This window comes from Hevea brasiliensis, chromosome 4, assembly GCF_030052815.1.
Source record: "Hevea brasiliensis isolate MT/VB/25A 57/8 chromosome 4, ASM3005281v1, whole genome shotgun sequence".
Classification (NCBI taxonomy): domain Eukaryota; kingdom Viridiplantae; phylum Streptophyta; class Magnoliopsida; order Malpighiales; family Euphorbiaceae; genus Hevea; species Hevea brasiliensis.
Window position 1 is genome coordinate 112,445,386 of NC_079496.1, and position 144,179 is coordinate 112,589,564.

At 33.8% G+C, this 144,179-nt stretch overlaps 9 protein-coding genes and 1 non-coding gene across 16 annotated transcripts; 5 read left to right on the forward strand and 5 right to left on the reverse strand.

Moving 5' to 3' along the window:
* Positions 1–21,216: 21,216 nt before the first annotated feature.
* LOC110639624 (K(+) efflux antiporter 4-like) lies at positions 21,217–32,290 on the forward strand. 3 transcript variants are annotated; one of them, XM_058145994.1, is made up of 20 exons: positions 21,219–21,627; positions 22,016–22,059; positions 23,987–24,045; positions 24,172–24,250; positions 24,388–24,449; positions 24,606–24,681; positions 24,769–24,843; positions 25,223–25,294; positions 25,393–25,476; positions 27,229–27,297; positions 28,590–28,667; positions 28,842–28,930; positions 29,286–29,382; positions 29,459–29,512; positions 29,794–29,889; positions 30,175–30,363; positions 30,461–30,538; positions 30,966–31,010; positions 31,371–31,460; positions 31,776–32,290. In XM_058145994.1, exons 1-20 carry the CDS (start codon positions 21,432–21,434, stop codon positions 31,803–31,805), a joined length of 1,662 nt encoding a protein of 553 aa, XP_058001977.1. In that variant the 5' UTR covers positions 21,219–21,431; the 3' UTR covers positions 31,806–32,290. The 3 variants fall into 3 exon arrangements, 2 of the variants coding, with proteins under 2 accessions (XP_058001977.1, XP_021646341.2); XM_021790649.2 differs by having other exon boundaries at positions 21,221–21,627; positions 31,625–32,290; XR_009148349.1 differs by lacking the exons at positions 31,371–31,460; positions 31,776–32,290 and having other exon boundaries at positions 21,217–21,627; positions 30,443–30,538; positions 30,966–31,012.
* A 6,804-nt stretch (positions 32,291–39,094) lies between these two features.
* On the reverse strand, positions 39,095–40,688 carry LOC110639606 (transcription factor MYBS3-like). The gene is made up of 3 exons (XM_021790625.2): positions 40,329–40,688; positions 39,694–39,890; positions 39,095–39,605 (listed from the first exon to the last, which is right to left on the reverse strand). Exons 1-3 carry the CDS (start codon positions 40,612–40,614, stop codon positions 39,246–39,248), a joined length of 843 nt encoding a protein of 280 aa, XP_021646317.2. The 5' UTR covers positions 40,615–40,688; the 3' UTR covers positions 39,095–39,245.
* Positions 40,689–43,980: 3,292 nt separating this feature from the next.
* LOC110639615 (probable acyl-[acyl-carrier-protein]--UDP-N-acetylglucosamine O-acyltransferase, mitochondrial) lies at positions 43,981–61,587 on the reverse strand. 5 transcript variants are annotated; one of them, XR_002491939.2, is made up of 12 exons: positions 61,427–61,587; positions 61,245–61,342; positions 61,030–61,154; positions 60,811–60,919; positions 48,625–48,717; positions 48,415–48,531; positions 48,223–48,306; positions 47,858–47,962; positions 46,847–46,933; positions 46,582–46,713; positions 45,748–45,983; positions 43,981–44,305 (listed from the first exon to the last, which is right to left on the reverse strand). XR_002491939.2 is itself a non-coding variant. In XM_021790639.2 (11 exons), the coding sequence occupies exons 1-10, from the start codon at positions 61,503–61,505 to the stop codon at positions 46,594–46,596; spliced, it is 1,017 nt and encodes a 338-aa protein (XP_021646331.2). In that variant the 5' UTR covers positions 61,506–61,587; the 3' UTR covers positions 45,607–45,983; positions 46,582–46,593. The 5 variants fall into 5 exon arrangements, 2 of the variants coding, with proteins under 2 accessions (XP_021646331.2, XP_021646332.2); XR_002491937.2 differs by having other exon boundaries at positions 43,981–44,308; XR_002491940.2 differs by lacking the exon at positions 43,981–44,305 and having other exon boundaries at positions 45,607–45,983; positions 46,497–46,713.
* Positions 61,588–63,680: 2,093 nt separating this feature from the next.
* LOC110639612 (inactive protein kinase SELMODRAFT_444075) lies at positions 63,681–68,996 on the reverse strand. The gene is made up of 9 exons (XM_021790637.2): positions 68,318–68,996; positions 67,378–67,532; positions 67,192–67,286; positions 65,946–66,985; positions 65,471–65,631; positions 65,216–65,292; positions 64,989–65,136; positions 64,691–64,840; positions 63,681–64,025 (listed from the first exon to the last, which is right to left on the reverse strand). Exons 1-9 carry the CDS (start codon positions 68,532–68,534, stop codon positions 63,972–63,974), a joined length of 2,097 nt encoding a protein of 698 aa, XP_021646329.2. The 5' UTR covers positions 68,535–68,996; the 3' UTR covers positions 63,681–63,971.
* A 15,656-nt stretch (positions 68,997–84,652) lies between these two features.
* LOC110639608 (protein EFFECTOR OF TRANSCRIPTION 2) lies at positions 84,653–87,719 on the forward strand. The gene is given in 3 exon segments (XM_021790628.2): positions 84,653–84,847; positions 85,015–85,380; positions 85,937–87,719. Coding segments are annotated over 3 exon segments (1,962 nt in total). The 5' UTR covers positions 84,653–84,742; the 3' UTR covers positions 87,428–87,719.
* A 10,932-nt stretch (positions 87,720–98,651) lies between these two features.
* Positions 98,652–101,167, forward strand: LOC110639607 (protein EFFECTOR OF TRANSCRIPTION 2). The gene is made up of 3 exons (XM_021790627.2): positions 98,652–98,816; positions 98,986–99,351; positions 99,915–101,167. The coding sequence occupies exons 1-3, from the start codon at positions 98,712–98,714 to the stop codon at positions 100,947–100,949; spliced, it is 1,506 nt and encodes a 501-aa protein (XP_021646319.2). The 5' UTR covers positions 98,652–98,711; the 3' UTR covers positions 100,950–101,167.
* Positions 101,168–124,097: 22,930 nt separating this feature from the next.
* On the forward strand, positions 124,098–125,481 carry LOC110639616 (serine acetyltransferase 5). Its single transcript, XM_021790642.2, has 2 exons — positions 124,098–124,628; positions 124,779–125,481. Exons 1-2 carry the CDS (start codon positions 124,233–124,235, stop codon positions 125,268–125,270), a joined length of 888 nt encoding a protein of 295 aa, XP_021646334.2. The 5' UTR covers positions 124,098–124,232; the 3' UTR covers positions 125,271–125,481.
* A 2,200-nt stretch (positions 125,482–127,681) lies between these two features.
* LOC110639621 (pentatricopeptide repeat-containing protein At3g24000, mitochondrial) lies at positions 127,682–131,448 on the forward strand. The gene is given in 3 exon segments (XM_021790647.2): positions 127,682–130,548; positions 130,551–131,103; positions 131,200–131,448. Coding segments are annotated over 2 exon segments (3,003 nt in total). The 5' UTR covers positions 127,682–127,814; the 3' UTR covers positions 130,820–131,103; positions 131,200–131,448.
* Positions 131,449–132,742: 1,294 nt separating this feature from the next.
* LOC110639620 (uncharacterized) lies at positions 132,743–135,885 on the reverse strand. The gene is made up of 5 exons (XR_009148350.1): positions 135,015–135,885; positions 134,656–134,708; positions 133,808–133,974; positions 133,573–133,724; positions 132,743–133,406 (listed from the first exon to the last, which is right to left on the reverse strand). It is a non-coding gene; the product is annotated as an uncharacterized LOC110639620 (transcript).
* Positions 135,886–137,394: 1,509 nt separating this feature from the next.
* Positions 137,395–141,180, reverse strand: LOC131179327 (probable protein arginine N-methyltransferase 1.2). Its single transcript, XM_058145995.1, has 9 exons — positions 140,824–141,180; positions 140,364–140,374; positions 139,652–139,807; positions 139,446–139,509; positions 139,198–139,340; positions 138,986–139,073; positions 138,646–138,761; positions 138,326–138,476; positions 137,395–137,871 (listed from the first exon to the last, which is right to left on the reverse strand). Exons 1-9 carry the CDS (start codon positions 141,086–141,088, stop codon positions 137,666–137,668), a joined length of 1,200 nt encoding a protein of 399 aa, XP_058001978.1. The 5' UTR covers positions 141,089–141,180; the 3' UTR covers positions 137,395–137,665.
* Positions 141,181–144,179: the final 2,999 nt, after the last annotated feature.

Sequence of the window (144,179 nt, forward strand, 5' to 3'; positions counted from 1 at the left end):
ATAGTTGCCAAGGTCCTCATTGACAATGGATCCGCGCTCAACGTCTTGCCCAATGCCACCCTGGCCAGGCTACCGGTCGACCGGTCAAACATGCGTCAAAGTGCTATAGTGGTAAGAGCTTTTGACGGCACGAAGAGGGAGGTACCGGGAGACATTGACTTGCCGCTCCAAATCAGCGCATGCACTTTCAATGTCACATTCCAAGTGATGAACATTGAACCTGCATACACAATGTTGCTAGGAAGGCCTTGGATCCATTCAGCAAATGTCGTATCTTCAACCTTGCATCAGAAGATTAAATACATCATGGACTGCAGGATCATCATTGTGAAGGGGGAGGAAGCCATGCTGGTCACCAAACCACAATCCCTTCCTTATGTGGAAGCAGCTGAAGAATCTTTGGAAAGCTCTTTCCAGGCCCTTGAATTGCAAGAAACCACTTCGAGAAATGAAGGGGCCACGGCTATGGTAGCGAAGGTAATGCTGAAGAGTGGTTATGAAAAGGGCAAGGGGTTAGGCGCCACATTACAGGGAATTGTTGAACCTATACCAGCTATCCAGAAGGTTGGCAGTTGCGATTTGGGTTATGAGGAAGACGCCCTCATGGATGGACGATTCTGGATGAGAAGTATGCTTTGGGATCAAAGATTTGATCAGAAAATCGGGAAAATGAAGGTAGTCCCGAAAATCACAGAGGTCCTCACCAAGCCGGTCATTGAAAATCCGGCAGAAACTGAAGAATCACCTGATGAACCATCCATTGATGTCATCCATCTAGATTCCTTGTATGAAGCTCTAGTCTCGCCAACAGCTGAAGGGTAAGAACTGGACAACTGGACGGTAGAGGACATTCCTATACTCAATTTCGAGTAAAGTACTTTTGGTTATCAACACTGGATCATTTTGTCCATGGTGACAAGTGTAATACTGTAAATGGACCCTTTTCTTATGTTATAAATATTAATGGATTAATAGTGCATTTTATATCCAATTCTATTTTCCTTTCCTTTTGAAATCTATTCTTATCATATGTTCCGCTTTCGTTTCTTCAGGACCATTCATCAATTAACACCTAATAATCCAATAGACTCAGAAACTCCTCTGGTTAATTTTGAAATCCCCATAACTGCCATTACTTCAAGCAATTCTGAGGGAGAACTCATAGAAGAAAGGGATGAAAGAGATGAACCTTCCCTAGTGCCTTGCGGGATGAAACGCACACCGTGAATTTAGGCACAGAAGAAATAAAAAGGGAGCTTAAGGTTATGGAGAGTGAAGAATTAGAAGATATGATCAGTTTGCTCAAAGAATTCCTGGACGTATTTTCATGGAGCTATGATGATATGACTGGCTTAGACCCTCATATAGTGAAGCACAAAATTCCCCTAATTCCGGGGACAATCCCGGTAAAGCAGAAACTAAGGAGAATGAACCCTGACACGCTGCTCAAAGTTAAGGATGAAGTCAAAAAGCAGTATGATGCTGGGTTTCTGGAAGTAGTCAAATATCCCTAATGGATAGCTAACGTGGTCCCGGTAATGAAAAAGGATGGGAGAGTCAGGGTGTGTGTTGATTACAGGGATCTTAATAAAGCAAGCTTGAAAGATGATTTCCCTCTCCCACACATAGATGTGTTAGTAGACAATGCTGCCAGATTGGGCAGATGTTCGTGTATCGATGGGGCATCTGGGTACAATCAAATCCCAATGGATGAGGAAGACAAGAAAAAAACTGCTTTTATCACTCAATAGGGGGTATTTTGTTACCGGGTCATGCCTTTTGGGTTAAAGAATGCTGGCGCTACCTACCAATGCGCTATGGTCACATTATTCCACGATATGATGCACAAAGAAGTGGAGGTGTATGTGGATGACATGATCATCAAATCCAGGGGAGGAGAAAGCCATGTGTAGGTGCTGAGGAAAGTATTCGAGAGACTCAGGAAGTATCAGCTGAAACTGAACCCTGCCAAATGCGTATTCGGAGCTAGATCTGGGAAGTTGTTGGAATTCATAGTGAGTGAGAAGGGAATAGAAGTAGATCCAGACAAAGTTCGAGCTATTTAAGAGATGCCATCCCCAAAAACAGAAAGGTAGGTGTGCAGTTTCCTGGGGAAGTTGAACTACATCTCAAGATTTATTTTCAACCTCACTGCTAAAGCTGAGCCTATCTTTAGACTACTCCGAAAGAACAACACCACTCAATGGGATTCTGTTTGCCAAGAGGCTTTCGAGAAAATTAAGCAGTACCTGTCAAACCCACCAGTATTGGTTCCTCCAGTGGCGGGAAGGCCGCTGATTCTGTACATGGCAGTCCAACAAAGCTCAATGGGATGTGTTTTGGGGCAACATGATGATACCGACTGAAAGGAGAGGGCCATTTATTACCTGAGCAAGAAGTTCAACGATTGTGAGTCAAGGTACTCTTTCCTAAAGAAAACTTGCTGCGCGTTAGCCTGAACAGCAAATCGGCTTAAACACTACGTGTTGAATCATAAGACATGGCTCATCTCTAGGATGGATCCTATTAAGTATGTATTCAAAATCCCATTTGTGCCGGGGAGGATAGCAAAATGGCAGGTCATACTCTCCCAATATGACATTGTCTACATGACCCGGAAGGCAGTAAAGGGTAGCATAATCGCTGACCTTTTGGCAGAGAACCCTATCCAAGATTATGAAGCTTTGGATTTTTAATTTCCTGATGAGCATGTTAACGAAGTGGAGAACGGGGAAAAAGAATCAACTGATGTAAGGGAAATGTATTTTGACAGAGCTATCAATTTGTCCGGTAATGGAATCGGAGCTGTGTTGGTATCCTCGGATGGGAAACACTTCCCGATAGCTATCAAATTGAGATTTGACTGCACCAACAACATCGCAGAATACGAAGCTTGTGTGATGGGATTACAGGCTGCTATCGAAATGAAAGTTAGGAAGGTGGAGGTATATGGAGATTCAGCCTTGATCATTTATCAAGTCAAGGGAGAATGGCAAACCAGGGATCTGAAGTTAATCCCAAATCAGAAGTACCTACTGGAATTGATCAAGAAATTTGAAGAAATTTCTTTCACTCACCTCAGTCGGGGCAAAAATCAATTCGCGGATGCCTTAGCCACCCTGGCTGACATGGCTCAAATAGAAGAAGGGCAGACGACTCAGGAATTACAAATCAAAGTAAGGAGTGAACCAGCGTACTGCTTCATGATCGAGGAAGAGACAGATGGCAAACCTTGGTATCATGACATCCAGGTCTACATCAAAACCAGAGAATTCCCTCCAGGGGCAAGTAGAAAAGAAAGAAGAATGATCTAGAGATTAGCTTTGGGATACTTCCCCAGTGGAGAAATTCTATACAAAAGGAGCTCCAACGGCGAATTGTTGAGATGCGTGGATGCAAAAGAAGCAAAGAGGATCCTTTTCAAAACTCATGAGGGGAACTGTGCTACCCATACTAATGGGCATATGATGGCTAAGCAAATCTTGCGACGGGGATACTTCTGGATTACTATGGAGAAGGACTGCATCGAGTACTTTTGGAAGTGTCATAAATGTCAGATCTACGCGGATCCGATAAATGTCCCGCCTCACCAATTGTTCAATCTCGTTTCACCATGGCCTTTCGCAATGTGGGGCATCGACGTAATTGGTCCCATCAACCCCAAGGCATCCAACGGGCATAGATTTATCTTGGTAGCTATTGACTATTTTTCTAAATGGTTCAAAGCGACATCATATGCCCACATCACGCAAAACACATTTCTCAAGTTCCTCAAAAATAATATCATTTGCCCACACGGCCTCCCTAGTGAAATCGTCACTGACAATGCCAAGAATTTGAATGGTCCAAAGATTCAGAGATTATGTGATCAATACAGGATTCGACATCTCAATTCCTCACCATACCGTCCCCAGATGAATGGAGCGGTGGAAGCCGCAAACAAAAATCTCAAGAGAATAATCCGGAAAATGATAGTCACCTATAGAGATTGGCATGATATGCTTTCCTACGCCCTACATGCATATCGGACCTCTGTAAGGACATCAACTGGGGCAACTCCATACTCACTGGTTTACAGGATGGAAGTTGTACTACCTATTGAAGTGGAAATTCCTTCCCTTAGAATTCTGAAGGAATCAGGGATTGATGAGTCGGAATGGATCCAGTCAAGGTTGGACCAATTAAATTTGCTATATGAGAAAAGGCTAGCGGCAGCATGTCATGGGTAGTTATACCAGAGAAGAATGGCTAGGGCATTTAACAAAGGCGTTCGCCCATGCAAATTTCAACCCGGGGACCTAGTCCTGAAGAAAGTGCTTCCGAATCAAAATGATACCCAGGGTAAATGGTCACCAACTTATGAGGGACCCTACGTGGTCAAAAAGGCATTTTCTGGTGGGGCCTTGATCTTGTCCCACATGGACGGCGAAGAATTTCCAAGACCCGTGAATGTTGATACCGTCAAAAGGTACTATGCCTAAAAAAATAAAAAAAAAGTGATAGGGGTGAAAACCCGAAAGGGCGCTCCTAGCAAAATGTGCGAAAGAATGCGAAAACCCGAAAGGGTACCCTGAAAAAAAAAATAAATAAAATCTAAGGGTGAAAACCCGAAAGGGCGCCCTTAGAACCAGAAAATTGGGAAATAAGGAAGAAGATATGGGACCAAGGAAGGAAAAATAAACCATCGCGGCATGAATCTTCGTCAATAGGATACTTGAAATAATGGCAGTTAAGAGACTTCAAAGCTAACTATAAGGAATCTGTGAAATCTATCCTTGTATCCTTTTTCTTTGAAACTGTACCTTTATTTCTCAAGCAGTAATAAAGCCATAATAAAGTCATCCTTTCACTTTGATCTATCCTCTTCGCACATTTGCATTTTAATTTGTCTTTTTGCTTTACCTTTCTCATATACTCACGCTCTAATGCTGTTTTCTGTGCGCTATTAATTTGTTAAAATTTTATTATAAGATTAGGATTTGGGTGTTGATAACCTCGTGTACTTTGCTAAGAAACTTGCAGGGAATGGTCGATAGTAAAAAAAAAAAAAAACTAGTGGTGAAAACCCGAAAGTGCGCTTCTAGTTGAATGGGGGGAAGGGAAAGCGAAAACCCGCAAGGGCGCTTTCCGCAAAATAAGAAGAAAGTCGAGAACAAGAAAAGGAGGCATCCGGGGAAGTGAGTAAGGAAAGGGAAGTTGTAGGTCAAGTCTTGTAACTCGTCCTCCATTAATCATTGACCCTCGGGATCCTGTTAAGTACACTTCGTCACGGAAGGACTTCTCGCGTCGAGTTAGCCTTATTTTGTAAGTTGATTTTAATTTCTCACATTTAAATTCCTGTTATCAACCTCTGGTTTCTTGATCTAAGTTGATTTTAATTTCTCGCATTTAAATTCCTGTTATCAACCTCTGGTTCCTTGATCTAAGCTGATTTTAATTTCTCGCATTTAAATTCCTGTTATCAACCTCTAGTTCCCTGATCTAAGTTGATTTTAATTTTCTCGCATTTAAATTCCTGTTATCAACCTCTGGTTCCTTAATCTAAGTTGATTTTAATTTCTCGCATTTAAATTCCTGTTATCAACCTCTGGTTCCTTGATCTAAGTTGATTTTATTTTCTCGCATTTAAATTCCTGTTATCAACCTCTGGTTCCTTGATCTAAGTTGATTTTTATTTTCTCGCATTTAAATTCTTGTTATCAACCTCTGGTTCCTTGATCTAAGTTGATTTTTATTTTCTCGCATTTAAATTCCTGTTATCAACCTCTGGTTCCTTGATCTAAGTTGATTTTATTTTCTCGCATTTAAATTCCTGTTATCAACCTCTGGTTCCTTGATCTAAGTTGATTTTATTTTCTCACATTTAAACTCCTGTTATCAACCCCTGGTTCCTTGATCTAAGTTGATTTTATTTTCTCGCATTTAAACTCCTGTTATCAACCCCTGGTTCTTTGATCTTAGTTGATTTTAATTTCTCGCATTTAAACTCCTGTTATCAACCTCTGGTTCCTTGATCTAAGTTGATTTTAATTTCTCGCATTTTAATTCCTGGTTCCTTGATCTAAGTTGATTTTAATTTTCTAGTATTTAAATTCATGATTCCTTGATCCAAGTTAATTTTAATTTTCTCGCATTTAAATTCCTGTTATCAACCTCTGGTTCCTTAATCCAAGTTGATTTTAATTTTCCAGCATTTAAATCCCCGTTACCAACCTCTGGGTCGCTAACCTAAGTGGGTTTTAGTTTTTATTGAGTTTCAAAGTTTTAATCGACCAAAATATGGGTCTGAATCTTTACATAATTCCTACACAGAAAAATTTTTCCCTTTAATAGAAATTATGTAAAGAGGGGCAGCTGTCGACACCATATTTTGGCCGATCCCCGAAATCAACAGACTTTGAAATCGATCCCAAGCACCAAGTCTCCATGTCATTCAGTTCATTTCCGATCTCTCTTCATAGGGATCAAACCGACACCAAGTCTCATTGCCAGTCAATCACATTACCGATCTCTCAAACCAATTATCAAGTCTCCTTGCTAGTAAATCACATTTCCGACCTCTCGTCAAACGAAATCAAACCAACATTGGGTCTTTGTGCCATCCAGTCTTATTTCCGATCTCCCTTTTTAAATTTTGTAGATAATCATTTGATAAAGTTAAGGTTTTAATCCGATTTAATGATGTTTCCGATCTTAAGTGTTCAAATCAGGTTTTCAATTTTAATAATCTCAAGTCCCGTTCGGTGTTTGTTCTCGGCCGATCTTATGCTTACAATGTTTTTCCGACCTATTATACTTGGACTAATAATCACTTATAAGTTTGATGTTCTAATTGGTTCAGACAGTCAGGCGTTTGTGCAATTTAGATACTTTTCGATCTCATCAAGTCATTGAACAAAAGAAAGAACTTCGTTTCATTTCAAAGTAAAAATATATACAAGTCATTCGGCTGGAGGATCACCCCCAGCCTGTTTTACATTTTGCTCACCCTCTCTATCACCCTCAGCCTCCTCCTCGCTATCCTCTTCATCTTGGGGAGCCAGGTTCACCATCCAGGAAAAGTCCTCCTCAGGATAACGCTTCTTGAGCTCGGCCAAAAGATCCCTATGGGCATTCACATAAGTACCGGCCTCCCTCGTCACTGCCTCTTCTTCTTTTGCTCTAAGTTCTTCAGTGAGGCGAGCAACATCAGCAGCTCATAGCGCCCGAGCCTCTTCAAGAGCATGAGCCCGCTCCGCCAGTTGATCCTCGTAGAACTTCATCCGCCCCTCAATTTCAGCTATGTAGTTTTGAGCGGATGAAAGTTGGGCTCGGACGGAAGCTGCCTCCTGGCCCGCCTTCTGGATCTCCTGCCTCAAATGATGAGCCTTTTCCCGGATGATATGTTGGTTCACCAAACTCTCCACGCTCAGGCTCATAGTCTGGGTCAGGATATCGTCGAGACTGTTCGAGGTCAGCCTATTCCGATCCTCCTGAAGGCAGATGGAGGCCCAAAACCTTAGCTAAACCCGGATTCTCTCGAATAGTTCAGTTCTTCTCCAGGGAATGGATCAAGACCTGAGCCCCGCGAGAAAGGGTCCTCGAAGCGGGTTGAGAAGGACCCCCTTCCGCACTCGGAGCAACTGGTGGAGGTGGTGGCGGCTCTTCATGTCGAGGAGTAGACCGAACCACTTATATTTCAGGAACCGGTGGTCCTGAGGGCCGAGATGAGCCTCCTTGCATCTCCACTGAATCATGCCTGGGCGTCTAAGAAGCCTCGGCGCGTTTCATCTCCCGCACTTTTCTGGAGACCTCTCTCTTCCGCTTTCGGCTCTCCTTGGAAGCCTCGCCGCTCGCCATACCTGCACAAAGGAAAAGTCAGTGAGTTCGCTAAGGCCCAGAGATCAGAGATATAGAAAGTACTGAAGCCGAGGTCAGAGAGTTGAAGCCCGCGTTCTTCCCCGGTAACCAACCGCATCATCCAATGATGCAGTTCGGCCATCACCGCATCTAGACAGGAGAACTTCTGACTGGCCGCCTGATCTTTTAACTCCATCACCATTGCACCCTCTTCCCTACTCAGGGCGATATGCTTCAGAAGTGATGGGCCCATATGCATCCAGCTACGCGGGAAACCCTCAAAACCATTCGGAATCTTACTCTCAGAATAAAGAAGCGGTTCTTCCAATTCTTCAGGGAGGAGGGCAGGTCGGTAAAAAGCCCACAATGCGGTTTTGCATGAAAGAACCAGTACTTATCGTCCTTTCGACAAGTTAGCCTATGTAGCTCGGCGAACACTTTCGCTGTAGGACTGAGTCCCTTAGCTCGACAGAAGCCTCTGAAGGCTACCAGGATCCGCCATGAGTTCGGGTGTACTTGGGCTATGCATACTTGGTGGAATTTCAGAACTTCCTTAAAGAAGTTATTAAGAGGGAACCACAGCCCGACTTTTAATTGCTCTTCGTATACCATGATCATATCATTTTTTTTGAAGAAGTGATCGGCTCGGAGATCGCCATGACACCTGATAAGTTCGTATTAATCGGTCCGAAGGTTATATTCTTGGCTAAACGACAGCAGGTCAGTTTCCTGAAGGATTGACGGTAGCTCATCCACGGGAAGGTTTTCTCTCCCTGAAGAATGCGTTTGCCTCGAGGGTGCCACTTGACCACGGGCTGAAACGGAGGTTGTAGGAGGTTCAGATCGTCCGCTTGGTCCGACCACTTCAACTTCATCTGACGACCACTAGACATGAACGGAAGGGGGGATCGCCGCTCATTTTCAAAGAAAAGAGAAAATTTAACTAAAAGAAGTATCAAAACCCTTACCGGAGTGTGATCGATGTCGGAAGAACTTGGAAAAAGCGAGAGAATTTTGGAATCGCTCGCGAGATGCTGAAAATGACATAAGGAAGCAACTGGCTGATCCATCCCCTATTTATACCCGTCTGAGCATTTAATGCTCACGGTATCCCAAGCGGCGCATCGATTAGCGGGATTCGCCAACTTTTCTAACACGTCGCACGAATATTCTAGAAACCCCATAATTAAATAAGGGAAGATCGGCTAGTTAAAGATCGGAGAATTAAGGCAGGTGTTTAGAATTACAGATCGTCTAAGGGCTATTCAGTTAGGAATCGGATCGGATAAACACATGAGAGATCGAAAAATAACCAATGCAATAATAATAAAATGATAATTAACAAAATAAGATTCCATTTCCAAAAGGTCAGATTACGTCATTTGGGCAATCTCAAGAGATCGGATTACATTAAAGGTCAGATTACATCATTTGGGCGATCTCAAGAGATCGGCAGTACATCCTACCTAGCAAAGGCCTATGTCAATGCCTAGTCTTGTGGCTGAATCAAAAGATGTGTTTGATCAGGAAACCAGCCATCGACATCGGATAGATGTACAGCTCAGATGGGGTGACTATGACTCTCATGGTGATAGGAGAGTTCATCGTCAATGTTATCGCTCGAAACCGAACCGCTGTCAGGACACCCGATGTGGTGAGGAGCCAGGTAAACGTCGAAGGGCAGTCACCAATGATAAGAGGGAAATTAGTAGTCTTCTTGCCCGAAATCGGTTTGCCGGTTATATTAGTCGACCGACTCGAGATCGACACGACCGATATTCTCGATCTGGATCGGTAAATTAGTCCGGTTCTCTCACTGTCATCAAATATGGTTATCATAATTTTTCGATCACCGGGGTCGTAGATTTTCAGCCGGGGAGCTAAGAGAATAGTCGGAAAAAGATCAAAAACAGTCACCATGGCCAGAATGTCACTGGAGGAATTTGAACGAAAGAAGAGAGAAATGGAAGGAGGAAGGAATGAAATGTGAAAGAAATTCCCCAATTGAGGCATCTATATAGGGGGGGGTCTGAGCATTTATTGCTAGCGGAAAACAAAGCGGATGCCTTGGTAATCGAAGGAATAAATGCTTTGACTGAACCAGCTTGGGTAGAGTGGAAGAGCCTGGAATGGGAGAGATCGGGAGAGGAGCCCGGCATGAGAGATCGAAAAGAGATCGTATTCGAAATATTGGAAGGGATGGGAGATCAGAAAGCAAAGAGAATAAGACAACTTCCAATAACTGTTGTAATAATCAGAGCAAGGTAGTTAAAGCATTGCAGACGAGATCAAATCTCTACCGCACCCCTCATTTGCAGAATCGCCCACGTTACTGACAGGCGCCAGGACGTGTCATGGCAGTCCTGTACATCTCGATCTCCACTGTTGATCTTACTTATAAGGACAAGTCCGGAGCCCTTGGATCAAAGATGAAGACGACAAGACCGGCGCTTTTTATTCCCAGCCCTCGGATCTCCCTTGACAAGAAAATTTTGAGCCATCAGATTAGAAAAGAGAAAGGATAAATATTCTGAAAAAGATCTCAGCCGTTCATTTTGATTCTCTTTAATTCTTAAGCATCAGATCGTGTCCTTTAAAATCCAAACCTTCCATCTCCCTCAAAGAAAATCCTGACCCTTCATTGGGAGCACCCGTTCCCTATAAATACCTGTATGAAAACTGTTGAAGGGGAGGACGGAAAAAAGGGTGGTGATTATAGTGGAAAGGCTCTGTAAATTAATTCAGTTTTGCCACTCTGCTATTTTTAAGCTTTCAAAATAGAAAAAAACTTCAGAAACCAGTTTTCTAAAGTATTTTCTTTGAAGGAGTGTTGGACACTGAAACTCTTTATTTTTAGTTTGTTCATTGCTCTGCGATACCCTCTCTTAGTTTCAGTTCTGCTTTCATCATCTTTATATCCACTATTATTTTACAAGCTCAATCTCATTCGAGCTCGGTTATTGTTACTTCGGTTCGACTGCATTTTGACTTGGTATCCTTTATTTCAAGGCAAGCATTAGTCCCCAGGCTATTAGCGAATAACTCTACCATATTTGTGACTCCATAGTTAGCTCGATAGATTCAACTCCCCACAGGTGAGCGTCTGAACCGTTGCTCTATCAAGCTTCTTTATTTGTTTTCATGTTAAAGAGTTTCACGAGGGTGGTTATTCTTTTGAGTTTACCTTTATTTCATCAGTTCATGTTATTTGTTTGTTCTTAGCCTTATTATCTTTCAAATATGGGTGCTCTGGTTACTGGTAATATATAGGTAGTTTAATAAAGATTGATAGCCGTATTTTGATACGAGAGTTTCTTTAGAATAATAAAAGTTTGGATAATAAGTCGGAGGAAAGGTCATGGAGTCGAACTGTTAAATAAGCTCAGGATTTAGCCTGGTATGATGGAGGATTGAGGTAAGATCAGATCTGGGCCAGAAGGCGAAGAGAGATCGGACATCACTCGCCAAAAGTACTAGTAAGGCGATCACAAAGGAGATTGGAAAAATTCAGTCTAGCATCCTTTCCTTAGCTATAAGGTACCAATGGGTTAAGAGAAAGCCTTGTTCGGGTCCCCGGTGTCTTCAGATGCCAGAACCCTTAGTCGTAGGTTCTTATGATAAGTAATTGTAATCAAATTTTAAGAGGTCGGGAAAAGTCCTTACCCAACTCTCATTCAAACAAAAGGAGATCGGAGGAGAGTTCTTATCCGAGATCCTTCATTAAAATTCTAAAATTGCTTATTTAAAAGAGATCGGAGGAGAATTCTTATCCGATTCTCAATCCAAAATTTTAATAATTATTTAAAGAGATCGGAAGAGAGTTCTTATCCAATTCTCAATCCAAAACTTTAATAAATATCTACAGAGATCGAAGGAGAATTCTTATCCGATTCTCAATCCAAATTTTTAATATTTAAAGAGGTCGGAGGAGAGTTCTTATCCGATTCTCAATCCAAATTTTTAATATTTAAAGAGGTCGGAGGAGAGTTCTTATCCGATTCTCAATCCAAAATTTTAATAATAATCTAAAGAGATCAGAGGAGAGTTCTTATTCGATTCTCAATCCAAATTTTTTTAATAATTATTTAAAGAGGTCGGAGGAGAGTTCTTATCCGATTCTCAGTCAAATTTTAATGCGAAGATCGGAGGAGAGTTCTTATCCGAGATTCTTTACTTAAACTTTAAACAGATTATCCCCAGAGATCGGGAAAAGCTTTTACCCGGATTCTCTCAAATCCAAACTAAAATAGCATAGTACTCCAAATAACCCCCTATACAAAAACTGATACGCAACTCACTAAGGGCTGTCTCATTTACTTATGTACCTGGGTAACCCGAATTAGTGAAAAATTAAATATTCCTTTTTATCAAAGGGATTAACATCTTTATCCTAACTCCCCTAACTTTCGATTTTGATTTATGAAGAGCATAATGTTAAATCTGCTTGCCTTCATAAAGGGACAAGGCGGGGTGCCTAGAATCTCTATTTTTGAAGTGGTTTCATTTTGATTTACATTTCACAAATGGTTCTCTTTAATTTCCCTCAAAATTAAAGTGGCGACTTCTCACTCTTTCCCACTTCGGTGAGTGTTCATCCAGGCGACCGCAAAATACCTTGCGACACCTCTCATCATACCTATTTGATCCCTTAGATTGACTTTTATTCAACTTACTACTTACTAACTTCTTTTTCTCTGCCTAATTAGATAGTCCGCAATACCATCGCACACCTTCTAGCTTTTGCTCATTATTATTATATTCCTCGCCTAATTTTCTTGATACTGTTAACAAGTTAAAAGAATCTTGCCCCATTGCTATCCACTTCACTTTAGGAATAGGGAATAGATAGAGTATGATCCAATCATACAACTCAAAGCACTATATTTTAGCTCCTGGCACTACTTCAACTACATCATGCTATGAGTATCACATTACTAGATTCCATACCTCTATCACTATTTTCACTAATGTGGTCCCATTTTGGGTTCTCCATCCTTGTCATTCACCTTGCCAAGAATAACACTTAGCCTACCCTATATCTTAACTTTGTTCCTTTTTTTTATGTGCCCTTCAGGTTGTCCTTTCATTTATTTCATTTGTCTTACCCACAATAGAACTTGACTATTCTATCTCTAGTTCCATTCTTCTTCCTAACATGATAGCTGTACTTGCTAACTATTTCTTTCACAGTCTCTACCGCGTTATCACATATCTGTGCTACTCAGATTTGGTCATTTGACCACTCTAGCTAGTACTTCCACTGACTTTTAGATTATATTGCATCTGCAATCAATTGTCCAAACTTTCATTTTACACTTTCTCTATCCATTGGCCTTCTGTGATTTATTTTCGCTAATTTATTACTCTTAACACTATTATAATTAGATTATACTATTGTTTTGAACAATATGAAGTTAGAAAGGAACTCAGGAAATTGCAGTTATACTTTTATTGTATGATCTCTATTCTTATCCTTTAGCTTATATAATACCCTTACTACCTCGAGAACTGATTCTGCAGCAATTTTATTTATTTGTTATTATTATTATTTTTTTTCCATGTTTACTCAATTAGCCAAAACTTAAGATACTGGGCACCCAAACCCGTCATCCAATTCAAAGGATTTACATCCATCATGATCTGATTGTATATGATTTCTATAATGGAACTTGTATCCTCTCTAGTATACCCGAGCCAACTACTCTCAACCACACTCTACAGTCCCATCTGGGGCACTATTTTGTTGGTCACCATTATTAGTAATAAACCCTTATCCCTCTTGAAAGAATGAAACCACTTTACATCATAATTGACTGCGAAAAAGGTACTACATCTTCCACCTTGCCAAAACCATGTCGAATTAATGACTCTCTTATCATATCATAGCTCTGTAAATCATCAATTCATAGTTTCGACCTTCTCTAGGTAGTAGGGTTGTACTTTACACCTTACTGATAAACACAAGGTATATTATTCTCACTAAGCTCTAAGCAAAACGTATGTCATACTACAAAAACCATCCAAAATTCCATACTGAAGACCAGATAGTCTCACTCTATAGATATCACCCTTACTTTGCAACTAATCCACAACCTCTAGTCTGATGGCAACTCTTGATGTAACTCTAGCTCATGCTAGGATAACCGAGTCACTGACTCTAGTTATCACCCAACTGTGACCTTTCAATATTCTAACTCTAGACCCCTAACCAGGAGTTCCCAACTCCTCTACAGATATAGAACTCTGTTATGGCATAACTGTACCAAAATAGAGGCCATCCGCAAACACCCTCATTATGGAGCACCATGGGGATGCACGTAGCTCTACACAATAATCCCATGTCTATACTATAATCTGCAGCTTACAGCACAAATATCGAGCACATTGCATAGTTACCATGGTACATCCTGATAGACTAGGTCTAAACTAATTTCTTATCTCTCTCGAATCTACTATTATCATAAACTTATTCTGACTGGGTCATCTACTGATGACTGCCAGCAGTGGTATCCTCATCCTTATCTAGGGCAACTGTACTTTCAATACTCACCTTTATGTACTCGTGCCTTGCATGAAATGGGCACACCACTTAAAACCATACTGACAAATATATAGTATTTATTGGAGTACATGTTTTCATGGTAGACCTCAATACGTATGCTAAATCTATTTCACATCACCATGTACTTCACAAAATCGAGGTGCTAAACTGAAGCACTCTTATACTAATCAAGGAATAACGCAGAATCTAGAAACAAGGATTTACAGAAGAAAATGAAACAGAATCCTATACTCCTCATGTGAACTCCTAATTGGACTCTTCTTAAAGCTTTAGACATGCACTTCCCATGAATCTGGAGCATAAGCTTTGATAACACTCTTGTCATGACCCAACCTATTGGCCAAACTGGCACTAGGACCTAGGTCGACATAAAGCCCCCAAGACCCATAGTAAACCTTATTGTTCTCAAACCCATGACTAGGCCCACAATTTAGGCCCAATATGCATATAAAATAATTTAAATTAAACTGTTATAATTTTATTTCGGGCCAACTTAACCCAGTAATTATCAGAAACTAAAATTAGAGGAGCCCAGCTCAACCCGGTTACATCATTTACAAATTGTTTAAGTATCATACAAATCTTTATTTATTAACCTCAAAAATTTAAATTAACACAATTCCTAATGGGGTCTATACTATTGCTAACACATGTGGCATTCTAGATTTCAAATTTAGAAAAAAAAAATAAAAACAATTAAGTAATCGACGTTAAACCTGCAAGGAAGAAAATAGGTTGCTCTGTAAAAGAACTCCTCCTGTAGCTTGGAAAAATAGGTAAACAGGAGTGAGCGTTCGACTTAGAGAGTAAAATACTAATTTTAAATACAATTTCTATAGCTATCTAAAGCTAATGCACCCTGTGGAATGAAATGCAATATCATCATAATTTTCATACAATTCACATCATAACAGCAAAAAGGCAATTTGGAGCACTCACACACCCAACACTGTCAAGTAATACATATATGGGAGCTGATCCCCTATATAGCCCTCTTAATCCAACCTCTGCCAGTGAGTGTCTCTCAAGCCGGACTTTCACTTAATAAACCAAGTGCGGGGTCCCAGCGAGTGTCTCTCAAGCCGTGTCTACCCGTCCTGTCCATATCCAATACCATACCACACACACGCCAACGCACACACACTGCTCCAAATTATCACAAACAACACCCATAGCACTTCATCAATTATGAATGCAATATAAAACATGCCTAGTGTTTAACTACATAGATACATATTTATAAGTGATGCATGGGCATGCCTGAACATATAATAATATCGAAATTATAATTAAAATTAATATTTTACTCACAGTATACTGATGACTATTGTGGCTGCTGAATGGAGAAAAATGGCTGACATCGATCACCTACATAATTAAATTATAAATTTATTAGTACTAAGTCAAAATAAAACTCTAAAGAGACAACAAAGAGCCTAATTCATGCCGAAAATTCGACAGAATTTCCCCTATACCTGAGACCTACCCAACTTGTGAAAATGGTTCAAATAACACTTCTAAACTCAACCAATATCTCATCATCATTATATGGCCCCTCCTGGGCCCTCCAAACCAGCCAATACTCACAATCTTAAAAATTACGTTTTAGTCCCTATAATTGACATTTTGTAAAAATCCACTCAAACAAGCTCTAAAAATTTTAAAATTTTGCTCTGCGGTCCTTAGCAATGATATAAGGCTATTGCAAAAGGAATCAAAATTTTTTGATCATCCACGAATATTTTATGAATTTTATTCTAACCTAATATAAGACAAAAATTGAGTAATGTAGAGTTTGGGTTGTTACAATTTTTTTTTTCATTAATTTAAAATTTTAGTATTTTCTTTTTATAATCTCAATACTATTGTTGGAATATTTCTCTTTCTAAAATTCTTTTATACTCAAGCTAGAATTTTTTTTTCTTTCATAATATTAGAAAAGAATCATGCAATTTACTTTATTTAATCTATAATTTTAATTAAATTTATTTTTATGGTTATTTTAAAGTTAGATTTGAGATAAATTGAACAAACTTTTTAATTTTTAATCATTAAATTTTTAATTTCACTAATTTATAATATTAAATATTTATTGTATTTTTAAATTAGTAGCTATTCTATTTAATTTTTAACAAATTAATTTCATTAAAAAAGTGTTTATCTTTGTTACTATAGTCCTTGAATGTTTTTGTTCTAATAGTCATGGAACGATTATACCGATTATTAATTATTGCAAAATTATCATTATCAATAAATCAGCTTATTCAATCAACATTTAAAAAAGTGATTAACAAATCACATATTTTAATTAAATTTTTTAAATTAAATTCCTATGTCGGCCACTAAAGGCACACTTGTTCTACCAAAAGCACAAAGGTTTATACATATGTTAGATTAATATATTAATAATTATATGGTTGCCTGAGTGAGCTTCTCTGCTAAAACTATTAGTCGTTTCTGCATCATACATATTAGCATGCTCATGGAAGAACAAAAACACATTGAATCTGTAAGTTAAAATTTACTCAAAGCCCTAAAGTAGAGAGAGAATGAATCCAACGTTAAACTAATTTCAAGTAAATATGATGAGCTGAGTGGCCACTTATTCTATTAACTGATATTTGATATTTGTTTTTGATAAGCAATCTCCTTTTATTTGCTGTTCTCTTGTCATTGATATTGCAAGCAAAGGACATCATATGGTGCTATTACGCCAAACCAGCTCAACTGGATGATAATTCATCCAAGAAAAATCAGGTACACTGAGAACACTAAAAAATAGTGTTCTTTATCTCACAGGAAAGTAGATCTCCTTATAATATGGAGAGTGGATCCCACATAATTATAAGAGATGATATATATGCACCATATGTACCTAATAATTTCTCGAAGAATCATGCACTTTCTTTCATATCACATCAGAAGTGCACTTTCTTAATATGCCTTCACATAAGTAAGAGAAATATGCTTGGATTTAATACCATCATTTGCCCCATATAGTGTCTATCATTCCAGCTTTAGCCTTTGCTATTTGTCTCAGTGACGTTAGTAAGTGTATTTCTGATGGTAGTGCAAGCTTTTGATTATGTTCAGCATGGAGATGAGTCACAATCCATTCTCCATCTTTTGCTGTTAACCTAATAAAAGCCTTTACATTCTGTTCTTGTGTCTAATCTATAAGAATTTTTGGTTTCTCTTGGGTCATTATCATCCTTTTTAAATCCATATTTGCAACAATAGTAATCTCATTGAGAAATTTTATCTATCTCTTTGTGATATCTTTTTTCCCATAAATTATCTGACCCATCAATTGTGCCGACTCAATATATAACAAGTAAATATTAAATCAACACGTAGCATATATAGGGTGAAATATGCTTATTCCTTGGTAATTATTTTTAGCACAAATTGTTTTATAATTTTATATTCTGAGATTAATTAAAGATCAGATTTCTTTACGCAGGAATTATTTTTATATTTTAAAATTATAAATTCATCCAATATACCAGATGTCAATTTATTATTGACTTATTGAATATTGAGTTGGCATAATCCATGTGATAAATTATTTATTTTTTTTTTTAGAATTAAAGTCATTTTAACTTAATAATACAAGAGTCATTTTTAAAAAGTGTTCAACTGAATTAAATAAATAAAAGAAGTCAGATTTCTTAATCCTCCAATAGGTGTTTTGCTTGTATAAATGGGTCACCACAAAATCAAGTTTGAATGAAAACCATCAAATGCAGAAAAAAAAGTGGAGAATTTGAACCGATGAATGATGCTTGAGAATGAAGAAAGTGGAAAGAGGAAATTTGTGTTTCTAGAAGTCAAAAAATATTAGGTGGTATGAGGACAAATTTCAACAGTTCGTGTTTTGAGCTTTAGAAATTTTAATAGGATTATTTTTAAATTTAAAAATATAATATAAAATTTATTAAATTTTAAAATTTTACATAATAAAATCTTTTTAACCCTCAAAAATCAGTTTATAAGTAATAAATTAATGTGGACAATAAAAAATAACGATAACGTGAATTATTTTTTTTAAGATATATTTTTACTTATTAGTATTTCATTATTTTATACTGCTGAAATTTTTTTATGATTAATTTGTGAATAAAATCATAATTAATTTTGTCACTATCACATAAGGGAGAGAATTATTCACGTCACATTATTCTTAATTATATAAACTGTCTATTGAGAATTAGAAAGATTTTATTGTGTAAAATTTTAAAGTTCAAGGAGTTTTATGTTATATTTTTAAGTTTAGAAATAATTCTATTACAATTTCTAAAATTCAATGATAACTCTTAAAATTTATTCAGTGCTAAAATAAAAGCACCGGTGATATAAACTGATAATATTTTTATTTAAATAAATAGAAAATAAAAAAATTATTACTTTTCCTTATTTAAAAAGACATAAAAGAGAAAGAAAATAATTATATTTCTATTAAGAAAATAATTATATTTCTATTAAAAGGGAAAGAAAATAATTATATTTCTATTAAAAGGAAAGAAAATAATTATATTTATATAAATAATTATATTTCCATGACTTCTCTATTATAATTTTCAAATAAAATATATATTTTACATCTTTTCTTTATTTTTTTTCTCTAAATTAAAAAATCAAATGAGTTTCAAAAAAAAAATGTATTACTCCTTATTTTTCCAAGTTACTCTTCATGTTCCACAAGGATAATGACGTAACATTCGGAGCAAAAAGGTTCTTCAAATTCTTAAAAAAAATTATTTTAATTCAAAATTTTAAAATAAATATAAAATTTAATTCATAATCTAAAAATAAAATAAATTAAATATAATTTTATTGAAGAAAATTTTTTCAAAATCCATTAAAATTTATAAAATACAAGAATACATGAATATTTATTTCTGATACCCTAATTCTAATAGGGAAATAAATGTAATATATATATATATATATATATATATATATATATATATAATAGGAAAAGTAAAAATGATAAAATTAGAAACTAAATTCTATCTAAAATTAGAATAAATTAAAAGATACAAATTAACTAAGAATAATATATAAACTTATCTAAAAAAAACAAATAGAGTTATGAATCCTGATGAAACTAAAAAAATAAACTGAACTTCCTCCTTTATTTAAAATCCACGTCAAATAAATTTACTTATATTTATATATATTAAAAAAATATAATTACTAAAGTTAAAATAATAAATTTTGTTTTTTTCTTAATATATTATTTATCTATATTAGTACATTAAAAATTAAATAATTATTATCATTATTAAATTATCGTTTTAAATAGCTGATTGGGCTAATTAAATTAGTGATGATTAAAAAAAGATTTTGTGAGTAATTTTTTAAAATATTTTTTGATCATTGAAAAATTTTAATCAATTGATTTTTTTAATATTTATTAGGAAAATTCTTAACCAAGAATTTAATAAATATTAGATCAATATTTAAGTTCATTTAAATATTACTAAGTCAAGTTATTATATTAATTTTTGACTTCATTTATCTAAATGTTATAATTTTTTATTTATTTAATTCTCACAAAATAAAAAAATTAATAAACTAATATCTCAATAATGATCGATAGTATATTTAATTCTCACAAAATTAATGCTGAAATTAATTGATATTTTTTGCTCATAATTTAATACACATTTAAATGTGGCCCATTAAATACACAATTATTAGAAGTAAAGACATAAAAACTATCAATCAATAATCTAATGTGTGAATAATGTGGATCAATGACAAATAATATCGGGTATATTTTTAAATTCTAATAATTTAAAGACTATTAATTTAAAAAAATTTTAGAATATGGGCCAATAAACTAATTTAGAATATAAGCCAATGATAAATATTTTAAGAGTTTTAGAATTTATTTTTTTAAATTTTTTTAAAATTAAAAGCTTAATGAATAAATCATAAATCAATGATGGATATACTTCATTCATAATTTAATTTTTTTTTTTAAAATTAAAGACTTAATTTGGATCGTATAAATTTTACTTTTTTAATATATATTAAATAAAGATATATTAATAAGTTAATAAATAAATTATTATTTTAAAAATAAAAAAACTTATAATTTGATACAAATAAATAAATTATATATATATTTTTTTAAATAAGGAGAATATTATATTTTTTTCATACTTTTTCATATAAGGAAAATTTATCAACTCATTTTGATTTGGCACATCCCACTTCGCAGAGTATAATGGGTAGGCTGAATTAGAATACCAATTAACAGTGCTGAGTTAGTGTTCCGGGCCACTAAGTCTGCTTCGGCTGTTATTTAAAAAAAATATTAGCTTAAAAATTTTTAAATTCTATTTATAAAAATTATAAAATAATAAAATATTTTAAAAAATTTTATTTAAAACTTAAATTTAAAACTTTATAATATTAAACACTATTATAATATTTTAATAATTTAATTTTTAAAGATAGTAAAAAATATATTTTTTTCACAAAATAAAATTTAACTTTTAAAATAAAATTAAAAATTTTTGTGATGTCAATAAAATTTTAATATTATTTAAATTATCATTTTTCAATATTTTAAAAAATATTTTTTCAACAAATATGAATCAGTTTTGTTTGTTAAGAATTAATCAGTTTTTTATTTCCCAACCACTATCAGGGTCACAAACGGATCCGGGGGCTTCAAACTTGTCCACCAAATCTGTCTTACATGGCAACCTCAACATAATCAAATCATCGCCACCGTCAAATGTGTATACCCTCCTTTAGCCTTTAAATCCCAACCAGAGACACTCTCATATACATTGGGCCGCAGCTACACAGAACATTTTCACGGAATACGCACCAGTGACCTTTATTGTATTTGTACGATCCTCCAGTTCCAAAGCTAACTAAAAAAACTTTCCCTCTCGTTCTTCATACGGTGGAAGAAAAATCCAATGACCATATAGCTGGTTCGCTTACTTGCCGGTGTCAGTAGACGCGCCGTGGTTTTCCTTTTCTTTCTCCGAGCTTTCTCTCTGCAATGAGGTTAGTTTTAGCTCTGTTGTTCATTTCTGCTCTCTTTCTTTCGCTCTCGGTCACCGAGTCCGACTCGGCGATGGAGATGAATGCAACAACCAAGTCGAACGCGACTCGTTCGAGATCCAGCGAGGACAGCTTCGCTGACATGATTGATCGGGCTTTGGAGAAGGAGTTCAACGAGACCGACCAGAATGAATGTTCGTACTAGATCTGAGCTCTCTTTCTTTCTGTTTCTATGTGCATCCGCATTTCGGTTTTTTGGAGGCTTTATTTCCTCTACTTGTTGAAAGTTGGATTTTCAGTTTGTGGATCAACTCAGAATTGCTCAATTTCCGGAAATTTAACAATAAGTGATTTTCCTCTTAATTTTACTATTTTCTCCAAGAAAATTTTCGGTAACTAAGCCTTTGCTACCTTTATTGAAATTATTATTATTTTTAAGTGTAATAGCAATGTGAAGCTATTTTTGTTTTTAGAACTGTAATTAATGAAACGTAAGCTAGAGATTACATATTTAAAGCATCTTGTGGAAGGTTTGAGCGGCAAATTACAGATTAGGATTATTTCTTATATTTTCTCTTGCAGCCACTGATCCTGGTAGCTTCAATAACAGTGTTGCTGGACAGCAGGTTCGTAACTCTTTATATTATTATTATTTATTATAAATTCTGATGTTTCTTTTCGTTTTCTGTTGGCTGTTTAAAGCAATTGGTGTTTGGCGTTCTACATTATTCACATATTTTAAATTCGGATTGGTTATTGTCTTCTCGACTTATTGTTTTTGCACTACATTTTCCTGCAATATTCTTTTTAATTTTTTATAACTACTGACTTATGAGTAATTATGTTGAATGAGGAATTGGCTAACATTTCATGCAGGTATGAAACCTTTGAGGATGCCTGCTAGGGCTGTCCACGGTTCTTGGAGGAACTGAACCGATCCCAAGAACTGAACTGAACTGAACCGACATAAACCGTTTTGATACTTTGGTTTGGTTCTGGTTTTTCACTAAGAACCGAACCGAAATTGAACCGAAAACCGAACATATATATATATATATATATATATATATATATATATATATATATGCTTTTCTATATTTTTTTAAGATGTATTATATACTTTCAATATAATTATATATACTTATGTATGTATATATGATTATGAACTAAATATAACTTAATATGATATTTTATTTTTCTATATTTTCTTAATAATTTTAGTTATAAATATATTAAACTACCTTATCATTCTTAATTATAAAAATATACTATTATCTTATATTAATATATATATATATTAATTATATTTGTATCTTATAGTTAAATATTATATGATTAATAAATAGTTAAAATGTGTATTATATGATATATTATGTATTAATAACTCAATTCAAAACTTAAATGCTAATTCATGAATTACTTTTTAAGAAAATAATTACATAAAATTATTTTAAGAACAGAGAACCGAACTAGAATCGTACCGAACTGGAACTGGAACCGAAGAACCTAGAACTGTACCGAACTGAAATCGAAACAATGAAGAACCGAACTGGAACCGTAACGAAATTTTGAAATTCCGGTTCGGTTCCGGTTCTTAGGCAAATCCCGAACTGAATTGGAACCGAACACCCCTAATGCCTACAATGTTAGATATGTAACTAACTAACTAATATTGTAGAACGGTGTATGTAAAGCATTTGTAGGTTAATAAAACTTATAATAATACTGTACACATGTACTTTGATGCTGTTAGAGACTTGCTGGTAAATAAATACAGAATGGTTGAGGATAAAAGTTTAGGATTCACTTATCTAGGCAAAAAGAAAGCCTTATGTTCTAGTTTCTTCACTGAAATAATTCATTTCAATTAAGGAAAATAAAATTGAATTCCTTTCAACATCAAATTGATGATTGCTAATTGTACGGTTAAAACTTAAAAGTTAAGATTTCAGAATTTAGTTAGACTTCTTTTAGAGTTGTGTTTTTGTGAGGGTTAATCACAAGAGCTGTTCAGTGTAATTTGTGAGGCAATAGCTCCAATTACCATTCTTTAATAAATTTGAGTTTGTGCAACTGGGCAAACAGACATTTGCCTGGTCATATGTGGTTTTAAGGATGGTGAGACTGAAAATGCTATTGAGACAAATAGGCCATGGTTAAAGTCCAGTGACAGTTATTAATAAATAGACTGGTCTGAAGTTATACAATTGGGCACAGATTTAATTGAAGAGCATTTGGACCTTATACCACCCATTAGATCAAGGGTTTTTTTTTGCCCCTGAGTTGCTATGCTACATTAAGTTATGATAAGGCTATGCTACATTAAGCTATGATAAGGCAGCTTCAAAAAAGAAGTTATGATAGGGCAAAAATTGTTTGTTGAATTCTGGGTGTAATGAAAGTTTTGTCATTCCACCAATGGGAAAAGAAAATCCGTGTGGCTGGTGGTTTAAATATTTTAATGGATATGTCTGTTAATGAGGTTTCTGATTCTTTACCTTTTGTATCTCTTGAACAAGCCTATGCTGAATATAACTTGTTTGATATTACCAGGCAATTTTGGAAACTGTTGCTAGAGTTAAGTCAAAGAAAAATGACACGAAGGAGGAGAAGTACATACTTATTCTCGATTGATATTCTTTTTAAACATTTAGTTAGAAGTAGTCTCACGAATATTGAATTCAACTTCACCAACTCAAATTTTAGAACTGCTGACCCATTTGTGAACCACATGCTAGGTCTTTTCAGTTTCATGATGTTTTCAATTTGGACAATGAGAATCGAGCAGAGGATATGCCAACGCTGATTGATAGAAAGGTATGTCTAATAGACACCATGAGAAACTCACTTTATGCTACTGTTTTGATGGTGTTAACTAGTATTGCATTACCAATATTTGAACAAATATTTTATGCTGATGAAAATTCTGACCTTTTTGGTAATTTTATCTACAGGACAATGTCTTTATCATATCAAACCCAAAATCCAAGTACCCTGTGTTGCAATTAGATTTAAGGTTTACTCAATTCTTCTTATTCTCATGATTCCATCACACACCAACTAAAATCAATCTTTTAACTGATCTTACCTGTTCAGATTCATGATTCCATCACAGACCAACTAACATTAATCTTTTGACTGATCTTACCTGTTTGGATTTCTATTATTACAGATTGATATCAGATCTGGTGGTTGTCATTGTATCAGCAACTTGCGGTGGCATTGCTTTTGCTTGTACTGGACAACCGGTTAGACTTATTGCTTCTGTGCTTTGTAAATGATAAACTAGTGCTTTATGGGTTCTGAACTTCTTTCATCCATTTTGAATTTTGCAGGTTATCACTGGATATCTGTTAGCAGGATCTATTATTGGGCCTGGGGGCTTGAGCTTTGTTAGCGAAATGGTGCAAGTATGAATTTTTTACATCTATACTGATTGAACACTTATCCTTTGCTTTACTTTTGTGTAATGAATAAGTGATATGGGAATTTTTACCAGAACTTTGATGTTTCTGTTTGTCTTTTTCTTTTTCTTTTATATATATTTTTTTCAGAGGTCAACTTAGGTCAAAATGTGACTCTGAACTTTATCAGTCATTTCATGGGTTCAAATATTAATGGGTTATAGCAAGTTTTTGTATAACACTGAAGCAAATAGATGTACATGTGGGCATCTTATGCTTGGTTGCCTGTTTTAGCCTTTGGTTAGTTTGTTTTCACAGGATAGTTCACAGTAATATTTCATGTTAGGTGTACATACTCATTTTCTGATTTGGATGTGAAGTTTAGGTCGAAACAGTGGCTCAGTTTGGCGTGATATTTCTTCTATTTGCATTGGGCCTAGAATTCTCCACAACAAAGGTTTGCTTGTGTTTTCGATCCTGCTTTCATTTTTCTTATTATTATTTTTTAAATCAACAAACTTAAGCTATGAAATTATTTGCTTTTCAAAAATGCAGCTTCGCGTTGTTCGAGCCGTTGCAGTTCTAGGTGGTCTTCTCCAGATTTTCCTATTTATGTGCTTGTGTGGAATAACAGTCTCAGTATGTTACTGTAATGCTTTGAATTTTATACTCAAGTATAGTATTACTTGGAAGTTTCTATTTAAGTCCATATTGTATAAAAGAAGAGGAAATCTTTTATTACATACCTTGGTTGGGTTTTTTTGTATTTTCTTTTACAAGAAGATCAGTTTTTATATTATTTCTGTAAGAATAGAGACTTCTTTCCTTGTATAGAAAAAGCCATTTAAAACACTAATGCAGAGTAGAATTTTTTGTTAGCTTTTTTGTGATGTTTGAGAATTGTTGAAGGATCTCTATGTTAATTTTCAAAAGAAGCTTTTTCAAGTTCAAAATATTGCTTTTTTCACCATGATATGTGATAATGTTCAAGAATATTAAATTTAGCTTCAAGTTTGTGTGTGCATGTGTGAATTATTTCAAAGCTTAGGTTTTATCTGTAGATCTTATGATGGTGAATTAAATTTATTTTTCTATTCTTGCTCAGCATTAATGTCATCTTTTGTGTGATTTTGGTGGGTGGGGGTCTGTGTATGGGGTTTGGGAGGGGAGGCACCTCAAATGATGAATGCTTCTGTTTTTGCCTTCATTCGATGGGGATAAGATTAAAAGATTAATTAATGGAAATTAAGAATCTAAGGATGCAGTGTATGATGTGGCTTAGTTTAATCTAATACCCACTGACATTTGACACAAGTAGAGAACTAACACATGTATAAATGCAGATGTTAGACTGATATGTATGTGTGAACTTGTGGTATGGGTAATCCAATTCAAACTTTAGTTTGTTTTTGGAGGGCAATGCTCGGTTACTCTGTGGATTGGGTAGACGCAGTCAAGGAAAAGGAATTGTTTTTGGTTTAATTTTTCACTGTAAACTTTTTTATGGAGGAAAGTTTTTCATTGTAAACTTAAGAAGTCTAGATTTTTATTAATTAGGAAGTTTATATTATTTAAGAATTCTATTATTATTTAGGGAGTAGTATTTTATTTAGGAAGCTAGTTGATTTTGGATTTCTGATTAGTATTTGATTAGTAGTTTATTGTTTAGAATTCTAAATCCTAATACTAGTAGGATTAGAATTTATAAATACTCTATAAATACCTGTCTCATTGGTATTTTAGAGAGACCTTTTCTATGATTGAGAATTGATTTGAGAATTAATAAAATTAAGAATTTGTTTCACTTCCATTTGTTCTATTAGTTCTACGTCAATTTGGTTTCAGAGCCTTTTTTGACATGTTGCCTGTAAGCAATCAAAACCTCCATTGCTTCCTATGAAATTTCCTTCCCTTAATTACTGTTATTCTCACTATTAAAAAGAAACCTCCCCAGCCATCACGAAACAAGCCAACCACTGCCTTTCGCTAAACCACCACTCAGCGCTGCCACCGCCAATCCATAGGCGACTCCAGCAGTACAAGTTTGGCTGCCATAAGGATCAATTGGGTGTTTTAGATATCCAGACATAGCATATAAGTAAAAGTCTGGCTATGATATCCAAGTATGGCATATGAATACTTGTCTTCTAGCATTTTAGAGAGACTTTTTCTATGACTGACAATTAATTTGATAGTTAGTTTCTTTTCTCCTTTGTTCTATTGGTTCTACATCACAATCTAGAGTTTGCATTGATGTTCTGAGACTTATTTTACTAAATTTGAGTTGAAGAAAAGAGCACAGCTTAGTTGCTTAAATTTAAATTATTCTGTTCCGATGCAAATTATACTGGCTACGAGTTTTTGATGTGCCTAGCTGCATGCTTTTTGCAGTTATGTGGTGGTAAATCTTCAGAGGGGGTGTTTGTTGGTGCTTTCCTGTCTATGTCATCTACTGCAGTGGTAAAATTCTAATCATAGGTGTTCTTAATTCTGTTTTTATATCTTGTTGTATGTTTGACAGGTCAAAACTGGTAATTTTTTAACTAGTTTCTAGTGTTTATATCATTGCGTTGAAGCTTGTTCTCTTTGACTGTTTTGCCAGATGATCCTTTCTGTTTTTATACTTCTCATTCTGTTTATAGTTTCAGTTATCACGTCTATTTTAATCTTTGTGTTCTGTTTGCTGCATCCACAAGTTTGTTCTTTTAGCAGTATAATTATTCTTAAGGAGCAAAGAGTGCTTGTAGCATATGCTTAATGAAGACTTTAGGCCTCTAGGATCAACGTCCTACTGTAAACATGGTTGTTGTGTCTGATTTTGGTTCTTCTTTAAACATACTTCAGAGTAAAATTTCTGAAACAATGGAATTAAAAATGGGTGGAAGTAACTTTAGTACCCTTTATTTTGGCACTTTTAGTAATGAGGACATGTACTTTCTTTTGTTGCAATTGAGTACAGGAACTTTATTGCCGTTAGCATTTTAAGGACAAGGGGCTAATGGCGTTAAGTATTGCTAATGTGGTGTTGCTAACGTCATCATCATGTCTGACGTGGCATTCTGATGTGACGACATGTATGATGTGACACTGATGTCAGCACCACGTCAACAATTTTTTTTTTATATCATTATTCATTTTGTGACTTAAGTGCATAGTTGAAAGTACGTCTTGAATTACAAAAAGAAAAAAAGAAAAAAGCTTTAAGCTCTAAATGCTAAAAGCGTGAAAATTTCGAAGGTACTTGAAAAATTTTATGCCATGTCTCCCTTTCCCTCTTTATCTCACTGTGTCTCCTTCTTTCTCTCATTGTGTCTCCTTCTCTCTCCATATCTCTCTCTCCCCCCCCACCCCCCAATTTCTCTCGCTCTCTTTCCTTATTTTTTCATATACTTTAAAAATTTTCCTGCTTTCAGCATTTAGGACTTGAACTTTATTTTTTTGGCAATTCAGGACATGTAGTTTCATCTTTTGTTCTTAAGTCACACAATGAATAATGGCATAAAAGTTGTTAATGTGGCATTGACATCAACATTCCATGTTAGCGCTATGTCATATATGGTGCCACATTAGCATGCCATGTCATCGCCATTTAAAAAATAAATGCCCTTGTGTTCACTTAGTTGTCTCTTGAACCTATTATAGGTAGCATATATCTTTTTATTCTAGCTATATTGTTCAATGCTGCTTTGCTAATTTTTATGTGTAGAATTCAAACTTTTTTTATAGTTAAATATTGTTTCCCTTGGTTACAGGTTTTGAAATTTTTGATGGAGAAGAATAGTATTAATACCCTTTATGGTCAAGTTACTATTGGCACCCTTATCTTGCAGGTATTCTTTCGCTTACTCATCAAATGTGTGTTAAAAGATGCTATGTTACTGCTATATCATATTTGAATAGTTGAGAAAAATTAAAAGAAAACATTTCACTTATAATATTTATTTTGATAATGATATATTTCGTGTAGACATTTGCTATTAATTATGATCTTTATGCCCTGCCAGGATTGTGCAGTTGGTCTGCTGTTTGCTTTGCTTCCTATTCTTGGTGGCACTTCTGGTGTTCTTCAAGGAGTCATGTCCATGACTAAATCGTAAGAATCTAAACAACTTATCTGTTTATGCATTTGATATCAACAATTTTCACAACTTAAACATCAACCCTTCCTGTCCTTGGTTTCTGAATTGTATTTTATTTTTTTGGTCTTTAGTTGATGAAATATGTTGATAGGAGAATATGCACTATGAAGATTCAAGATATGTAGATAGAATGTCTTGAAAAAGAACATTTAGGCATGCTGATGCTATTAACAATATTTGCAGGATCTTCAAGGTTATGCAACTGCAGAATTCAAATTAAACATTTGCGCATGTGTATTGTACATTAATTGATGTATTAACCATCAGATTCATTTTCTCCTATTCATGTGCAACATGTCTATATTTCAGGTTGGTGCTGCTAGGAACATTTTTGGCTATCTTAACAATATTGTCTCGTACTTGTGTGCCATGGTTTCTGAAGCTTATGATAAGCCTATCATCACAGGCAAAAACCTAAACCTTTTGCTTTAATATTATACTTTATGATGGAGACCAACTGAATGAGGTTCTATTTTGTGCAGACTAATGAACTTTATCAATTGGCATCAGTGGCATTCTGCTTACTTGTTGCTTGGGTTAGCCTCATTTCCTTATTCTTCTTTTGTTGTTATTAATGCATTTTTAATGCAATCCAATTTATGTTCAGAAGTAACAGACTGATTTATTCATTTTTTCTGTGTAGTTATTTTGATATTTAGTTTCTCAAGAAGTAAGGAAAAAGAAAAAAAAAGGAAAAAGGAAAACATTTTTCAGTGATCCTATTTGTATGTCTTGTCTACCATTGCTCCTGCCGTCTTCAACTAGACACGTGCACATGTATGCAACATGCATATGATAGATTGATTTTGCATTTCAGTGTAGTGATAAGCTGGGTCTGAGCCTTGAACTGGGATCTTTTGCTGCTGGAGTTATGATATCAACAACTGATCTTGCTCAGCATACACTTGAACAAGTAAGTCTTCTATTTATTTGGTTTCAGATGTTGCACAGTAATTGTAACCTTCTCTTTTAATTTCTTTTAAAAGCTTTCTTAAGAAGGAATGAAAGAAAAGAGATTATAACATGGAGGATAAGATGTCTTCCTATCCTAATCAATAGATGGACAAAGCAACACAAAATACACACAGAATAATTTTTGTTGCCTTGATTTTATTTTTCCTGTTCATACTGAATTTTTCGGCCCTCACACACAGAAGTCTCATTTGTTTGCTCTCTTATGGAGTTAATTTCCTTTTAGGTTGAACCCATTCGCAACTTCTTTGCGGCTCTCTTTCTTGCCAGCATTGGGATGCTAATACATGTTCATTTCCTATGGAATCATGTTGATATTTTACTGGCAGCTGTAATATTGGTGATTATCATTAAAACCATTGTAGTTGCGACTGTTGTCAAGGGTTTTCGATACAACAATAAAACATCACTTCTTGTAAGATTTGAGGAACTACTAGCTTGTTTTTATATTTATTTTCACCATTTTATATGCTCCATTGACAGAGAGGCCTTAGGTTTATTCACACGTGTAGGTTGGAATGTCTCTGGCTCAAATTGGGGAATTTGCTTTTGTTCTCTTAAGTCGTGCTTCTAATCTTCATCTAGTCGAGGTTAGTACTTCCATTTTGAGCTTTTTTTTTTCTTACATAGTGTTAGCGCATTCATCCTAAACTAATGGCTAGTTTTCTCATGATATTTTGTGTTTATGCATCGCTCTTTCATTTGGTGCATTTATGTTGGGCCTATTCATTTTGTGGAAAATTTTGTGAGCTCCTGTGCAAAGTAACACAGACAATTCTGTTAGAAATTCAACTCCATAATTTGGGTTTGATATAAACCAGAACATGATTTTATGTTGATTGTACTCTTTTTCCAGATATTCTGATATTTAACTCTCTTCTCTCTGTGTCTCTCATCAGTGTAAAACCAACTAGACTTGCTGTAAACCCAAATAATTGCACTTGACTGTTAGGCATATTCACTCTCTGTGGTATCTTTTTTTATCATTTCAACTGAAGTTTGTTGTGGCTCTTACAGGGTAAATTGTATTTACTGCTTCTTGGAACAACAGCTTTGAGTTTGGTAAGTATGCACCTTGCTATATGTTCTCAGCGAGGCAGAGATACAATGTGAAGAGGGAAATTGTGGAAACTGTAGTGAAACTAAACATTTATTGATGCTTTGCCCATATGGTACTGCAATGTTTAAAATTGCCACTTTAGCAACTTCCATATTCTTGAGAATGCAATAGAGAAATAGAATCTGAATTTGCTTAGTGTTAAAAGATGCATTAAGTTAATAAGCCTGTAGATGTGAGATGTCACAGAATTGGTGAACATGAATAGTTTTATATTATTGAGTTTGTGTAGCAGCCATGTATTTGCCAAATCATGTATGTTGAGAGTTTGAACTCTTCTCATTTCTTACTAAGTAATGTTACAGGTGACCACGCCATTGCTTTTCAAGTTGATTCCTGCTGTCATACATCTCGGGGTACTATTGCGGTGGTTCCCCCTTGATAGTCCGATAGAGGTAATTATCTGCTTTTATACATACATGGATACATTTGTGCATTCAAGCAAATGTGTAAATATCTATGGTTCACACTAGAGAAACGATTTGCATATCCAGTGAGAGCAAGTGTTTTGAGGTGTTTTTTTTTTTTTTTTATTTTTAAATATGGTTTCTCCTTCCAGATTGGGTATAAAGGAGATAGCTTTCGCGCAGACAGTGCTAAGCGTAATACTTTGATGGTCCAAGGCTCTCATGATTCATGATATTAACTAGAACATGAATCATGCAAATTTCAGCATTTACCTGATGGGCTTCCTATACTCTGGAGGACAGGTGCTTAAGAGTGCAAAGGAGGTTGACTGAGTGAACTATTCTTTTACGATTGCAAAGCTCTTAATGCAGCTGAGCGTTAACATATATTCTGACCAATGCGAGCAGATGATCATGCCAATTGAGATCAAGAAATCAAGAGCTCTGTAGATATGCTTCATATGCCAACATACTTCAAATTTTTTATTCAGGTCATCTCTCTACTCTCCAACATGACCTTTTTTGTGTAAAATATCCATTTTTGTAATATGATTTCGTTCCATGTTCTCCTCCCACATCCTCTCTCTCTCTTTTTTTTTTTCTTTTTTTTTTTTTTACAATAATTAGTTGATTTTCTTAGTTTTTCCGTTTTGATTTTTCCCTTTTTTTCAAGTAAAAATCCAGGGTATTTAGTGAACTTTGGGATTTGCGAGTTCGCAATTTGTATTTCAAGTAAAAATCCACACCATGTAAACAGGATTTTATCACTTAATATTTGTTTATGGTATATAGCAATATAATGTGTTGATTTGATACCACTTTCTGGTTTGAAATTTGGATTTTCCCTATGTCTAGAGCTTTTTAGGTACGGTGACTCCTACTGTCTTGGTTGATAGTGTCACTTTTTATTACAAATTTTTTTATATTGCATTTTTTTACATTTTATTATCCATTTTATGTATTTTATTATTTATTTAGTTTTTATTTTTATATAATGACCTTTATAATTCATACATTTTTGTATTTATTCATTTATTTTTCAATAATCAGCATGGCATTATTCTCTAAAACTACACCAAACATTTGGGATCTCATTAAATACGTAACATCAGTGTAAAGATGATGTCCCTGCAAGACTTGGGTGTGTGTCTCCCCTGCTGTGTACTCTTTTTTGTGGGTGCTGTTGAGTAAACCCATGGTAGGGATGTTAACGGGTCGAGTTTTTGTGGGTACTTTTGGGCATTATATAATTGGGTTCGGGACGTGTTCGGGTTTGAAAAATAATATCCATGACGGGTTCGGATCGGGTTCGGGTTTTATATGTTGAGTATCCGTTACCTGAACTCATTTACATAAATACTTAATTAAATATAAAATATATATTTTTATAATAATATTTATAAATTTTTATATATTTTATTTCATATAAAATAGAATTTAAATATTTTATGAAATTATTAAATTTTTAAAATATAAATTATTAATTAAAATAAATTTTTATACAAAATATTAATCAAAATATGTAAAGTTAAATGGGTTTGGATTTTTTTTTTTTTAATGATAATTGGGTTTGGGACGAGTTCTGGTAGTTAAGAATAAATTTTAAACAGGTTTGAGACGACTTCAGATTTTGATCATATTAATCGTGTTTGAGTTCGGAAAGAGTGATTTTCGAGAGTATCCTATCTGTTGCCATCCTACATGACAATGGTTGAAAAGTTGTTATTTTAGCGGATTTATTATTAATTATAAAGTGAAATTGCTACATATGGATACAAGTGAATAAATTAAATGCAAAATGTTAATAATAAAATAGTGAATGAAATGAAAATTCTGTAATAAAATCTTTCAGAAACAATTTTGCCTTTATGAGATGGGATAAGGGTTATTATTTGGGGTGACAAAATTTACAGTTAACAGTGTAACGAACCACTTTAACAGGATAGAGAAATTAAAGAGGTAAATGCATTCATAATTTGATTGAACAGAAAGAGGTTTTAGTTATTGGAAATGAGGAGAAATTTTAAGTCATGCATATGCATAACTAACTTTGTCTTCCCGGACGAAATTGGTGTTTGGAATTGAAAATAAGAAATAGATTGACCTTATCATTTGTTATTAATTAGACTTAAATTTTCTTGTATGAACAAGCAATAAAATAGGAAAAAAAAAAACCCTTAGAAAAAGTCAGCTGACATTCATTAATGGAGTCCTGGGCAATATTTTAACCATTTCAATATGCTTGCGATAAGTCAATTCTTAATTCCAATTGTCATTTGGATGATTATATTGACGTTTAAACCAGTTATTTTTTATTATTTTTAAAAAATATTTTCCTCTTTAGTTTCCTTGAATGAAATATGAAATTGAAGCATAAACATTAGCAATTTAATTTTTCTGAGTTTGACGAGAAGAGCTCAAACCAGTTTTTTTAAAACTGCTGCTATGAGTGAAGGTTCTACTTCACGCTTTTAGAGAATAATTAGGTTTAGAATAGAATTAGGATGATATTATGGCAATCCCATCTGACTTATTTCAGAATGTTAAATAAGGATTATATTTAGGATTATTATTCGTTTCCTCAAATGACTTTTAAGTTAATAATTAAGTGGGTGGATATAATAATACCCTTGAACTAAACTTTATTAAATATTTATTAGTTTAACATTAGTATTGATTTATTATTATTATTATTATTATTATTATTATTATTATTATTATTATTATTATTATTATTATTATTATTATTATTTGGGTAGTGGTTGGATTTTCAAGTAGTGTTTGGCAGGGTCAAAACTATGAAAATTGCATATGTTGATTTGATAAATTTGCTCATGAAATATAAACCACAACTCCATTGTCCAAATAAGAAATAAAGAGGTTGTTGAGGAATAATAAATTGGCAACTTTTTTTTGATGGTTACAGTTAATGGTGTATTCCCTTTGCCTGCATGGTAGTTCAGATGTCACCATAAATCATGAGCATATAGGAAAAACTTTTGTATGTCTGATTTATTATGAATTTAAAATATAATTATATGTGATTTATATATTTAATAAGTAGATTTTATCATATATTTTATGTTTTTAATTTACTATAAACTAAATTTAGACCCAAAAAAATCACTTATAAAAATTATGAAATTGATATTTTTATTCTCAATTTTATAAAAATTGTTTACTGATGAAGAATTATATAATTTTATCCTATAAAATAACTAAAATTTTAATACAATTTTAGTTTATAAAATCACTTGTTAATTTTTATAAAGTTAATTAAGATATTAGAGTGTTTGATTCTAAAATTGAAGGAATTAAAGTGTATTATTATTTAATATCAAATATGTTTCTCAAAAAATTACATCAATATCAAAATTATTATTATTATTTAATATTTTTTGGTCCAATAAAAAGGACAGGCTAAACCATTTAACACATAAAATACCTAGAGATTTTTGAGTTGGTTGATCCATTTTGCGAGTCCTGAAATAGATAATTTGTTTTTATTGTTGTTGCTTTTGGATTTTCTCTTCAATAATAGCCCTTAGACTCCCTGCATTTCCTTTTCAAGCAAGACATCAAACCAACAACATTTACTCTCAATTATTAGATTTCTCAATTGTTAGAGGAGTAATCTAATAATCAAAATGTTCCTTATTTCCAAATTAATTAGCTTAGTTATATGAATTATTTTTTGTCTTTTCACTTATTAATATCTAAAATTTATAAATCTTTTTTATATTTTTTTCTTTGTATCATCTTAGACCTTCATTTACTCTTTTTTATTTTTTTTTTACTATTAAAAAGACATTTAATTCTCTGTGTTTTACAAAAAGCCATATTTGGCTTGCTAAATTGTTAATAGCTAATGCTATATATTTATGCATAGGTTTTATAATAATAATAATAATAATAATAATAATAATAATAATAATAATAATAATAATAAGAGTGTGATGGTTGCCTAACAAGAGTCGTCCTTCTTGCTGCTTGATAGATTCCAAGCTAAACAGCAAAATCCAATAATTAACTAAAGGACTGTTCCTTCTCCACTATTTTGCTTATAGTAAGAGTGAGTGTTATTCGATTTGAACTGAATAAATTGAATTTAACTACCTTAATTAAGTAATTTGATTTGATTTTTTATGTATTTTTATTCAGTTTGATTTTAATTTTTAGATTTTTCATTTATTTTGATTCGACTTTAGAGAGAAAAAAAATTGATTAAATTGAACCAAACTGAAATCCTATTAAAACACAGTCATTTTAATTATTAGGGTTATATATGAGTCTCCTTTTCTTTGTTTGCCACCTAACCTCCTCCTTTAATCTTTTCTCCTCACTTCTTCTTCGCTCAATCCACGAAAACATCACCTCAAATCAAAATCCCTACCTCCTTTATTCCTTTCTGCTCATCTCTTCTTCTCCATCTTGTGTCTCTTCTCCATCCTCCAATCATCTCGTCAGTTGTTTGTCAGAGGATTTCTTGCATGTCTTCCTGTTAACGAAGACAATCCCTCAAATCGATTGCCATTGAAGCGTTTTGTAAAATTAAGAATTTCGGTTCCCTTAGTGGTTTGGTTCTCTCAATTTGATTTTCTTAGTGGTTCGATTCAATTTGTAAAATTAAGAATTTCAGTTAATTTAATATGAATGGTTCAATTCGATTTTAATTGAATGTTCACCCTAACTTGTGGGCAAATTTCTTATTAATGAAACACTTTATGAAAATCATTCAGGTTTTTGTATTTATGTATTATGTAGTGCTCTTACAAATTAATGCTACTCACTATTTTTAATTTCTTCTTTTGCCTAACCTTCATTTATTAATAAAGCTTGTCTACAATGACTTGCATTTTTACCTCCCAGTCACTCCAAATTCCTTCTATATCAGGTAATCTTCTTTAGGTCACAAAGTTGAAAATGGAAACTAAAATTTGGAGTCATTGTATATAGGATTAGCATAAAAGAGTTTAGCTTAATTCAATGATTAAAAGCATATCACTTGATATAATACAGTCAGGTTAGAGTCCCCGAAAAAAAAAAAAGATTTATTTATTTATTTTGATTAATTAATTAAAAGAGTGTGAGCAACAAATGAATGTACAATTTCTCTTCAAACTCATAACAAGTAAAAGATAAATTAGATATATCTAGGCGTGAAAAGAAACAAAGTTCTATCCTCCACAACATATACATGTATATGAGACTATATCAAAATGAATATATAGTGTAGAAGGGATGATTCAGAGATATATTCAAATTATTTGACACCTCATTGATAGCAACAGCATGTATATAAGACATGCTAGTTGGGTGAAAGGTCACTTTACCTTAAAAGTGACCATAACTGAGACAATTATGTTCAAGTATTCAGGCACACAAAGACAGATATCATGAGTATATCAATCAAATTTACTGCCGGTAGAAACCCTGTGAATTTTTTTTTTTCCTGTTTTTACTTTTTTCTTTGATAAAACACAATATCTCCTAACCTGATGCCAGAGAGGTCTCTTATGAGGTAAAGCACACTTAGCGAACTAGTGAAGATTTTTTTTTTTTATTTACAAGGATTAAGCTCTTAACAGATACAGAGTTCTTTACAACTCTTATAAATTTCGTTAATTTTTTTTTTGAATTACCTGGCTATTATCTGTTTTTTTTTTAAAATATCTGTACTATATACTATACATAAACCAATAGGAAATAAAAGAAACAAAAACATGTGCAATTACTGTTGTAGGGGTCCCCATCTCCTCCTCCAATTGTTCTCTAACCTTTTTCCAAATGGTTCCCTAAAAAAGCTTAAAAAGCATGGAGATGTGCCAAGTTTCTAGTCACCCATTTTTTCAAAACATAGATTCAATAAGGACTTTTCATATGATATAATTTAGCCATGTGTAGTGGCTAGCTACATGACAGAAACACACCAGTCCAAGGTTCTTTTTAATGCTTCAGAACTTGAAAAAGCTTGAAATATATGGATTAAGGTTTAAAGGGTCAAAATTTAAGAAACCATTAATCCAAGTTTCAGAAACATAAAGGGCCTATTTTTTGTTTTTTATTTTTTATTTTTTTGGAAAATTTTTATTTTTATTTTTCATTAAAAAAAGAAAATATAAAAAGTGTTCACTTATAATAATAAAAAATAATTTTTTATAACTAAAAATATAAATCATTATAAAATATATTCAAAGCCTTAATTTTTTAAAAAAAATTTTAATATGTATTTTTCATTTGTAATAATATGATTACTTTTTTATCATAATAATAAATATTTTATTAAATAATTATTTAATTTTAATTATGAAAAGTTATTGTTATTTTTCATTTAAAAACAACTAAAAAATATATTTTTTATGAAGGAAAATTCTAAATTTTAATTAATTAAATTTTAAAAATTTAAAAATTAGTATTTTATTTAAAAAATTGATACATGTAAATACAAAATTTTACTTTTTCAATTTTCTAACTACTCAATTTCACAAGTGAACATGCTTAAAATTTCCAACTAGGAAATTGGAAGTCAAGGACGTGCATGGTTTCACATACCATATTGCGATGACTGCTTGTATATTATATAGGTCAAGCTTGATGATTTCTATATCTTCTGGTCCAGTTCGAAGAATCTCATCATGAAAATTTTGACTTCAAAAAGTCAGAAAATCTTAATTTGTTATGAAAGATCCTTATGATAGAAATGGTGAAAATCAATTCTAGAAGTATATAGTTAGATGAATTATGGCTAATAAGAAAAATAGCTAGAGCTTATTAATTAATCATGTATGTGTGTGTGTGTGTGTGTGTGTGTGTGTGTGTGTGAGAGAGAGAGAGAGAGAGAGAGAGAGAGAGAGAGAGAGAGGCTATGTGATTGTGGGCTTTGTTGGCTACTTGTATGCCTAACTTTTGTCCTTCCAACTTTGGGCGATCGATCCATCTTTTCCATAGAAATTTGTAGGACCCCAATTCCAGATTTATGATTTTGTTCACTGGGATGCCATTAGAATGGTCCCATAAGGCCATGTTTCGACAAAAATTGGGGCCTGAGCTGTCTGTATCTATAACTATTTATTCAGCTACCCTCAATTATTTATGCTGCTGCTGCTGCTGCTGCTTTTGCTGAGTGACCCCCATATGATTTTCATGCCAAAAGAAAAATACAGTTTCTTGATGAACAGATTTGCTGCTTGGCATGAAGCAAGCTATATAGGATATGAAGGGAAAGGAATGAACTGAAGCTATTCAAGAAGCAGAAAAAACAATAATATATAGCAATGGAAACCCCACTTTTATTTTGTTTGTTAGTACTGTTATTACACTACTTTATCAAGTACAATTTTAATTAGATTTAACTGGTAATAATTAAGAATAATAAAACAGAGAAGTGGTTAGGTAATTTATTTATGCAGAAAATGTCCTGTACAAGTAGAAATGGAGATGAGAAAGATTACATTCTTCTGGTTTATGATTATGTTAATGGATTCTTGCACATTTCTATATATATATCATTCATTTAGATGATGAACTCATTTACATCTTTAATACCTGCAAATTAACAGATCTGCTTATTGCCGACTCCAAATTTTTGGGATAAAGGCTTATTTGACAAAAAATAATGATAATTATAACAAAAGAGAACTTTTGGATGTATTAATTCCTCTGTTAACACATGATGACTACACCGGAAATTAATATATAATACTAACAGTGATGTCATATATATAGATATAAAGCTCCACTATCAGCATGGATATTAGTCAATTAATTAGCTAGCTATGTAGCTCTTATGGAGATGAGGAACGGACTTGGGGAAGGTTTATTCCCTTCCAGAGGAGTTGGACCAGCAAGAGTGAGCTCCAGATCAGCAGATGATACATTTGAAGATGTTGGTTTTGATCTGTTTGAAGGTTTTGGCAGAGGTATGGAATGGTGGCATGAAACTAATTGAGGATGGTCAATTTCTTGGTTATTAATATCAGAATGGTTAAGGCCTACCAGAGGGGAAGCCAGAAAAGTGTCATTTTGTATTGCATATTGAGAGCTATTTGGCTTCAAATATTGATCATGACTCAGAACATGATCATCACTTAGCTTGGAGTTGCAAGTATAATTAGCTTGATGGCTGCTTCCAACCTACAAATACAAAAATCCATCAGAACATTAATAATCCATGATCAAGAGATATAGCTGCAGATGATCAGATATGCATGGGTATTCGTACCATGTCGAAGAGACTCGAACGCCGCTTCTTCTTGTTTAGGCTAGCAAGGCGAAGAAAATACTTCTGAGCATGACTAGCAACTTGGGTTGGAGTTCTTGAAGTCACATAGTTTCTGGAGATGCCTCTCCAGTCTCCTTTTCCAAGCCTCTCAAGGCCAATTAGAAATGCTCGGTGCTCCTCTTCTGTCCATGGAACTCCTATACATAATCATCCAATATTTATAAATATTTTTTCCTTTTAATGAATATAAAGAATTTATGTAGAGAAGATGAAATACAAAAGCTGTTGTGATCAAATCATCAAACTGAAGTGAATTTTGCTATTTTTCTGTATAGTCTTAGATAAGAATAGTCGAGAAATAATTGGCCTAGAAAATGTGGTAGCAAGAACTCACAAAAATTAATAGTACCCTTATTAACGAGGAAAAATAATTCATATAGCCGACTCAAATTAGACGAGTTGAGTTGCATCGATACAGAGAACTGATTTAAAAAAAAAAAAAAAAACCCTGAATACGCTCCAAGTTATTTTAGAAACCAAAGAAAGAAAACAATTTTTGCTAATTTGCTGAGAACATTAGACAGAAATCATTTATGGATAGAGGGGATGGATATATATACACACTGAAAACATACCCTTCTTTCTTTCCTGGATTGGGCCGATGAGGCCATCAGAGAGATAATCAGTTGAAGTTCTATCAGGATTATCGTCGACGGAAACTCGAGAAGAACACAAAGAAGAAGACGGAGAAGAAGAAGACAAGCACTCCATGCTAAAACTCTTTTTCATGGCAAAAGAAGAAGAAGATAGGTCAAGTTGCACTCCAAAAAGCCTAAGTCCACCAACAACAGTGCGTCTGAAATTGGTGCAGGTTCTTGAATTGTGACCTATGTTTCCGCAATGTGAGCACTTCCTGCCCATTTCCTTCCGGACAAAGCTCAGCTTCTTAGACTAACAACCAACAAAAACCACAAATAACAAACTCACAGAGAGAGAGAGAACTAGTAGTTTGGTGGGATATACGATGATGGGGTAAGGTGGGGCTTACGAAAATGGATGCACACCAAGAGAAGATGATTGGATAGACATAGTTCATCGTTTGGATATTTTTGCCAACTTGGGTTATAAACAAAAGAAATGAAATGCAGGGTGCAATTACAAATCTCTCTATTATCCTTCCCTACCTTTCTCTGGAAGGCTTATCTCATAATGGGTAATCCTTCTTTACATGTATGTAATATAGTATATATATTGTCAAAATTATACATTCTTATTTTTTTTAATTGTTAAAAAATTAAATCTAATTTTATTATTTAGGTGTTAAAGTTAAAACACCTAATAATATTATTAAGTTTATATTTCTTTTATATTTATTAGATGTGCGATATTTAGTTTCTAATAACAACATTCCTTGACACGTGCTAGACTTGACTAGCACGTGACATGATTTTTATTGGAATACACATCAACTAAGTCTTATTAATGAGAACTTGGTATAAAGAGTATGATATTAATACTTCATTTGTTTTGTAAAAAATACTTTTTCCAGAAAATATTTTAGTGTTTAAAGAAATTAAAAAAATTGATAAAATAAAAAATATTTTCTTAATAAAAAAATAAATCAAATTTAAGAAAAATAACTTTATCTTTTTAAAGGAAAAAAATATTATTAAGACCTGAACATTTATACATACACAATGTAAACATATAGTATTAGTTTAACATCACATCTAAATAATGAAAAATATTTTTATTAAAAATATTTTTTTAAAAAATAATTTTCATAAAAAATATTTTCATATATAAATTATTTTTCACAAAATAAAAAGAGCCTAATCGAATGAAAGTACCGAAAACATTGTAAGTAAAAAAGGACTCAAATGGTGAAATTGAAACTTAGCGTAAAATGGTAAATACATTGTAATATAAATGTGCATAATGTAGAGTGTAGAGTTGAATCTAATTAACGCTATATTAAAAATCAAATTTAATCTTAAAATCTAAATATTAAAATTAAAAGACTTAATATATTTTAAGCCCATATTTCTTTTATATTTATTAAGTCTAACAAATCTTTTAAACAATCCTTCAATGGTTTTGAAGGTTCTGTTACTAGATGACTTAGAAGAAGGGGTTAAAGCATCTTGGAAAATGAGAATTTTGAAAGTTGGTGTTGATCAACCAATTCCACTCCATAGGACATTCAAAAAAAAAAAAATGCTAAGACTTGATCAGGAGAGTTTATAGAATTGCTTTGAATTTTCCATATTCTAGTTGGTTAACCATAGTTTGATGGATATGGAATTCTTTGTGGTAAGTCAACAAATAATTCCAAAAAAAATTTACTAATCAAAATACAACCATTTCATTTTTTTTCAAAAAAAACCAATTTTGTAAGGGTAGGCTTAATTTATTCATTTACATTCAATGGAATTATATTCAGTTTAGGCTTAATTTATTCATCCAAATAATCATCTGATTTTGTAATCTTATTAATTTCACTTGGTCAGACATGTTATCTTGAATTGTTGTGAACTATTTTGTATCATATTTTTCTAGGTTTTTTTTATTTAGCGTGCATTGTCTTATATTGAGCGTATCAGAGAAGTCTAATGATCGAATTTTAGTCAGATAGTATATACTAAGTTTTTTTCTAAATATTATTATCAATAAATTTTTATTTATTAGAAAAAAATAGTTTAGGATGAGTTACATAACTGAGGTTAACTAGATGATTAAGGTAGAGATTTTATACCTTTTTCAGATTTTTTTATTTAGCATGTCCGATTATAAGTTGGGTGTCATGGAGGTAACCTATTGACTTGATTTAATTGGATTTGTATATGCTAAGTTTTTTTTTTCAATTCTATTAATAAAATTATTTAGCTTAAAATAAAAAACTAGATGATTAAAGCAATTAAATTTGTTTGGACTTAAATCTATGACCTAACATTTTGATTTTTATACAATGGAAATAACACAGAACATTAAAACCAAAAAAAAAAGTTAAACTACTTGACATCTCACATAGAATAATATATATATAAATACATCAAAACTCAGACTTGAATAAAATAGATGAGAGGAGGAGGATATTCCCATTTCCTGATTAGTAACTTAACCTAAATACACAAGTAAACAATGGAGACTCAGAAATAATAATATTATTAAATCTCCCCCCAACTAGATTTCTCTTGTCTTATTCTAATATTATTATATTAAGACCAACTTGTCAGAGATTTTAAGGAACTGGGTTTATTTATATATTAATCCAATGTAGGTGGAGCTCAAGTTGAAGAATTTATTATAGTCATGTCTTGTTGAGCCAGATAGTGTGGATTCATTTGGCATTATCATGGAAAGGAATCTTCCCTTGTAGAAAAAGAGAAGATAAAGCCATCAGAAAAGTTTCTTTAACTTTCTTTGACTAGCTATACATATGTTAATTTTAAGCCACTGCTTGGAATTTTCTTTTTTTTCAGAAAATAAAAAAGGGTTTGAGAAGTTAATAGTACTTTCATGTATACTTGTTTTGACATTCCTGCTGAATTTAGACCAGATCATGAGGCTTTGTTAGCCCACAGAAAATTACTCATTTTCAGATTTTGTCAGATAATATTAACTATTGTAATAATTATTTTATTATAAATTAATTATTATAATTAATTATTTACATAATAATTTAAAATAAAAATACTCTGTTATTAAATTAATTATTAAATATAAAAATAGTTGATGTGGTCCATAAAAATTTCTTGTGGATATAGACTTACAAATAAATAATAAACAGGTCAAAATTCTGGTGAGAACCCTACAACGTGCAAGTTAGAATTGATATGAGATAATGGTGACTAAGATTGGTAAAGGAGAAAGAAACTTATCCCTTTAAGGAAACAAATTCTGCTAATTTGTTAATGCCTAAAATCTGAGATTTTGATTATCCTAGGACAATATTCGTCATGTTCTAATCAAGTATAGGCTTAAGCACTTTTTAATCGTTGGATTTCAATCCAAACAGCTAATTGTTTATTCAATTTAAATCATTCATATTCCCTGATTTATAATAATATCTCTTCGTTTTAGTCATTGAATTAATAACTCATTATTAAGAAGCAGCTACTTTAAAAGAAAAGATGGTTATAAAGTGTGCAAACTTAGGCCTATAGCACTGAAACTGCACCTGATTTGCTCTGACATCAGCCGATTTAACACTCAAAACTACAAGAAACAATTTGTACTAACCCAACTTTGATCAATTTTATTTGTAATTTGGTGCAAGTGCCAGTTAGTGCTGTTCCTTAATTCTTCTTTACATGGGTTGTATAAGCATTTGCTTGATCCTGCTCAATTTAATTGTACCTTCATAACGTATATGCTAATGCAATTCATCCACAGACGGCCAAAATAGAATAGTGTTGTAAATGATGATCCATTAAATTTTCACCTACTCCAAAAGCCTAAACAGGAAAGAAAGAAGAAAACAAAGGTGTCAATCCTTCCAATCTAAAAATGGCAGAACTTGGTGACTTTGGGCTTGTGCAGATGCTGCTATGAACAATTATGAACGATTCATGAGGTCCGCTATCTCCATTTTTCCAGCTGATGTAATCAGCTACTGGATATGAAAAGAAATCAAGAGAAACTTAGCGTCTATTCACTGGTAGAAAATTGAAAAATAAATTTCCGTGTACAAATATTGCAAGGTAAACATATTTTTCATATTTTCTCTTATTTTTCATGAAAAATAAAAATTATTTTCCATATATATATATATATATATATATATGTTACAAAGTTGCGGAATGTCCAATGTACAGGCACTTTGCATCTTTCTTTTAAAAGCAATTCACTCATGTTGCCTCAAAGGCAAGGCTAATAATAATAATTAGCACTTAATTATGCTCATTTACAGGCGCTATGTGGGGGAGGGGAGCAGTTCTTGCTAGTGTTAGCAGGTGAAAGAGCACAATATCTAAAGTTTGTGAGTTTTGATACATCATCCCATGCAATTAAAAAATACCCAGTTCCACAAAGCTGACATTCCATTCCTCATCTTGCTTCTTAAGAAAGAAAAGGGCATTTTTTTTTTTTTGAAAAGATCAAACATTCAAAAAAGAAGAAAAGGTAAAGAGGAAAGTGAGTACTTATCAATACAGGAAATGTTAAATGGAATTTGGACTCTCAAAAGCAGAATTAATCTTACATATACAACACACACAAAGTGCTTTTGTATTTAGCTAGCATCCTACTTTCATAACAATGATTGAATGTAAAGCGACATAATGACATGGCCTGTGAGCAATTGAGTGTACCAGAAGCTGTAGAACACATTTTTCAACTAATTAAACAAGGAGAATTAGATATTATAAACATACAAGGATGGCACATTGAATATAAGTTAATTATATATGGTAGTTTTTTTTTTTTCTCTCTATCCGTTTGGCTTTTACTGAAATTCATTCAAGATCTTACGATTTTAGAGACAAATCAGTGCCAATGGGTTGTTAATTTTCAGCTTTCTATGTATGGGATATGGGTATCTGTGTGTGGCAACTGTTCCAATGGACTCTTTCAGCTTATATTTTCTTTTTCCACTTTGGGTTCTCTCCAAGCAAATAAAATTCAGTCTAAGACATCAAAGTGACAATGGAATCGACATTTTCTTAAGCAGGTCAACATGTAAGGCTGTTTAATTAATATTTGTTTCTCCAAGGCAGAAGCAAATTGATAAGTAAGATTATTTATACTAGATCTCTTTCTTGATTAGGCCACAGGAACTGCGGTAGGTATGAGGTGATTTGAGAGAAGCAAATATCTCACATACCTACCTAAATTTTATTTTTCTAGTGGAACTCATAAAATTCTAATAAGGTTTGACCACGTAATATAACAATGAAATACATGGAAACATAGTAAAACATGAAATGGTCAATATTCAATAGATCAGAAGAATCAATCAATCTTCAACCAGGCATACGTCAAAAGTTAACATCAATTATCATTACAAATGACAGTAATGTAATGACCAGAATGCTCACAAGGGGAAGAATTTACCTAAACACGTTTGCGTTGAACAAAACATACAAAGCTTCATCTCACACAAATGTTCTACATCTGCCTCCTCCATGGCACAAAATTTAAATGAAAACAATCCATTTCTACTTTCTTAATTGTTGAGCGTCTCAAGTTTCAATAATGACCTCCACCTAAAGCCACTTGGAAAGCCTCTCACAATGAGATCCAGTCTACACCTACACCAGCTTGAAAATACAACAAAAACAACAGCAGATCTGCAAATAGCAAATACCAAAACAATTCATACAATAACAATAAAGCTTGAATGACGCTATGAACAAAAAAATAAAAATAATCATAACTAAAAATACAAAACCACACTGAATGTGAAACCATGTAGGGATAATAACGAATAATCATCTTATACAAACCCGAACCCAATTAATAATTTCAATAACTGAACTTGTCAAAAAATGATTAAAATTCATGCTAAACTACATACATCCATCCCAAACCCAATTATCATTACATGAATACTACCTGAACACATTAATTTTATATATTTTAATTAATAATTTAAATAAAAAATATATTTTAAATCAGTAATTTATATTTTAAAATTTTAATAATCCTATAAAAATATTTAAATTTTGTTTATTTAAAATATAATATCCTAAAAATTTATAAGTATTATCATAAAAATATATAATTATACATAATTAGTTATTTTTGTAAGGGTACCCAATGCACAAAATTTGAATTTGAATCCGAATTCGTTTCAAACCCACATGCTATCTGAACCCATCCAGAGAATGAAGTATATTTTCCAAATAGGAAATTCTTTCAACGGTAGGTAGAGGAGCAGAAACGCACAACAGAATGTTTTCAAGAGTCATTCCAATGTCTGAATTTGCATATTCCACGTCGATTTTCTGCAAAAGAATCACGAAGAGACTGCACCATTGAACATACAACAGGAATCTTACCCAATTCTTTATCCTGCTCCTGCAAAATTCATTTATTGTTCTTGGTGAATATTATGTATAATGTGTACATAAAGTAAGATTTTTTTTTCTTTTTTTTTTTTTTTGTTGGGGGGTGGGGGGGAAGAGAGAGAGAGAGAGAGAGAGAGCAATACCAGTTCAGCAAGGCGTTCTTTGAAACCCACAGAATTAGCATTGATAGACATGAATATCTTTCTATAAGCCATTCTCAGACTCCTAATCTAGATCATTGTCCAAAAATATACCCAGGTCAATTCAAAAAAAAAAAAAAAAAAAAACTAAAGTATAATTGAGTATTAAAGATCTAGGAAGCACAAAGAGAAGAGTGGACGAAAAAGGAAAAGAGGAAGATCAAGAAATATCAGGTCAATCATTAATGAGAAATTCATCAATGTTTTCAATCTTGTTACATCAAAAATAAAACCAGCTGATACATCCATAAACAACAAACAAGAAGCAAACATTAAATTTATCAAAGACCTCCCTTTGTACCATAGTTTAAATTTCTCAAATGCATGTTTCGCAGTCTGCAAATCAACTTGACTAAAAGAGCTTAAAGAAGGAACTAGAACTCAACCTTACAATGAGTACATGCTATTATTAATAATTCACCATCCTAATAACAACTAAAGGTTATGCACTTTATGCAATTAAAATTTATAATGCAGGATTCATCTGCATCATTCATTACATAAAACAAGCCTCCATCAATAATCCAATTATTAAGAATATGTTTTGGCTTATATGAAACCAGAGTAGTTTTTCAATTGATGACTTTCTCAACACTCTTCTTCATCTGTGTCAATATTATTAAGCATATATTTCATCCCATCAAAAGGAGGCTCCTCACACAAAATCATGCACTTACTCCAACCAAGACAATGGAAGCCCTAGCATGACATAGAACTAGTAGAATATCAAATCTGATTCTCAAGTCTCACCCCAAATCCATCCGTGCAGAAGAAACTGGGCAGCATTTATAAGTGTGATATGCAACTTAATAGAGACTAACAATTAATTTCTTGTGAACCATCATAAAAATTTGTTAAATATCTTCCTTGTGACATTTTCAAAGTACATTCAGGAAACCAAGGTGTACACTTTTGCTACCATATAAAGCCATCAGAAAAAAAGTAACTACCAACCTCTGTGGCTGTGAATCCATGTCGCCGAAGACCTTCCAAATTCAGACCACGAAGCTCAGCTCTTTCTCCGGCCACCATTGCATACTTAGGTACATCTTGTGAAACCTTCAGCCATAACCAACAAAATTTTCATGATGGAAAATTTTTCTTCTTTTTTATGTTTTTTCATATACTCATGTCCAATACATCCAGCAAAAGACAAAATTATGCAACAAGGATTTTCTTTTCAGCATTTTTTGCCTATTGGACAGACCAATATGTATCAACATCAATAATCAGACATGCCAAACACCTCATTTCCACATTGAACATGAGATTAGATTACAGAATGAAAACTCAAATCAGAAAATAGGAAAAGATCATACCACAGATCCACCACCAATGAAAGAAAATGAACCAATGTGGCAAAATTGATGAACAACAATAGCACCAGCAGTGTGAGTATAGTCCTACATTTGAAGCACCCCAATGAAGTTCTAATCACACCGAATATGGAATATTACTATGTGGAATGATGTTATCAATTCCGATTATTAGGTGATAAGCTAAGGACTTACTTCCACAATAACATGACCAGCTAGAAGAGTATCATTAGCAAATATGTTATTGTTGCCGATGTTGCAGTCATGGGCAATATGACAAGACCCCATGATAAGGTTATTATTTCCTATAATCTGCATATTTAAAGTTAGTCAGACTATAAACAATATGTGAACTTCACAAATCATGACTATAACATACAGAATAGATCAGCACCATGGCCATACCGTTCTATCGCTTGACTTTGAAGATTGGTGAATTGAAGCATGCTCTCTGATTTCATTGTTGTCCCCAATGTGAAGAAAACATTCATCCCCTGGCTAAATGCAAGGATAAACAAAATAAAAGAGGCTATTTTATTTTGAAAACAGCCCTGCTTATGGTTAAAATTCTAAATCACTGCAAGAGACGTCTATAAATGGACAAGTACATGCATAATTATGCAAATGCAAAATATGATTATGATGAAAAATATATCTATGAAGATTGAAAAGAAATAAAATCTTTTTTTGTTTTTTTTTTTTTTTTTGCATGTGTGCACGCTGACAGTTCTTTCATAGTACCAGTGACCATTTAGAATAACAACTTAATGGTGAACAAAAATCAAGCACCAGAAATATGAAAGAAGCAATATAAAAAACAAGATAAAAGAGTTGGCAATATGCATCCAATTGACGTAGTGAAGTTAGATAAATCACTCACACACACGTGTGAGAGAGAATTTGAGAGTAAAATCTTTGCTGGAAATTTATTGAAATTTGAATATGAAATACATAGTTTTGGAAGTATTTACACAGTTTTAGACTCCTAATCCTAATAGGAAAATAGCACCTAGAATAAGATCAATGTGATGTTGGATATCACGCATGGGAAGCAATCCATCCGGTATGTCATCTGGCATCAACTCCTCTAACTCCTTCAATAATGGTCTTACTAGCTCGGGAGGCTCCTCTACTTAGGATTTTGACTCCTCCATAAGGATTTGCTTCACAACCAAAGCATGGGCTTGCTTTGTTTCCTTGGCCTCCACCTCGAACTCTTTAGTGACTGCTAAAAAGGTTCGCACCTCCTTCTTTGTTGATTGTTCTTTAATGGCAAAAGAGAATGCTTCACCCCTTCCTTCTCAATGCTATAGGTGTTGGTTCTTTTGGAGTGTTGTTCATTGAATCATATTGCCATGGCCTCCCAAACAGCAAATTGCACACATCCATGTCGACAACATCACAATACACCTCATCTTTGTATTGGTCAATGGAGAAGGAACCTTGCACCTTTCATTCACCTCAATAGTGCTGGCTATTGTCTTGATCCACCCCAATGTGTATGGGTTAGGATGCTTTTCGGTCGGTAAACCCAAAATCTTCACAATCTCTTTTTCTATAATGTTTTCACAATTACCACTATCAGTAATAACACCAAATATTCTATTATTAATAGCGCACTTGGTTCAAAATAGTTGGTGGCATTGTGTTTGATCCTCTTGCTTTAGAGCTAGCATCATCCTTCTAATCACATAATTTTGCCACTCATCAAGCTCCTCTTCCTATTCATCTTCTTCCCTTTCAACTTCACAACAAATTTCAGCCTCACCTTCCTCTTCTCTTGCAACAACATTCACTATCTTCCTCAAAGGACAATCACTAGAACGATGCCCTTGCTGGTTGCACTTAAAACACTTCCCATATATCGATCTAGCATAAGGATTGTAGCTTTAGGCGTCTCTTTTGTTGTGGACGCCTTTGTGGGACAGCACTACTGCAGACGTGGACATGGAACCAGCAGCACTAAGGAAATTTGATTACAGCAGAATTCTTGGGATCCAGTATCTTTATTTCAGTTGTTATTTTTCTATGCATAAATTAGGGGATTAGCTTTAGTAACTAATTTCTTTGATATTAGTAATTTCCTTTATATTAGGATGATTTTATTTCCTATTTAACAGAAACTTATTTATGGAATTTCTTTATGCCATGTAAAGCCTATTTAACAGGCTGAGTATTATGAAATAAAGGAAGCAAAAAATTTATCTCAATTGTTATGTGAGGTTTGAGACTCTCTCTTAACGAGTCTTGAGGTCTTGGGCTCTCTCCGACGAGTCCTGTTTTTCTTTTCTGTCATCATAGGTCCATCAAGAGGGATAAATCACAACAAAGGGAAGGCTACAAGTTTTGGAGAAGACTTCGTAGTTCATCGTCCCGTGACTCGATCCCTGATTCGTGAACATAACATCTTTCTCCTTCCCTTCATTCATTAGATGCTTTTCGGCTGCTTTCTCCTCTTGGACAAGCTCCTTGCTAGTACAGTTGCTACCATACTTCTCATAAGATCCACCATAATCGTTTGCTTTAGCTTTAGCACCTGGACTTGTGGTTTTATAGGAATTGAAACTCCTCTTTTGCATCATCTCCGCCTTCAAGGCCATATTTTTAGCCTCGGATAAGGTCCGCAATACTTGAACTCCAATCCGGTCCTTGATGGGCGACTTTAATTCCTTCAAATACCTTGCAATCTGCCGCCCTTCGGATTCATGAAGGTTGTTTCTTTTAGCCAACCTCATAAATTCAACTGTGTATTCATGAACCGTTCGGCTACCTTGTTGGCACCTTTGGTATTTTTGGAAGAGAATTTGCTCATAATCTGAAGGCAAAAACTCTTGTTGTAGCAAATACATCATCTGGTACCAAGTTCGAACCAGTCCCTTACCTTCTCGCTCCCTCCTAGATTGCAGTCTCTCCCACCAAGCAGAAGCGCCACCCTTCAACCGACATGCTATTACTTTCACCCTTCTTTCTGGCGCTATCTCCATGAAATCGAAGAATCTTTCCACATCAGCTATCCAATCCAGAAATTCCTCGATGTTGAAACTTCAATTGAAGTTGGAAATATCAACTTTGAGCTAAAAATTCTTATTTTTCCGCTCATCATAACTACGAGCACCTCTCTGTTACATATCATAGGAAGAAGTTTAAGAATAAAAAGGAGGGAAAGGCTGTTGTAACTGAAGGAGAGTAGCTGATGGCAGTTATAGAAGTCAATAAACAACTGGAATTGATTAGATAAGCAGTTACAACTGCTAAAGTGTATAAAACTGGGGAGTTACTTTGCAATTGCAAAACTGAAATCTCAGAAATAATATTCTTCTTCTTTCTCTCTAATTTTCTCCCTAATTCTTCTTTCTTCCGATCCTCTTTCTTACTTCTTCTCTCTCGGTTACTTCTTCTTTCTTCTATTCTCCTAATTTCTCTTGTTAGGGATCCAAAACCCTAACATTTGGTATCAGAGCTGGTATGTGGTGGGATTGATTCAATTGTTGGTTTTTGTGAGTTGAAAATATGACTAGATCTGTAGTGATGAGTTCTGAAATGGTCAAGATTGCTGAGCTAGAGGAGAAAATGAGAGATCTCCAAGAGGAGACTCGAGGAATGAAGGAGGAGGCAAAGAAAACTTCTCTGGAACTTAATTCTTTCAGGGAGGAATTTCGGGCTTTCATAAGCATTATGATGGAGGATAAAAACAAAGAAAAAGGAAAGGGAACTTGTAGCAGTGATGAAGACAGATATAAAGTGCATAAAAACAGGGGGCTGTTACCCATTCCTTCTCAAGGTAAGTTTTGAAAACTCTAATAATTCTTTTAGTAGTAAGGGATCAAACCCTTATCTGCCTAAGATTGAATTGATGACTTTTGATGGAAATGATCCTAGAGTTTGGATTAGGAAATGTGTAAAATATTTTGATGTGTATGGAGTGCCAAAGGATAAAAGGATTGGGATTGCTAGTCTGTTTTTAACTGATAAGGCAGATGCATGTTTTCATAACTGGAATAGGGAAAAGAGTCATTCTTGGGAGGAATTTGAGCAGAGTATTTGTGAGAGGTTTGGGGATCAAGGGTTACAAGATATTGTTGAGGAATTTATGTAGTTAAGGCAGGAGGGGACTGTGAATGAATATCAAGATACTTTTGAGGATCTAAGGATTAGAATGGAGAGGGTTATTCCAGATTTAGGTGAATCCTATTTTCTTTCAGGATTTATTGGGGGTTTGAAGGATGAGGTGAGACTTATGGTAAGAATGATGAAACCAACCACTCTTTCTCAAGCTATTGAGGTTGCTAGACTGCAAGAGCAGCTTTTGGATAATACTAGAAGGTACAAAGGTCCTGCTAAGAATTCTTATACCACTACAAGTTTTAGATCTATTTCTTACAGCAATCCTAACAATAGCAATTCTGGTAATAACTTCAGTTCTACAAATGCTAACCAACCCAACCAAAATTCTAGACCTAATCAGCTATACTCTTACCCTCCAAGGCCACCTCTTGTTAATTCAAATCCTAAGCCAAATTTTCCTTTGAATAAAACAATTACTAGCAGTACTACCCCTGTTGTAACAGCCAATTCTTCAGTCAACAAACCTTCCAATCAACCTAATTCAACTACTAAAACCAACCCAAGACCTTGTTACAAGTGTGGGGAGAAGTTTGTTCCTGGGCGTCTATGTAAACCTAAGACTACAATGGTTGTGCAGATTGAGGAATTAGAAGAGGAAAATGAGAAAGAAGGTTTGAATTCCTCAGTAGTTGGAAAATATGGGAGAACCTATGCTATCAATATATGCTGTGGAAGGAAAGCAAGGGAATGACACTATTAAAGTCTTGGGGAAGCATAGAAGTAGATAGCTGATGATTCTTATTGACACAGGGAGTACTAATAGCTTCTTGGATAGGAAAGTTGCTGAGGAATTGAAGCTGCTAATGGTGGAAATACTAGCTGCCCATATTTCTGTTGCTGATGGGAGGAAAATTACTTGTGAACACAAATGCAAACACTTTTCTTGGCAGATGCAGTCTCATCATTTCAATTTTGACTTGAGAATTCTGCAGTTGGGAAGTTTTGATATGATTTTAGGGGTTGATTGGCTTAAAAATTTTAATCCAATTTTGTTTGATTTTAAAGCTTCAAGGGTTATATTGAGTGGTGATGGGAAACCAATTGTTTTACAATGGTTGAATGATTTCTCTTTAGGATCTGTTCTGAAATCCTGTGATACTATTTCTAAATTACTGCAGAAAGGAGGGGCTGATTTAGCAACACCTATTTTCTGAGTTTCAGTTTCAGAAAGTGAGCAAAATGATTCTGTTGTTAATGCAGTAGCAATGCATGTAGGTGAGGGTTTAGAGTAGCTATTGCAAAAGTATCATAATATCTCTGAGGAACCTCAAGGCCTTCCACCATTTAGAAGCCACAATCATGCCATTCCGTTGAATTTAACTTCTCAGGCCATTAATGTTAGGCCATACAGGTATCCCCATTTTCAAAAAGCTGAAATTGAAAAGTTAGTTTCTGATATGCTGCAATCTCAAATCATTCAGCCTAGTACTAGCCCATATTCTTCTCCAGTCCTTTTGGTGAAGAAAAAAGATGGGACATGGAGATTTTGTGTTGATTATAGGAAATTGAATGATCAAACAATCAAGGATAAGTTCCCTATTCCTATTATTGATGATCTACTGGATGAATTGCATAGAGCTTGTGTTTTTTCCAAGATAGACCTTAGAGCAGGGTATCATCAAATAAGAATGCATATTCCAGACATACCCAAAACTGCATTCAGAACTCACCAAGGCCATTATGAGTTTACTGTGATGCCTTTTGGGATTACCAATGCCCCAGCAACCTTCCAGGCATTGATTAACATATTTCAGCCTTATTTGAGAAGTTCATTCTGGTTTTTTTTTATGATATTTTAGTCTACAGCCCTAATATGGAGACACATTTGCAACACCTAGAAGTGGTGTTTAAGGTTCTTCAAGAGCAGCAATTATATGGAAAATGTCTAAATGTTCTTTTGGAAAGACTGAAGTGGAGTATTTGGGTCATATAATTTTAGGGGAAGGGGTAGCAACAGATCCAAAAAAAGTGCAGGCCATGATTACTTGGCCAACCCCTATTTCTGTTAAGGAATTGAGGAGTTTTTTGGAGCTCACTGGCTATTATCTAAAGTTTATAAGGAACTATGGTATCATTAGCAAATCCTTGATAGATTTATTGAAGAAGGATGCTTTCCAATGGGGTCCAGTAGCTCAAGAAGCCTTTAACAGGCTCAAGCAGCCTATAACTGAAGCTCATGTTCTTGCTTTGCCGGATTTCGCAAAAAATTTTGTTATTGAAACTGATGCTAGCAACTGAGGAATGGGTGCAGTATTGCAATAGGAGAATCATCCTATTGCTTTTATTTCTAAAGCTTTTGGACCTATATCACAGATGCTATCTGTGTATGAAAAAGAAGTTTTTGGCCATTACCTTTGCTGTCTCTAAATGGAGACATTACTTGGAGCAAGGTCAATTCTTCATAAAGACTGACCATGAGAATATCAAGCATCTTTTAGAGCAAAGGTTACATACTGGATTACAGCTGAGGGGAATTTCAAAATTATTGGGCCTTGATTATAAAATTCTCTATAGAAAAGAAGTTGAAAATAAAGTGGCTGATGCTTTATCTAGAAGGCCTGATAGGACAATTCAGCAAGTCAATGTATTGCAGCTGTCCAATTCTTCTGTTACAACAATTTGGATGTCCAATTTGGTTCATAGTTATGAGGGTGATGAGAAAGCATTAGAGTTGCAAAGAACTCTTTCATTGGATCCTAATGCATATCCTAGTTAAAGGTTGAAAAATGGACTGATCCATTATAAGGATAGAATGTATGTGGGGGCTGCTACAGTTTTGAGGCAGAATTTATTAGCACTTTATCACAGCACTACAGTTGGGGGACATTTAGGGGTGCATGCTACTCACATGAGATTGAAAAGACATTTTTTTTTGCCTGGTATGTTGGCTGATGTTATGCAGTATATCAAAACTTATGATACTTATGCTAGGTGCAAATCTGAGCATTGTGCTTCCCCTGGTTTATTGCAACCATTGGAGATTCCTACTCAACCTTGGCAACAAATTTCTATGGATTTCATAGAGCATATGCCAAAATCAAATGGGAAAGATACTATTCTAGTTGTTATTTGCAGATTGACAAAATATGCCCATTTCCTTCCCTTAACACATCCATTTACAGCTTCTTCAGTAGCCAAAATTTTTATGGATTCTGTGTTTAAACTTATGGCATTCCTCAATCTATTATTTTAGATAGAGATAAGATTTTCACTAAGTCTCTTTTGGAAGGATCTCTTTAAATGTTTGGGGGTTACACTTGCTTTTAGCACAGCATATCACCCTCAAACTAATGGGCAATCTGAAAGATTAAATCAGTGCTTGGAGGCCTATTTGAGATGCATGTGTCACTTGCAACCTTCTTCTTGGAGTAAATGGCTTTCGTTAGCAGAATGATGATACAACTCTTCTCATCACAGTGCAATTAAGATGTCCCCTTTTGAAGCTCTTTATGGGTATTCTTCTCCATTTCTGCCAGTAATTCCATCAGAGTTGCCTACTGTCGGGGCTGTAGCTGAATATTTGGAACAGCGGCAACATATGAATTTTGTTCTTAAGGAAAATTTGTCATTGGCACAACAGAGAATGAAGCATCAAGCCGATAAAAAGAGAAGTGAAAGGGAGTTTGCTGTGGGAGATTGGGTCTATTTGAAACTTCAGCCTTACAGGCAATCTTCTATTGCCCTTAGGACTTCATTGAAGCTTGCTGCCAAGTATTATGGTCCATATCTAGTGTTGGAAAGGGTTGGCCCAGTGGCTTACAGATTGCAGTTGCCACCTAGTTCCTCTATACACCCTGTCTTCCATGTTTCTCTTTTAAAGAGAAAACAGGAGATAAAGTAACTCCTTTGACGGAATTACCAACAATGATAGAGGAAAGGGTTATTGTTGCTCCTGAGAAGGTTTTACAGATAAGAGTTATTAAAAGAGACCAGCAACATGTGCTTCAAGGCCTCATTAAATGGGCTAATCTACCTGCTGAAGATGCTACTTGGGAAGATCAAGCTTCTCTCTTAGCTCAATTCCCTGAATTTTTACATTCTTGGGGACAAGAATGTGTTAATGGGAGAGGTATTGTTACATATTATAGGAAGAAGTTTAGGAATAAAAAGGAGGGAAAGGCTGTTGTAACTGAAGGAGAGTAGTTGATGGCAGTTATAGAAGTCAATAAACAGCTAGAATTGATTAGTAAACAACTGGAATTGATTAGATAAGCAGTTACAACCGCTAAAGCATATAAAACTGGAGAGTTACTTTGTAATTGCATAACTGAAATCTCATAAATAATATTCTTCTTCTTTCTCTCTTATTTTCTCCCTAATTCTTCTTTCTTCCGATCCTCTTTCTTACTTCTTCTCTCTCAGTTACTTCTTCTTTCTTCTATTCTCCTAATTTCTCTTGTTAGAGATCCAAAACCCTAACACTCTCCTCCCATATTCCCCCTGCCGTTGGTGTCTAGGGAATTCATAGAGTTCATATTCATTCTCCTCTTTAGAATTCTCATTGCAGACAAGATGTCTACGTGCAACAATTGGCCGTTCAATAAGGTCTCCATGGGTTGCACCATCCCTTGGCCTTCTATTGTCCGCCCGATCCCTGTTCCCATTGATTTCTAAAGCAGCAAGGCGATCCACAACTTCTTCGATATGTCTTTCCATACGCCTGAATCTGTGGTCCACTCATTGCTCTAGTAATTGCTCCAAACGTTGCAACACATTATCTCTTAGTTCAAGGGCTCTAGCTCTCCTATCACCGTCGCGAGGGCCATTGTCATCATCACTGCCAGTTGCCATCGTTGCTCTGATACCACTTAACGCAACGAAGCTAGATAAATCACTCACACACACGTGTGAGAGAAAGAATTTGAGAATAAAATCTCTGCTGGAAATTTATTAATTGAAATTTGAATCTGAAATACAAAGTTTTGGGAGTAGTTATAGAGTTTTAGACTCCCAATCCTAATAGGAAAATAGCTCTATCAAATAGGAATTTAAACTAAATCCAAATACATTAGGAAGATAATGATAAAGTAGGAAATTAACTAGTCCTAGCCTAAGTAGGAAACATGATTGAGTACTAAATAGAATAGGAAAGCCTAAAAATTAATTCTGAAACAATTAGTCTTGTTAAGCAAGGAGTCCAAGTTGATTTAGGACTGTTGGAGATAAAAAAATAATAATTAAAAATCGTAGCTCCCTTTACTGCCCACCAAAACTTGCCTCAAACTTATTGTTTTTCTCCCGTTTTCACTCCAAAATGCTTTTTTTGTTTTTTCCATTGAATCTTCTCCCATTTTTCAATAAAATTATCACTAATATATTCCACATCACTAATGCCATGCTTTAGTATGTTTAGAATAGCAAACGTTTGCACATGCGATCCATAAAAAAATAGAAATTATGAGTCTCAAGTTAGCAGATGATCTATGATTAAGCAGGGTAAGAGGTTTATAGCATTCATGGACGGAGCCATGTGGGGGCCAAGGGGGGCATTGGGTGGGGGCCAAGGGGGGCATTAGGCCCCCCTGAAATTTTGAAAATTTTCAAGGATTTAATGGTAATTTTTCAATTTTTTTTATATTAAATTTTGATGAGTATGAGACCTTCAAGATTTTAAAAGCTTTAAATGATTTTAATAGTAATTTATATAAAAAAAAAAAACTCCAAATTCTTTATTAAAAGAATGATACAATGAATACAAATTCTCGTACTTAAAAAAAATCCAAATTGTTATTATCTCTTGGCCATCTCTTTAATAATAGTCAAAATGGTAATAGCATTAATATAGACTACAGAGCAATTGAAAAGAATATGAATTATACTAGAAGGATTCGATCTTTAGAAGTAAATGAAGCACTTAAGATAATGAAAGTGGGTAAAGCCTGTGGACCTGATGTAATACCAATTGAAGTGTGAAAGTGTTTGGGAGATATCAAAGTGACATGGTTAACTCAATTGTTTAATAAGATTCTAAACTCAAAGAAAATGTATGATGAATGAAGGAGGAGTATTTTAGTACCTATTTTTAAAAAAAAGAGAGACATACAGAGTTACTCAAACTATATGAAAATTAAACTCATGAGCCATACTATAAAGTTATGGGAGAGAGTGGTAGAACATTGACTACGTCATGATACTTCTATCTCTCCCAATTAATTTGGCTTTATGCCTGGTCGTTCAACTATGGAAGCGATCTTTCTCATGAAAAGCTTGATGGAGAAATATAGAGATGTGAAGAAAGATCTACACATGGTTTTTATCGATTTGGAAAAGGCTTATGATAGTATTCCAAGAGATGTCTTATGGAGAGTGTTAGAACTAAACAGGGTATCTATCAGGTACATACAAGTGTTGAAAGATATGTATGAAGGAGCAACTACTATTGTGCACACAGTAGGAGGGGACACAAGAGATTTTCCTATCTCAGTTGGATTACACCAAGATTCAGCTGTAAGTCCTTACCTTTTTACATTAGTTTTAGATGAATTGACGAAACATATTAGATGAATTAACGAAACATATACAAGAGAGTATCATTTGGTGCATGATGTTTGCAGATGATATAGTTCTAATAGATGAGACGCGAAAAGGAGTCAATAGAAAGCTAGAGCTTTGGAGAAGTACTCTAGAGTCAAATGGCTTTAAGTTAAGTAGAACAAAAACAGAATACATGCATTGCAAGTTTAGTAAAAGCCGAACTGGTGATAGGGAATGAGTTAGTTTGGATGGAATGGTACTGTCCCAAAGTAATCAGTTTAAATATCTCGACTTAGTCCTTCAAGTAGATGGGAGATGTGAAGAGGATGTTAGTCATAAGATTAAAGCCGGATGGTTAAAGTGGAGACGTGCCACGGGAGTTTTATGTGATCGCAAGATTCCCAATAAGTTGAAAGGAAAATTTTACCGTACAGCCATACGACCGGCCATGTTATATGGTAGTGAGTGTTGCGCACTGAAGGAGCCGTATGTGTCTAAGATAAGAGTCGCGGAGATGAGAATGTTAAGGCGGATAAGTGGCCATACTAGACTAGATAAAGTTTGTAATGAGAGTATTAGAGAAAATGTAGGAGTAGTGTCAATTGAGGATAAGTTGAGAGAAAGGAGATTGAGGTGGTTTGGTCACGTGAAGCGTAGACATACGAAGGCTCCAGTTAGACAAGTAGAGCATATTAGGTTAGAGGATAGAAAGAAAATAAGGAGTAGATCTAAACTGACTTGAAGGAAAGTAGTACAACATGACCTAGAAACATTACACATTTCCGAGGATTTTACCCAAAATCGTTTAGAGTGGAAAAAGAAAATCCATATAGCCGACTCCAAATTTTTGGGATAAAGGTTGAGTTGAGTTGAGTTGAGTTATTATCTCTTGGCCCTATATTCTTCATTAATTTTATTTTATTATTTTCTCATCCAATAAATCTACAATCACCGATTTTTATTCTTTAAAAATTAAATTATTGGATAATATCATTAAAGAAAAGTAAAAAATAATTCTCTCATATTTTTTCATCAATTTAAAATATTAGTAGCTTTCTTCTTGTAATCTCATTACTATTTTATATTTTTTTTTCTTGCTAAAATGTCTTTATACTCAAGTTAGAAAAAAAATTTCTTTCATAATATTAGAAGTTAAACCATGTTATTAATTTTATTTAATCTATAATTTTAACTGAATTTACTTTTCATAATTTTTTTTTTGAAAAAATAGATTTGTGATAAATTGAACAAATTTTTTAATATTAGGCCATCAATATATTTTAGCTTTAGCAATTCACAATATTAATCATTTATTATATTTTTGAACTAATAGCAATTCCATTTAATTTTTAGCAAATCAACATTTTTTTTAAAAAAATTAACCGTTTATTTTTATTATTATATTTATTAAATTTTTTTATTGTACAATTATGAAATTGTTGTCACCATTGGTTAATCAATCCTTTCAGTCAACACCTAAGTAAGTAATTTATTAACAAATCATGTATTTTAATTGGGCCCCCTGAGCTAAAATTCTGGCTCCATCACTGATGGCATTGAACCCAAAGGTAACTGGAACAGGCAACATCTGCCATTAGCAAAATTTCTACTAATTAAAGCAAAGTAAGCGTGGTTTAAGAATACAAGTGTGATCTTGAAATATTCAGAACAAGGACGCAACACTTGTCAAAGTTGCAATTGGGCAATTTGCTATCTTAGCAACCCAATGATCCAAAAGAACTAAGCATAAGTCATCTGGAAAATTTTACTCTTTGAGTAATATGAGAAACGCCAGGTAATGCTGCAGTAAAGGACCATACATATGAAACAAAAAGCAGCAGATTCTCAGGTTTCCCACCCCAATTGTATATTTTGCCTTGTAACAAAGTTCAAGTATCCTCAATGACACAGAACATGCTTCATAAACCAGACACATAGCTAACTGAATATGAATTAAATTAGTTCATACGTATAATTAGCAGGAAAACAAACCTTGTATTTCATATCTTGGCATTTAACACCAACCACAGCATGATGACCAATTATGTTATTATGTCCTAAAACCGTGTGTCCTGGAAGTTCATCACCAACCACAGCGCCACTGCCTGATACATATCTTTTTATTATTATTATTTTAACTTTAAACTCTTCAATTACTATATTTCCATCAATATACTAAACAAAAAAAAAAATTCAATTAGCTAAACTCACGTCATCAAAACACAGCGCTCCCCTAACTCTGTATTTCCAAAAATATGGCTTCCAGGATACAATTGACAACCATTTCCAAGCTTGGCAGATGATCCAACGGTGCAGAAGGGACCAATCGAAACACCCTGTACGAGAGAACAAAGAAATCAGTAAAGAAACGAGTTTAATTAAGTAACAGAGAGAGAGAGAGAGAGAGAGAGAGAGAGAGAGAGAGCCTGGCCAATGAAGGCATTTGGGTGAACGACTGCTGAGGAGTGAATGAAGGTAGGATTCTCCAGTGGTGAAGCTTCTGGTGTCCTCTCGTTCGAGGCATCTGTGAAACAAAGAACAAACTTGAATAATGAAGATGTATTCTTCTTTTCGGAAGCAATGGAGAAGTTAATAGAGAAGAAGATACATGTAAGTGCAGTTGAGAATCGTTGCAGAGGGAAGGAGCCAATAGCCCTGCGGATTTTGAGGAGAGAATTCATGGCCATGGCGGAAGTTACTAAGACAGAATCATTACAAAGAGTGTCCCTCCACTTGAATTTGACGCTGCCGCTCGCGTTGCCTGCGTATCTATCTTTATCATTTTGTTCTATCTCCACAAAATTATTCACATTTTACACTCACACCCCTATTTTTGTTGGTAGATTTCTTTTTTAATCCTTTTCTTTTAATTTTAACCTTGTTTTTATTTTTTTTTTATTGGCAAAAAGCCCTTTTAACACTTAACGATTATTCTTAAAGTTAAATAAGTTTTTTTTTCTAATTTAGTTGATCTTTTAAGCCTCTAACAATTACTTTTAAAGTCAACTAAATCCGTAGCAATTTAATTTTTTGTATTAAGCCTACAAAAATTACTCTAAAAGTTAAATAAGTTATTGTTAATTTAATTAATCCATTTAAACCCCTGTAAATTAAAAATTTACTTTTATAAGCCACCACTTGACAATGTGTGCTTAGCTAAATGTGAGTCTAACATGCCCAATGCCATTAGGTTATGCAATGCTTGAAACTTCTCCTATGAATCCAACACAACGCATGCCGATAAACATTGAATTCAGTACTAGATATGCTAATGGCAATAACAGTGTATAATGCGCATATTTTCAATTATTTTTCTTCTATTGACAGCATTAAGCCGGAGAGAAAATGTGATAGAGTAGTATAGAGTTTATTTTTTCTAATTTAGTTGATCTTTTAAGTCTCTAACAATTACTTTTAAAGTCAACTAAATCCGTAGCAATTTAATTTTTTGTATTAAGCCTACAAAAATTACTCTAAAAGTTAAATAAATCATTGTTAATTTAATTAATCCATTTAAGCCCCTGTAAATTAAAAATTTACTTTTATAAGCCACCACTTGACAATGTGTGCTTAGCTAAATGTGAGTCTAACATGCCTAATGCCATTAGGTTATACAATGCTTGAAACTTCTCCTATGAATCCAACACAGCGCATGCCGATAAACATTGAATTCAGTACTAGATATGCTAATGGCAATAACAGTGTATAATGCGCATATTTTCAATTATTTTTCTTCTATTGACAGCATTAAGCCAGAGAGAAAATATGATAGAGTAGTATAGAGTTTATCTCCTAGGTTATGTAACAAAAATAAACATTAATTAAACGTCTGTCATATAAGTCACATGATAGATATTAGATCTTTTTGACTAAAATTTTTTAACATTTGACTTTCATAATAATTATTAAGAACTTAAATGGACTATCTAAATTGACAAGAGTTTATTTAACTCTATTAGTAATTGTTAAGAACTTAAATAAATTAATTAAATTGACAAAGCTGAAATTTCACTTAGACCATCAATAGGTTTAACTAAGGCATTTATAACACGATCAAAATAAGCCTCACTCACAGGTATTTGACCAATTCTTCCTTTTGCTTTTACGGAGCTTCTCTCTTATATCATTAAACCGTCACTCATTAATAAAACACCGACATTATTTGATTTCAAATTCAGAGCAATGCTTATTGTACCCTCTTCAAATTTTACTAATTTACCTGCCATTATTTCATCAAAGATCATAAATAGATCAACAACATTAATAAGAGCTTATTTTACTCTAAAAAATAATTATGGGGCTTTAAAAGCCTTTTTTACTTTTTTTTTATTATATAAAATTGAACAAATTACCTGCATTCTCTTTTATTTTTAAATGATTTAATTACTTCTAAAAATCCAACCTTCTTCTCTTCAACTATCCTTGATACATTTCAATAGAAAAGCTCTGTGAAAATAGAAATCTTTTTTTCAAAAAATATACTTTTAAGAATTTATGAAAATTAAGGTTAGCATCACAAAAATTTAAATTGATGAAGCAAGCCAGGTGAAACCATCAGTTTAAATTATTCAGAAAATTAAAAGTTTGATTAAATATAATTATAATATTTTTTGGTAATTTTTTAATAATTTAATATTTTAATTAAATTCAAATCAAAGCCAGTCCCTACTGCTTGAACTGAACAACCCAATTTTAGTCGGACACTTTGATTCCGGTTTCTTCTCTTGCTTGAATCGGAACAGCCAGTTCCTGAACCGTGCTGGCCATTTTCAGAAACAAAGATTCAAGATTTCAAGAACCCGACATTTTACGGAGATTCAAGAATCAAGAACCTGGAAGGTTCCGCATTAAAGAGATGGTAATGAATTAATTCAATCTTGAATTGAATAGCACAAGGTTGACAAACCTTCACTATCGTCATTACAACTTGCAGCTATACATCCAAGAATCTATGATCACAAGCTAAATTAAGTATTCACTACCACGTCAACGTAATTTTGAAATGCCCCAAACAAAAACTCCTCATTCCTTTCACTACAATTAAGCTACTGCTGCACTTTATCCAAACTGGACTGCTGCAAGCCCTCTTTGCTGCTGGTGTCCTTGCACGGCCTGCTTCTTCCACTAATGCTTTCAGAATGACTTCCAAAAGTTCAAACGTGATTGCTTGAATTCATGACTATGTCACCTTCCAACATCCTAAGCACCTTTACGAAACAACACAGGTATCAGTTAATCATGCATCAGTAACCTTGTGCTATGAACAACGGGTAACATGATAAATTTAAAAGGGAAATTAGATGGCGCTAATTTAGCTATTCACTACAATCTAGAGGTAGACAATGTCAGATGGATTGTTTAGCTTGTATGCGTATAAATGCAGCATAGACTGATGCTACTTTTTGTGGATAAATTGTAATTTATGACAAATATTGGCTATGAAATAACTAAAGGGTTGGTCGAAGAATGCAAATAGCTGACATAATGATTTGCAGCTAAACCATATGAGCCTATCTCCTGCTTCATCTTTCTGGCAAGGGCTAATACATACGCAAGTTGATATTAATTTATTACTATAATTCTGAAGGATCATTCTGCAGTTCAATGAAAAACTTGGCAGCTCTGTTGGAAAACAGTATTTTTGCACTCCCAAGAAAAATGGGCAAATTGAATACTCACATGAAAACCAATTTCTCAAGTAAACATTTTGTAACACATTCATGATTGTTCAAGAAATCATATCATTACCCTTGTTACATCAAAAAGCAAGAGAAAGCTTGCTTCCTGATGCAGTTTGTGTAACCAAGAACAACACCAGGGTCAAACATGGCTTTAGTCTCAGAAACTTCTGAAATTAGAGTAATTCTCTCACCTGAGACATTCGAGGCCTTGCACGAGGATCCCGGCGAATGCACGATGAGGCACATTGGAGCATGTTATGCACTTCTTGTTTCGAATAGCAGTTCATTAAGTGTGGGTCAATCAGTTCCTGAATGGTATGCTTTTCCAGGAGTGGACGGGCCTGCTCCAGATCTCATGACATAAGCAATGACCAAGAGACGAGAAAAACCAGAAAGAAATCTATTCTGGCACTTAACAATAAGAGTTCAACATATTCACCATCATATCATATTTCCACATACTCAAAACTATAGTTCTTGAGCTCATACCCATTCGGTTAGGCACTGCTGGCCTTTAGGTCGTTTTATATCAATAGCTTTCCGTCCTGTAACTAGCTCCACCAATACTACCCCAAAAGAATAGACATCAGCTTTTTCTGTGATCTGGCCACTTTGAGCATATTCTGGAGCCAAATACCTATATTAAAGCAGGATTTAGCCCATCGTTATTTACAGATAAAAGAATGGAAGAAAAGAAAACCTTCCAGCGGTTTTACCCAAATGTCCCAATTATTCTTGTTTTAACTCCTATGTCTCCATTTGGCTGCCACCTTGCCAGTCCGAAATCTCCAACCTGACATTGAAAAGTAGGAGTTAGTTCAACCATGTCCATTAATAAAATGACATGAAATTTCATGAGCCTATCACTTGAAACAGCAGAAGACAACTGAACATATAATAATGATGCTGAATCAATGGCAGACATATATCGAGTGATATGGTTATAAAGAGAAAGCAAGAGAATGAAATACCATTGGTTCAAAATCATGGGTTATGAGGATATTGTTCGGCCTCATATCACGATGGACGATACAGCCCACTCTACATTCTTCATGAAGGTATCTCAGCCCTCTAGCTGCTCCAACAGCTATTTTTTGTCGTGCAGACCAGTTCAATGGATTTTCAGCATGTCCTGTAAGATTCAAACACAGAAATCGACTACCTTGGCCACAGAAAGGCAACAAATTTCATTTGTAAAGAACTTCTTTTTTGGCAGCATTTTGCAAAGAGCTACATATAAGCATATGAAAGCAAGAAGAGATGTCTTGGCTATAAAGGGGATAGCTTATTTCATTTGCAAAAAACTTACTATGCGCAATTGAGTGGAAATTTCAAGATGAAGTAGCATTATGCATTCTATGTACATTTGATGGATTTCAGAGAATTATTTCCACTTCTTCCAAAAAGGTATTAAATATATGTCACAAGCATTATAGGAGAATTTACCAAAAAGATGTGAATCTAAGGATCCATTGCAAATATATTCGTAAACCAACAATCTTCTTCCGTCCTCCACACAGAATCCAATTAACATCACAACATTACGATGCTGTGCACAACTCAAAACCTCAACTTCTGTGCAAAACTCTTGATCACCTTGTGAACTAGCCAATTTATGTTGTTTGACAGCAACCACCAGGCCATCTGGTAGGACACCTCGGTGAACACAACCAAATCCACCTTCAGCTAAGAAATTTTCTTGTGAAAATCCATCTGTAGCAAGTTCTAGTTCAGTATATGTAAACCACTTAGGAGGATTTCCAAATGCAGGAGCCTTGCGTCGACATATTGAACACAATGGAGGAGGACCAGGAGGCACATGTGTAGACAAGGAAATTGCTTCTCTAACACTTCTGCTTAAGTTTAAATCAATTTTATAGTTCAGGACTTCAATATCAAGTTCTTGGTCTGATTTGGATAAATTCTCCAGCAAGCTTTTGTGTGTGAACGTTTGAGATGTATTTTTTGATCTCTGGAAACCATTCACCAAACTTCTTGCAAGTTCACCACTGGAACTCAGATTATCATCCAACCAAGGATGGAAATATAATCTGGCGGAAGAAGGTTCTCGCTTGTCACAATCTGAATCAGATTCAGATTCATAAAGACTTTCATTTTCTTCAGTGAACAATAAATGCTCTTTCTTCTGGCTTCCATAAATTCCAGAGAAAAGAAATGGTGAAGTCCCTGGATCCGAGCTTGATATTGATGATGTCCCAACCTCTGTAGCAGTCAGTGATGATTCATGATCTGGACTACTTGCAGGAGTTACAAATGGCCCCCTTAACATATCTAGCTGGTGATGCTTGCTCTCGAAGTCGTTTAAAGATGCTTCTATCTCAAATGGCAATGGCCAACATACTTCAGTTCGCATCACTGGGGATCCAATCAAATTCAAACGAAGAATCTTTGGCTGAGACCGTTTCATCACCACAACATTACATTGTAACTCTTGCATGCAGTATTTCTTCTCATGTTTCAGATTTCTGTCAAGAAACAGGAATAGAAATTTCAATTGAACAAGCAGAAGCGGAAGCATGACAATTTGAGCTACAAGGTATTTGTAAATGCATATATTAAGCTAATAACACCATTATCAAATCAACCACCATAGAATTGCAATCCCCCCAAATCCTAGAATGCAAGACAATGTCCTGGACAATGCAAGACAAGGTGCAGTTAATTTTATTACTTGTCCAATATAACCCAGTTCGATTGAGCCTTCTTGGCTTCAGCAGCCACCACTCCACATGATGAACCAGCAACAACCTTCACCCTGATTTTTATCTGTGCAAAAGAATAAAAAGGTGTAAAAGGCTCAATAATAGAAGAGAATGAGAGACATAAACATTTGAAAACAAAGATATCAATTCCAGACCTTCTCAGGGTCATATACATCATGGATTTGATGCAATATGTCAGAGCATGAATCTGAAATATCATCTCTCTGATCTAACCTGGTTCCTGATAGATACTTCCGGTTACTGCCAGTGCAGTCACTAGTGAATCTTGAGAAATGCCAAGCTCTTTTACCTGAAAAAGTATTTCATCCACTTTAGTAATCATTATCCAAATATCATTTATCAACCTTCTTGAACTCGATAGGTGTTGGTGTTGTTTTGGCCCACCAGGGCCTTAAAACTCAATGTTTCAATGATGGTGCCAAGATTAGTCAAGTTCATTATGCGCATTTAACTCTGACAATATATTGTTTGTGACCTACACTGCACGTTGCAGGTTTGCTAAAATGATTTACATTTGTATGAGATGTTCACATTAAGGTCTCTATTGCAGCATCATGCTGCAATAGAGACCTTAAAAAGAAAGCAAGCATTTACACTGGATATGGGATGATGCCATTAGAAGGGTCGATAATCAGCAATTCCTAAAATTAGGGATTAAAAGAATTCATCAAATCAATCCCACAATAGAATTGTAAATATCTGAAGATCAATTGTGTTCTTGTTTCCTAGGTTGAAGAAGGAATTTTTGCAAGAAATGATGGGACTACTGAGTGAAAATTTAATATCAGTATAATTTTGTGAAGGATCAATCAACTTCATTAAAAAGCCCAGAACCTAACAAGTATAAGAAGAGCATTATAGCAAAGTTTCCATGAAGTATTACACGGGCACTGCTATTAAAACAGGACAGGCAATTCACATAAAATTAAGCCCTGGCAATCAATGGCATATTAACTTTAGCCAATCAAAATTTCAACAGATAAACTCAACAGTCTAATATGATTCGCAGGAGACAGGGAAAGAAAAAAAAAATCAAAAAGATGCAGAAAAGAAAAAACTCTATGAAGGATTTACTTGGGGAGTGAGCAGGGATGACCACCAGTAGCTTAATGCAATCCCCAGGTTGAACCACATGAGTCAAAGCCCATACCAAAGCTCTCCTTGGTATCTCTTTTGATGCCTTAACAGCGACCACCACCACTTTCCCAACCACCATATCTGAAGCACCCTTCCCATTCATATCATCAACCAAGAAATCTAACCTGTAAGCCCCCCAATTTCTACTTACCATATAACCATAACCCACATCAAAAATTCTTCATCAAACAAATTATTGAGCACGAAAAGAACTGCATTATCAAGTGACAACACGGAAACCAAGATGCTTTCAAAATGCCCCGATAAAAAAGCTATAAGTGGTAAAAGCAGCAGAGGGTCTTGCACTTCAAGGCACTTTCCCAACAGGGTACTTCTCTTTTACATGGAAAAAACACTGTGGACAACTTTGCATCAAGCAAACCCAGATGAGATTTTGCAAGCACAAGTTCCTTTCGGGGAAACTGAAGTTACTTTTTTTTTATGTTCATGTGGAAAGCAAACAGAAGTTGGTTCCTCCGTGAAAAAGCAGGGTTGGCACTTGGCACAGTTTACTGAAAGTGGTGTTGTATCAAATTTCTCCTGCTGCGTGTACATAACAATTTGAGAGACAAAACGCCAATGCAGAGAAGAAAACAGACTAAACCAATACAGAAATTCAAGAAATCGCCCGGACTATGGTTTTGATCCCAAATATAAATCAAAAGAATTAGATGAATTATTGGAGTTCGCTTACCCTCCAATTTTAAAATCTTTATTTAAAAAAAAAAAGAATTTTGCTTTCTATTTGGGGAAAAAATTAAGGAGTTAGGTGCTGGGGAGGGAAGGAATATTGGTTATTTAATTATTTTATAATTTTAAAATAATGTCAAATATACCATTATAATTATTTTTAATTTTTAATTATAAAAATGTTTCAAGTTAGTTTATACCTATCAAAATTAGATTTTTTATTAATTTTAAAAATATTTTCTTAAATTGACTTAATATAAAATTCTATTATAATATTAACTTAACAATTAAAAAAATTAGCCTAAAATTTGACTTCTTTGGAGATTATTTTTATATAGACTAGTTGAAACTAGAGTTAGAGTCTGCCACAATATATTAATATAGGGTGAACGCAGACAAGGTTTTAAAATATTTAGTTTTCTCATTCCTTAGCGTTAGGTGGCAGTGACATAATGATAGAAGAATGGGCAACCTTCAAGCTACCAAATCAAGACAAATTTAATTTGAAGGTATTACATCAATTGCAAAATTCCCCAATTTCTTTATATTTTGCTTCAATTCACAAGTTATTTGCCAACTACATGAGTGTCCTATTTTTATACAACTTGTTCTTTGTGATGTAATGCTGAAACACTTTATACTTATCTGCAAGCTTGAGTATTTATTAAGAACAGAAAAAAAAAAAATTGTTGCCCATTTTTATTTAAAAAAAATTGTGTTAATAATGTGTTGTTGCCTTTAATTTTTTAAGGATTTATACTCTTATTTTAGGCTATTTTTAGTAAAATTAATTATTTTAATAATTATTAATTATTTTAATAATTATTAATTATTTTAATAATTATTGACTGTTATAAATAATTAATTATTTATATAGTAATTTAAAATATATGTGTTTAGTAAAATTAATTGTTAGATTGATTGTTAAATGTAAAAAATAGTTTGATCTTTACATTTTTAAGGAGAAAAATTTAGGTTCGCTCTATAAAGAAAATATTATTGAGAGGGTAGTCATGAACTTTAAATAAATTAATTATTTATAGACTATAAAATAGATATAAAGAATTATCTAATTAAAAAAATAACTAAAACATTTAAATAATAGCATGCCTTAAGTTTGAGTTCTAATTTAATAAGAGATTCAAGTTAATATGGTTAATTTTACGTGTTTGACCTTAAATTTGAAAGATTTAAATTATTTTTTTGAATAAAAATATTATTTTAAATATTATTAAAATAATAATTTAAAAAAATTATTTTATTATTTTAATATTTTTATAAATAAAATTTATTAAATTTAATTTTAAATTATTTTTTAATATTATTTAATTAATATATTTAAAAAAATAATTTTTTTAATAATAATTTCAATGGCAATTCTAAACATGCCTTAGGTCAGGCTTCCTATGCTCCTATGCTATGCCCCAGATAATTATTGAATAGACTTGAAAATATAAAAATTTAAATTAATCTTTTAAAATTTTATATTAATTATGAATTTAATGTGTGAATGACTTATATAAAAAAATAAATTTTATTAAAATTATTATAATTTTAATAATAATTTATTTTTATTAAAAAGTTATTTATATATTTTATATTTATAAAAAAAATAAATAATTATTAAATTTATTCTCACAAGAAATCGAGTTTACAATAGCATTAGTATTATTGGCGCGAGATCATAAGAAGTTGAGAACCTCAGCCCCCTGGTTTGAAGACAAAATGAGAACGATGAGTAGACTTGAAAATTGACTTTCGTAATTACAGTTGAAAACCGGCTTTGATTATTTCAGTAAAGTGGGTCCTAAGCTCGGTGAAGTCATGAAGATAACTTTGACGATCTGAGGAAGCCGGGTCTCTGTACCATACCTACGTTACACGTGTATGATGGCAACCGGTCTATTAAAAAAATATTTAAATAATATAAATTAATTTGAAATATATGTTAAATTAAATATATTAAATATATTTTTATAATAATAAATAAATATAAATTAAATATTTTCAAAATATATAAAATGTCATATGATTTGAGAATAAATTTTAATAATTATCTTAAATTTGTGTAATAATTCAATTAAAAGTGTAATATATTTTTTTTTTTAAATTTTATACCATTAAATTTTTTTAATCCCTAATCAATGATTTTTTAACTTGGCGTTGATTTGAATAATTTTAATATAGTATTTTGTCAGTATTTATTTCTCTTATTTCAAATTATGTATAAATTAAATTTTTTTTATAAAAAAAATAATTTTTTACATATAAATAAAATAATTTTATATTCTATATAAGAGAAAAATATTATTAATTAAACATTATATCAAAACTATTTATGTCAATATTTAATTAAATAATTAAAAATTAAAAAAATTTTATTATATAAAATTTAAAAATAAATAAAATTTTATATTATTAAAAAATTAAAAATTATAATTATATAAATTCAAAAATAATTATTAAAATTTACGCTATAATTCAATGGACATATCTGATATGAAGGGGCTTTGGCAGTATTGTAGGACGGTAGGCGCTTGCTTTCTTTTCCCCATATGAAAGATGCTTGGAAACGAAAGTCTTTGCTGATGAGACGCTGCAAGCGAAAGAGACAAGAAGCAAACCCACTACAATAAATTATCCACAGAGAGCAAAATTAAATAGCAGAAACAGTCACACAAAACGACATGAACTCTGTTTCTTTGCTCCTTATCTTCAGCATAAGAAATGATGATGATGCTGCTTTCCTTTTACAAGCTCTCTTGCCAAGATTCTGTTTTGGCTGGACGCACAATGAGGTCTCGCAGGCTTGCTTTCTCAAGTCAAAATTTGTAATGATATTAATGCCAGCTTGGGACTAATGTTGATCAACCTTGTTGTTTGGAAATTAATTAGGTGATGCATTCCAGGAAATAGATTTGGGTTGTTAGCATGCATGTGATTTTGGCAGATTCAGTAATTTTCATAGCTAGGCAGCCAGGGGCTAGTCTACAACTGCTGGCGCTGATTGCTCTCACACTTGGAAGGTCGCTGCTCAGTCAAACTTTTCAACGGCTAATCATCGTATGTGCAAAGGGTGTGGTGACCAAACACTCCATGAAGGGAGAAATTTTAATATGCATGAGCTTTGCTTGTTCCAAAGTTAAAACAATAAAAGTTAAATATTATTTTTATAAATTTTAATTTTTAAAGAATATTTGATATAAAATTAGTAAAGTGTAATTTTTATTTTTATAATTTTTAAAATATTTAAAAAGAATAAAGTTCCGTTTATTTTATGAAAAATATTTTTTATATTTTTTAGTGTTTGGGGCATTCAAAGAAATTAATAAACGAAAAATATTTTTCTGATCAAAGGAAAACTTTCATTTTTCAAAAGAGAAAGTCATTTTTCATTTTTTAAACTTTGATAATCTTATTAAAATATAAATATACATATATATATATATGAAGTAAATACACATCATTAATTTAACATTATAATCAAATAACGAAAAATATTTTTATGAAAAATATTTTTCATATAAAATATTTTCCATATATAAGTTATTTTCAGTGAAACAAACGAAACCCAGGTTAATTTTTCACTTAATGAATAATTGTACTTTCTTGAGGAGTTTATTGTTAATCTTGGAAGGATAATTACCCTTTTTAAAGGTTAAAACTTACAAGGTAATGATTACCTATATTAATCTTGTACTAAAAGACCATTTAGTGTTTTGACTTTAATCAAAATACTACCTCTGTTATTTATACTGTAACACCTCCGGTTGCATAGCCTGGTAGATTTCACTGTTATGATGACCGGTGTCGGTCCGGATAATTAAGGGGATTAGGACCACACTTAAGACAACTTAAGAAGCCATAAACACAAATAATTAGTAATGTTTAATTAGTTGACTATAAATAAGAAAAACAGAACATAAGAAGTTAAACGAGCCGAGAGTCACAAATGATGAGTGACTTCTCGAACGCATCATAAGTCGTTTTAAACTCAAATTTCGAACCGTAAAAAGAGACTCCGCGGTCCTTAGGACCCTTATGAACACAGTGGAAAAGAGAAAATCACGAAAAGAATCAAAGCCGTCAAATAATTAGGTCAGGGAGCCGGAAGAAATATTGGATTATTTGCAAACCGGGATGAACCGGCGATGGGCAATTTGGTCAATTGACCCCGAGAGCTGACTCCTGACCTAACTGTCAAATAAAATCGGAGAAAATAAAATTTCAGAATCGAGAATTAAATTAAAGAACTAATAGAAAAAAAAATAAATAGAAAAAAAAGAAAAGGAAAGAGGTTGGAAAAGTCAAAGGGATGACATCATGTATGATGTCATAAAGGTTTAATTTAATTATTTTATTAATTAGGGAATTTTGGTTTTCAAAAAGTGATAAGATTAAGGAAAATAAAACAAAAAAAAAATTAGATTTGCCTTCTTCTTCCTTCCAAGTTGCCGCCCACTTTCTTCCCTCTCATCTCCCATGAAAGCTCTTCCTTTAAGCTTACACTTAAGCTTAATTTGCTCCACTTAATCTTCATAAATCCCATAAAAACCTTGTTAGACCTTGCAATCTCAACCTAGGCACAAGAAAGAAAGAAGAAATAAGGAGAGAAATTGGAGAATTGGCAAAATAGTTGAGGTTAGTATGCTAACTTACTATTTTTCCATTCAAATGCATGTTTAGGTAATTAAGTGAGCTAAGAACTTGATTTAAATGAAACAAATATGGGGGAAGAATTAAACTGAAATTTCGGGCAGCTTGAGAGGAGTGTGGTTTGCATGAATATGATGCAATTGAGTGAGTTTAGAAACTTTACTTAGTTAAATGATTAACATTAAAATCATTAGAAGTAGTTAAATGCAAGAGTTAGTGAGATTATGGTTTCAATGCTAGGGTTATGAACCAAAATTTGGAGAAATGCATAAATGGCATGTTTAACCTATTGTGACATGAAATAATGGTCAATTATGACCAAATAAGTTGTGTGGGAATGGTAGGAAATTAAACCAAATTCGTAGGTCAGCATGACCAAACCCACTTTGAAGGACCAAAACTCAAATTTTACAAGTCTAATTGATATGCCACCAATTGGAGATGAAAATAGACATAAAAGAGCACAATTTTCATTAAGGAACCATGGCAAAAAACTGACCAAAACTTGGTGAAACAATTGACCAAAGTGAATTGATTGCAGGCTGCCACTGCACTAAACTGACCAAATGAACAGTAAGTCATAACTCGAGTTAGACAGGTCAGATTGACCTGAAATTTGGCCAGGGGTTAGAGGGCATATAGATCTAAAACTTTCATGAAGAACATCACCCCAAATTATGCCATTAACCCATTCAAATTATTGAGAAAAGTTAGGTTACCAAACCTGCAACTCTGCAGAATTTTCAGTGAGCAGCAATGTTTGGATGGCTATAATTCCCTCTAGAAAACTCGGATTTAGGCGATTCTTGAACCGATGGAAACCTAAGACATAGTAGAACATTTCATATGAAGAAATTTAGACCAAATTATGAACTTAACTTGATCAAATTACTGACCAAAGTTGGATCAAAATCTGCCAGAACCCAAAATCTCAGCATGAACAGTGCACGTGAACAGTAATTTTATTTTGGCCATAACTTGAGCTAAAAAACTCCGATTGAGGTGATCCAAAAATGAGAATACACTTAAGACAATAAAGAAAATTTTCTATGAAGGAAGTTTTGTCAAATTCCAACAGTAGATTGACCAATGGAATAGTGCAACTTAGAACTCCAAAACCGAAAATTGGCAATTTTGCCAAAATGACCTAAGCTTTGAGAAAACGACCAAAACCAACAAGTTTAATGACCAAAATATGGTATGTGGGTGAAGTTGGAGTTCCCATACCTATTAAGCCTTAGAAAGTCAACTATTTGACTTGAATAGTGCAGTGAATAGTAACCCGAAACACAAAATTTCAAGAACGTCGAAATTAGCACGTTAGTGCTAGGTATAAGTAAAGTTAAATTTATTTTTGGATTTATGTTAAATTATGGTACTGAAACACTATAAAATTGTGTGTTTCAGTGGAAAAGAATACTGGGACAGAACCCGAGGAGTCGAGTTAAGGCCAAAAGGCGACTCATTTGAGGTTTGTGCACAACGTATACTTTTTATAATCATCTTTTGCATACTGTTTTGAATAATGTGAAATATTGAATTATGGCATTCTTATGATGTTTTGATTTAAATTGTTGAAAGTTATTATGTATATTGAAATGACAATGTTTAGCAAATTGTTAAGATAAGTTTTCAAACCACTGTGTCATGACCATATATTTGAACACCTCACTAGCACGACTAGTGGGGGTAATTAGTTTCGAATTTTGATTCCTTCTCTGGAGAAGTGTTGAGGTGTGCCAGTAGAAGAGGATGTGAATGGATAGCTAGCTAGCCTTGTGATATGATTTCTCTTTAGCCTCTGGCTATTAAGATTCTATTTGTTTCGAATGGCATGATCTAACTGTGGGTTTTATGAAATGTGTTTTGATACTTTGAAATGAACTTGGTTTGCATTAAAATCTCATAATTCATGTTTTGTGTTTAATGCTCATGTTTAGTCAAATTTTTGAATAAATGTGATTTTATTTTTGCATAAAGATTATTTTAGTATGTTGTGTACCACTGAGTCCTAGTACTCAGCGATAGCTTCTATTACTGTCGCAGATACAGAAACTAGAAGAGCAGCAGACTGAGCTGCTGAGGTGTGAGGAGCTATCATCTTGAAGTCTTCGGGTATAATTTATACCCTGCCTGTAAATATTTATTTTGATGTATGTATTGCATATAAAGGTATGGACATGTAAATGGGTCTTGAGCAGCTTGTACAAAAATTTGTATGAAGTTTGTAATAAAGTTTAGTTGTATTTCTTTTGATGTAAATTTTGTAAGAATGTATATAAATTATGTTGTCACTAATGAAATGTATTGCTAGTATGTTGAGAAATTTATTGAGTTTGATTGTGAAATTTGAAGTAGTGGTTGAGAAAATTTTTAGAAGTGCTTTTTACAGGTATTTGAAGAACGGTTTTCTCAAAATACAAAGGAAACTCTGTCAAAATTTTTATAGAATTTGCGGAAAACTAAAATGGACCAAAATATTAACTAGTTTTAATTTCAACTAAATGTTTTAAGTATTTACTAGAAAATGCTCACCACTTGTCAAAAATAAGAAAATTGTTTTAAAATCCCTTGTAGGGTACTTAATGAGTTATCGGTAGGTGAAGTTCGGTAGTTCATTAGGTATTCTACGGGATCATGTTATGCCTTACAGAGGGGTAAGGTGTGACATATACTTTTCAATGGCATAGTATTTATAATAGTATTTAGAAGTTGAAGAAGTGGTTTATAAAAAATTACCTCTCATAACTTTTAAAGGTTAATGGAGCATTTTAACTAAAATTAATAAAATGATACAACTATTTTTACATTCAACGGCTAATCTAGCAGCTATTTTTGCTAAACATTTATGTGTTAAATCACTATATAAATAACTAATCACTAACAGTTAATAAAACAACTGACAGATACTAAAACAGCTAAATTACTAGAATATGTAATATTACCAAATATAACCTACATAGAATAACAAATCAATGGTAATAATACATGTATAAGTGGTTCCTAAAAAATTTAGTTTTACCAATGCATAAAAATATTTTTTTTCCTTTAAATTTTAACTACTTTGATTCCATTTAGTTCGCCACCATCTGCTTTTGGATTATATCAACCTAAGTTTAATGGAATCTCCAACGTCTCACTTTTGCTTAGAGAATCCAATATGTAACTTCATACACCTTAAAAGTTCATAGGATAGGAAGAAAAGAAAATTTTTGAGGTCTCATTATGCCTAGCATTGAATAGACTGGGTATTCACATTATCAATTTCTTAAATCAATAACCAATGATGGGTTTTATTGGGCGTCTAAAAAGTACCTACATTGGACTGAACCTTTTGTGTCAGGCTATTATTCTCTTGTTCCCTAAATATCATGGAGTAATACATCGACTTCTCAATAAACCTTTTGATTATATGATGGACTCCTTTGAAAAAAAAAAAAAAAACATTGGCGCACGAGTAAACAAGTTGCTCTACCTAATTGAGCTATAGCTTTTGTGTTTGTGATACATATTTTATCATGTTGGTAATTTATTGTCAAGATGAATATTATATGATCCAACATCCTATTTCTTTGATCTCTTTGATCGGTATTACTTATAAAAATATTCCATTTATAATTAAAATTACATTTATAATCCATCGATGTGACAGATTCCATTTCTTTCTCTTTGTGATGATAAATGACCTATTTAACCCAGTGGTTAGAATATCATTTTCATATGGCAAGAGTCATTGATTCAAATCCAATAGGAGGTATCACTTGCAATAGTAGGTAGAACTTATTAGATATCAGAATCAATGCTATCTAATAAGTTTTTTTACCCACTTTATTTGAATTTTATTGATCCTTGATCTTGTTCAATCCATTCAATTTCATTTTTTGAATTGAAAAAATTTTCGTTGTATTAGAATCTGATTCTACTTATGATTATATTCAATTGGTAGAATAAAAAAAAAAGTGTAAAAACAGAACTTTTGTTTATAAAGAAGTTCTTTTGATTATGAGGATACACCAACTAGTTATAGTTATGAAATCCCATTGACAGCCTCTACTCATGCCCTAGCTCTTCTGAGAGCTAGATTTGCCTCAATTATTTGTCTCTTGCCTTCCATTTTCCTCAAGTTAGCTTCTGCTATTTCAAGAGTTTGTTGAGCTTCTTATGGATCAATGTCACTACCCTTCTCTGCATCATTTACTAAAACAATAATCTCATTATCGCTTATTCTAGCAAAACCGTCCATCAGGTCCATCGTTAACCATTGGTCATTAAGGCGTATTCTCAAAATATTGATATCGACAGTTGTGGCAATTGGTGCATGGTTTGGTAATACGTCAATTTGTCCACTATTAGTAGATAAAATGATTTCTTTCACGTATGAATCCCAAACAATTCGATTCAGGGTCAGTACACAAAGATTTAAGGTCATTTCTTCAAGTTTTTCTCCATTTCTAAGTTTATAGCCTTCATAGTAGCTTCATCAATATTACCTACCAAATAAAAGGCTTGCTCAGGGAGACTATCTAATTCTCCCGAAAGGATTAGACTAGGAGTATGATCTAGGTACCAAAACATGCATTCTATTGTCGATCTTCTTACTTGTAAATCGCGTTTAGGATCCTAATTAGTGGATCCCTTCGATTTAGGTTTTCAGCAGATAAAAAAGAGAAATTTTCTAGGTTAATTTATCCAGTTGAAGTAACTACTTAGGGCAAAGACACTTGGAAAGATTCTCTTTTAAAGACTCTTTTCTGATTGCCCGAACGAATAAATACACGATTACCTAATTTCCTGAGCCTTTTTCCTGAAATAAAAAATGTGAAATTAATAGCAACAATTGCTTTAGCGGTAGTAGTTACATACTGAAGTTGGTGAGACTTCGACACTCATTGGAGCTATGTTCCTACATTTCTTGCAAAAAAAAACTAGACGTGAATCCCCTAACTAAAGACAATTTTTTGCTATGCTAAGTATATAATAGAAGAAGTGAAATGAATGAGGTGATCTATCACCAACAATTGCTTTACGCAGGGGCAGCAGAAAGAGCTTTAGCAGGAACCCCGTATCAGATGGTTCGATCTCCAAGTCAGGCAAAAAAAGCATTGAGAATTCCTACAAAAAGCATAAAAAACAAGAGGTGCAGTGAGGTCCCAAAAATAGGTGAATTTATCCAGTTGAGGCACATGAGAAATTCGGGCTTGGCTTTTTATTTATGTGTAAAATAAGTTCTCCTGAATTCCATCTTCCTTGGCTTGGACTTTATGTGTAATGCAAAAGAAGTTTTCCCTAACACGGGAGAAACTGTATGCTATTTTATGGGATCAAACCAGGAAACTCTTTGGATCTATTTTTCCTCCTTTTCTCCTTTGATTGAACATCAATAAGATTCAAAGCTATCATACCACTACGCTAGCGCGGAAACATATGCGAGTCTTCATCCCTTCTCTTTCTATGTTAAATAAAAGACATTACTCAGAAAGAGAAATAGCTTTCCATGAACCGGAAGCAAATGAAAGAGGGGAGGCCGAGAATGTAGCCTCTTCAGAATCATAGTTCCTAGGCGCATTCATTATTGATTCATTGTAACACCCCCATTTGTATAGCCTGGTATATTTTACTGTTCCGGTGACCAATGTCGGTCCGGACAACTAAGGGGATTAGAACCACATCTAAGACAACTAGAGAAGCCATAAACACAAATAATTAGTAATGTTCAATTAGTTAAGTATAAATAAGAAAAACAGAAAATAAGAAGTTAAACGAACTGAGAGTCACAGTGATGGGTGACCTTCTCGGGAACGACTGCGAAGTCATTTTAAACTCAAATTTCGAACTATAAAATGTGACGCCGCGGTCCTTAGGACCCTTATAAACACAGTGAAAAAGAGAAAATCACGAAAAAGAACTGTTAAGCCAGTCAAATAATTAGGTCAGGGAGCCGGAAGAAATATGAAATTAATTACAAACCGGGATAAACCGGCGAGGGGCAATTTGGTCAATTGACCCCGAGAGTTGACTCCTGACCTAACTGTCAAATAAAATCGGAGAAAAGAAAACTTTGGGATCAAGAATTAAATTAAAGATCTAATAGAAAAATAAATAGAAAAAAAAAAAGAAAAGAGAAAATGGAAAAGTAAAAAATGATGACATCATGCATGACCTCATACATGATGCCATAAAGAATAAAATTAATTTATTTACTTATTTGGATTTTTGGTCTTCGTAAAGAGATAAAAGACAAAAGAAAAGAAAAGAAAAAAAAAATTAAAAGCCTCATCTTCCTCAAAGTGCCGCCTCCCATCCTTCTCTCTCCCTCACCATTGCAAATCTCATTTAAAGCTTACTTCAAGCTTTGAAACCATCATTAAACCCCAAATCCTCCCATACTTGCTTCATAAAAACTTGATTTAATCACTTGAGAGGAAGATTGATCATTAAAGAATTGAAGAAAATTGAGAGGAAGTGAAAGTTCAAAGACACCTAACAAGGTTAGTAATGCAAACTTCAAGTTTTTAGTTTAATTAATATATATATAGCATCAAGAACATAGAAACAAACTTAAAATGAAAAGAAAAATTGGTTGAGGAACTAAACTGATTTTTGGCCAGCTTGGTTATGAGGATGATTTGCATGAATTGAATGGTTTGAAAGGAGTATATAAACCTTAGTTAGTTGAATGACTATGGTTAAAGGCATGGAATCAAGTAAATGCAAAAATTAGTGTGAATTAGGGTTTGGACATTAGGGTTTAGGGACCAAAAATGTGAAGAAGTGCTAAATGATGTCTTTGACATAGTTTAAGGAGAGAAATGGTCATTTGTGACCTAATTAAGTGTGTTAGAAGTATTTGAATCAAAGCCAAATTCGGATTGGGTATGCACCATGACCAAAAGTCAACTTTAAGGGACTAAAAATAGAATTTTACAAGTCCAATTGGTATGAGACAAATTAGGAATGAAAATAAGCACTAAATGACACAATTTTCATTTAGGAAGCATGTCTAAAAAGTGACTAAAACCTAGTGAACAAATTGACCAAAGTTGAGAAATCATAGTCTGCCTCTGCACAAATTGATCAAATGAATAATGTTTTTTCATATGGTCATAACTCGAGCTAATCAGGTCAAAATGATCTGAAATTTTACCAATGATTAGAAGAGATATAGATCTAAAACTTTCATGAAGAACACCAACCCAAATTATGCCATTAACCTAATCAAATTATTGAGTAAAGTTGAGTTACTGAATCTGCAGAACTGCAGATTTGCCATATGAATAGTAAAGTTTCAATGGCTATAACTCTCTCTAGAAAACTCCGATTTAGGTGATTCTTGAATCGATGGAAACCTAATACATAGTATAACATTTCATATGAAGAAAATTAGATCAAATTATGGACTTAACTTGATCAAATTGTTGAACGAGTTGGATCAATAAATTTGCAGAACCAAATTTTAAAGCATAAACAGTAACCATAATTTGAGTATAACTTGAGCTACAAAACTCCAATTGGAGTGATTAAAAAAGGAGAATAAACTTAAGACAATAGGGAACATTTTCTATGAAGAAAGTTTTTTCAAATTCCAATAGAAAAGTGACCAATAGAACAGTGCAACCTTAGACACCAAAAACTAAAAATTGACAATTTTGCCTAAAAGACTTAAGTGTTGAGAAAATGACCAAAACCAACAAGTTTGGTAACCAAAATGTGGTATGTGGGTAAAGTTGGAATTCCCATACCTATTAAGCCTTAGAAAGTCAATAATTTGACTTGAATAGTGTAGTGAATAGTAACCCGAAATACAAAATTTCAAGACCGTCGAGTTTAACACGTTAGAGCTAGGTAAAAGTGAAGTTAAATTTATTTTTGGATTTATGTTAAGTTATAGTACTGAAACACTGTGAAATTGTGTGTTTCAGTGGAAAAGAATACCGGAACAGAACCCGAGGAGTCGAGTCGAGGTCAACAGGCGACTCGTTTGAGGTTTGTGCACAACGTATACTTTTTATAATCATCTTTTGCATACTGTTTTGAATAATGTGAAATATTGGATTATGGCATTCTTATGATGTTTGATCTAAATTGTTGAAAGTTATTATGTATATTTGAAATGACAATATTTAGCAAATTGCTAAGATAAGTTTTGAAACCACAGTGTCATGACCATATATTTGAACACCTCATAGCACGACTAGTGGGGGTAATTAGTTTCGAATTTTGATTCCTTCTCTGGAGAAGTGTTGAGGTGTGCCAGTAGAAGAGGATGTGAATAGATATCCATATATTTGAGCTAGCTAGCCTTGTGATGTGATTTCTCTTTAGCCTTTGGCTATTGAGATTCTATTTGTTTTGAATGGCATGATCTAACTGTGGGTTTTTATGAAATGTGTTTTGATACTTTGAAATGAACTTGGTTTGCATTAAAATCTCATAATTCATGTTTTGTGTTTAATGCTCACATTTAGTCAAATTTTTTAATAAATGTGATTTATATTTTGCATAAAAATTATTTTAGTATGTTGTGCACCACTGAGTCCTAGTACTCAGCGATAGCTTTTATTGCTGTCGCAGATACAGAGACTAGAGGAGCAGCAAACTGAGCTGCTAAGGATTAAAGATCATTCAGCTTGAAGTTATCGGGTATAATTTATACCCTAATTGTGAATATTTCTTTTGATGTATGTATTGCATATAAAAGTATGGACATGTAAATGGGTTTTGAGCAGCTTGTACAAAATTTGTATGAAGTTTGTAATAAAGTTTAGTCTGTATTTCTTTTGATGTAAATTTTGTAAGGATGTATATAAATTGTTTTGTCTCTAATGAAAAATGAGTGAAACTATTTTATTTAATTTGAATGAAATGTATTGCTAGTATTTTGAGGATTATTGAATTTTGAACTTGAGAAATTGATTGAAATGATTATGGAGTTGTTGAAATGGATTGAGTTTGATTGTGAAATTGAAGTAGTTGTTGAGAAAACATTTTTAGAAGTACTTTTTACAGGTATTTGAAGAACTGTTTTCTCAAAGTATAAGTAAAAATCTGTCAAAATTTTTATAAAATTTGAGGAAAAATAAAATGGGCCAAAAATTTTAACTAGTTTTTAATTTCAATTAAATGTTTTAAATACCTATTAGAAAACGCTCACCATTTATCAAAACTAAGAAAATTGTTTTAAAATTCCTTGTAGGATACGTAATGAATTATCGGTAGGTGAAGTTTAGTAATTCATTAGGTATTCTACGGGATCATGTTATGGCTTACAGAGGGGTAAGGTATGACATTCACATTCTATCCTCGCGGGAAGTCTCAAAGTTCTTTTGCCAGCATTGAGGAACTTGAGACTTTTCATTAAAGTAGTTATCCGATAGACGCAATTTGTACTAGTGTTATTGTATTCTACCCATCAACCTCACCAAATCCGCCATATCCACCACCTAAAATCATCATCTCCTCACAAACTATTAAAAACATTTCATTGTTACCATTTGCTACTCAACCAACTGCATCTCCACCTCTTTTACACTGATTTGCTCGAAATACCCAACCACCTATATACACCTTAGGCTTCAATTAAAAAAGTTATTTGCAATAAAATAATTTAATATTCTCATATGATCATATTATTTTTTTATGAATTTTATTTTTTTAAATAAAATTTTTAAATTAAAAAATTTAATTCTTTCACTTAAATTTTTAAATATAAAAAATAAAAAAATAATTAAATTAAATTCTTATAAAATTGTAGTTCTCCAATAAGGGTTAAAGAATAAAAATTATCATTGATCTCAAACATATAATTAATCAATTATGAATTGATAATGAAATTAAAATATTAATTTTATTTAATTCTTGAGAAAGAATATAATTAAATTTGTTGCTAATATATTATGAATCTAACAAGTCACACACATATAGATTGTAAGAAAAGAATTAAAATGGGTTATCAAGTGGACTTGATTACAATAAAATAAAATAAAATAATTCTAAAAACTTGTGGATCAAATTATAAAATTTATTTAGACTTTTATGTCCTAATAATTTAATTTAAAGTTTCAAAAATTGTATGAATTAATTATGTAATTTTTAATTCTTATAGGGGTCGATTTATAATTAATCAATTTAATAGGTTAAATTAATAATTATAATTTTTAACCCATATAAATGGAACCTTGTCATCTTTCTTGCTTGAGAAGCTTTCACTTTCACTTGAGCTAGTACTCAAATTTTCATTTTCTCTAATAGAATCTTAAAGAATTTCCTCACAATTAATCTGTATGAATACCATTGGAGGCCAAACATATAAATGGTTGGTTGTTTACTATAACCTAATTTGGTAGTTAGCAAATTCTCAAAGTTAATTCAGGCAATTTACTTAATAATTAATTTTAAGTACAACTATTCTATAAGTTAATTAAAGTTAATTTTTCTGATAAATTTATTGTATAATTAATATAGTCTAACACTCAATTCAAATTTGATTACTCTCTTTTCTGTCGCACAAAAAATGGTACTCAATCTTTGTTATTGTTCTTGCTTTGATATTTCAAAACAAGTCCTACCCCATATCTGCAACTTTGGGCTCGTTGTTATTTAAATTGGGGCCTCCATAACTCGCCGGTCAACTGACTATGAGGCTGAGAGTACCCTATGGCGGGACCTTAGGCTCAAGCCCAATCTCTAAAGAGCATTTGGGCCAGCCGGAGAATCGAACCGTTTGAAATTTGAAATGGACAGAACAATCTGTCGTTCCAAATTGGCAATGCAATTCCCAAATAAAAATCGCCGGCTCTTTTAAAACGGTCCGTATCAGTTAGCGGCTAATTTCATTAAAAAATAAAAAAAATAGTGCTTAGTCTCCACGTAATTTCTCACAAAAGTAGATCTTCCTATTAAATGAGTCTTCCTATTAAATGAGTCCCGTATGATTGATTGATTGATTGGGAGAGAAGGTGGTGCACCTAATAATTCCTCTCAGTTAGCAGTGCCAGTAACCTCGGTTAGGAAGCAACTATGGAAGAGGGCGAAGAATCCGCCACTCCTACTGCTTCAGCTTCCAGATTGAAGAGGGAAGACTATAAGCGGACCAAGCACGACTCCCACTTCTCCAAATGGCAGGTTTGACCTCCCTCCTCGTTCTGGGTTCAATCTTGTGAATTTATGATCGTGTGCTCAACATGTGATCTTCGTAAATTCTTACTTTTCTTGACTAAGTTTGTACTCAATTAGTTTCCTAGAAACTTCAATTTGAGCATTTCGTTGGTTTTATGTGCTTCTGTTTTCAGGTTCTTATTGGACCTACTGATTGGGAAGACTACTCCCAGGGGTAGGAAGGAGCGACCAGGTACAGGGTTCACAACCTCCCAGCTAGCTCAGGTCCCGGTTTATATGAGCTTGGCGTAGCGGTCTCTCGCTCTGGGCTTGAGCGTGTCGTTGGCAAGCTTGATCCGGATGACATCGTGGTCGTTTACCTTGGCCAAGCAGACAATGTTAGGAATCGCCTCCAGCATTATGGCCGTTCTGGTGCTCATTTGGCCAATGCCTATGCAACTGGTCACTGGGATACAAAAAACGACTCTCCTCAAAAGGGGCTTGGTTTATTCGAGGAGATATTCTCCGGAGGCCACTCCATTGTGTTTAGATGGGCTTCTGTAAGTATTGTCCTTACATGCATAGCTTGGTTAGTTATATTTTGTATGTGAATTATGGGTCCATAATGGTGGATGAAATTCGGCTCTGCAATTTTCTTCCTGAATAATCATGTAAGCAAGTTTGAACCTTTTGTGGCTGTTGGAATATGATATTTCTCTAGGATCAGATATGAAGTTTCTTGCTTGAATTCACTGACTATTATGAACTGCATGTTATTTTAACCTTATAATAGTAGAATAGACAGTCATTGCTATCAGGAGAACATAAATGGTTTGAACAGGTATCACTCACTCATCTTGTGCTTCTATGAACTCTCCACTATCTCAGAGTTGGTTTAGGGCATTGAGATCTGTCCCTCTGTATGTGTGTGTGTATGAGTAATGCTACATGCTTATAAACGAGTTACATCGTACATGTATATCAAGGTGGAATGGTGGATGATGCTTGAGTGACTGCAATTTTGTGCCTGCAGTAAAAGAATCAGGGATGCTTGCATGTTCTGGCTTATAATTTGTAGGATTCTATTTTATCTTCTCGTTGCCTTTCCTGAAACAGATGAAGGATAAGAGGAATGCTGAGAAAACAGAAGCTCAGCTTCTTGACACTTTTGATTATGCATGGAATAAAGGTAGTAATGGTGCACGCCGTCCTAATGATATCCTTCTGAACATTAGTAAAATTGCTTTAAGCAGTAACAGATTTTCAAGTATCTCTAAAAGGCTTTTATTTCAACGACCGGGTCAAGGGGTTATTAAAATTGAAGCAAACAAGCCACTTTCACCAGAAAAATGTACTATTCCTGCTGATGAGGATGAGAAAAGTTTCCTCATAGGAATTTTCAAGTTTAACAGATCACAGCCTAGATTAGTTTCAGACAAATGTGGCATTGATCAGGACTTCATTCACATATGTGGATTCATCATGAATGACAGTATCCCTTGTAGAAGGCCACCTGTTCCAGGGAGAAAGAGATGTGAAGGACACAAAGGAATGAGAATTTATGGATCTAGTTCTAAGCCAATTTCAGAAGGGAATTCAAATTATTTGCCTGGTGTGCATCTGGATCCTAGCACTCACTATGACCATGACCATGCTACTACATGTGGGGTAAATTTAGGTGATGGGATTTTCTGTAGGAGGCAAGCAGTGCCAGGAAGGAAAAGATGCGAGGAACATAAAGGGATGAGGGTTAACAGCTGTGTCTCTAAGCCAATAGCAGAAGAGGAATGCCATCCTGCGAACAGCGGTTCTATGGACTGGACAAACAACATTGTCTCGTCTGGAAGCAGCATGTATCAGGGACTTCAGTTTCATTCTCCAAATGACGTTTCTATTGATGAACATTTTTCTTCTATTTGTGGAGCAATTTTGGGGAATGGTTCATTCTGCAGAAGGCAACCCACTCAAGGAAATAAGCAGTGTTGGCAGCACAAAGGCTGGAGGGGTGATAGTAATTTATCTGGTAGTTCCATCTCAAGGTTTGATACAGTCACATGTTGGCAGCACAAAGGCATGTATCAGGGACTTCAGTTTCATTCTCCAAATGATGTTTCTATTGATGAACATTTTTCTTCTATTTGTGGAGCAACTTTGGGGAATGGTTCATTCTGCAGAAGGCAACCCACTCAAGGAAATAAGCGGTGTTGGCAGCACAAAGGCAGGAGGGGTGATAGTAGTTTATCTGGTAGTTCCATCTCAAGGTTTGATACAGTCACATGTTGGCAGCACGAAGGCATGTATCAGGGACTTCAGTTTCATTCTCCAAATGAAGTTTCTATTGATGAACATTTTTCTTCTATTTGTGGAGCAACTTTGGGGAATGGTTTATTCTGCAGAAGGCAACCCACTCAAGGAAATAAGCGGTGTTGGCAGCACAAAGGCAGGAGGGGTGATGGTAGTTTATCTGGTAGTTCCATCTCAAGGTTTGATACAGTCACATGTGGAGTTGCCTTACAGAACGGTTCTGTCTGCATGAGAGCTCCTGTTCATGGAAGAAAGAGATGTGAGCAGCACAAGGGAATGAGAGTCTCCACATCCTTTAGTTGAGGAGTAACATCATAGATTAGAGTAGTGTTGTACATCCTAACTTGTTGAATAATGTTTTAGCTTGCTTTCCCTAACATATATTAGGGAATGGTGGTTGTACATCTCTAAATTTATTAGAGTAGTGTTGTGCATCCTAACTTGTTGAATAATGTTGTAGCTTGCTTTCCCTAACATATATTAGGGAATGGTGGTTGTACATCTCTAAAGTTGTAGTTGCTTGGCACTGTGTCTTTGTGATTGTAACTGTGGTTCTGCAAGACGCTTTTTGTCGAATATCATTCCTCTTAAATCATTTGCCTTGACTGTAAACCAGAGGCCCTTCACTTTTTTCTCACTTGTGCTGTTTCCATTAAGATCAAGGTTTTCATACCCGGAAATGAGGGCTGAAGGTCAAATATTTAAGGATCCACTCAGTATATTATTTATCTTGAAAATGAGATTTAAAAAATTATTGACAAATCTGATGTGAATATGAAACTATTTACAAAAAATAATGTTTGCTTAAGAAATCACTGCTTAAAAGCCTGAAAACGTAAAAGGCACTTTGTGAAACATTTATTAAGTTTACTTAAAATAATAAAAATAGGTAAATTCAGAGGATTTATTATCTGCCATGCTACTATGCAATCCTTTTTATATATATATAAAAATTTACTATAGATAATAATCTCTGCTGTCATTAATAAAAAAAAATGTTGGTAACATAAATAAAAACGATAAATTTTATTTTATTATTAATATAAATTAATTTTTTTTAATTATTTGGAAACAAGTTTTTAATTAGAAGTTGTTGTGTTTTATTTATTATTTTTATAATTATTTATCGTATTAAATAAACATGAAAAATTTTTTTGTGTTGTTATTCTTTAGAATGAAAATTAAAAGGTGAAAGGAATTATTCCAAATAAATTTAATTTTTGTAAATTTTAGTTATGTTAAAATTTCAATATTTAATATACATGATAGATTTCGGTAATTAGACTCTGTTTGACAATAATTTTTAAGGTAGCGTTTAGCGTTTTGACGAGCATTAAAATACTATTTCTTTTATTTATATTGTTTGGTGACATAATATTTATACTAACTTTTAGAGGTTGAGGGAGTGGTTCATGAAAATCTATCATTTCTAATTTTTAGAGGTTGATGAAATATTTTAATTAAAATAAATAAGATTTATCACTATTTTTACATTTAAAAGTTAATTTAACAGCTTTTTTTATCAAACACTTTTACTTTAAATAGTTAACCACTAACAACTAACGGCTATTAAAATAATTAATAGCTCTTAGAACAGTTAATATTGTCGAACATGCCATATATAATTTTTAGTATTTTTTTAACATTTAGATTTAAAGTTAGGGGTTGGGGGCAATTTTGTCTATTCATATATTTTTTAAAATAAATGTGATATCATAACAACATCATATCGGTTGTTGTAGCTTAAAAGAACTTTTTGAAATAAATTTAAATTTAAGTGATTTTATTGTAATATATTGAAATTTAGAGACAAAAATAAATATGAGTGGTTATTCAATTTATTCAATTATATTGCTATCATTGAAATTTCATTATGCTCAGATTACAAAATAAAATTTTCTTTTATTAGGTATAACCATGTCATTTATTTTAAATATATAATTTTAATTAAATTTATTTTTTGTGATTATTTAAAAAATAAAATTGAAATAAATTAAACACATTTTATAATTTTTTATCATTAATATTGTTTACTCAGAAAATAATTTAATTAGCTGACAATTTAGAAAATATAAATATGTCATATACTGAATGTATCAATTGAATGTATCTCTATTTTCTATCAAACAATTGTGAAAACTTATCTAGAGTGAATGAGCATAAAATAATTAATAAATAAATTATTTATTTAATATAAATAAATATATTTTAAGTTAATTCACAATATTAAATATTCATCATATTTTAAAATTTTTTTATTAATTATATTTTTAAATTAATAATAATTCTATTTCATTTTTAATAAACTTATCAACTTTTATTTATTTCGTATATATACTTTCAAAAGTCACATATTTAAATCACGCTACAATCCAAGTCATTCGTTAGAGAACCCCTCAAAAGTTTCCACTTCGGACACGTTCCTGCCATAAGTAGCTGAATGACAAAAGAAGAAACTAGGACCATTTAAAGAAGTCGATCCTTTTTCTTTAAAGGTTTACATAGTTAGTGTTAGCATGATTATAAGATATTTGTTTAGTATAATTATAGTAATTATTATTTTTATTAAAATTAATTTATATTTTCATGTATAAATAGATGTAGTATCTCTGTAAATAATGCAAGATACATATATACAATCCTTTCTATCATTACTTGTATTCTTTCTACTAATATGATATCAGAGCCATAAGACTTTTATTTTCAGTTTCTGGGATCTCTCTTCTCTTTCTACAACCTATTCTGGTTTATGCTTTCATTCCTGTTATTATATTACATTTTCTCTTCATCTTGTTATCAATCTACACTCTGCTACAGACTAGGAAACTAATGGAGAAATCTGATATTTCAAAATCTACTACAACGGTTCTGACTGGTTCCAACTATAATCTTTGGGTTCAAGGAATGAAAAGTTTTTTGATAGGTCGCAAGTTTTGGCGTATTGTTACTGAAGATATCACTATGTCGACAAGAGAGAACAATGAAACTGATGCAAAATTTGCTGACTGTCTTGAGGATTGGGATAGTAAAAATCATCAGATCATCACCTGGTTTTGCAATACCTTTGTCCTGTCCATTCACATCCAATTTGCTGATTATGACTCTGCAAAAGAAATCTAAAATTTTTTTGCTAATCGATATCAGACCACTGGATTTGTCCACTATTATCAGTTGTGGACTATTCTTCGTAATCTGAAACAAGAACAAGTCAATTTATGAATGATTTTCTTGCTCACGTCCAACCCATTTGGAATCAAATATCTCAGGGCAAAATCAGTGAAGATCATCTTCATCTTATTCAAGTTCTAATGGCTCTTCAATTAGAATATGAGGCCGTTCGAGCGTCCCTGCCACATCAAAATCCACTCCCATCATTGGATATTGCTATCCAAGAGATTATTTTTGAAGAGACTCGTCTCAATTTGGATAAAACTCCTCAATTTGAAACAGCTCTTGCAACTACTTGATCCTTACATCAGAAATCTGGCAATCAACTCTATAAGAATTGTAATAAAATTGGTCATGCTTTTGCTTATTGTCCTACTATATAATGCAAATATTGTCATGGTCATATTCTTGAACATTATCCCACAAACCCTCCACCATCAAAAGGAGGGCATTCTAAATTCAAGAATTTCTCAAAGCCTGGATCTTTCTTTATCATTGCTGTTGCTGCTACTGAGGGTTCTACTACCATCATCATGAGTGATCTTAAGGTACTATTCAAATAGGTTATCTCTTCTAATTCCTCTGCTGGCATGTCTGCCACTCTGGGTAATTCTTATTGGCTTTTTAACTCTGCATGTTGTAATCATATTACCACTACTCTTAAATTCTTGTCTTCTGCAAAACCTATATCTTTCTTACCACCAATCCATTCTGCAAATGGTACTAAAATGAACATCACACATACTGGTCATGTGTCTACCTCAAATCTTCATCTCCCTAACACCTATTATATCCCTAATTTGGCACTCAATCTTATTTCTGTTGGTCAGTTGTGTGAAAAATGACTAAATATTAATTTTTCTCCCCTTGGTTTCCAAGTACAGGATCCACAAGTGGGATAGATTCTTGGGATGGGTCGTAGAGTGGGTTGATTATTTGAGCTTGCATCTTTACATCTTCCTCAGAGATTTGTGTCTGCATCTACAATCCCCAATTCCTCCATTCACAAATGGAATCTTTGTCTTGGTCACACCTCTGCCAGTAAACTTCAACCTTTAATTTCTCGTGGATTATTAGGATCAACTAAGTTTGAGTCATTTAATTATTTAAATTATCAGCTTGCAAAACAACCTGCATTGTCTTTTTCTCATAATAATACTACTTCAGACACTCCTTTTGGCTTAATTCATTCTGACATTTGGGGTCTTTCTCCTATTTCTTCAATAAATGGTTTTCGTTATTTTGTAATATTTATTGATGGTTATTCTCGGTTTACTTGGATATATTTTTTGAAACATCGATATGAGTTATCACAAATTTACATCACATTTACAAAAATGATTAAAACTCAATTCTCTTGTGACATTAAAATTCTTCGAACAGACAATGTCATGGAATATTGGGATTCTTATTTACTTTAGTTTCTTAGTCAACAAGACACTGTTGTTCAACGTTCTTGTCCTCACACCTCTCAACAGAATGGGCGAGCCGAACGCAAGCATCACCATATTCTTGATTTTGTCCGTACTCTTCTTCTTTCTGCCTCATGTCCAGAAAAATTTTGGGGAGAAGTAGCTCTTCATGTTGTTTATATTTTTAACAGTCTTCCTACTTTGGTTTTTCATAATTTATCTCCTTTTGAAAAGTTGTTTGGATAACATCCTGACTATTCCATCCTTAAACCTTTTGGATGTGTTTCTTTTATTCTTTTACAACCTCATGAACATACCAAATTATAACCCCGTGCTCCTCTATGTTGTTTTCTTGGTTATGGCATTGAACACAAAGGGTATTGTTGTTGGGATCCTATTTCCAATAAGTTACGCATCTCTCGTCATGTTACCTTTTGGGATAATACTATGTTCTCTTCTCTTTTCAAATTTTATCACTCTGTCAATACTGATTCTCTATTTTTCACTGACACCACCAAAAAGCTGTTTCCAAGTCCTGATCCAGGTGCTTTTGATGTGCTCAATACTAGCCCAACTCCACGTACCCCTGTTGAATCTGCACTAGTTGTTGATCCAGTACCTGCGTCTGTATTTCCTCCTGCCACTACTCTCTGTCGTTCTACCTGTGTAAGAGAAACTCTTCATTATCTTTCTGATTTTCACTGTTACTCTACTATTACAATCCTTCATGAGCCTCGTTCTTATCGTAAGGCAAGTACTGACCCTCTTTGGCAGCAAGCTATGATTGAAGAACTTTAGGCTTTAGAGAAAACTCATACTTGGGATTTAGTTGATCTTCCACCAAACAAGACCCCTATTAGTTGCAAATGGATTTACAAAATCAAGACTCATTCTAATGGAACTATTGAACGCTACAAAGCTCGCTTAGTAGCCAAATGGTAGACTCAAGAGTATGGTATCGACTATGAAGAAACTTTTGCTCCAGTGGCCCCATTAACATCTGTTCGCAGTCTCTTAGCTATTACTGCAGTTCGTAAATGGAAACTTTTTCAGATGGATGTCAAAAATGCTTTTCTTCATGATGATTTAACAGAAGAGGTTTATATGCATCCTCCTCCTGGTTTTCATTCTCCTCATAAGGTTTGCAAACTTCGGCGAGCCTTATATTATATAGATTAAAACAAGCTCCCAGGGCCTGGTTTACCAAATTTAGTTCCACTCTTGCTCAACTTGGTTTTCTCTCTAGTCCACATAATTCTGCATTATTCACTCACCGAACTGACAGTGGTATTGTTCTTTTGTTGCTTTATGTTGATGATATGACAATAACAAAAGATGATTCATCTGATATTTCAGAGTTACAACATTATCTCAATCAGCATTTTGAAATGAAAGACCTAGGTTCTCTCAGCTATTTTTTGGGTCTTGAAGTTTCTCATAATTCTGATGGCTATTATCTCTCTCAAGTCAAGTATGCATCCGACTTACTTTCTCGAGCAGGCATCACTGATAGCAAAATAGTATCAACCCCGATGGAGCTTAATTGCAAACTTACACCTCTTGATGGCACTCCTCTTGATGATTTTACTTTATATCGACAGCTTGTCAGGAGTCTTGTTTATCTCACAGTTACTCGACCTGATATTTCATATGTTGTTCATCTGGTCAGCCAGTTTATGTCTGCTCCTCACTCAACTCATTTCTCCGCAGTACTTCAAATCCTTCGTTATATCAAGGGCACTCTTTTTCATGATTTGCACTTTTCTGCTACCTCTTCCCTAGTATTATCTGGCTACTCTAATGCTGATTGGGCTGGTGATCTGACAGATCGTCGCTCTATAACTGGTTATTGTTTCTTCTTGGGTGATTCTCTTATCTCTTGGTGTAGCAAAAAGCAAACTGTTATTGCACATTTTAGTACAGAATCTGAATATCGTGCTCTTGCTGATGTTACATTTGAATTACTTTGGTTACGGTGGTTATTAACTGATATGGGTGTCACTCATTCTTTTGCCACGATGCTTTATTGCGATAATAAAAGCGTCATACAAATTTCTCATAATGATGTATTTTATGAGCGTACCAAACACATCAAAATTGATTATTATTTTTTATGTCATCATGTTGCTCATGGCACCATATGTTTGATTTCTGTCTCCTTTGTCAGCCAAACCTCTAATATATTCATCAAAACGCATCTTTCTGCTCGCTTTTAGGATCTCTTAAGCAAACTCAAGTTGGCACTTGTGCTACCACCTTGAGTTTGAGGGCGGGTGTTAGCATGATTATCGGAGATTTGTTTAGCATAATTACAACAATTATTATTCTTGTCAAAATTATCTCATATTCTCATATATAAATAGATGTAGTATCTCTGTAGATAATGTAAGATATATGTACATAATCCTTTCCATTATTATTTATATTCTTTCTGCTAATAGTTAGAAACATACGCATCTTGAGCCACTACGTGAAAAGTGATTACATTAAAAGGCAAAAAGAAATATATTAGAAGATGTTGTGGCTATCCTGTTGTTGGGAGCCCTAATTGGAGACAATTAAAAAAAAAAAAAAAAAACTGTGTTTGTGATTTTATCATGGTTTTATCTCCCTTTGACTGAAAAATAATCTTGAGTTTTATATAATAAGTAATCAAGCTTTGCCTTTAAGAGGATTCTAGCTAGGATATGGTTGAAAAGAAAATTGTTAGCTCCCTTGGTGAGACAATAATGCTAAAAAAAAAAAGAAAAGACTTGTAATTATGTTAAAAATAATTTTTAACTAATATTTAATGTCAATTAGTACTATGATGAAACAGATAGAAAGTCATTTTATGTTAACAGGCTAAAACTTATATACTATTTTATCATAGAGCCATTAAACTTTAATTTTTAACATAAAATTAATTAAATTTTAATTTAATTTTATAATTATTGTAATTTAAAATAAAAAATTTTTAAATTAACTTATTGATTTATCTATTATTTTATAAATAAAAATGCTTAGGTAGTATTTGGTATAAATGAATTCCATAAAATTTTGAGAAATTCATTTGTAAATCTAAAATTTTAGTGCTTGGTTTAAATAAAAATTCATTTGAAATTCGTAGTAATTAATTTCATGAAATTTATTATAACTAAACTAAATTTCATCAAAATTGATGGAATTTATAAATTAATTCTAAACTTAGAATTATATATATATTAAATGATAAAATTATCCTCTTATTATATATCGTTTTATTTTATTTATTCCAAACGTAAAATTTATTTCATTTGAAATGAATTTTATATTTAATATAAAACATACCAAACAAAGAAATTTATTTGTAAATAAATTATATCACCAAATTTATTTGTAAATAAAATAAATTTTAACATAGAATTCAATCAAACAGGATCTTAATTATAATTGCTGGTGTTGGTGTTGTTTTGGCCCACCAGGGCCTTAAAACTCAATGTTTCAATGATGGTGCCAAGATTAGTTAAGTTCATTATGTGCATTTAACTCTGACAACTTATTGTTTGTGACCTACACTGCACGTTGCAGGTTTGCTAAAATTATTTACATTTGTATGAAATGTTCACATTAAGGTCTCTATTGCAGCATGATGCTGCAATAGAGACCTTAAAAAGAAAGCAAGCATTAATGCAATCCCCAGGTTGAACCACATGAGTCAAAGCCCAAACCAAAGCTCTCCTTGGTATCTCTTTCGATGCCTTAACAGCAACCACCACCACTTTCCCAACCACAATATCTGAAGCACCCTTCCCATTCATATCATCAACCGAGAAATCTAACCTGTAACCCCCTCAATTTCAACTCACCATATAACCAAAACCCACATAAAAAATTCTTCATCAAACAAATTATTGAGCACGAAAAGAACTGCATTATCAAGTGACAACACGGAAACCAAGATGCTTTCAAAATGCCCCGATAAAAAAGCTACAAGTGGTAAAAGCAGAAGAGGGTCTTGCACTTCAAGGCACTTTCCCAACAGGGTACTTCTCTTTTTACATGGAAAGAACACTGTGGACAACTTTGGATCAAGCAAACCCAGATGAGATTTTGCAAGCACAAGTTCCTTTCGGGGAAACTGAAGTTACTTTTTTTTATGTTCGTGTGGAAAGCAAACAGAAGTTGGTTCCTCCGTGAAAAAGCAGGATTGGCACTGGGCACAGTTTACTGAAAGTGGTGTTGTATGAAATTTCTCCTGCTGCTTATAAATAACAATAAAGAGAGACAAAGCGCCAATGCAGGGAAGAAAACAGACTAAACCAATACAGAAATTCAAGAAATCGCCTGGATTATGTTTTTGATCCCAAACATAAATCAAAAGAATTAGATGAATTACTGGAGTTCGCTTGCCCTGCAATTTTCAAATCTTTATTTAAAAAAAAAAAAGAATTTTGCTTTCCATTTGGGGAATAAATTAAGGAGTTAGGTACTGGGGAGGGAAGGAATATTGGTTATTTAATTATTTTATATTTTTATTATAATTAAAATATAATAAATTTAATTTTTAATAAATGATAATGTCAAGTATGCCATTAAAATTATTTTATATTTTTACTTATAAAAATGTTTTAAGTTTACAAGTATCAAAATAAAATTTTTTATTAATTTTAAAAATATTTTCTTAAATTGACTTAATATAAAATTCTATTATAATCTTAACTTAACAATAAAAAAAATTAGCCTAAAATTTGACTTTTTTAAAGATTATTTTTTATATATATTAGTTGAAACTAGGTTTAGAGTCTGCCACAATATATTAATATAGGGTAATGCAGACGTGGATTTAAAATATTTAGTTTTCTTATTTCTTAGGGTTAGGTGGCAGTAGCATATTGATAGAAGAATGGGCAACCTTCAAGCTACCAAACCAAGACAAATTTAGTTTGAAGGTATTACATCAATCAGAAATTTCCCCAATTTCTTTATTTTTTGCTTCAATTCACAAGTTATTTGCCAACTACATGAGTGTCCTACTTTTATACAACTTGTTCTTTGTGATTGAGTATGTGATGTAATGCTGAAAGATGTACGGAAATGAAAGTCTTTGTTGATGAGACACAGCAAGATAAAGAGACAAGAAGTAAACCAACTACAATAAATTTTCCGCAGAGAGAGCAAAATTAAATAGCAGAAACAGTCACAGAAAATGACATGAACTCTGTTTCTTTGTTCATTATGTTCAACATAAGAATGATGAAGATGCTGCTTTCATTTACAAGCGCCCTTTCCGAGATTCTATTTTGGCTGGATGCACAATGGGGTCTGGTTTTCTCAGTCGAATATGTACTGATGCTATTTGAATAATATTTCAACTGCGAAGGTCCTTAATTCGTTGATATTAATGCTTAATTGTTCTCTAACAGCTCTTAGCTTGAGACTAATGTTGATCGACCCTATTGTTAGGAAATTAATTAAGTGATGCATTCTAGGAAATATATTTGGGAGTATGCATGTGATTTTGGTAGATTCAGTGATCTTCGTAGTTAGGCAGTCAGGGGCCAGTCCACTACTGCTGGCGCTGATTGCTCTCCCACTCGAAAGGACCTTTGATCGCTACTCGGTCAAACTTTTCAAAGGCTAATCATCGCATTTTAAAAGGTGTGGCGATTGACCACTCCATAAAGGAGAGATTTTAATATGCATGAGCTGTATTTGGTTATCCTTACACGTTTTATTCTTATAAGTTAACTTTTAGAAAGTGTTTAGAATTAAATTAATAAGAAAGTAATTTTTATTTTTATAATTTTTAACCTTTTATTTAAGTTATTTAGATATTTAAAATAATTAAATTAACTTTTTATCTCATTAATAGTTATATCTTATTGGATAATTAAGGGTTAATCTTAAAAGAATAATTAAAATTTTATAAGGGTAATATTTAACCTCTGATTTTTTTAATTTTTATCAAACATATAACACATTTTTAAAGAAAGCAAATATAATCCCTAAGAGTAACATTTAATCCTTCAAAAATGCATAAACCTTAATGGGATTAAAAATTATTTTTTTGTTAATAATTTATATTTTAAAATTTTAATAATACCATAAAATATATAGATTTTATTTTATATAAAATAAAAAATATATAAAAATTTCTAAATATCATTATAAAAAACATATATATTATATTTAGTTAAATATTTATATAAACACATTTGAATAATAGATACCAACACGAACTTATTGAGTTAACTCGTCATGAGTATTAAATTTTAAATTCGAACTTAAATTTGATTAAATACTATCCAAAGACATCTTATTTTGGTTTGATTGAATTAGTTATCCATAAAAATCTGATCTTTTGTCATCCCTAATAAGGAGTTTTCATTTTCAATTTAGCTAGCACTCAAATTTCTATTTTCTCTAAAAGAATCTTTAAAAATTTCCTCATAAATGGATATCGTTGAAGGCCAAATATTTAGATGACTGATAGCTTACAACAACCTAATCTAGTAGTGAGCAAAATTTTAAAATTCATTGAAGTAATTTGCTTGATAATTAATTTTAAATATCACCCTTCTATAAGTTAAGTTAATTTTTTAAATTAATTTTTCTGCTAAATTTATTGTGTAATTAATATAGTCTAACACTCAATTAAAATTTGATTACTCTCTTTTCTATTCCACTAAAAAATGGTACTCAATATTTGTTATTGTTCTTGCTTTGATATTTCAAAGCAAGTCCTGGCTACCCCATATTTGCATCTTTGGGCTCATTGTGATTTCAATTGGGGCAAGTTTCTTAATAACTCGCCTGTCAACTGAATATTAGGACGAGAGTACCCTATATCAGGGACAGGACCTAGGCTCAAGCCCAATCCCTAAAGAGCATTTGGGCCAACTGGAGAATCGAACCGTTTGAAAATGGAAATGACAGAACAATCTGTCCTTCCAAATTGGCAAATCAACTTCCAAATAAAAACCGCCGGCTCTTTTAAACAGTCACTATCAGTTAGCAGTGCCTGTAGCCTCGGTTAGCAAGCAACCATGGGAGAGGGCGAAGAATCCGCTGCTCCGACTGCTTCTGCTTCCAGATTGAAGAGGGAAGACTATAAGCGGACTAAGCACGACTCCCACTTCTCCAAATGGCAGGTTTGACCTCCCTCCTCCTCGTTCTCGGTTCAATCTTGTGAATTTATGATCGTGGGCTCAAAATGTTATCTTCATAAATTCTCACTTTTCTTGTCTAAGTTTGTGCACAATTAGTTTCCCAGAACTTCAATTTGAGCATTTCGTTGGTTTTATGCGCTTCTGTTTCCAGGTTCTTATTGGACCTACTGATTGGGAAGACTACTTCCAGGGGAAGGAAGGAGTGGCTAGGTACAGGGTTCACAACCTCCCAACTAGCTCAGGTCCCGGTTTATATGAGCTTGGCGTAGCGGTCTCTCGCTCTGGGCTGGGGCGTCTCGTTGGCAAACTTGATCCGGATGACATTGTGGTCGTTTACCTTGGCCAAGCGGACAATGTTCGGAGTCGCCTCCAGCGTTATGGCCGTTCTGGTGCTCATTTGGGCAATGCCTATGCAACTGGTCACTGGGATAGTAAAAACGACTCTCCTCAAAAGGGGCTTGGTTTATTCGAGGAGATATTCTCTGGAGGCCACTCCATTGTGTTTAGATGGGCTTCTGTAAGTATTGTCCTTACTTGCTTAGCTTGGTTAGTTATATGATGTATGTGAATTATGGGTCCATAATGGTGGATGAAACTCGGCTCTGCAGTTTTCTTCCTGCCTAATCATGTAAGCAAGTTTGAACCTTTTGTGGCTGTTGGAATATGATATTTCTCTAGGATCAGATATGAAGTTTCTAGCTTGAATTCAATGACCATTATGAACTGGATGTCATTTTAACCTTATAGTAATGGAATAGACAGTCATAGCTATCAGAAAAACATAAATGGTTTGAACAGGTATCACTCACTCATCTTGTGCTTCTATGAACCCTCCACAATCTCATAGTTGGTTTAGGGCATGGAGATCTGTCCCTGTGTGTGTGTGTGTGTGTGTGTGTGAGTAATGCTACATGCTTATAAATGCGTACATCGTACATGTATATCAAGGTGGAATGGTGGATGATGCTTGACTGGTTGCTATTTTGTGCCTGCATTAAAAGAATCAGGGAAGCTTGCATGTTCTGGAATATAATTTCTAGGATTCTATTTTATCCTTACTCATTGCCTTTCCTGAAACAGATGAAGGATAAGAGGAATGCTGAGAAAACAGAAGCTCAGCTCCTTGACACTTTTGATTATGCATGGAATAAAGGTAGTAATGGTGCACGCCGTCCTAATGATATCCTTCAGAAAATTAGTAAAATTGCTTTAAGCACTAACAGATTTTCAAGTATCTCAAAAAGGCTTTTATTTCTACGACCGGGCCGAGTGGGTATTAAAATTGAAGCAAACAAGCCACTTTCACCACAAAAATGTACTATTCCTGCTGATGAGGATGGAAAAAGTTTCCTCAATGGAATTTTCAAGTTTAACAGATCACAGCCTAGATTAGTTTCAGACAAATGTGGCATTGATCAGGACTTCATTCACATATGTGGATTCATCATGAATGACGGTGTCCCTTGTAGAAGGCCGCCTGTTCCAGGGAGAAAGAGATGTGAAGGACACAAAGGAATGAGAATTTATGGATCTAGTTCTAAACCAATTTCAGAAGGGAGTTCAAATTATTTGCCTGGTGTGCATCTGGATCCTAGCACTCACTATGAACAGGACTATGCTACCACATGTGGGGTAAATTTAGGTGATGGGAATTTCTGCAGGAGGCAAGCAGTGCCAGGAAGGAAAAGATGCGAGGAACACAAAGGGAAGAGGGTTAACAGCTGTGTCTCTAACCCAGTAGCAGAAGAGGAATGCCATCCTGCTTACAATGGTTCTATGGACTGGACAAACAACATTGTCTCGCCTGGAAGCAACATGGATCAGGAACCTCGGTTTCATTCCCCATATGAATTTTCTATTGATGAACATGTTTCTTCTATTTGTGGAGCAACTTTGGGGAATGGTTCATTCTGCAGAAGGCAACCCACTCAAGGAAATAAGCGGTGTTGGCAGCACAAAGGCAAGAGGGGTGATAGTTCCATTTCAAGGTTTGATACAGTCACATGTGGAGTTGCCTTACAGAACGGTTCTGTCTGCATGAGAGCTCCTGTTCATGGAAGAAAGAGATGTGAGCAGCACAAGGGAATGAGAGTCTCCACATCCTTTAGTCGATGAGTAACATCATAGATTAGAATAGTGTTGTATTATGAAGGCCTCCTAAGTTGTTGAATAATGTTGTAGCTTGCTTTCCCTAACATTTATTAGGGAATGGTGGTCGTACATCTCTAAAGTTGTAGTTGCTTGGCACTGTGCCTTAGTGATTGTAACTGTGGTTCTGCGAGACGCGTTTTGTCGAGTATCATTCCTCTTAAACCATTTGCCTTGACTGAAAACTAGAGGCACTTCACTTCTTTCTCACTTGGCTGTTTCTATGAAGATCAAGGTTTTCATACCTGAAGATATGAAGGCTGAAAGTTAAAGATTTAAGGATCCACTCCGTATATTATTTATCTTTTGAATATTGGAATTAATTATTGAAATAATGGAATTTAAAAAATTATTTACAAATCTGATGTGAATATGAAACTATTTAAATAAATAATGGTTGCTTAAGAAAGCACTACCTAAAAACATAGAAAGTATTTTCTAAAATATTTGTCCAATCTTACTTAAAATAATAGAAATGGGTAAAATTCAGAGTATTATTATCTGCCCATTCTACTGGGCAATCCTTTATATATATATATATATATATATATAAATTCACTATGGGCAATGATCTCTGCCGCCATTGATAAAAAAAATATTAGTAATATAAATAGAAACGATAATTTTTAACGGTAATTTTTATCTTATTATTAATATAAATTGAATTCTTTCCTAATTATTTGGAAACGAGTTTTAATTAGAACTTCTTGTGTTTTATTTATTAATTATATAATTATTTATCATATTAAATGAACATGAAAAAATTTTGTGGTGTTATTCTTTAGAATGAAAATTAAAAGGTGAAAAGAATTATTCTAAATAAATTTAATTTTTGTAAATTTTAGTTATGTTAAAATTTCAGTATATACGTGATAGATTTTGGCATTTAGACTTTGTTCGACAATAACTTTTAAGATAGTATTTAACATTTTGATTAGAGTCAAAATACTACTTCTATTATTTATACTATTTAGTAACATAATGTTTATGTTAACTTTTAGAGGTTGAGGGAGTGGTTCATGAAATGTTGTTTCTCTTAATTTTTAGATATTGAGAAAGTATTTTGACTAAGGTCAACAATATTTTATCATTATATTTACATTTAATAGCTATTTTTATCAAATACTTCTACTTTAAATAGCTAACCACTGATAGATAATATCTAACGGCTAACTACTACTAAAATAACTAATAGTTATTAGAACAGCTAATAGTGCCGAATAAGTCCTTAATACATATATATATATATATATATACACACACAAGCTTCTTCCTTTCAAGCTTCTTCCTTTCAAGCTTCTTAAGCCGAGAGAATCCGAAGAAGGTCCTGAAGGAGTTTCACCCTGAGGTGAAGAAAGGAGCAAGAAGGTCGATTCAGTTCCCATTCTGCCTTACCTCTACCTCACCTACAAACACTGTAACTTCCTTGTAGTAGATCTTAGGAAGCTCATGTGCTGAGCAACCTTTGTAAGTCCTACCCGGAATTACATCTTTAAAACCTTTGTATAAATCTTACAAAATTTATAAGATTTTGAAGTAAGTTTTCTTCAATTTCTTTTACAAAATTACAAATCTTTATTTATTTTGCATGCATATGGCTGGTTTAACCGCCTAATCTGCATATATATATATATATATATATTTTTTTTTTCATCTTTACAAATTTAATTTTTCATTTCAGAGGATTTCTCTTTCTTGTGCATTTTGTTTATTTCTTTAATTATTTATATATTGTTCAAGATTTAGATTTTATTTCTTTGCTGTTAGCTCATTCCCCTTTCGATCCCGGTGCGTCCTTGGTATCAGAGCATGGGGGGGGAAATGTTCTATTTAAGGTTTGGATTCACATTAAAACATTTTTTAGAGGATGGTAAGATGATCTTAAGGTGATAAGACAGCTTCTTTAGAGGTGTAAATAGGCCTGGGTTGTAAGTCCCATCTTTGTAGCCGAGAGGGCATGTTTAGGGCAGTGATTCCTTTGGCGATTACCTCACTTAACTCAAAAGATCAACCTAGAAAAATTCTTTAAGTATGAATTCAATTTTCTGTAGGACAATTTATTCTTCAAACTCTTCTACCTCATCCTCTGAGTCGAGAAAGATAGTGAATAGTGAAGAAATTTGTCACAATCTAACCTATGGGTCGGATCGGCACTAGGACCTGGGCCAGCCTAAAGCCTCTGAGGCCCGTAGTAAGGCTAACTATTCCTTAACCCAACTCTAAGGCCCATTTGGGCCCAATTTCAAGAATTCAACCGGACATAGTCTGGCCATAAAGTGGACCTTCCAACGGGGAGTTTTTGACTCACCCGACCTGTAAACACAATATATAATTAATTGGGGAGCTCAGCTCACCCTCCACATACTCAGTATGTCATAAAAATAAATGGGAGCTCAGCTCCCTCATCCAGTCCAACAAACATGCATATAATAATAAGTTTATAGGCCCAACATGACAATTATATTATAGTCCCCAAAATAAATAAATATTTCTAACACATGCAAAAATTCTAGGAGTTAATAGAATTACACAAACATTAATAAACAACCTGCGAAGGAGAAAAGCAGGTTAACTACAACAAAATCCTCCAGTAGCCTGAAAAATAATGAACAGGGGTGAGCGATCGACTCAGAGAGTAAAATATCAATTTTAACCATAATCTCTATAACTATCTAAAGCTAATGCATCATGTAGAGTGAACTGCAATATCAGCAATATTTTCACATCATAACAGCAAAAAAGTAATTTGGAGCACTCACACACCCAGTAATGTCAAATTATAAATATATGGGAGCTGATCCCCTATACAACTCTCTTTAATTCAACCTGTGCCAGCGAAGAACTCAAGCCGGACTTTCGCTTAATAAACCAAATCGGGGTCCTAGCGAAAAACTCAAGCCGTGTCTACCCCGAAGGACTGGGTCCCAGCGAAGATTTCAAGCCGTGTCTACCCGTCCTATCCATAGCCAACACCACATCACACGCACGCCAACGCACGCACACTGCTCTAAATTACCACAATAACATCCATAGCACTTTAACAGTTGTTAATGCAACATAAAACGTGTCTAAAATTTAACTACATAGATATATATATATATAAGTGATGCATGTGTATGCTTGAACATATAATAATATCGAAATTACAATTAAAATTAATATTTTACTCACAGACTTGGCAGTGATCCTTTGTGCGGTGGCGGAGGAAGAAAGGCATCGGCTCACCTAACAATTTTATTACAATCATTTAATAAATTTGACTCAATACAAACTAAGAAAAAGACCAAAGACGTCCTAAGTCGTGCCGAAAATCCCGCAGAGTCTCCCCTATACCTAGGACCTACCCAACCTTCAAATGGGTTTAAAACACACTTTTATATCCACAAACCATATATCCACATCTCAATCACATCACACAGCCCCTCCTGGGCCCATCCAAATAGTCATCAATCATAATATGTAAAATTACAGTTTAGTCCTTATAATTGATCATTTTTGTAAAAACTACACAAATAAACTCTAAAAATTCTAAAACTTTTCCCCGCGGTCCTTAGCAATATTACCAGGCTATTGCAAAAAGAATCATAATCTTCTGAGCTACCACGAATATTTTATGGATTTTTAATCCCATTTAAGCACTAGAAAATTAAGAAAAAGCAAGGTTCGGGTTTACCAATGCCGATTCTGATCTCGGGAACGCGCTCGGGGCATTTGACAATGGTGGGGTAGCCAAAATCTCGATCCAATTCGGAGACTTTTTCGATAGTCGGTCTGTATGGCCGGAAATTCACAAACCCGGACAACTGTCGAATTTCTGCAAATTGAAGGTACCTGCACGAAGCCCACAATATGGGGGTTAGTATATAATTTTTACGGAATTTTCTAAACTCATTTAATACTCGAAAAAATACTAACCCACCGAAAAACGGTATCGAAAAATTTTGAAATTTATATTGCCACGAAGCTCTTGACCAGTGGAGCGCTCTGGTACTCTCGGTTTTCTCGTGGGGTTCACGGTTTGCGAGAAATCTAACCCAAAATTCAAAATGGGCTAAAACTTCCCGGACAAAAATTGTACAAACCGCTCGGAGGATTTTAGTGTTCTTGGTGTCTATGGAAAGCTCTCGAGGTGTAGATGGTGTTTGACACAAGACCCTGCCATATCGGTGGCCGGATTGGCCGAATTTTGTCGGGAAGCCGAAACGGTGCCCGCGCGTCTGGTGGTCTTCGCGCGCGTTTTTCGGCTGCCTAGAGCGTCGGCTGGCCGTGGAGAGGTGGTAGGGCGATGCGCTGGCGAGGTGGGGAAGGTTGGGTGGCGTCGGCGTGGCCTGGGAGTGAGGGAGGAGAGAGAAAATGGGAAGAGAAGGAGGAGAGGTCGGGTGCACGACGGAGAAGGAAGAAGAAAAAGAAAAGGGCTGGTCTGATTCGACCGGTCTGATCCGGTCTGGTTCGATTCAATTCGATCGGTCTGATTCAAGATATAAAATTTAAAATTTTTACTCTGCCTTGGGACCGAAAACGATGCCCAAAAATTTCAAAAAAATTCTAGAAAACTCAGAAAAATTCGTAAACTCCAAATATATTTTTAGTTTTGCCACGTGGTCTTTAAATTAATTTTTTAAAAATCATCAAAGTTTTATATTTTAAGAAATTCAAACCCGATTTCGAAAATCAAAAAAATTTCAAATAATTTCCTAAAATTTAAATAAAATAAAAATATTAATATTACTCACAAAATAATACATTTAAAATTTGGGGTGTTACATCTTCCCCCCTTACAGAAAATTCGTCCTCGAATTTTTTATACAAGGCAGAATAAAATACAGAATTATACATTAAATAGATAAGGGTACTTGCTACGCATGTCTCGCTCTGACTCCCAGTTGCACTCTTCCACTGATTGACTCCTCCACAAAATCTTAACCATAGGGATCTGTTTTGATCTTAGCTGCCTCACTTGGTAGTCCACTATGGCTACAGGTTGCTCCTCAAATGTCAGATTTTCTTTCAGCTCTATTACATCTAGCTGTAGCACATGAAAAGGATCAGGTATGTATTTCCTGAGCATAGAGATGTGAAACACAAGATGAACATGAGAAAGGTTGGGTGGTAGCTCCAACCGGTAGGCAACTGCTCCAACTCTATCAGTAACCTCAAAAGGTTCAATATACCGGGGTGCCAACTTGCCCTTCTTTCCAAATCTCATGACTCCCTTCATCGGAGAAACTTTCAGGAATACATAGTTGCCTACTGCAAACTCCACATCCCTCCGTCTAGGGTCTGCATAACTCTTCTACCTACTGAAAGTTGTTTTCAATCGTTCTCTGATTAAAGGAACTATCTGTGAAGTGTACTGCACTAGGTCTACATCATGCACCTTCGCTTCTCCTATTTCCATCCAACACAGAGGAGACCTACACTTTCTTCCATATAGTGCCTCATAGGGTGCCATCCCTATGCTGGAATGGTAACTGTTGTTATAGGCAAACTCCACCAAAGGTAGCTGATCATCCCATTGACCTCCAAAATCCAAAACACTCGTGCGAAGCATGTCTTCCAGTGTTTGGATTGTCCTTTCAGACTGTCCGTCTATCTGAGGGTGGAAAGCAGTACTAAAGTTCAACTGTGTACCAAGTGCCTCCTGCAACTTTCTCCAAAATCGAGAAGTAAACTGGGGCCCTCTGTCAGATATTATGAAAGCCGAAACTCCATGCAATATGACTATTTCTTAAATGTAAAGCTGAGCGTACTGTGCAACAGAATATGTGATTTTCACAGGCAAGAAGTGAGCTGATTTAGTCAGACGATCTATAATTACCCATATCGAATCATATCCTCGCATGGTACGGGGCAACCCAGTCACAAAATCCATAGTAATCATCTCCCACTTCCATTCTAGGATAGGGAGCTCTTGCAGCTTCCCTGACGGTCTCTGGTGTTCAAACTTCACCTTCTGACAAGTCAAGCACTTGGACACAAAGTCTGCTATGTCTCTCTTTATGCCATTCCACTAATAGCTATCTTTCACATCATGGTACATCTTGGTAGAGCCTGGGTGGACATTGCACTAGGGGGCCATCATTGGCAAATCCAAACTCACCACCTTCACCCTGCTGTACTCTTTCTATGATCTTCATCAATTTTTGGTCTCTGTGTTGGGAAACTCTAACTCTATCTCGCAGGTCTGGTCTCACTGAAAAATGAGCCAACAATACCCCCTCATCTGAAAGATCTAAGATTAGACCTTGATCCATAAACTCATGTACTTCCTAAATCAACGGTCTCTTCTCCGCTGATATGTGCGCCAAACTGCCAGAAAATTTTCTCTTCAAAGCATCTGCTACTACATTGGCCTTCCCAGGGTGGTACTGGATAGTGCAATCATAGTCCTTCAGAAGCTTCATCCATCTCTTCTGTCTCAAGTTTAAATCCCTCTGTTGGAAGATGTACTTCAAACTCTTGTGGTTGGTGTATATCTCGCACATTTCACCATACAGGTAGTGTCTCCAAATTTTTAGTGCAAAGACTACAGCCGCCATTTCCAAATCATAGGTGGGGTAATTCTGTTCATGCCTCTTCAGCTGCCTTGAAGCATAAGCTACTACTTTTCCATTCTGCATCAAAACACACCCTAAGCCAACTCTGAAGGCGTCACAGTACACGGTATATCCTTCACCACTCGTCGGTAGTGTCAACACCGGGGCGGTGGTTAGACACTCCTTAAGCTTCTGGAAACTCTCCTCACAGTCATCTGTCCAAATGAATGGAACATTCTTCCGAGTTAACTTAGTTAGGGGAGCCACTATCCTAGAAAAATCTTGCACAAAATGCCTATAGTAGCCAGCTAGACCCAGAAAACTTTGCACTTCAGTGACTGTTGTAGGTCTAAGCCAATCAGTTACAACTTCAATTTTCTTGGGATCTACTTGAATGCCTTTACTAGAAACCACGTGTCCCAAGAATGAGATGCTTTCTAGCCAAAATTCACATTTTGAAAATTTGGCATATAGCTGGTGCTCCCTCAAAGTCTGCAACACCATCCTCAAGTGCCACACGTGTTCTTCCTAGGTCTGAGAGTATACCAAAATGTCATCTATGAATACGATGACAAAACAGTCCAGGAATGGCCTAAACACCCTGTTCATTAAGTCCATGAAAGCTGCTGGTGCATTAGTGAGTCCAAAAGACATCACTAAGAACTCATAATGACTATATCTTGTCCTGAATGCTGTTTTGGGCACATCCTCATTCCTTATTCTCAACTGATGGTAGCCTGATCGTAGGTCTATCTTGGAAAATAATCTAGCCCCTTAGAGCTAATTAAACAGATCATCGATCCGAGGAAGTGGATACTTGTTCTTCACATTCACCTTGTTCAGCTGTCTATAGTCAATACACAACCTCAAGGACCCATATTTCTTTCTCACAAATAGAATAGGAGCGCCCGAGGGTGAAGTGCTTGGACGTATAAAACCCTTATCCAAAAGCTCATGTAGTTGCTTCTTTAGCTCTTTCAATTCTGCTGGTGCCATCCTGTAAGGCAACATTGATATGGGGTTTGTACCCGGCACAACATTAATGCAGAACTCTATTTCCCTTCCTGGTGGCAACCCTGGAAGCTCCTTAGGGAAGACATCCATGAATTCTCTGACAACAGGAACATTTTCCATGTTGACACCTTCTACAGATGTATCTCTTACCAATGCCAAATACCCTTGACATCCACGCCTCAACATTTTTCTAGCATTAATTGCTGACACCAAATTATATGGAGCCACGCTCCTATCACCATCAAAGCTAAACTCTTCCACACTAGGTATGTGGAAATATACCTTTTTGTTCTTGCAGTCTAAAGTGGCATAATGAGTTGCCAACCAATCCATTCCCAAGATTACATCGAAATCCATTACTGATAGAGGAACCAAGTCTGCTGGGAGGATCTTTCAATCCGCTACTACTGGGCTACCTGGAAAAACCATGTCTACATCTATATTGTCACTAAGTGGGGTAGCTACAGACAAAGGGCATTCTAAAGTTATAGGGTTTCTACCCAATCTCATGGCAAACACAGGGGAGACAAATGAGTGCGTAGCACCCGGATCTATCAAAACACGAGTCTCATAGGAACAGACTAGAAGAATACCTGCTACAACTGCATTGGAAGCCTGAGCATCCTGGTGGGTCAGAGTGAAAACCCGAGCTTGACCCCTACCCTACATTGCAGAACCCTGATACTGACTTCTACCCCCTGATCTGCCTCCAAATCCACATCCCCCTTGTCCTCACTCATTGTGTATCGTATTGCTGCCATCTTTGAAAGCACCAAGATACAACTAACGAGGAACATTTGTAGCAGAACCCTGTGACCCCATCTGTGGCTCGCTGAACACGGGGCATTTCCTAGCAAAGTGACCTTGTTGGCCACATCTAAAGCATACTCCTGAACCCATCATACAAGGTCCTGAATGTCCTCTTCCACACTGTGCACAAGGTGCAAAGGAGGATCCTGAATCAGACTCAGAATTGCTGTATCCCGAACTATGACCACTGCTGGATCTGAACCCTAGTCTGAATCCTCAAGATTTGTGTCTAAAACCACTCTTCTTGTTCCTACTTCTTCCTCTGTAATTACTTTGGCCTCCGTTATCCGGAGCACCCATGTGGAGAACAACTGAAGAACCCTCTGCTCTATTTTTCTTTGATCTTCCACTATCATCTCCGGTGTAGCTAATCTCAATCTGTCTGACTCGATCAACTATCACATTAAAAGACTGATCAAACATCATGGCCAGGTTTGCATACCTTCTGTCAAGCCCCTTTAGGAACCTCTTCACCTTCATAGTTTCTGTAGCTACTGCTGTAGAGGCATACCTGCTCAGTTCCAAAAATTCTGTAGTATATTCATCTACAGACCTGCCATTTTGCCTTAAGGCCTCAAAGGCCCACTGCTTTTGATCTCTGAAACTTTCTGGTACAAACCGGTTGATGAACAGTTCCACAAACTGAGTCCACGACAAACCTTCCATCCGAGGTAATATGCAATCATTCATCCATTGTCTAGGCATAGGCCCAATGACATGCTGTATACACTCTATAAGTCTTCTATCAGTCAACTGCAACTCTGTTCCTGCCTGTCTGCAGGAATCCGAAAATCGATATGCATTGTCTGACACATCATAAGTACCAGGCACCAACTTCTTGAAATTGATTATTTATTTGTAAGGTTCCTCTCTTGATGCGGTGGATTACTGCTGCTATGGAGGGTGGACCATATATTGTGCCATCATATCGATGGTTCTCTGTAACCTAGCTAGAGTAGCCGCTATTGGGTCTATGGGACCCTGTGCCATAAAAGACTAATCTTGAACTGGTGGCAGCTGCTCTTATACTTGAGCAGCTCTAGGCCTTCTACCCCACCTCCTCAAGATAGGTGCCTCATCCTGTGATGACACCTCGTCAAGCACATCTGGTTCTGGTGCAGTGGCAGCCCTCCTGCTTTTACACATTTTCCTGAAATTCAGCAGCATTAGCCCACAAAATTCAAAACTACATGTTACATAGCTCTATAGACTCATATTTATACATAATTATATGAAGCAGAAACTAGAAGCAAAGATGACAATGCAAGATGAATGTGGACCCTATTTTCCGCATGTGACTCCTATTAAACTCTTCTCAACACTTTAGACAAATTTTCCCTATGAATCTGGAGCCTAAGCTCTGATATCACATTTGTCACGACCCAACTTATGGGCCAGACCGACACTAGGACCTGAGCCAGCCTAAAGCCCTCGAGGCTCGTAATAAGCCTAACTATTCCTTATCCCAACTCCAAGGCCCATTTGGGCCTAATTTCAAGAATTCAACCGGACAGAGTCCGGCCATAAAGTGGACCTTTCAACGGAGAGTTTTTGACTCACCCGACCTGTAAACACAATATATAATCAATTGGGGAGCTCAGCTCACCCTCCACATACTCAATATGTCATAAAAATAAATGGGAGCTCAGCTCCCTCATCCAGTCCAACAAACATGCATAGAATAATAAGTCTATAGGCCCAATATGATAATTATATTACAGTCTCCAAAACAAATAAATATTTCTAACACATATAGAAATTCTAGGAGTTAATAGAATTACACAAACATTAATAAACAACCTGCGAACGAAAAAAGCAGGTTAACCACAAAAAAATCCTCCTGTAGCCTGAAAAATAATGAACAAGAGTGAGCGTTCGACTCAGAGAGTAAAATATCAATTTTAACTATAATCTCTATAACTATCTAAAGCTAATGCATCCTGTAGAGTGAAATGCAACATCAGCAATATTTTCACATCATAATAGCAAAAAGGTAATTTGGAGCACTCATACACCCAGTAATGTACTAATGTTAAATCATAAATATATGGGAGCTGATCCCCTAGACAGCTCTCTTTAATCCAACCTGTACCAACGAAGAACTCAAGCCGGACTTTCGCTTAATAAACCAAATCGGGGTCCCAGCGAAGAACTCAAGCCGTGTCTACCCCAAAGGACCGGGTCCTAGCGAAGATCTCAAGCCGTGTCTAATCGTCCTATCCATAGCCAACACTACATCACACACACGCCAACGCACGCACACTGCTCCAAATTACCACAACAACATCCATGGCACTTTAACAGTTGTGAATGTAATATAAAACGTGCCTAGAATTTAACTACATAGATATATACATATAAGTGATGCATGGGCACGCTTGAACATATAATAATATCGAAATTACAATTAAAATTAATATTTTACTTACAGACTTGACAGCAGTCACTGTGGCGGCTGGGCGGAGGAAGAAGGCTGTCCCGGCTCACCTGACAATTTTATTATAATCATTTAATAAATTTGACTCAATACAAACTAAGAAAAGGACCAAAAACGTCCTAAGTCGTGCCGAAAATCCGGCAGTCTTCCCTATACCTAGGACCTACCCAACCTACAAATGGGTTTAAAACACACTTCTATATTTACAAACCATATATCCACATCTCAATCACATCACATAGCCCCTCCTGGGCCCATCCAAACAGTCATCAATTACAATATATAAAATTACAGTTTATTCCTTATAATTGACTATTTTTGCAAAAACTACCTAAATAAACTCTAAAAATTTTAAAACTTTTCCCCGCGGTCCTTAGCAATATTACCAAGCTATTGCAAAAAGAATCATAATTTTCTGAGCTACCACGAATATTTTATGGATTTTTAATCCCATTTAAGTACTAGAACATGAAAAAGCAAGGTTCGGGTTTACCTATGCCGATTCTGATCTCGAGAATGAGCTCGGGGCATCTGACAACGGTAGGGTAGCCAAAATCTCGATCTAATTCGGAGACTTTTTTGATAGCCAGTCTGTTTGGCCGAAAATTCACAGACCTGGACAACTGTTGAATTTCCGTGAATTGAAGGTACCTACACGAAGCCCACAACACGGGGGTTAGTATATAATTTTTACGGAATTTTCTAAGCTCATTTAATGCTCGAAAAAACACTACAAAATTCCGTGGGACCCACCAAAAAATGGTATCAAAAAATTTTGAAATTTATATTGCCACGAAACTCTCGACGAGTGGAGTGCTCTGGTACTCTCGGTTTTCTCGTGGGGTTCACGGTTTGCGAGAAATCTAGCCCAAAAATCAAAATGGGCTAAAATTTTCCAGACAAAAATTGGACAAACCGCTCGGTGAATTTTGGTGTTCTTGGTGTCTATGGAAAGCTCTCGAGGTGTAGATGGTGTTTGACACAAGACCCGGCCCAATCGGTGGCCGGATAGGCCGAATTTTGGCCGGGAAGCTAAAAGGCTTCCACACGTCTGGTGGTCTTTGCGCGCGTTTTTCGACGGCCTGGAGCATCGGCCGGCCATGGAGAGGTGGTGGGGCGGTGCACCGGCGAGGTGCGAAAGGCTGGGTGACGGCGGCGCGGCCTGGGGGTGAGGGAGGAGAGAGAAAACGGGAAGGGAAGGAGGAGAGGTCGTGCGCCCGAGGGAGAAGGAAGAAGAAAAAGAAAAGGGCCGGTCTGATTCTACCGGTCCGATCCAGTCCGATTTGATTCGGTCGGTCCGATTCAAGATACAAAATTTTGAAATTTTACTCTGCCTTGGGACCGAAAACGAGACCCAAAAATTTCAAAAAAATTCTAGAAAACTCAGAAAAATTCGTAGACTCCAAATATATTTTTAATTTTGCCACGTAGTCTTTAAGTTAATTTTGTAAAAATCATCAAAGTTTTATATTTTAGGAAATTCAAACCCGATTTCGAAAATCCGAAAAATTTCTAATAATTTCCTAAAATTTAAATTAAATAAAAATATTAATATTACTCACAAAATAATACATTTAAAATTTAGGATGTTACAAAATTATAATCGAAGATTTTGAAAAATATATAGATAATTGGGAAATTTCAAAAGTACAAAAAGATCAGATCTATCAGACTACAAACAGAAAGTGAATTCAAAATTTCTAAATCCACTAACAATGATGAAACATTACAAAAAGAAGAACTAGTTATTCAAATTTGAGTATTAATTCTTCAACTTCCTCTTCAAACTCCAACCAGGAGTCCGAAGAAAACATGCCTTTACAAAAAGATGAATTAGTAATTCAGATTCTGATATTGAGTCTGAAGAAAATGCAAAAAATGTCAACATGCTTTTAAAAAATCAAGAATTAGTCTTAAATGTTTTAAAGCATTAAGATCATAAAAAATTACAAAACCCTTCTATTCTATCCTCTGTGGAAAAACCCACAACAAATAGAAAGAAACCTCCAAAACAATCCAAAACTTCAGTCCAATGCCTCCAAAAAGAAATAAAAATCACTAAGAATGAGCTTAAATGGCTTAAAGAGAAAAAGGCACAGGATTTAAAAGCAATCCATCTTTTATTTTCAAAACTCCAGGAAGAATTTGAGAAAAATAAAGAAAATAGTTTGGAAACTTAAAAACCACCAGAAGATTTTTTTTTTATCCTCAATCAGATCACCTCCAGAAAATATTTAATACAAATTACCATTGTTTTTTCAAAAGATTTCAAAATTAATACAATTGTCTTATTTGATACAATAGCAGATTTGAACTATATTAAAGAAGGAATTGTTCCAAAGAAATTTTATGAAAAAACCACTGAAAAACTTTCAGCAGCAAATAATTCAAAAATGGTTATTAGCTATAAGACAGAAGCCTCTACAGCAAATGGTAATTTTCTTTTCAAAACCTCATTCATAATTGTTCAAGATATTCATCATAGTGTAATATTAGGGACTCATTTCATTAACTTGATAACTCCCTATAAGGTTAACGATGATAATATCTCTTTTAAAACTACGAAATAAACTCTTCTTTTCCCTTTCATTACAAAACCAAAAACAAGAAATCTTAATATTATAAAAGCTTATTCCATTTATAATAATGAGATTAATGCTTTAATTAAAGGAAAAAAGCAACACTTGTTGGATTTACAGCAAGATGTTTCTTTAACAAGAATTGAAAACAATTACAAAATGATTCGGTGAAAAGAAAATTTTCTGATTTCAAAACCCAAATTGAAAAAGAAATTTATTCTGATTTACCAAATGCCTTTTGGAATCGAAAACAACATATGGTAGATTTACCATATGAAAATGGTTTCGATGAAAAATAGATACCTACAAAAGCCAGACCAATCCAAATGAATGCTGAATTAGAACAACACTGTCGTTCAGAAATTTTGGATTTAAAGAAAAAAGGATTAATTACAGAATCTAGATTTCCTTTTATGTAAACAAAAATTCAAAAATAGAAAGAGGCACTCCTAGATTAGTAATTAATTATAAACCTTTGAATAAGGCTTTGAAATGGATTAGTTATCCAATTCCAAACAAAAAAGATCTTTTACAAAAACTTCATTATGCATTTGTATTTTCTAAATTTGATATGAAATCAGGATTTTGGCAAATACAAATTGATCCAAAATATAGATACAAAATCACATTCATAATTCCCTTTGGACATTATGAGTGGAAAGTCATGCCTTTTGGCTTGAAAAATGCCCCATCAGAGTTCTAGAGAATTATGAATGAAATCTTTAATCCATATTCAAAATTTTTCATAGTCTATATAGAAGATGTTCTTGTGTTCTCGGATTCAATTGAACAACACGTCAAATACTTAAGAATATTTTTCTCTATTACAAAATGAAATGGCCTTGCCGTTTCAAAATCAAAGATTTCTCTCTTCCAAACCAAGGTTAGGTTTCTAGGGCATTATATATCCCAAGGAACCATTACTCCAATAGAGAGAAGTCTAGAATTTTCAAACAAATTTCCTGACAAAATCTTGGATAAAACCCAGCTACAGAGATTCTTAGGTAGCTTAAATTATGTCTTAGATTTTTATCCAAATATTAACCGTCTAGCAAAACTCTTGTATGATAAGTTAAAGAAAAAACCTGTTCCATGGACAGATCATCACACTGAAGTGATTTATCACATTAAACAATAGGTCCAAACTATTCCTTGTCTACATTTAGCAGATCCATTAGCCCCTAAGGTAGTCGAAACAGACACCTTAAAGTTAGGTTATGGTGGAATTTTAAAACAGGTTCAAAACGGAAAAGAACAAATAGTTCAATTCCATTCTACACATTGGAATGATTGTCAAAAGAAATACTATACCATCAAAAAAGATATTCTTGCAATTTTCATGTGCATACAAAAATTTTAAAGCGATTTATTAAATCAAAAATTTTTGCTTAAAATTGATTGCAAATCAGCCAAAGAAGTTTTGCAAAAAGATGTTCAAAATCTTGCATCAAAACAGATTTTTGCACAATGGCAAGCAATTTTAAGTATTTTTTATTTTGAAATAGAATTTATGAAAGGAGATACAAATTCCATCCCAGACTTTCTAACTAGAGAGTTTCTCCAAAACAGGCCAATGCCCAGAAAGAAAAATACCAAGGCTGAAGCCTTATCCTCTACAAAATGAAACCCTACAAAACCAGACATCTCTTCTGCAAAGCCTATACAAACTTGGGCAGACATAGCCGAAGCAGAAGAGGAAGAAGATCATACAAAATATATTGAGTCTCGGGCTCCAGAAACTGACAGCTAGATTCAGAAATGGATAGAATCACTATCCAAATCTCCTGAAGTTTTTTAGGCCTTACAAAACATTGCCCAGAAAGGTAAATCTACAAAACCCATTTCCAAAACCCTTGAGGAAGGAGAATCTTCCTCCCAAAAAACCCTTTCTTAAAATATTTCTCAAGCAAATGAGATTTTACAAATCGAATTCCAAAAGAGTCTTTCCCAACCGAATTCTTCTCAAATAATTTTATCCCAAACAAAATTAAAAAAGAAGTCTTCGCAATGGATTATAAAAATGCATTTTCAAAATGTTTTGATTATAGAGGATGGATTTTTACACCAAGATACCTCTATAGCAATTTCAAAATATTTTCCAAAAGGATGGCATTACAAACTATGGGATTTTACCAAGACCTAATCCTACTACCAGGCAATCCTTGAATTCACTAGCTCAGCAAAATTTAAACATTTTTACTTAAAGGAAAACCATGCTGATCCGGCTTATTCAACTTGCTACATCCAAAATGTCCTTAATCCTTCTAATTGAGGGCAAGAACTTACAAAACCAAAAATCTTCCCATTATCATTTCAAAACAAGATTGACCATTGCCAACATTTCAATTACTGGAATTACCAATAGGCATGGTACAATACCTTTCTCATACAAAACCACAAAAATAGTCATTCATGGCTGTTCTATTTCCAAAAAACATTTGATCCTTCCAAAATCCCTTCATGGTTTACTCAGTGGTGAAAATATTTCAGTGCACTACCTGAAATTCTTACACCAAAAATCTCAGAGAGTTTAAACCTTTTCAAAACCCATTACAAACTCTCACCCAAAGAGAAAAGATTTCTGCCTCTTCTCTTATTTTCTTCAAAATTACTTTTACCTTGGGTTCTCATCTGGTATTTCGAATTTCGACCCCAAGATGGATTGAACTCTATTACCAGAAGATTCAAAGTCAAATGGTGGGACTCATTCAATGTTCCCGAAGTAATTACAAATCAAGGAATAAAAAATTAGCTTAAGGGAAAAAAACCTCTTGCCATGAAATCCAGTACAAAACCAGTTGTTTTTGGCCCAACGATCACATGCTATGACTAGATTGGCGGGAGCTAAAAATGATGAAGAATATTTTGCAATAATGCAACAGTTATTACAAAACAGAGCAAATTCCTCTACAGTTGATTTTGATTTGGAACCCATAATCGATTTGGGGGATGATGATGAAGAAGGTTGTAGTACCTCCTCATAGGCACCAAATCTCTTGTAAAAAAAAAAAAAAATTTAAAGACCAGCAAAAAGAAGTTATGGTGGCAAAATTATCCATTTACTTTTGTTTCATTATTGCTTTTATTTTTATCCTTGTAATTTTATACTTTTACTTTTCTTTCTTACAAAAAATCTGACAGGATACTATTCACCTGTCACTGTTCACTGTTCACATGTGAAGACAATAGGAAGAACTGTTCAAGCACTATTCGAGCACTGTTCACCTAATAGATGAACTATTTAGACACTGTTCAAGCACTGTTCACACGTGAAAAAGTAAGTGTCTTAGGAAAGTAAAAATTCTCCACTTAGAACAAACAGTAGAAGCAGCCCTTTATAAAATTCGAAATGAAAATGATTCTGTAAATATAAAAAACATTGTTTTACAGAATAATTTTACAAATGCCCATTTGCATACCATAGGTAAGCAATTACAAAAAATGGAACAAAACCAACAAGCTATAGTGTCCCAAGTTGAAACTAAGCCGGATACAAAACTGAAAAACCCAATCTTCAAACTATTCCAAGTTTCCAAAAACAATAAAAAAGATTTACAAAATAACAACAATTTTGAATTTATCCAAGCTTTGAGAGACATGAAAACTAGGCTAAAAGCTTTGACTTCTACTCCAGTAGCACTTGAAACACCTCAAACTTCCCAAAGAAGTGTCAATATAATTGAGAAAGATTTAGATTCAGATGTCCAAAGCCAAGAAAACTAGCTTAGACAAGCTGAAGAAATTCAGTCTTCGAAAACTTTACAAATCAATAGACTTTATTGATCGCGGGTAGCAACACCCCTCCTAATAATAGCTCCAGACTTAGGCATAGAAAATAGATCTGAAATTCTGACCCAGTCTAAATTCAATGCCTCTACTGTCTATGAATGGAACATCTTGAATTTGCTCCAGCAAATGACCATGGCAGCAAATGCTTACAAAACCCAAACTAGAACCCCAGACAGAGCTATTGCTGAACTCCTCATTGCAGGATTCTCAGGACAGCTCAAAGGATGGTGGGATTATCATCTCACGAACCTACAAAAATCTAAGATTCTAGAATCCATACAAACTCAAGAAGATGGCGTGCCAATTCTTGATGAGTTAGGCCAACCAATCCCAGATGTAATAGCCACCTTGATAGTAACAATCTCCTTACATTTCATAGGTGACCCATCTCATCTTAAGGATAAGAATGTCGAACTCCTTTCAAACCTTAGATGCCAAAAACTGAGTGATTTTCAGTATTACAAAAACACCTTTCTTACTAGGGTAATGCTTAGAGAAGATTCTAATTAGCCCTTTTGGAAAGAAAAATTCCTTGCTGGACTTCCGACCCTTTTAGGAGAAAAAATTAGGAATAAAATCAATGAAGCATTTAGAAATCAAATCCCGTATGATAAATTAACCTATGGTGAATTAGTCAGTCCCACTAAAAAAAAAGGTTTAAAGATTTGTCAGGATTTGAAATTACAAAAACATTTGAAATGGGAAATGAGAAAAACTCGCCAAGAGTTAGGATCTTTCTGCAAACAATTTGAAATAGGAACCAAGAATCCTACTCCAGACTGTGAAGAAAGTTGTAGCAGAAAACCTTATAAAAAATTATCCCAAAAATATAAAAACTCTTCAAAACCAGAAAAAGATTCCTATTACAAAAAACATTCAAAAAAGACTAGTAAACCTAGTTCTCAATCCAAAACAAAGTTCAAAAATTTAATCTGCTAAAAATGTGGTAACAAAGGCCACACTGCAAATTTTTGCAATTTAAACAAAAAACTTCATGAGTTGCAATTAGAGAAAGAAGTTATTAATAAGATAACTGCTCTTTTAGTTAAAACTGAAGATGAGTCCAGTAATTATGAACCCACAGAAAATGAAGAAGGATTATAAATTAATGAATTAATCAGAAGTTCATCATCCAGTTCTGATTCTGAAACAGAAAATGAACTGTTTACAAAACCCAAATTGAAAATCAATATTCTTTCAAAAGATCAGAAGTTACTCTTAGAAATCCTTACACAGGTTGAAGATTCTCAACTACAAAAGGAATTTTAGGAAAACTTTTGAAAACCTTTGAAGAACAACCAATACAAAAATCTTCTATTCTGCCCTTTGTTGCAAAAAACACATATGACCTTATGACCATATTGGGTAGAAAGAAGATTTCAAAACAATCAACTGTTTTAGTCCAAAGCCTCCATGAATAAATAAAAGTTGTTAAAGTTGAGCTTAATGAGCTTCAAGAAAAATAGGCACAGGACTCAGAAATAATTCAAAAATTACTTTCAAAACAAATCAATAAAGAACTCGAAGAAGAAGAAGAAGATGAAGAAAATACTTTAGAAATTCAAAATCTTGAAAAACCAACAAAAGATTTTCTCTTCATTCTTAATGAGATTTCTTCCAGAAAATATTTGATTAGAATTTCGATAGTTTTTTCAAAAGATTTCAAGATCGATACAATTGCCTTATTTGATATAGGTGCATATTTAAATTATATTAAAAAAGGTATTGTTCCAGAGAAATTCTAAGAAAAAACTACTGAAAAACTTTTAGCTGCAAACAATTCCAAAATCAAGATTAATTACAAAACATAGGCTTCAATAGCCAATTCAAATCTTCTTTTAAAAACTTCATTTGTTTTAATTAGAGATATTAGCCATAGTGTTATTTTAGGGACACCATTCATCAATTTAATTACCCCCTATAAAGTAAACTATGATAATATTTCTTTTTAAACAAATAATCAAAATCTTATTTTTCCTTTTATTGAAAAATCCAAAACAAAGAATTTAAATATCATAAAAGCTTATTCCACTTTTGATAATCAAATAAATATTTTGGAACAGGAAACAAGGCAGTATTTACAAAAAGAAATTTCTTTACAAAACAAGCTTGTTTTCAAAAATCAATTTTTTGATTACTGCTTATTAAAAACTAACCCTTGTGAGTTTTTGCAGATGGCAGAATCATCCAATAATAGTGATTTAGTCCACTTTAGACCGATAGTCCTCTCCAAAACTCCTGCTCAAAAATTCAAAATTAATGTAGCCAGAACTGCATATGTTTTCACGGAAAGACACCAATGTTTATTAGACAATCTTTGGACTTTAATACAAAACAAACGGTTAGGAGTAACAGCTCTCAATGCACTTTGTATTGAGTTTGAGGAAGCTAATAAATATGTGGCTGACCTCCTTAGCATAATTAAAAATCATGAGGATCATATCATGGTAGCTCAATCATTCATTGAGTTTTTATAAAATCAAATTTTATACAAAACCATTACATCCAGAGTTAGTCCATCAGATCCATCCACTTCTAACCAAAATCATCACCTTGAATTACAAAAATAGGAATTTGAAGGCCTAGGATCCCCACTGGATTCTAGTGTAAAAATTCAAAAGAAAAGGACTGAAGGCTTAGGATCCCCATTGGATTCTAGAGTAAAATTACCATTGGTCCCACTGGTCAATGTGGAAAATTATCACCACAGTAAAGTCTTTTTTACTTCACTTGATGCCAATAGGTCCTTAGAACATTTCCAAACCCATTGTTTTTCGAAGAAATTCAGGCAACAAGTTCTCAATGGTCTTCCTCAAGAGATCCGCGAGCAAATATTACAAAACATCATCCAGTCCAGATCCAAAGAACAGTTGGATGTCTTTAAAAAATGTCTCAATTTTAGAAAAAGCAAACAGCAGAATCACAATGGATGATCATGGGAATGGGAGTACCATTCAAAACCCCATTTTTATTGCACTCAGGAACACCCTAACCGATATCCTCTTTGCTATCCAGATTGTGAACACAGCTTAGATTTCAACATCCCCCACTTCAAAATAGTCCAGATATCTGAAACTTGATATCTAGATGCAAGACAACTATTCAAATGGGGTATGTTAGCTGGAGTCCGAGTCACAAGATCTGATTGTGAAATGACAAGGTTTTTGGGAAATAAAGTTCTTCAAGAAGTCAGAAGACTATTATTACGCTAAAAACCAGTCAACATACAAATCATTTCAACACCTCCAGAAGTATTAGCAAATGGAGAGCTACAACAAGCAATCTATTACTTATACCTGGATACAAAACTTTCTCATCTCTATCATCTTCCAGATTGGCCATGCAATCACGAAGATCACTTTGTCCAACTCAACAAATGGCGAGCAAATATAGTCATCGATAACTGGCAAAAATACCAATATCCAGAGTATGCGCTAGTCCATACGGGTATATATTCTTGGATATATGTCCACTATGAATATTTTCCAAGTCCAAAACCCTTTCATATTGAAACACAGTACGAAAATTATATGGTTCAATATGAAAATTATTACAACTTACCTTCTATCTTGTCAGATGACAAAACGAGTAACGATGAGGAGACATGGCACAACTTACAAAACATGATGGAAGGATAAAAGAATGGTCCCAGCTCCACTCCATTAAAAAAAAAAAGATTTTAAGACAGGCAAAAGAAATTTGTGACAACAAAATTATCCATTTTACTTTTCATTTTTCTTGTTTCATTTTCTTTTATTTTTACTGTACTCTTGTAATTTTGCACTTTTTATTTTTCTTTCTTATAAAAAATCTAACAGGATACTGTTTACCTGTAACTGTTCACTTTTACTGTTCACATGTGAAGACAACAGGAAGAACTGTTCAAGCATTATTTGAGCACTGTTCACCCGACAGGAAGAATTGTTCAAGACACTGTTCAAGTACTGTTCACACGTAAAAAAGTATGTGGCAGATACTGTTCAAAATTTTAAAAATTACAAAACTGCCCTTGGTCACTTCTATATAAGGAGGCACCTATCCAAGGCAAAACCAAACTTCTTCAACCCAAACCTCTTCAATACAAACTTCTCCCTTTTCAAGCTTCTTAAGCCGAGAGAATCCGAAGAAGGTCCTAAAGGAGTTCACCCCGAGGTGAAGAAAGGAGTAAGAAGGTCGATTCACTTCCCATCTTGCCCTACCTCTACCTCACCTACAAACACTGTAATTTCCTTGTAGTAGATCTTAGGAAGCTCATGTGTTGAGCAACCTTTGTAAGTCTTATCCGGAATTACATCTCCAAAACTTTTGTACAAATCTTACAAAATTTATAAGATTTTAAAGTAAGTTTTCTTCAATTTTTTTTACAAAATTTCAAATTTATTTTGCATGCATATGGTTGGTTCAACCGCCTATTTTGCATAAATATACGTATATATATTTATAACGGACTGGCTCTATCGCCTATTGAATATATACATGTATATTCATATTTAAAATTCACGCTTATTTTTGATAAGTATATATATTCATAATAGACTGGCTCTGCCACCTGTTGAATATATATATTTAATCTTTAATTTACAAATTTAATTTTCATTTATGAAGATTTTATTTTTCTGTGCATTTTGTTTATTTTTTTAGTTATTTATATATTGTTCAAGATTTATATTGTAGTTTCTTCCCTGTTAACTCATCCCCTTTTGATCCCCAATGCGTCCTTGGTGTGTATATATATATATATACATTTTAGCATAGATTTAAAGTTAGTGGCCGGGGGCAATTTTGTTTATTCATATGTTTTTTAAAAGAAACGTGATATCATATCAACATCATAATCGGAAAATCGATTATTATAGGGGAAAAGAATTTTTTGGAAATAGATTTAAAATTAAGTAATTTTATTGTAATACATTGAAAATTAGAGACAAAAATGAAATAACCTTTTACAATTTATCCAATTGTATTGTTATCATTGAAATTTCATTTTGCTCATATTATAAAATAATTTTTTCTTTTATTAGGTATAACCATGTCACTTATTTTAAGTATATAATTTTAATTAAATTTATTTTTATTATTATTTAAAAAATAAATTTAAAATAAATTAAACACATTTTATAATTTTTTATCATTAATATTATTTGCTCAAGAAATAAATTAGTTGGCTAACAATTTAAAAAATAAAGGCATATCAAATATTTAGAGTATTAACTAAACTTTTCTCTGGAAACTTAATTAAATTGAATGAGTTTAAAAATAATTAATAAATTAACTAATTATTTTAATATAAATAAATATATTTTAAATTAATTCAAAATATTAAACATTTATTATATATTTTTAAAATTTTTTATTAATTATATTTTTAAATTAACAATCATTTTATTTTATTTTTAATAAACTTATCAACTTTTATTTATTCCACATACATATATATTTTTTTTATAATTCACATATTTAAATCACGTTACAATCCAAGTCATTCGTTGGAGAACCCCTCAAAAGTTTCCATTTCGGACACGTTCCTTCCATAAGTAGCAGAATGACAAAAGAAGGAAATGGGACCATTTAAAGAAGTCGGTCCTTTTTCTTTAAAGATTTACATATATTTATACGCGTCTTGAGCCACTACGTGAAAAGTGATTGCATAAAAGACAAAAAGAAATAAATCAGAAGATGTTGTGGCCACCCTGTTGTTGGGAGCCTTAATTGGAGGTTTCACCGTAAAAAGACCACAAAAAAAAAAAAAAAGCCCTGTGTTTTTTAATTTTTTAAATAAAAATTTAGTAATTTTTATAAAATAAATTAAAATTTATAATTTTTATGAGACATTTAAAAAATTGGGTGGTTATTTATGATATTTATTTAAAAATAATATTTTTTTTTTTATAATTTTCCCTAAAATAGGAGAAGGAAATCGATAAATAATGGTAAATTCCGGAGACTTTACAATAATCCACCCTTGCAAAAAGATAAGATCTGTTGTGCTATAACGCACAGAGTGGCTCAATAATTTCTCTTACAGCCCTCGTCATCTGTTTGCATCTACAAATCTCTCCCTCCATTCACCACCTAAGAAAGACTGATGCCTGCCGGCGGGCTCCGCAGCCCCTCTCCGCCACGGACACCGGCGAATGACTACTACAGAGCCGACGACGACGAGGCCTGGGTGTGGACCCAGATCAAAGCCGAGGCCCGCCGCGACGCCGAGTCGGAACCGGCTTTGGCTAGTTACCTTTACTCCACGATCCTCTCTCACTCCTCGCTGGAGCGATCTCTTGCCTTCCACTTAGGCAACAAGCTTTGCTCCTCTACCCTTCTTTCCACCCTCCTTTACGATCTATTCCTTAACACTTTCTCCTCCGACCCTTCTCTCCGCGCCGCTGCCGTCGCTGATCTTCGCGCCGCCCGCGTCCGGGACCCTGCTTGCATATCGTTCTCGCACTGCCTTCTCAATTACAAAGGATACTTGGCTTGCCAGGTATATAACCTAAATTTACCTCACTTTGAAATTGAGAATGTTTAACCTGCGCAAATTGGTTTGAAATTTTGTCTTATCCTTTTTTAGAATTACTAATGCAAGCAAGAATTTACGCTTGCTTTCTTGTTTTTATTCGTCTTCTTGAAATAGGCTCATCGAGTTGCTCACAAGTTGTGGACTCAATCCCGTAGGCCACTGGCACTAGCTTTGCAGTCTCGAATCTCTGATGTTTTTGCTATTGATATACATCCAGCGGCAAAGATTGGAAAGGGGGTACTATTTGATCACGCAACTGGTGTGGTGATTGGTGAAACTGCTGTGGTTGGGAACAACGTTTCCATTTTGCACCATGTTACACTTGGAGGAACAGGGAAGGCATTGGGGGATCGACATCCCAAGATTGGAGATGGAGTATTGATCGGAGCGGGTGCCACAATTCTTGGAAATGTCAATATTGGGGAAGGTGCAAAGATTGGAGCAGGCTCTGTGGTACTTATTGATGTGCCCCCTCGGACCACAGCAGTGGGAAATCCTGCAAGGTTGGTGGGAGGAAAAGAAACCCCAGTTAAACATGAGGAATTTCCTGGAGAATCAATGGATCATACTTCTTTCATCTCAGAGTGGTCAGATTATATCATTTGATTTCCTGGTTCGATCTTATAATTGTCCTACATATGGTTCATATATTTGTACGTTACTGCGTATTGCCAAATAATCCCTTTCTTGGTTGGCTTTGATAGTTTAGATCAACAAGGGATAAAGCTGATGTCTTTCCTCTTTATGCCTGTTTGGTTTGATCGATGAGTACTTGTTACCAACTAATCTACTTAAAGCAGTGAACCATCTTTAGAAAGTTGCAGAATCGATTTGATATGAATACTGTTGGAGTTTTTTCCTTTTCCTTTGTAAAAAAGTTTGTGATTTGCCTCCATTCTTTTGATGATTCAGTTATCCATGATTTGTTTGGTTTAATATATAACAATGAACTTTTTCTGCAGTGCTTCTCCAAGAAATATGAATCATTATCAATGCGCGTTGGATATCTCATCCCTTGTTAAATTGACTCTTACTTTTTTCTGAAAAAAAAAAAAGAAAGACTTTTACTTCTAACATTTTAGCACATGCAGGCTTCCTTTCCAGGGACCAAGGATCTGGCAAAGTTTTCTTAAGAAACCTTGTGATATGTTGTGAGATACATTTCCATATCATCAAAATCAGACTTATTAAAGTTTAGGAGTTTGGCCTTTCATCAATACAGTGCTTACTCGCCATCGGGGCCTTGTAATGCAATGAATGAATGCTTACCCATTATTTTTATCTTTGGATGGTAAAGAATACAGGCATACTTCGGTGTCGTTTTATTTTGATAGTCATTATTTATATATTATTAGTTTTTTTTTATATATATATAATAAAGAATTAAGAGAATGAAGATAATAATTTAACTCTATTATATAAATGATATGCCTTTACAAATTTAATCAAGTTAAACTGGATTATCTATTATCAAATTTTAGTTTAAAAAAAATTAAATAATTAATATTTTTTAAAGCAAACTGATATTCTTTATATTTATACAACTTGAATTTATAATATAAAAATATACTTTATATTAAAATGAAAATTGATGCGAAAATTTGAGCGGGAGGTTTATTAGTCCCGTTTATGCCGTGTTAACGTTGATGGGACAGAATTTCTTACTAGTTTAGAGACGAAGATATGGCTCTTCGCTAGGGAGAATTAAGTATCGCCAACCCTAACTATTTTTAAGGTTTTTTATTGGAAATTTCTTATCTATATTTAGGTGAATAGAATATATAACAATCTCTTCACATCAGAGATGTCATTCCTTTTTTCTTACTTGAATTTAATTTATCATAAACCTAATATAACATATATAGTAAGATTTATCTATAGGCAGATGATAGTTTCTATATGAATTCACCACAAATTTTATATTTTGAACTATAGGCAAAAATTTGTAGGTCAAAGAATTTACTTTGACTTATTCTAGTCTAATGGAGTTTAACTCAATAGATTAAAGATGTTGGTAAAGAGAGTTTCAGTTTCTTCAATGTGGCTCCTGCTCTTTAAGAAAGAAATGAGAGAAGAAAAATTGAAGCTTTGAACTAAAACATCATGTGAAAGTATGGTAAAGTGTTTGGCCTTTAGGTGGGTAATTGTTTTTGTCTTTTGTTTATTTTCTTTCTTGTGTTTTTTTTTTTTTAAAAGCCAACTGTTTTGGATCAAAACAGTTGGCTTTGTCTTTACCAGAACACAGATTTCATTGCCACAGTAGAATATTAACAAATTAAGCAAATGCGAGTATCGACTCACAACTTTTAATATGTCAATTCTCCAATGAAGAGACCTTTGAAAAGAAGAGAATATGTGAACAGTGCTTCAACATGGATCCAAAATGCCTTTTCAGTTGTCAAAACTCAAAAGGCCTCTCTCCTTACCAGGTGCAGTGGCAACTATGAGTACAGTAAGATTGGCAGTTGGATTGAGCTCACTGTACCTCACCTTCTATCATACATGATAGCAGAAACTTCTGTCGTCTGCAATCAAAGTCATTTTTTTTTAATTAAATAATCCGCAGCATTAATCCATGCTTGAGATGACCGTTTGCTGAGTTCATTACTTTGTCTGCTTCAACCTGCTTGACCTGTTGAATGTCTATCATTATTTTCAAAGGATGATATGCCAATGAAGTGCAAAAAATTTTTTTTGAAAACTTACTATTTAGTATTTTTAATTTAATAAAACTGATTACCTAATTCCTTATTTTAAAAATATAATATTTATTCTCTCAATTTTTTAATACGTAAATTGCTTAATCTCTTTAATTATTTTAAGATAAAATTATTTTTTTAAATTTAATTATTTAATTCATATAATTTAAATAATATAATTATTTAATCCGTATCTTTACTATTTACAATCAGATAAATTTAAAACATCAATTAATCATAAAAGCTTAATTGGCGTTTATATAAACCTAATTCATTGAAAAAGAACCCTTTTTATGTTGTGTCTTTTACCTTTCTGCTCAACTGCATATGGACCAGTACCCCTCGCCCTGACATAAAGATATCACTAGGCAACTCTGTTAGCTTCGAGTTCGTCCACAGTCACTTGACGCGGGAAAATTGTTCAAGAAGCGAGTCTTAAGAGTTCTGATTCATGGAATGCGACTTTATTGCCCTGAAAATGCGTATTCCATCGCCAACTTTTCGACGCCTCTTTCCTCCCAATCGCCCGAGTTCCGTTTCTTCAGTGAAGTTGCTCGATATGCCCCATAAAAGTTCAGCTTTAAAGTTTTTTTCTTTTCGTGTAAACTTTTCATTTTGTGCTTGTCTTAATGCTATTGAATCTGACCCCACAAATGGTTTCGCTCTTACTGATACCCCAAGCTCACCGTCTCGCCTGGAGGAGGTTAATGGAAAGATTTCCAGAAAGTTTTTAAGCCCGAATTGGCCTAATTTGTCATTAAGTGATCAAACTGAAGGAATTGAAATGATGAAACCTTTGAGCTTTACAGTAAAGGAAGCATTAAAGCGATATTCTGGGATGTTGCGTGAGTGTGCTTCAAGAAGAACACTAAATGAGGGAAAGGGAGTTCATGGGAACGTGATTAAAAGCGGGATAGAGCCAGATTCACATTTATTAGTTTCTTTGATTAATTTTTACGTGAAGTGCGGGAGCCTAGTGTTAGCACGCAAGGTGCTTGACGAAATGTCTGAAAGAGAAGTTGTGTCGTGGACTGCGTTAATTGCTGGATATGCAAGTGAAGGGTGTGCAACTGATGGCGTTAGCCTTTACTGCGAAATGAGAAAGGAAAATATAAGACCCAATGAGTTTGCCTTGGCCACCGTTTTGAAAGCATGCTCCATGTCTTTGGACATAGAGTTTGGGAAACAGGCTCATGCAGAAGCAATAAAAGCGGGATTCTTGCTGGATTTATTTGTTGGTTCTACTCTTGTTGACCTTTATGCCAAGTGTGGTGAGATAGAACTTGCTGATAGAGTTTTCTTTGGGATGCCGGATAAGAATGACGTGTCATGGAATGCTTTGCTTAATGGTTATGCTCAAAGGGGTGATGGAGAAGCGGTTTTGAAGTTGTTTTCTTGGATGACAGAGTGTGAAATGAAATTTAATAAATTCACTTTATCTACAGTGTTAAATGGTTGTGCAAACTCAGGGAATTTGCGAGAAGGGAAGATTTTGCATTCTTTGGCTATCAGGAGTGGGTGTGAACTAGATGAATTTCTGGGTTGTAGTCTTGTTGATATGTACTCCAAGTGTGGGGCGACATATGATGCACAAATAGTGTTCAGCAGGATAACTGATCCTGATATAGTGACCTGGAGTGCTATGATTGCGGGCCTTGATCAGCAGGGCCATAGCCAAGAAGCAGCTGAGCTATTTCATCTGATGCGAGATACAGGAGTTAAACCTAACCAATTTAGCCTTGCTACTGTTGTTAGTGCTGCTACAAATATGGGTGACCTGTGTTTTGGTCAAAGCATCCATTCTTGTATACACAAATATGGGCTTGAATCTGATAATTCAGTTGGCAATGCACTGATCATGATGTACATGAAAAGTGGATGCGTGCAAGATGGTATCCGGGTTTTTGAAGCAATGACTGATCGGGATTTGGTTTCATGGAATGCCCTTTTATCTGGTTTCCTTGGCCTTGAAACTTGTGATCAAGGGCTGAGAATTTTCTACCAGATGCTTGTGGAAGGTTTCAAGCCCAACATGTACACATTTGTGGGCGTTTTAAGGTCTTGTGCTAGCCTTTTGGATGTGTGCTTTGGAAAGCAAGTGCATGCACATATCATAAAGAACAGCCTTGATGGTAATGATTTTGTTGGAACAGCTCTTATTGACATGTATGCAAAAAGCAGATGCTTAGAAGATGCAGATGTAGCTTTCAATAGATTAACAAACAGGGACCTTTTCACTTGGACAGTCATTATTACTGGTTTTGCACAAAGTGATCAAGCAGAAAAGGCTGTTAAGTACTTAGGTCTGATGCTAAGAGGGGGTATAAAGCCGAATGAGTTCACTCTTGCCAGCTGTTTAAGTGGATGCTCCAGTGTAGCAGCCTTGGGAAATGGACAGCAGCTCCATTCTGTGGCAATAAAGTCTGGGCATTTCGGCGATGTGTTTGTTGCAAGTGCACTTGTTGATATGTATGGGAAATGTGGGTGCATAGAAGATGCTGAAGCCATTTTTAAGGGCTTGTTTTCACGGGACACAGTCTCGTGGAATACAATTATATCTGGATACTCACAACATGGGCAAGGGAAGAAGGCTCTTGAAGCCTTTAGGCTGATGTTAGATGAAGGCATTGTACCTGATGAGATCACTTTCATAGGGGTTCTTGCTGCATGTAGCTACATGGGTTTGGTTGAGGAGGGGAAAAAGCTTTTTAACCTGATGTGCAAAGATTATGGGATTACTCCTTCAATTGAGCATCATGCTTGTATGGTTGATGTTCTTGGTCGGGCTGGCAAATTCAATGAGGTTGATATTTATATTGAGGAAATGAAGCTAAGCCCATATTCTTTGATCTGGGAGACAGTTCTTGGGTCATGTAAATTGCATGGGAATGTCGACTTTGGTAAACGAGCCGCTGAGAAACTCTTTGAACTTGAACCCAAGAGGGATTCGAGTTATATATTGCTATCAAACATTTTTGCAGCGAGAGGTAGGTGGGATGACGTTAGAAATATCAGGGCTTTGATGACTACTCAGGGTGTTAAGAAAGAGCCTGGGTGTAGTTGGGTAGAGGTTGATGGTCAAATCCATGTCTTCACATCTCAAGATGGTTCCCATCCGAAAACAAGGGAAATATATGCTACATTGGAGGAGTTGGGACAAAAATTGGCTTCAATAGGTTATATACCAAAACAGAAAACGTGCTCCATAATATCGGTAACAAAGAAAAAATGGAACATCTCTACTATCATAGTGAAAGATTGGCTCTTGCTTTTGCCTTCATAAGCACCAATCCAATTAAACCAATCCGGATTTTAAAAAATCTTCGTATATGTGGGGATTGCCATGATTTTATGAAACTCATCACAGACCTCACAAATCGTGAAATAGTTGTCCGTGACATCAAGCGTTTCCACCATTTTAAGAGAGGTACTTGCTCTTGCCAGGATCATTGGTAATTTTGCTCTAGAGGTATGTAGTGAGATGGACAGAAGGTTCACCTCATGCGATCCAGCTCTTCCAAGTCCCGGAACACTATTTGTTGCCACACTTATTGGATCTGTTGCAGGGCCTGCTGAAATCAGTGCTTGCAGAATTTTTCCTCATGATCTGCTGCTGAAATTACTTCTGAAAGAATCACAGTACAGGTTCATCCATATGAAGCCACGTGGGTTATAAAGTGATTTATTCCTGGAGCGTGCCTGTTCGAGGTTCATTCCTAATGCTGCAATCAAGTTTAAAGGTTATTCTCTTGAAAAGCAAGTTTCGTCTTCTTCCTAACTGGATTGGGGATTATATTTTTACCTTTTTGTCCTTACTGAGTTTTGGTTTACTGCAGGTGACCAGTGTGGGAATTTTGCGGCTATAATTGGAAAGTGCTGTGCACTTTTCAGTTATGATGGTCAAGATGAACTATTTGTTGCCACCTTTCAGTCCTTATTTAAGCTTCGGTTTATGCAGGGAAGATGGGAAGCATGAACAACCTGCTGCCAACAGTTTTTTTTTGTTTCGATAAATTTTTCTGTTGTATAGAAAGTATATATTTTCTACTTGGGTGATGCAAATTTAGGAAAATCACACCCTAAAAGTTAGCTAAAAGTTAGCTGTTAAGGTTGAAGAGTCCCCCACATTGAAATCCAGTACTTTCAATGTTTTCAATATGGGACATAAGTTTTCTTGCAATAGGATCATAACATTCCATCATGCTCCGTAGCCCTGACATCCACACAGACTGCCTTTGTGCTAGCTTAATCTAGCTGCAAGCAAACATTGTTATTCTAACGTCACTACCTCTATCAGAGGATTGCAATTGAGAGTCATAGTGGCTCTTATAACATTAATACGAATTTAGAAAACACACCTAAAAGGTAGTTATTGAGATTGGAGAGTCTAAGTTCATATATGCTCCACATTGAAATCTCATATTTTCAATGTGAACACAAGTTTTCTTGCAATGGAATCATAACATTGGGTTGTCGCAGATCACAAGTTATACACTTTGTTCACCCTTGATCTTAAAGATAAAAAGGAAGATTTGATTTTCCACATACGGCATTGCATCGCTGTTGCTATACTTAGATTTAGAATTGCAAGATGAGAGAGAATTTTAGATTGGTTTGGCTTGGACAATCTTTTCAATATCTACGTCAGTATAGGTACTAAGTAGGATATAGAATTGATTGTATACATTCGTGTACTATGTTGGGTGATACTGTATCATTGTTGCCACCATTCAGTCTTTTTTTAAGCTTCGGTTTATGCAGTGGGAAGATGGGAAGCATAAACAACCTGCTGCCAACAGGTTTTTTCGTTTGGATAAAATTTTCTGTTGTACAGCAAGTATATATTTTCAGAACTTCGCCTTATGTGCTGATAGTAATTGCAAGTTAGAGATCAAGCTGAACATGGCAGAAATAAAATTCCTGAAGTTGCTTCTCAGTTCTATCGTTGATGATAAAACACGGCAAAGTTTATTGGTATCAGTTTTCCCCACTGATGGAATGTTTAGCTCCATTAATTTAAATCAAAGAGAGTGCCGGTTGAATTGAAGAAGATGACGTCGAACACGTATGATTAGAGGAAAAATTTTCCTTTACTTCTAAAGAACATTGTTCGCTTTAAAATGGAATGAAAATGGATCTTAAAAATTATACATTTTCACCTAAATTCAAATACAAAAATATATTATAAGAAAAAATAAATTCCTTGAGCACCAAATCAGAAGTCTCTTGCATCGTAAAGATGGATACTGGAGACCCAACCTGATCACAGTCCAGCCTAACCAACTTTGATTCATTTTCTTACATAGGATGTAAGTGCTAGCTCATAGAAATAACTAGTGAAATTGCAAGGGCAACTACGGGAAAAATAACAGCTATTGCTTTCTGGAAAAGAAAGTGAACTATTTTGTAAAGAAAAGGTGCATTCATGCATACTCCAACATTGTCTATTCATGAACGGCTACAATGCAACTTCAAATCCTTTGCAAGGACAAGTATATCAGCAAATGCTATTGCAAAGTTGAAAATAGACTTTGAAGTAACTATAACATAATTGCCATATTTTCTCTTCAAGGAAACCCACCGCCCCTTCACTCAAACGTCTTCATCAGAGATTGGATTCTCGACTTCACTCTCACTATCTGAACCTGAACCATCATCACTGACAGATGAGGACCTCTCTTCATCTGAATCAGAAGTATCAGAGTGGTTATGCTTAAGAAGTTTAATCTTTTTCTTTTTTCTGGAATTTCTCTCCTCTTTCCTTTTTCTTCCTCCATTTTCTGTCAATCTCATTTTCTGTGCAGAAGCTACAAATGCAGCACTCATGGACTCATTTATCTCCTTATCATCCTCATGATGGTCTTCCTCTTCTCCTTTGTTATCAATGTAAAACAGAACATCAGCATCTGCTTTCTTTCCTCTGGCTTAAATGTTGATTGCTCATAGTCAGATTTGGAATCATCAAGAGCTAATTTGGCATGAAATTTGGAGATTGTATCATCAAATAGCCTTATGCCTTGACCATCAAGGTTTAGTAACAACTCTAGAGAATAATAATAGTCCCAATTAGTATTGGAGTGAAGTGTTGGGGTTAGCATGATATATAACATGCATGAAGAGATTCAGGAGAATAATGTATTCAAGTAAGAACAATATGATGCAGATATCGATAACAATAAGGAAGAAACATACAATCAATAACTACTCACTTATAAGAGCTTTAGGTGATGCTCCCTTCAATCTACTTGTTTCTTCATCCATGCCAACCTGGCTGGTGATACACTGGATAATTTGGGAACATAGCCCGGAACTGGAGAATGAACTAGTATACGCAATAGCTCTCTTTTGGTCCCCATTTTTCCTGTGTTGCAATGAGAGTTAGCTTTTAGTTTCAACTATAACACACACACGCCCCATGACACCAACTACAATACTGATTCCAACCTGAAAAGCTCTATGGCTTCATGTGTAATGATCAATCTTTTCATTGCAAGATCTGTCACCCGATTGGATGGTACGTTAATTGCTCTCTCAGGACTGAGGAAAGAATATTCTACCAAAATAGCAGCATCATATAGAATTGTTCTCAAAAAACTTTCATCTTCGGAACTCTGCATAGAAAATTTCCCAAATGGTGTTCTTAGAAAATAATCAAACTATAGATTCTTAAATATCGCTGCCATGAGCAATAAGATCTCCAAACAAACTCAATACTCCAAAAAGTTAATGCAAGTTCTTAAATTTTGAAAAAAAAAAATTCCATAAAGACAATGCATCTATAATATTAAGGAGAAGAAAATATTAATTAATTTCCATCTCTGTGGCACTGAGGGTTTAACAAACGTGGAATCCTAAAATAGATCAATGAACAATAAATTTACACCAAGATGCACCACTTTTCAGTCATCTAATGTGATAAAACACCGATGTTGTTGATGTCATTGATGAAGAAGGAAATGCTAAAAGGAACAAGTTTTTGGAGCAATTCTTAAAAAATTTAGCCATTGTGTCATCATGGAATACACCATACATATGTAAACAAACAATACATGTTCAAATTTCGGCCTCTTGTGTAGAAAATATAAACTAACAAACAACTATTCTACCATGGAGTTCAAATTAAATGATGACCACATATGGTATTAGAAGACAGAGATAGAGAGGAGGGGCCCAAGAGGGATGAAGAAGAACAAGATTTAGAACAATCCACACACTATGATTGTGAGAAAAAATAACAATCAACCAGTACAGAAAGTTCAAGGAATCAAACAGTGAGGAAAAAAGCCACTTACCAACAGTGAAGTCACAGGTAAGGTTGGCTCCAACAGCATCCTCACAAGAGTCTCTGAATGGCATTGTTTATCAGGATAAGCACATAAAAAATAAAACCAGTGAAAGTAACACCAAAAAATAGTCGTTTCTACTTTAATTAATTGCATTTTTTGAACAAACTAAATAGGCCTAATGCCAACTGAGCAGCAGAATTCCTCTTTAGCCATTCGAATGTAGTCAATCTATATTTTAAGTTTGATTTAAATTCTATGCTATTCGCCTATGCCAAAAACCAAACTATAATAAAAGGCAACATTAATCTTTACCAGTTTCTAACAAATAACTCAAAATTCAAATAAAAGAATAAAGCTACACTAACCGAAGAAGTAGAAGCTCTGCAACCCAGTTATTGAGCCAACAATCCAACTCCCCAGTTCCTTCTCCAACTCCACTCCTCGATTCCCCATCCGTAAATCCAAGCATAGCTTCAACAAGAAAACCTCACAAATGACAACTCCAGCTAAGTATATGACAGTTGACCCTCCAATACTAATCTCTTTACATATCTCATCACTCATGAGAGGTAAAAAAGCCCTCAAGCCTTCGTTCCCATCCATCCAGACACTAACCAAATCTGAAAATGATACACTCAAATTTGAATCACTTTCCTTGCTGATATCCTTGCTACAACACACACTTACATATCCAAGAATCTCTCCAATCAAAGACTTGACCTCTTTAGCTGCTTTCTTCATCCTCTTACCTCCCAAATCTTTGCCTAATAACTCAAAAACCAATTTATACATTTGGAAAACAACCGGAGCTAGCAATGCTATGCTTTTCGAAGCACTACACGGACCTGAGCATCCAGAAACCAGTTGAAACAGTTCCTCTGCAATCAAAATATGATTTGAAAGATCCTGGTTTTTTGTTTTTCGGCTCCTGAAGGATAAAGCAGAGTAGACCCAGATCGTTTCTATAGGAGAATCGATTTTCGATTGCATTAATCGGTAGAACATGTTGACGAAATGAGACAAATTTAAGGTTTCTTTGTGGATTTCATCTAGGAGTTGTTGCATTGATTGATGGAGTGCGAGGCCATAATTTTCCCCGATAAGAAGACTGGGTTTTGGAGACGAAGCCATGCTGATTCTTGAAAATTTAGGAATCCGACTAGCAACTTTGCTAATTCAAAACCCTAAACAATAAACCATGAGCTTCTAGTCCAGGTCGCAGGCCTTGCAGGGTTTTAGCCGATCAAATAAAACAACGTCGTTTTCTCATTTCGTGAAATTATCGCCTACACTTGTAATATGAAATTATGGTGCCTTAAATTAGTTATTTAATTTTTTTTTAAATTTCAATAAAAAAATCTTCATATTTTATAAAATCTAACTCTTTAATATTTTTATTAAATTTTTGTTAAAGGAAATATTAACTAACTTGTTTATTATATTGATTTTAATTTTTTTTTTTTTATATTTGTAAGAGTTGTGGGCTATGATTTTATATGAAACCAGAATCTCATAATAACTAATTATTTCATTTGCGCTTTAGATAAAATATTTATTATTTAAATTTCATAATATAATATAATATATATTTTTTTATATTTTATATTTTATAATTATATTATAAAATTTTATTAATGAAAAAATTTTAATTAATTGTAATTTTGTTTCAAGTGTTGATATACAAATTTTTTTAATAGTAACCGATATAATTTTTTATTTGATAATATATTATTTTATTTTAAATTTTGAAATAAGTTTATTAATAAATTATTTTATATTTTTTATATATTAGTTATCATATAAAAGAATAATCTATATATATTATTAAAACTCTTAAATTTTGTATATAAAAAATAATTTCAAACAATTAATTTTGTCAACAAATAAAAAATTAAAGTTTATAAATGAAGGGAAAAAAAATACATACTATAAGGTAAATAATTATTTTTTATTTTTTAGAATATTGTTTTAGTTATCAATATTGGAAACACAAATTAATTATTTTGTAATTGTATAAAATTTTTTTATCAGAATAAAATTTAACTTTAATTTTTAAAAATTACAAAGTAGCTACTTATTGTAATTATTATTAAAAGTTCAAGAACAAAATGATGATAACAGATTGTATTATAACAGTAAAAAGAATATTTAAAAATTTTGTAAAAATTAGTAATAGATAAATATGAAATTAATAAAGATATATTTATAATAAAAATGTGAAAAACTTACAAATTTCAATGTTTAAAAATGATTATGAATTTCTAAAAACCTTTTAAAATTGTTTTCAAAACCTTTTATAGTTAACATTTTTTTGTATCTTGAAAAATAATTTATATATAAAAAATATTTTTTATAATTTTTTATTATTTAATTATAATATTAAATTAATATTTATTTACTTTATATATATATAATTATTTTTTATTTTAATAAAATTATCAAAATTTAAAAAATAAAATATAGCTTTCTCTTAAAAACAAATATAAGCATTTTTTTAAAATTACTTAATTTTTTATTCAATCAAAAAAATATTTTCCATTAATTCGTTAAAAAATATATTTTAAATATTAAAAAAAAATAAAAAATTGTAAAATATATGAAGTCTAAAAAAAAAAAAAACATAACAATTAACTTTAAATAACAAAAAAATTGTGTACTGGGTCGGGAATTATTTTTACTAGGCTTTATAAGCAAGCGGGACTGGTCCGTGCGCAATTCAGTTTCCAACTAATTAAACAATTACAATTTAAGGTCCTGAAAATTAAATCTCAAAATTTCAGCATTGAATGCTCAATCACCTTTGCATTTACGTCACAAGGGATTAAAAATTGTACGCAACATACATTTTAGAGAAGCTTAGCCGACCCTACAACTCTCTTAATTCTTGAACTGACACAAAGAAATACGAAATACACTCAGCTTCCAAATAAAACCAACTTACTAGATAGTAGTTGTTGTAATTAAGCATCAATCTTTGCCACCAATTCTTCGAATTTTGGATAACATGTAGATTACTTCACCGCATCTTATAATATTGAGTTCTTGAGACCACACAGCGCCGCCCATTCAATGCATATTTGATCATTATATCAATGTCACGAGGATTTTTTTTGTTTGGTGCTACACTCATGTTCCCAGTTAGGACTTCCCCTTCACATATAGTTAGCACGTCTTCCAGATACAGAACTGTTTGCTTCCAGTGTGTAGCCCGTGATCTTGGTCCTGCATTATTTCAAGTTCATCAGAGAAGCTATAAAATCCTTCCCGGTATGTTATTTCTAAGACTGAAATGTAGACACTGGACAGAGAAGTGTTCAGGTACACTGTACACCCCAACTGACTAGTTCAATCGCCCATGTACTGTCAATTTGTCATTCTAAAACCAATTGAACTTGCTGCAAAAATACCCAATTTCACACAGACCACCAAATTTCATTATTTTTATTTAACTTTTGACTTGTATTTCGATCATAACCACAGTGCTCAAAGTGATGAAATTTATATCACTTGATTTACTCGACGCGCTAGAAAATGAATGAAGGGGAACATTTGAAATGCAAGCGAATACAATATTTTTGAGGTGACCTCACAAATTCATTGAATTTTACCAAACAAGTCTCTAATCCAAAAGACAAGATAAACAGAACATAAAAGCATAAATAACCAAAAGATTGACCTGTAGAGAAGCCCATTAACTTGTGACAATTGGTAAATGACACATCAAAGTAGGCTACCAACGCATGAATGTAATCATCACGATCTGCCACAAGCTTAAAAGGAACTGTGAAGGAAGCATCCCCAGAGACCATTTTAGAGATATCCATAGTCTGAAATGGGTTGAAGTAAATCAATACATATCAGCCACATAGTAAAGGACATCCAACAAAAGTATAGACCAAAAAATTGATTAAATATACATCCATGTCTATGTATGTGTGTGTGTGTGTGTGCGTGTGTGTTTGTGTTCATGTGCGCACAAGTTTATGCCTATCCTACCTTGAGTAGCTGGCAGTTTGTGACAATTTGATTCTGATCAACTGTATCAACAAGAGGTTCCATAATGGCTTGCTTCTTGATACAACTCATGTTAAAGCCGTAGACATTATTCCAAACTGGAGTAGCATGGGGTCAAGGGAACCAAACAAACATAAAAAACAAGATCCATTAATTTGTCAGCCTAGAGAAACAGATGCGCGGAAAAGAAATTGAAAAAACAACTGAAACTCCATGCATGGAACTGATGTGAGTGAATGAGTTCCCAAAACTACACACATTATGGGTCCTAAAGAAAACAATAAAAATCTACTTGTATGAATGAGAAATTCAATAGACTCACATTCAATCTTATCTTCTTTGTAGTCTGCATCCTCAATGGCTGTCAAATAAAGGGAAGCTTTGTCTGGTAGAAGAATTCCATCACTAACCTGAAAACCAGCAAGCACAAGAAAACTTGCCAACGTTGATTTGCTTATATCAAAGAATTACAACTGATATAACAATGTTTTGCATAGAGAATAAAGTAAAAAATGAAAGGCAAGTACAACTCACAAGCCATTTATCTCGTGCATAGAGGACAGTGTTTAACATATTTTCATACAACAGAAAATATCCCATCCATTCTGAAATTATGATATCTACATTAGCAACTGGTAGCTCAATCTCTTCAACCTTTCCCTTCAAAACAGTTACAACTGTGACAAAAAAAAAAAAAAAAAAAAAAAACAATCAACACTCTGAGACTGGTTGCTTTGAAAGAATATTGAAAGATAATAAAAATCATAACACAAACACATTACTTTCTGAAAATCCATTTGATTCAACTATCTCTTTTGCCATGTCTGCCATGGCAGAGCACTCAACCTGAAAATGGAAAGCAATCAACCTTATTTAACATTTAAAGAAAAACACATGATAAAAATGCAAAATGACATGCTTAATGAGTTGCATATCGGTCGAGTCAATTCCTTACTGAATACATGAAGGTAAAGAAGTGAATACATACCGCATAAACATGTGCAGCCCCAGCTTTCGCACAAAATAGGGACAGAATTCCAGTTCCAGCACCAACATCAAGTACTACTTTATTCTTAAATAGAAACTTATTCTGATTAATAACATTTTGATATGTCTTAGTTCTCACCACATCCTTCAGCATTTCCTGCAATGTTAAGACGGTTGAGGGAATATCAATTAGTAACCAATTTTAAGTAACAAGGGAAAAATACATCACATAACACAAATAAATTCCATGAATATTCAAGAATTCCATATTTCACAGTTTACAAAGTCATCTAGATACAACAGAAATACTGCAAGAAAAGTTGTCCTTGGCAAAAAATATTGAACTAATACAGATGCATGAAGACGAGACAATAAATTTATGGAGATACATGGTAATGAAGCAAGGTATTCAATGGTAAACCCAATTATCGTTTAAAAAGTGGTTATCATTGTGAGTTAGAGAAAGAATCATCAATTTCCAGTGGCTTCTGTGAGGTACTAATTGAGGGACAAATGGACGCTAGTCTTACTATCACAAACCTACAAGTACTTGTATTATGAGTGTATTACCATTTTACAAATGCATGCTCCCATAAAAGCTAATCACAATTTGAACTAATATCCAAAAAGAAAAACAGATAATAAGGAATTTAACAAATCAGCCATTTGAAGTTCCAAGAGATGATATTTGCACGCAGGGGCGACGCACTTACTTCGTGAATACCTGTGAAGACAAAAACAGACAGAAAACAGAATTTAATTTCTGCAAAGTTATGTTCAGTAAATATATACAATGAAAAAAGAAATACATTTCTATACCCCGTTTGCCATATATTCCAAACGCCACACAGACCCATTTGAAGAAGAACATGCAGAATTTCATTAAGTAGAACTTGAAATTACATTTAAAACTTTTTGCATCAAGAAAAGCTATAATGTAGAAGCTTCATTAACTAACAAGTGTAGAGCTTTAAACTTTCACTCAATCTGAACCTAGTACAAATATCTATTTCGAGCCAAGCACTAATCTTTACGCAGAACCAAGTCCAGTTCGCGTTTTAGCAATAAATAAACAAATAGAATCTACAAATTCAGGGCCTTACTTTCCTGAATTTATTTCAGCAAGAAAAAAATAAACAAAATAAATAAAAAAAGGGGGAAACGTTGAGTTACCAAAGTGAGAATAGGAATCGAAGTAATAATCGGCGCTAGTTTTATCATCATCGCCATCGACAAAGGAGACATCGGGCTCGCACATGGAATCGTCGTCCATAGCAATGGCTTTGTCGCCGGTTACAGTTGACTCGTCAAGATTTGAGTTCTCTGTGGTCAGCTCTTCGTCTTCACCTTGGAATCGAATCTTGGTGCCCTGGTGTTGCGCGTTGGTAAAGCCCATTGAGCCCTGATTGTTATTGTTGCTGTTCTTTCGACGGCCCATTTTGTAGATCAGATTAGGGTTTTTGGCTATGGAGGCGGGAAGCAGGAAATTAGGGTTTACGAAGATTTAGCTTTTGCTTCTGCAATTCTGCTTTAAATAGGTTGCAGATAGTTCTCAGATGGGACGTTAAAAGCTGAAAGTTAAAAAAGAATGGCAAAATTTTCAATCTAATCCCTGTAGTTATTAAAAATTTTAATTTAGATTATTTTTAACTTTTTATTTAAATTAATTTTAAAATTTTAATTTAATTTAAAAATTAAAATTTATGAAATAAATTTTTTAATTAAAATAAAAAATAAAAAAATTTAATTTCTTAATTTACAACTGAATTTTTTATTTTAAGTCAACAAATAAAAAGTTTAATTTTTTAATTTTCTTAATTTTTAAATTAAATAATACTTAAATTAAAATTTCTAAATTAAATTAAAAAAAAAGTTAAATCTATACTAAATTAAACTTCCCTAACTTCTATAATTTTTTAATAAAATCTTTTAAATTAGATAGCCCCTCACTTAAATTTTTATAAAAAAAAAAAGCAGTATTATTATTGGGATTCTTTTCTCCCTTTTACATAAATTGGGAAGAATAATTTTTTTTAGAATATTCTCTAATAAATGTTATTAATTTTTTTAATCTCAATTTTTTAAATATTAATGTAAAATTAATTTTAAATAAAAATAAATAATAAAAACTTTTATATAATCAATTCAATTAATTTAAAGTTAAAATTTAGTTTTTATTGTTGTATTCATTATTTTTTCAATAGTAAACTGATTATACATTATTTTAATTAAAAATATAATCAAATTGAACTGAATAAATGTTATTTTTTTATTTAAACACCATTCGCTTATTTAAATTTATATATTTTAAAAATTAAATATAAATAAAGAATAAATAATTTAATTCATTTACATTCATAAGAAAATGCTTTTTGTTGCCCAGTTTAAATTTTAAAAAAAAAAGATATTTCATTGTATCAATCTTTTTTTTTATTTCTCTTTCATTAAAAAGTATAATTATTACAAATAAATTTTAGTTTAACAATATTAAAATATTTTAATAATTTTAAAATCTATAGAGTATCAAGGAGATCGGCAGCGGCTACCATTCCTTTTAAAATTTTAATTTTTAATTCAAAATATATTGAATGTGAGTACATTTTTAATAAACTCTTATATTCTATCCTTAAAAAAATTATTTTAGAAAAAGCTTAGAATGTTAGATTTTTTACTAATTTAATTAAAAATAAAATTAATATATTCTTATTCTAAAAATTTTTTTATTGACCAATTAAATTTAAAATATCTATATTTTTAAATTTATTTTAAATAATAAAAATAAATTTTAAAAATACTTATATTATGAGTGAAATCCACTTGGTCTTTTTTTTTTTTTTTTTCAACGTGACACACATATATATTTGTGGGTTCTGCTTAAAGATTTTTTTTTTTATCTGATTGGAATATCATCTGAGCTCATCTGATTTTTTTTTTTTTTTTTTTTTGTAAGGATTGAATGCATTCTTGCCTGATAAATAAATCAATTGTATTATGAGGTATTTGATTCAACTATTGGGTGTAGCTGATACCTGATAGACACCCAAACAGGTATTTGATAAGTTTTAAAAAATAAAGTTAATAGGTAGCTGGTATGATACACATTAGCTGCAGTTTGTATCAGTTTTATTTTTAGAGTTATTTCAACTGATTTAATTTTATTTTTTATTTTAACCATATTATCCTTTTTTATTTAACTCGAAAATTAATATTATTAATACTTTTTTATTTTTTATTTATAATTTTAACATTTTAATTAACACATTTCAACTTTGTTAAAATATTTTTTTATTAATAACATAAAATATAAAATATTTATTTATATATAAAAACTTAAAATTAATTTTTAATTTTTTCTTTATCAACAATAATAATTACTTTATTATTTTATCTATATATTTTTAAATTATTTAATTATTTTTTAAAAAATTTAATTATTTTCTTATTTCAATAATAAAATAATATAATATAATAGATTAATAATTATATTTTTATTTTAATAATATAATAAATAATATAATATATTAATTTGATAATTGTATATTTAATTTAATAATAAAATAAATAATATAATATAATATAATAAATTTATAATTTTATATTTATTTCAATAATAAAATAAATTATATAATATATACCATTATTGGCCATTTCACATATTAACAGCAACAGCTAAACATAGTATTACCAAATACTTAACATAAATCAGCTATCATCAGCTACCAGTTATCAGCTATCAGTTAGCAGTAACAACTATCAGCTGTATTCAACAGTTAAACCAAACAAGTCCTTAGTTATTGAAGGGTTTCCAATGCAAGGTAGTTTACAAAAGCCCTGCATGGAAGCATTGTCTGTCAAGTATGAGAATAGGAAAGAAGGCCAATAGAGAGGAAGCACTCACTAGTGTCCCTCTTTTGGATCCTACAAGAATTCTCAAATATTCAAATTAAGATACATGAACAAGCGACATTAAAATTTTTTTTCATGCCTCCTCTCTCTAAATTTAGAGAGAGATTTTCCCTATTGGGTCGTTACTTCTTTATAACACAAGGTCTCCGTTTTTGCCGAGTTTTGTTGGTTGTCCCCTACCCCTTTCAAGCAGAGCTTGACTCTCTATCTTCTTGCCCTAATGTGGGTTTTCCCTCTCTACTACAGGTGGGGTTTTACATATATTTTGTTGGATTTGTTGTGTTAAATATAGGTTTTGTTTAGATTGAGAGAATCAAAAAAGCAATATGCTATGGCTTTAATGATTTTGTTATTGGAGGTTTTCTCCCTTGAAGCAATCTAAGAAGGGAGTGAATTGGATTATAATTAAAAATTTAAAAGTTTAGAAGAAAATTGACAATTTAAATAACAAAAATAGAGGCAGAAAAATGGAATGCACAAAAAAATTATAGAGATTAGGCTATTCCAAAATTACGTAATTTCTCAAGAACTTTCTTAAGAGTTAACTCAAATAAATAATTTTTTTGGGTGAAGATTAAACCCCCTATAATTTCTTAAGAGTAAATTATAACTCTCTTACGATC

What these genes read in the sequence shown, in the direction of transcription:
- LOC110639624 (XM_021790649.2), top strand. Translation starts at nt 21,432, where the DNA reads ATGAGGTTAGTTTTAGCTCTGTTGTTCATTTCTGCTCTCTTTCTTTCG. An exon ending in GTCATGTCCATGACTAAATC is followed by an intron (nt 28,931 to 29,285) that starts GTAAGAATCTAA and finishes TCTATATTTCAG; the next exon opens with GTTGGTGCTGCTAGGAACAT. An exon ending in ACAATAAAACATCACTTCTT is followed by an intron (nt 30,364 to 30,460) that starts GTAAGATTTGAG and finishes TCACACGTGTAG; the next exon opens with GTTGGAATGTCTCTGGCTCA.
- LOC110639606 (XM_021790625.2), bottom strand. Translation starts at nt 40,614, where the DNA reads ATGGGCAGGAAGTGCTCACATTGCGGAAACATAGGTCACAATTCAAGA. An exon ending in AATCCAGGAAAGAAAGAAGG is followed by an intron (nt 39,891 to 40,328) that starts GTATGTTTTCAG and finishes GATTATGTATAG; the next exon opens with GAGTTCCATGGACAGAAGAG. An exon ending in GTTCGAGTCTCTTCGACATG is followed by an intron (nt 39,606 to 39,693) that starts GTACGAATACCC and finishes TTGTATTTGTAG; the next exon opens with GTTGGAAGCAGCCATCAAGC.
- LOC110639615 (XM_021790639.2), bottom strand. Translation starts at nt 61,505, where the DNA reads ATGGCCATGAATTCTCTCCTCAAAATCCGCAGGGCTATTGGCTCCTTC. An exon ending in ATGGATTCACAGCCACAGAG is followed by an intron (nt 46,934 to 47,857) that starts GTTGGTAGTTAC and finishes ACAATGATCTAG; the next exon opens with ATTAGGAGTCTGAGAATGGC. An exon ending in AAGAACGCCTTGCTGAACTG is followed by an intron (nt 46,714 to 46,846) that starts GTATTGCTCTCT and finishes TGAATTTTGCAG; the next exon opens with GAGCAGGATAAAGAATTGGG.
- LOC110639612 (XM_021790637.2), bottom strand. Translation starts at nt 68,534, where the DNA reads ATGGTAAGTAGAAATTGGGGGGCTTACAGGTTAGATTTCTTGGTTGAT. An exon ending in AACTGGGTTATATTGGACAA is followed by an intron (nt 66,986 to 67,191) that starts GTAATAAAATTA and finishes GTTTCTTGACAG; the next exon opens with AAATCTGAAACATGAGAAGA. An exon ending in AGAATAATTGGGACATTTGG is followed by an intron (nt 65,137 to 65,215) that starts GTAAAACCGCTG and finishes GCTTTAATATAG; the next exon opens with GTATTTGGCTCCAGAATATG.
- LOC110639607 (XM_021790627.2), top strand. Translation starts at nt 98,712, where the DNA reads ATGGGAGAGGGCGAAGAATCCGCTGCTCCGACTGCTTCTGCTTCCAGA. An exon ending in CCCACTTCTCCAAATGGCAG is followed by an intron (nt 98,817 to 98,985) that starts GTTTGACCTCCC and finishes TTCTGTTTCCAG; the next exon opens with GTTCTTATTGGACCTACTGA. An exon ending in TTGTGTTTAGATGGGCTTCT is followed by an intron (nt 99,352 to 99,914) that starts GTAAGTATTGTC and finishes TTCCTGAAACAG; the next exon opens with ATGAAGGATAAGAGGAATGC.
- LOC110639616 (XM_021790642.2), top strand. Translation starts at nt 124,233, where the DNA reads ATGCCTGCCGGCGGGCTCCGCAGCCCCTCTCCGCCACGGACACCGGCG. An exon ending in AAGGATACTTGGCTTGCCAG is followed by an intron (nt 124,629 to 124,778) that starts GTATATAACCTA and finishes TTCTTGAAATAG; the next exon opens with GCTCATCGAGTTGCTCACAA.
- LOC131179327 (XM_058145995.1), bottom strand. Translation starts at nt 141,088, where the DNA reads ATGGGCCGTCGAAAGAACAGCAACAATAACAATCAGGGCTCAATGGGC. An exon ending in GGGCTGCACATGTTTATGCG is followed by an intron (nt 139,510 to 139,651) that starts GTATGTATTCAC and finishes TTCCATTTTCAG; the next exon opens with GTTGAGTGCTCTGCCATGGC. An exon ending in GTTAATGGGCTTCTCTACAG is followed by an intron (nt 137,872 to 138,325) that starts GTCAATCTTTTG and finishes GAAATAATGCAG; the next exon opens with GACCAAGATCACGGGCTACA.